The 144,179-nt window shown below is 43.4% G+C and overlaps 8 protein-coding genes across 8 annotated transcripts in view; 3 read left to right on the top strand and 5 right to left on the bottom strand.

Annotated features, from left to right (window-relative positions):
* The window catches only part of chm (CHM Rab escort protein), a 15,143-nt gene extending 9,764 nt beyond the window's left edge, over positions 1-5,379 (bottom strand). The window contains exons 1-8 of the mRNA XM_034140470.1: positions 5,317-5,379; positions 2,529-2,595; positions 2,239-2,311; positions 2,032-2,156; positions 1,901-1,953; positions 1,799-1,833; positions 1,365-1,718; positions 130-246 (exon numbers count right to left, since the gene is read on the bottom strand). Of these exons, the coding sequence (XP_033996361.1) occupies positions 130-246; positions 1,365-1,718; positions 1,799-1,833; positions 1,901-1,953; positions 2,032-2,156; positions 2,239-2,311; positions 2,529-2,595; positions 5,317-5,368 (876 nt within the window). The 5' untranslated portion in view covers positions 5,369-5,379. The remainder of the gene's footprint in view (positions 1-129; positions 247-1,364; positions 1,719-1,798; positions 1,834-1,900; positions 1,954-2,031; positions 2,157-2,238; positions 2,312-2,528; positions 2,596-5,316) is intronic.
* Positions 5,380-12,640: 7,261 nt separating this feature from the next.
* Positions 12,641-19,670, top strand: LOC117490703 (C-C motif chemokine 14-like). Its single transcript, XM_034140485.1, has 3 exons — positions 12,641-12,850; positions 17,666-17,783; positions 19,338-19,670. The coding sequence occupies exons 1-3, from the start codon at positions 12,796-12,798 to the stop codon at positions 19,429-19,431; spliced, it is 267 nt and encodes an 88-aa protein (XP_033996376.1). The 5' UTR covers positions 12,641-12,795; the 3' UTR covers positions 19,432-19,670.
* Positions 19,671-32,812: 13,142 nt separating this feature from the next.
* LOC117490704 (C-C motif chemokine 13-like) lies at positions 32,813-36,005 on the top strand. The gene is made up of 3 exons (XM_034140486.1): positions 32,813-32,926; positions 34,298-34,415; positions 35,640-36,005. The coding sequence occupies exons 1-3, from the start codon at positions 32,872-32,874 to the stop codon at positions 35,716-35,718; spliced, it is 252 nt and encodes an 83-aa protein (XP_033996377.1). The 5' UTR covers positions 32,813-32,871; the 3' UTR covers positions 35,719-36,005.
* A 3,104-nt stretch (positions 36,006-39,109) lies between these two features.
* On the bottom strand, positions 39,110-59,714 carry ik (IK cytokine). The gene is made up of 20 exons (XM_034140473.1): positions 59,572-59,714; positions 56,608-56,674; positions 56,334-56,426; positions 54,809-54,868; positions 54,550-54,717; positions 54,338-54,452; positions 54,048-54,118; positions 51,775-51,821; positions 51,469-51,632; positions 50,649-50,757; positions 49,448-49,487; positions 49,109-49,322; positions 48,924-48,942; positions 40,672-40,756; positions 40,512-40,580; positions 40,343-40,400; positions 40,115-40,203; positions 39,785-39,893; positions 39,564-39,598; positions 39,110-39,254 (listed from the first exon to the last, which is right to left on the bottom strand). Exons 1-20 carry the CDS (start codon positions 59,579-59,581, stop codon positions 39,227-39,229), a joined length of 1,650 nt encoding a protein of 549 aa, XP_033996364.1. The 5' UTR covers positions 59,582-59,714; the 3' UTR covers positions 39,110-39,226.
* Positions 59,715-61,018: 1,304 nt separating this feature from the next.
* On the bottom strand, positions 61,019-64,482 carry ndufa2 (NADH:ubiquinone oxidoreductase subunit A2). The gene is made up of 3 exons (XM_034140484.1): positions 64,333-64,482; positions 63,777-63,883; positions 61,019-61,169 (listed from the first exon to the last, which is right to left on the bottom strand). The coding sequence occupies exons 1-3, from the start codon at positions 64,434-64,436 to the stop codon at positions 61,078-61,080; spliced, it is 303 nt and encodes a 100-aa protein (XP_033996375.1). The 5' UTR covers positions 64,437-64,482; the 3' UTR covers positions 61,019-61,077.
* A 1,250-nt stretch (positions 64,483-65,732) lies between these two features.
* Positions 65,733-111,229, bottom strand: LOC117490555 (A disintegrin and metalloproteinase with thrombospondin motifs 2-like). The gene is made up of 25 exons (XM_034140322.1): positions 111,154-111,229; positions 105,690-106,150; positions 103,779-103,971; positions 99,669-99,772; positions 99,373-99,456; positions 97,218-97,301; positions 95,415-95,568; positions 95,215-95,320; positions 94,373-94,516; positions 91,325-91,457; positions 87,727-87,840; positions 87,335-87,480; positions 86,673-86,762; positions 86,079-86,161; positions 73,609-73,742; positions 72,788-72,911; positions 70,780-70,860; positions 70,522-70,685; positions 70,174-70,333; positions 69,815-69,947; positions 68,869-69,079; positions 68,038-68,167; positions 67,870-67,944; positions 67,324-67,783; positions 65,733-67,013 (listed from the first exon to the last, which is right to left on the bottom strand). Exons 1-25 carry the CDS (start codon positions 111,227-111,229, stop codon positions 66,038-66,040), a joined length of 4,620 nt encoding a protein of 1,539 aa, XP_033996213.1. The 3' UTR covers positions 65,733-66,037.
* On the bottom strand, positions 80,374-82,269 carry LOC117490699 (N-lysine methyltransferase KMT5A-A-like). Its single transcript, XM_034140480.1, has 4 exons — positions 81,654-82,269; positions 81,385-81,547; positions 81,000-81,192; positions 80,374-80,692 (listed from the first exon to the last, which is right to left on the bottom strand). The coding sequence occupies exons 1-4, from the start codon at positions 81,787-81,789 to the stop codon at positions 80,609-80,611; spliced, it is 576 nt and encodes a 191-aa protein (XP_033996371.1). The 5' UTR covers positions 81,790-82,269; the 3' UTR covers positions 80,374-80,608.
* A 30,317-nt stretch (positions 111,230-141,546) lies between the features above and the next one.
* Positions 141,547-144,179, top strand: part of LOC117490554 (GTPase IMAP family member 8-like) — a gene marked incomplete at its 3' end in the record, with an annotated part of 46,347 nt that continues 43,714 nt past the window's right edge. Inside the window, exon 1 of the mRNA XM_034140321.1 lies at positions 141,547-141,626. The remainder of the gene's footprint in view (positions 141,627-144,179) is intronic.

Here is a 144,179-nt window from a genome sequence, read left to right as displayed (position 1 = left end):
AGGTGAGAGAGAGAGACAGGTAAAGAGACAGACAGGTGAGAGAGAGACAGGTAAAGAGACAGACAGGTGAGAGAGAGACAGGTGAGAGACACGTGAGAGACAGACAGGTAAACAGACAGACAGGTGTACCTGCTCCACCCTCCCCTGCCGATAGGTCAGTATCCTGGTGACGTTCTTGAACTCTGCATAGCGACTGACGTTTGATTTGATGAGCAGATCGACCAATGAGCCGCGAGAAAACATCAGCTGCAGGGAGAGCATCACATGGTCAGGATGTGTATACACACACTGTTCTCTACTCCTGTTCTCTACTCCCGTTCTCTACTCCCGTTCTCTCCTCCCCGTTCTCTACTCCCGTTCTACTCCCGTTCTCTACTCCCGTACTACTCCCGTTCTCTACTCCCGTTCTCTACCCCCGTTCTCTACTCCCGTTCTCTACTCCCGTACAACTCCCGTTCTCTACTCCCGTTCTCTACTCCCGTTCTCTACTCCCCGTTCTCTCCGTTCTCTACTCCCGTTCTCTACTCCCGTTCTACTCCCGTTCTCTACTCCCGTTCTCTACTCCCCGTTCTCTCCGTTCTCTCCGTTCTCTACTCCCGTTCACTACTCCCGTTCTCTACTCCCGTTCTCTACTCCCATTCTATACTCCCGTTGACTACTCCCGTTCTCTACTCCCCGTTCTCTACTCCCGTTCTCTCCGTTCTCTACTCCCGTTCTCTACTCCGGTTCTCTACTCCCGTGCTCTACTCCTGTTCTCTACTCCCGTTCTCTACTCCCGTTCACTACTCCCGTTCTCTACTCCCGTTCTCTACTCCTGTTCACTACTCCCGTTCTCTACTCCCCGTTCTCTACTCCCGTTCTCTCCGTTCTCTACTCCCGTTCTCTACTCCCGTTCTTTCCGTTCTCTACTCCCGTTCTCTCCGTTCTCTACTCCCGTTCTCTCCGTTCTCTACTCCCGTTCTCTCCGTTCTCTACTCCCGTTCTCTACTCCCGTTCTCTACTCCCGTTCTCTACTCCCGTTCTCTACTCCCCGTTCTCTACTCCCGTTCTCTACTCCCGTTCTCTCCGTTCTCTCCGTTCACTACTCCCGTTCTCTACTCCCGTACTCTACTCCCGTTCTCTACTCCCGTTCTCTACTCCCGTTCTCTACTCCCGTTCACTACTCCCGTTCTCTACTCCCGTACTCTACTCCCGTTCTCTACTCCCGTTCTCTACTCCCGTTCACTACTCCCGTTCTCTCCGTTCTCTACTCCCGTTCTCTCCGTTCTCTACTCCCGTTCTCTACTCCCGTTCACTACTCCTGTTTGTATAGTACATTGTTTATGTTTATATATTGTTTATGTTTATATAATAGTGACTGTTACCTTGGAGACCAGGTCGATGTTGAAGCGCCGCCCCTCCCTCACCAGGTGAGCGTAGCTGATCTTCTTTTTGCTCTGAGCAGGAGGAGGGAGGGTCTGAGGAGGCTCTGACTGGTTCTGAGCAGGAGGAGGGAGGGTCTCAGGAGGCTCTGGCTCTGATTGAGCAGGAGGAGGAAGGGTCTGAGGAGGCTCTGGCTCTGATTGGCTCTGAGCAGGAGGAGGGAGGGTCTGAGGAGGCTCTGATTGGCTCTGAGAAGGAGGAGGGAGGGTCTGAGGAGGCTCTGGCTCTGATTGGTTCTGAGCAGGAGGAGGGAGGGGCTGAGGAGGCTCTGGCTCCTCCCCCTCTTTGTGGGAGGCCTGTGTGATTGGAGGAAACATCTGTCAGTCAGATATTAACCATAATGCAGAGCTGAGTGTGTGTTATAGTGCAGTCTCACCTCCTCTGCCTCCTCCTCTGTCTCTACCTGAGGATCTGAAACACACAGGTGTGTTAAACACTTCCTGTTACCTGTGAGGTTAAATCTGTTAAAGGTATCTACCTGCAGAGTCTTCTTCTTCTGTGGTGTCTGGAGCCTCCTCCTCGTCTTCCTCACTGAAACATCAACAACTCCATTAATATTTACGTGTGGCTCTTCTTGTGAAACCTGCCGACAGGAAGTGAGCCGTTCACCTGGTGAAGCAGAACACCTGCACGTTCCTGATGGAGGCGGAGTTTGACTGGGACAGGTAGATTAGCTCCTCCCCCTCCTCCAACAGGCTCGACCAATCCTGGACCTCCTGTGGCTGAGGCTCCTCCTACAGAACACACACATATACACACAGGTTAATAACTATACTCCTGATGCTGGCAGCCAATCACAGCGCAGCGTGAGCTCACCTGCTGCTGTTGGATCCAGGTGAGCAGGGCGTTGAAGGTGAAGCTGGCCCAGTTAGCTGCATAATAACTCCTCCTACACACACACACACACACACACACACACACACACACACACACACACACACACACACACACACACACACACACACACACACACACACACACACACACACACACACACACACACACACACACACACACACACACACACACACACACACACACACACACAGTTACAGTACAGTGTGTTGTGTCACACCTGTAGTATGTGTATATCTGAGGTGTCTCACCTGTCCAGGTGAAGGACCTTCTGTCCGACTCTGGAGAACGCTGCAGCCGCCACCGACTCAGCCAGACCTGAACACACCGCCAGTCACTGATCACTGATCTATAATCTATAATACCTGAACACACCGCCAGTCACTGATCACTGATCTATAATCTATAATACCTGAACACACCGCCAGTCACTGATCACTGATCTATAATCTATAATCAGTATATAGCCAGATCTGGGGAGGCGCTGCTGGTAGAAAAACATTTTTGACCGTTGGTGCTCATTCTAATTTTCGGCCTTGATGTAACAACATTCCTAATTAAGTAAAGGTAACACCAGAGGCGAACCGTCAGGGCCTTCAAGGCATTCAGAGAACACCCTGGAACACTCAGATAAAACAAACAAAAAATCGATTTAATTATATAAATAAAATGTAATAAAATGAATAAATGAGAATGGTATCTGTGTTGTTGATCTGTAATATTACAGTGTTACGTTGATTTGTTTCTCCTTCTCGGACCATGCACTACGCATTTCAGTGGTTTTCTGTTAGAAAAGAAAGCAACCAATCAGATCTTGTTCTGGGTCTCTGGGTAGAATATCCTTCAACCAGGTATTCTACATCCTTGATAGAATGCCCTGGCCGTTGCACTGAATGAGTGTGTACATTTGGACTGACAGTTTGATCAACCAATCATATATTGATTTGTAGCCAATGGGCGTATTCTTCCAGAGTTCCCCTCGGTTCCAGGTACTCTAGAAGGTCCGGTAGTTCACTGGCTCGAGACAGAGGATCTAGATCAGGGGTCGGCAACCTTTTTGATATGAGGTGCCGTTTAAAAAAAAAAGAAATTATCAGCGTGCCAACGATCGAGAATTATCAACGGGGGGGGGGGGGGGGGGGGGGGGGGGGGGGGAGCTTGACGCTCGTGATCTATCAACAGGAGGGCGGGGGGGCCTCGCTGCGGGGAAGCAGTGTGTGGACCTGTCAGCGCAACTTACATGATGCCGAATTTAACAACACATTTAAATAATTGGTTTAAACGGCATAATAATAAGGACGATCGTCCGTTCTGTGATTCTCCAGAACACACATGTTATGATATTAGGGTCATGCAGAGTGAGATGAGATCGCTGTCCCTTTAAGAGAGAGAGAGAGGGGTGTGGCGTGTGCGTGTGAGTATGTTTCTGGAAGTGAAACGAGGCAGCAGAAAAACAGAGGTCTGTGATGTATTTTGTGAAACAGAAGAACAGCTAAATAAATGCAACGGCCTCCCAAGAAGAGCTCGCCTCTCTCCAGTCATTTAAGCTAAAGTGGGTTATTGAACCTGAAGCTCGTTGCTTCTGCCCTCCTCGACTACGGTCTGGGAGCCGACAGGAAAGTTCAACACACAGATGGCCAGTCCGCCCCTTTGTAGCATATTATTTCAATGAGAGATGAGCAGATCGCCACTGGGCTTTCAACTAAAGACACACACAGCCACGCAAAAACTGCGACATTTGTAAAGCTCCTTATGGGTACTGCAATTTGTGAAGTGCTTTCTTCCGTGGTGAAACGATCAGCACTGCACCACGGAGGAAAGCGGCAGAAAGTCACCTGGAGTTAAAGAGAGCGGGGCTGCGTTGCGTGCATGGCTTCCTTCTGCAGGTAACGGGGAGACGCGCTCTGGCGGCGGTCTCGTTCAGGATCCGAAAATACAATTTAAATATTTTGCACACTTATTCGACTTATTCCTAGTGTGCCACTGGCTACGGTGCCGCGTGCCAATGCTGGCACGCGTGCCAGGGGTTGCCGACCCCTGATCTAGATGAATGCGACGAAGCAGGTCATGCCGTTTTATTGTTTTTAACGTTGAAATGGCAACAGGTGAAGATGAAGTTGTTGCGGAATTGTTGTGAGTACCCTTTTCAAGACGACAATTCAGTGAAAAGACGGACATTATAACGCCGGGGGGGGGGGGGGCGGCGGGGGTTTGTGTGTCTACAGAAGGTCCAGTTGTGATAGACACGGTTCGCCACTGTGTAACACCCTTTTCACCCCGGTTAAACTTTTCATATGCCCTGTACGATGGGCGCTGTAAGTGATGAAAATGGGGGATGTTGGCTTATCTGGCGCCAGCTAAAATCTTGCCTAGGGCTGCAAATTGTCTAGAGCCGGCCCTGCATGTCTCCATCAGTGAAGGAGCTGCTGTCTTCTCACAGGAGACACATGTTTATTACACATGTGTTAATATGTTAAGCCTTGAATCAATAATATCGTTATTCTTTGTTCATTTGATACATCCAAATACATAAAAGCAAACTTTATGTTTTTCACATTAAGTTTCCTTATTTATTTTAAGCTCTTAAATTAATGAAAATCGATTATGGTAAAAATAAATAAGAGTCATGTGATGTTGTTTACTGTCATTCAGAACACAGAGTGTAAACAGAGTGTAAACAGAGTGTAAACAGGTACATAAACAGGTAAATAGACAGAGTTAGCATCAACTACAGAATAACAGCAGCTGTTTGTTGTTTACAGCAACACGGGCGTTAGCTGCTAGCCGTTCTCATTCAAAGTGAAGGGACCGTTAGCCTGTAGCTAACACGTCAGCCTGGGCGTTAGCTGCTAGCCGCTCTCATTCAAAGTGAAGGGACCGTTAGCCTGTAGCTAACACCGAGGCTCTGAGGGTTTCAGACCGGGTTTAAAGCGGGATTCCGGGATGTTTTGAGCCGAACAGACAGGCAGAGGAGCGGTGATGCGTTCAGGGTCCTGTCCCGCGTCATAAAGAGAGATACAAACTCAGGTGTTTCTCTACCTGTGCCCAGAATGACGACGTCAAATTCAGACGGCAGCTCCTCGGTGGCCATGTTGTTAGCAGGAAAACACGAAGTCACGTGACAGGCACCACGTCACTGAGTCACTGAGCAGGGCTGAATAATTATTATAAGTATGCATTGATAACAATAACAATAATAACAATAACACAAGCCAAAGGAGGAATACAATAATAATTATTAAAATGATAACAAATATATAACATATTTTGAAATGGATTTGTTTAAAGGAAGAGATTCAGTGAACACATTTAGGTGATCCAACCACACACACACACACACACACACACACACACACACACACACACACACACACACACACACACACACACACACACACACACACACACACACACACACACACACACACACACACACACACACACACACACACACACCATCATCATCATTGGCGGTCACTCGTAGTCGAGTATGACTGTCCTCCTTCTTGGTCCTTGTGGGTCTTCAGGTGGGCATAGAGGCCGATTCTGGACCCCATTATTCTTGTGCAGTGTGGACAGGGGAATGTAGTGGTGGAGGGTTTGGGTTGGACCTGTTTGGTGGTTGCTCTCTCCTTCCTGAGTCTGCGCTTGTCTTGTGCAGCATGGCAGAGGTCATCATTATATAGTGCAGCACCCTCACGGACAAGGTTTCTCCAGGTCGCCCTGTCTGCTGCCATGTCTTCCCAAGCTTTTAGGTCTATGTGGCACTTCTTTAGGTTTGTTTTTATGTGATCTTTGTACCTCTTCTTTTGGCCTCCAGGGGCCCGTTTCCCTTTAACAAGCTGGGAATAAAGGACTTGTTTTGGGAGGCGAGAGTCAGGCATGCGGACAACATGGCCAGTCCATCTGAGCTGGTTTTGGGCAATGGTGGCAGTGATGGTGGGAATGTCAAAAAGAGCACTTAATCTCGGGAACTTTTACCCCCATTTTAGTGCCTGCTGAGAGATGGTACTTTCCTGGGGGAAAAGTGCCCCAGTTCTGATTGGCTGGGCGAATTGCAAACCACGCCCCGTACAACTCTGAAATGTTTTGTAGAGCCACCATTTTATTATCCTCGCATTAGCATTATTAGCATTAGCATTAGCCCAGCGCACAAACGCAGAGAGACTAATGGCACATTTCCACTACACGGTCGGCCTCGGCCACGCTCGGTACGGCTCGGTACGGCTTGGCCTTAACAGGGCCGACTCACTTCATGCTGCGCTTCCATTACAGTTTAGGAACTGGGGTAGTTACTATAGTAACGCAGTGTAGGCATCTTCAATGAGAACTCCAGAAACACAACACAGCCGTTAGCTGTTAGCACTCAGAGCTCACAGCTCCTTATATATGTTCAGAAACTCGACAAAATATAAACAAGTACACACCACAGACTGCCTGTGTCATGGTGAATACAGTCGCTGCTTTATTTATGTCTGTATAGGCCGTTGTTGTGAGTGTGGACGGTCGGAGCATATACTGCGTTAGCTTAGCCAATCTCCATCTAGAAAAATACGCATTTTAAAAGGTTTTTCGCCTGCCGTCTGTCTGCAGACTTGACAAAGCATTAATTCATGGTTTTTACTAACAGGTATCAGTATGTTGTTACTTCGGCATCATTTTGAAACGTGTATTACAATTAAATCACGGTCAAATATGTCCATCTTGTTGTAGTTGTAGCCCCCTTGCCAGCGCTCCTCTCTCTAGTTTAGCATACTCAGCCCGACTCAGCCCTGTTTGTTGGCCTCGATAGAACCACCATTTTCTCGGGCCAGAAAAGAGGTGAAAAAGTGGCCCCGGGCCGGGCCGGGCCGGAACTAGGCCTAGTGGAAGCGCAACCAAAAACGGGCACGGCACGACACGTTACGCTTAAAGCGAGCTCCGCGCTGTAGTGGAACTGCGCCATAACTTATGGCAACACAAAATAAAACATGGGAGCGGTGGAGATGAGGAGGTGTCGGCATTCTGGCGATTTACTCGGAAGGCTTCAGTAGAAGCTGCTGGGAGTCCCAGAAGCCTTCCCCAACTCCGGGGACTTCCGGCCGGGGACTCCGAGTGGCAGTATACGCCGTGAAGTGGTTTGCGGCCTGCCAGTAAACCCAAAGCAGAAGAAGACGAAGTGACGTCAGCGGCTCATTTGCGTAACCTTCCCTCAGGGAAAAGTACTCAAGGCGTGAACGCGATCTGTACTAAGTGCCCTGGGGTAATGAGTGCCGGGGCACTGAGTGCCGGCACTAAATACGGCAAAGTACTTGGTGTGAACGCGCCTATTAGATAATGAGATGCATAAACTCGGCCCATGACACAAATGGTCATTGTCAGGACTAACTGAATTTGTGAGGACAGTAGCTATACACACACAAAAATGTCACTCAAGTGTATTAAAGGGTCAAACATGAATACTTGGGACATACACAAAATTGAAGGGGTTGTGTTTTAAAAGAACATACCTGATAAGGAAAAATCGTTTTACACAATAGCATTGTGCATTGCAAAGAAACATAATCTGTGCAGTTAGATATTCATTGACTTTACACCCTAATTAATAAGAGCCACTTGACATACTATGGATCTATAGATAGATAATTAGTTTGTGTTTCATAATAAGTTGTGCTAATACCTGCCTTATGTTTGCAATCTATTAGTTGTTTTCATGTACATGTACAACCATATTTTAATACAATGTTGTCAGAGTTTTGTAATGTTCAGATTGTTGTGTTGACAATATTCAGGAGAGTATTTGTCATTGTTCAAATGATAATAAAACATATAAAGCATATTTGTCCACTCATATGTTGTATTAAAAACTTGAAAAATATCCCTCTAAGGTACTTTTAGAACAGAAACAAAATGTGCGATTCATTTGCGATTCATCGCGATTAACTATGGACATCATGCGATTCATCGCGATAACATATTTGAATCGACTGACAGCCCTAATAAAACCCATCTGCCTCTCTTAACTCTGCTCGTGTGATTTAGGCTCACTTTGAAGTGAACGGGTTCATGTTATTTGGTTTTGGTTGTATTGTATGTTTCATGTATTTTACCAGCAGATGAAACGCAGATCCAGAGGTGGGAGAAGTACTCAGATCTTGTACTTTAGTCAAAGTAGAAGTACTCAGGTCTAGAGTAAAATTAGAAGTACTTAGGTCTTGTACTTGTGTAAAAGTAGAAGTTGTCACGGTTGAGTGCAGCAGGCAGGACCCAAATGCAGATTTCCAAGAATTATTCCTTTAATCCGGTACAAAGTAGAACACAGAACACTACCATGTGACACACAGTCAAATACAAACAATGAACCAACAATGACAGACAGAAAAACCAGAACTAAATACACACAAGACCAATCACACAAACAAGACACAGGTGAGGAGGGAGGAGAAAACACAGGGGCACCAGGTGAACACAATCGGGCAATCAGGCAGGAGGGAACACAGAGACAGGAAGCAACAGGCAGGTGAACACTTTTCAAAACAAAACAGGAAACCAAAGACAGAAAAAGACAAGACAAAATACAACACAGACAGATCGTGACAGTACCCCCCAAAAAATCCAAAAAAATCCAAAAAATTCCAGCAGGGTGGGTGGAGGGGGTCTGGAGGACGGGCCCGGAAGGGGTCTCGGGCGGACGGCCCGGGGGCAAGGCAGAGTCCAAAAAGGGGCGAAGGCCACAGCGGGCGAACTCAGGGACCCGGGCATGAGAGCGAAGGCAGTGGTTGGAAGAGTCAGGAGGCCGGGCTCGAGGGCGAAGACCACGGCTGGGGAACTCAGGAGACCGGGCTCGAGGGCGAAGACCACGGCTGGGGAACTCAGGAGACCGGGCTTGAGGGCGAAGACCGCGGCACTCCGGGAGCCGGGCTCGAAGGTCAAGACGGGACAGCTCCAGTGGACGAGCAGAAAGGCGCCGACGGGACAGCTCCGGAGGCCGGGCAGGAAGGCGTCGATAGGACAGCTCCGGAGGCCGGGCAGGAAGGCGTCGACAGGACAGCTCCGGAGGCCGGGCAGGAAGGCGTCGACAGGACAGCTCCGGAGGCCGGGCAGGAAGGTGCCGACAGGACAGCTCCGGAGGCCGGGCAGGAAGGCGTCGACAGGACAGCTCCGGAGGACGGGCAGGACCCAGTATCGACCGGACAGGAACCGGAGCCGACCGGACAGGCGCAGACGGGACCCCGAACAAGACATGGGCTTGTGTCAATGGGACCCCGGATGTAGCAAGGGCTGGTGTCGACTGGACCCCCAACGGAACAGGACACAGAGTTGGTAGGACCCCCGGCGGGACCGGTGTCGGCGGGACCCCCAACAGAACCGGACACAGAGCTGGCAGAACCCCCGGCGAGACAGGTGTCGGTGGGACCCCCAACAGGACAGGATCTGGTGTTGGCAGGAAACCCGGCGGAGCAGTAGTCGGCGGGACCCCCAACGAGACAGGACATGGGGTTGGCAGGACCCACAGCGGAACAGGTGTCGGCAGGACCCCCAACGATACTGGACGTGGAGTTGGCAGGACCCTCAGCGGAACCCCCAACGGCACAGGACATAGGATTGGCAAGACCCCCGGCAGAAGAGTAGTCGGCAGGACCCCCAATGGGAAAGGACATGGAGTTTGCAAGACCCCCGGCAGGAGAGTTGTTGGCGGGACCCCCAACGGGACAGGTGTCGGTGGGACCCCCAACAGGACAGGATCTGGTGTTGGCAGGAAACCCGGCAGAAGAGTAGTCGGCGGGACCCCCAATGGGACAGGACACGGAGTTGGCAAGACCCCTGGCAGGAGAGTAGTCAGCGGGACCTCCAACAGCACTGGACATAGGGTTGGCAGGACCCCCGGCAGAAGAGTAGTCGGCGGGACCCCCAACGGGACAGGACATAGGATTGGCAAGACCCCCGGCAGAAGAGTAGTCGGCGGGACCTCCAACGGCACAGGACATAGGGTTGGCAAGACCCCCGGCAGGAAAGTAGTCGGCGGGACCTCCAACGGGACAGGACATAGGATTGGCAGGACCCCCGGCAGAAGAGTAGTCGGCGGGACCCCCAATGGGACAGGACATATGATTGGCAGGACCCCCGGCAGAAGAGCAGTCGGCAGGACCCCCAACGATACTGGACGTGGAGTTGGCAGGACCCTCAGCGGAACCCCCAACGGCACAGGACATATGATTGGCAGGACCCCCGGCAGAAGAGCAGTCGGCGGGACCCCCAATGGGACAGGACATAGAGTTGGCAAGACCCCCGGCAGACCCCTGGCAGCAAGGTTTGACATGTGTAGAGCCAAGGACTGATTGATTTCAGCTAAGGCTCGCATCATCTGCTCATGTTGGCCCAGAAGATTTCCCTGACGAAAAATGGCGTGCTGGACCGGAACAGAGGCCGGAACCATGGCTGCTGGGGCCAGAACTGGGGCTGGAACCATGGCTGCTGGGGCCAGAACTGGGGCTGGAACCATGGCTGCGTGGGCCGGTTCTGGAGCCGGAACCATGGCTGCTGGGGCCTGTACTGGAGCCCAAAGCAAGGCTTCTGGGGCTCGGGCTGCTAGCCTGGACTCGCGACTCCTTCTCTTAGGAGACTTTTGGAGGCTCCGTGGACCTCCAAAAGCCAGACGAGTACCCGAGAACGGCTCCTGGACAGGAGCAGGAAATGGGGAAGAAGCAGGGGTTGACTCCAGACGGAACACACCGAGATGTATGGTGTCAGGTTGGGAGTTGGGAGGCAGGGGGCTAGCATGCCTGGGGCTAGCAGGCCGGGAATCACACATCGAAAGGAAATCCAAAATCCAGTCAGGTAAGAACTTAACCAAAGATGGATCCACTGTTGCCACCTGGTGAGCCTCTGCCAGAGCAGCCTCTCTCTGCTGAACACTGGACGCTCCCCTCCACCTACCATAGCAGCAAGCCAAAGAAAAAGTAAAATGTTGTAAATCCACCTCAAATGGATCTGCTGGGCCCATTTCTGGTTGGTTCATTCTGTCACGGTTGAGTGCAGCAGGCAGGACCCAAATGCAGATTTCCAAGAATTATTCCTTTAATCCGGTACAAAGTAGAACACAGAACACTACCATGTGACACACAGTCAAATACAAACAATGAACCAACAATGACAGACAGAAAAACCAGAACTAAAATACACACAAGACCAATCACACAAACAAGACACAGGTGAGGAGGGAGGAGAAAACACAGGGGCACCAGGTGAACACAATCGGGCAATCAGGCAGGAGGGAACACAGAGACAGGAAGCAACAGGCAGGTGAACACTTTTCAAAACAAAACAGGAAACCAAAGACAGAAAAAGACAAGACAAAATACAACACAGACAGATCGTGACAGAAGTACTCAGATCTTGTACTTTAGTCAAAGTAGAAGTACTCAGATCTTGAGTCAAAGTAGAAGTACTCAGGTCTTGAGTAAAAGTAGAAGTACTCAGGTCTTGTACTTGAGTGAAAGTAGAAGTACTCAGGTCTTGTACTTGAGTAAAAGTAGAAGTACTCAGATCTAGTACTTGAGTAAAAGTAGAAGTACTCAGGTCTTGTACTTGAGTAAAAGTAGAAGTACTCAGATCTTGTACTTGAGTAAAAGTAGAAGTACCAGAGTGTAGGAATACTCTGTTACAGTAAAAGTCCTGCATTCAAAATGTTCCTCAAGTGAAAGTAGAAAAGTATTCTCATCAAAATATAGTGAAAGTAGCGACAGTAAAAGTAGTCATTGTGCAGATTGGTCCATTTCAGAATAATATATATGATATGTTTTATAATGATTGATCATGAAAGTGTTCTCAAAGCTGGTAAAGGTGCAGCTAGTTTGAATGACTTTGTATACTGCAGGGTAGCTTGTGAATTTACTCCAGGTGGAACTAAAGTCTGATTTAACACTTGATTATATTTCACATCATTCATCCACATCTGTAAAGTAACTAAAGGTATTAAATACATGTAGTGGAGGAAAAGTACACCATGTACCTCTGAACTGTAGAGGAGAAGAAGTCGAGTAGGGTCTAAGGACAGAGGGTGTCGTTTTTCTCATACTGATATTCTGAACAAACTGCTGTTGTATTTGCTGTAAAGTGTCTTTACTGTAGGGTATTTTTATTATATGTACAGCACTTTGGCTTGACCAAAAATCGTTTAAAAATGTGCTATATAAATACAATTTGATTTGATTTGAGAAGTACACCATTTACCTCTGAATTTGTATTGGGGTAAAAGTACAAAGTAGCATAAAAAGGAAATACTCAAATCAAGTACAAGCATCTCAAAATTGTACTTGAGTAAGTATAGTACTTGAGTAAATGTACTTGGTTACCACCCTCTGCGCAGATCCGCTGTGTGCTTGGTGCATGATTTTTGATCTCACTGTCAGAGTTGCGGGGTCAGCCTCAAACTTCCTGTCTCTCAAATGTGACACCGCTCTGGCATGTTCACATGAAGCATATAAGCAGCTCCAGGTGATCGGAGCAGAGCACTCCTGAAAGCAGAGCGTGAAGAACATGCAGACTCTGATCCTCACAGTGCTGCTGCTCGCTGTCTCCTGCACCGCCATGCGTAAGTCACTTCACTTTTGCTCCACAGAGAAATGCTATTTGGTGTGTGCTTTCTGGATAAGGCTCCCAGTGGTTTCAGTGTTTCATTTCATATTCTGCATACCAGATACTTCGTGTTGCTGATTATCTGATTGTGAAAAACAATCAGATAATTGTAACAATATATATATATATATCTATTCATTAAACTGTTCAATTGCATATTACAATTACAATTTATATTTAGAAAAAAAATGATTATTTGGTGGTTATAGTCAAAATCTATTCAAAGTTAGATAAACTGAATCTATACAAATATCAGCCTAAAATAAACGTGTTTCCTGTTGAATAATAATTGAAATCGTTTTTAATATCCCTAAATTCCAACAAAAATAAAAAGCATCTATCCTCCATCCGTACACAGACTACAATACGACACAAGGCTGAATAGATACTCACCATATCTAGAGATGGATTGAAATAGGTCAGAGAAGCAGGAGGAATGACATGGATCTGTTGCTTCATATGTCCTCTCTGTCAACGGGTCTCTCCACGCTCCTGCAAAAGAGATGTTTATCTCAGGGACATTCATTGATTCAAGTTTATACATTCACTTAATACACACGGTTCTTACGGTCATTAAAACCTGGAAAAGTCATGGAAATTCAAAATGCTAATTCCAGGCCCTGGAAAAGTTATGGAAAACAATATTCTTCCCAAAGTTTTGGAAAAGTCATGGAAATGTAACTAAAGTTGCATCAAATATAATTTATATTTTATCTAATCGCCGAAATACTAATACTATAACGACAATACATACTGTATCGTATAGTAATGAAACATAAAATGGCATTTAACTGTCGAGGTGTTTTGCTGGTGAGAGATTTGAGTGGCTTTAGCGTGTAGAAGCTAGTAAGCCTATTGGATTTGTTTCAGATAGGCACAACATGTTTCAGATGCAGACCTTATTTTCCTGTTCCATGTTCAAATAAACAATTTTCAGTGGTACCGCTGAGAAAGAGTCATTTTTTTGGTCATGGAAAATTAGGTAAAGGTCATGGAGAAGTCATGGAAAAGTCATTGAAAATCATTGGTGAAAAAGTGTATGAACCCTGAATACAAAAAGTACCACTCCTTTTGAAATAGTAGGTAAACTATGGCTTTGCACTGTGTACTCTCATGCAGGTATTACATATTGCACTGATTAACCTTGTTCTGCTTTATTCTTTAGGTTGACATTTTAATTCTTATAATTGAAATAGTAGGTAAACTAGAGAATGCAATTCCTGAAGAAATTGCCAGTGGGAATGCTTTATGCTGAAAAGCTGATGCTAAACTGCTATGCTGAAATGTAATGTGTAAGAAGAAAGTGAATAATTTAGATTGAAATGATACATGAACACTGGGGGCTTGAATGTGTGATGAGTGAAGAAAAGAAAGTAAAAAGGCTTGGAAAAGCAGCAGAATATTTGAACTGCAAACCTTTGAACTAACTTGATGGCGAATGATCTGTCGCCATGCCAACGGCATTTGATGACATCCCATAATACGCTTAGATGCGTTGATGGCTGCATCGTTACCAAACCTGTGAAGTTTTGGGCCATTTGGAGCATTTTCACTGAAGTTATGAGAAAACCGTGTTTCATGGTGAGCATTGTGTTGCCATGGCAACGGCATGTCCCGTAGATGTCTTCACGGCTGGACTGTTAGCACACATGTGAAGTTTGAGCACTTTTTGAACATTTTCATAGGAGTTATAGCGACATCGTCTTTTATGGCGAGGGATGCGTTTCCATGGAAACGGCATATGGTGAGATCTCAGATTTGGCGTAGAGCTGTTGAGGCATGGACCGGTGATATACAAGTGAAGATTGGGGGACGATCGGACCGTGTCCATTGGACTTACAGCGACATCGTGCTTCATGGCGAGTGGTCTGTCGCCATGGCAACGGCATTTGATGACACCCCATAATACGGTTAGATGCGTTGATGGCTGCATCGTTACCAAACCTGTCAATATGACATCATTGTGTTCCATGACACAGGTGTTTATATTTGAGCTAACGACGACAGCTGTGTGTCACCAATAATGTATAAAATAGGTGGAACATGTTCAAGGTTCAAGGTTCTTTATTGTCAATCTGACATAGCTACAGAGTAATTAAGTAGTTGAAAATCTTATGTCACAGGCTTCTCCAACAATGCAACATAATAACATAATAACAATAAGAGCAAGAGCAATACAAAAAGAAAAATAGTTATAAAATAAAGTGATGATGTGGAATAGTGCAGTACGAGTCTATATACAAGTTATTGGAATGATATATATATATTAGGTATTAGATACATATAATTGAGTAGCTGAAGAATGTTTTGAAGTTGTTTCAACAGTTCAATTTTTTAACAGTCTCACTGCCCACGGGAAGCAACTGTCTCCGAATCTTCTTGTCCTTGCCAGGATGCTGCGGTAACGTCTGCCAGACGGCAACAGAAAGAACAGTTTGTGGCTGGGGTGATGGGGGTCTTTGATAATCCGTAGTGATTTCTTCCTGAGCCGCTGGGAGTAAAGGTCCTCCATGGATGGCAGCTCCGTCCTGGTGATGTGCTGTGCAGTTTTCACCACCCTCTGTAAAGCCTTACGATCGAGGTCGGTGCAGCTGCCGTACCAGGCCGTCATGCTGCCAGTGAGGATACTCTCTATCGTGCACCTGTAGAAGTTGCAGAGTATCCTGGAATCCATTTTGAACCTCCTCAACCTGCGGAGGAAGAAGAGCCGCTGTCGAGCTTTCTTGGTGATGGTGGTGGTGTGAAGAGACCATGTCAGGTCCTCGGTGATGTGGACCCCAAGGAACCTGAAGCTGCTGACTCTCTCCAACGTAGTCCCATTGATGGCGATGGGGGCGTGTCCCTCTCCCTGCTGCTTCCTGTAATCCACAATCAGCTCTTTTGTTTTGCTGATGTTGAGATGGAGGTTGTTATCCTGGCACCAAGATGTCAGGTTTTCGACCTCCTCTCTGTACGCCGTCTCGTCATCGTCTGTGATCTGGCCGATGACGGTCGTGTCATCAGCAAACTTCACGATGGTGTTGGAGCTGTGTGTGGCCACGCAGTCGTGAGTGAACAGGGAGTAGAGGAGAGGGCTGAGCACGCAGCCTTGAGGGGCACCGGTGTTGAGAATCAGGGTGGAGGATGTGATGTTTCCCACCCGCACTGCCTGGGGTCTGCCCGTCAAGAAGTTCAGGATCCAGTCACAGAGGGCGCTGTTGAGCCCGAGGTCTCTGAGCTTGATGGCCAGCTTGGAGGGCACAATGGTATTGAATGCTGAACTGTAGTCAATGAACAGCATTCTCACATATGTGTTCCTGTTCTTCGGGTCCAGGTGTGAGAGGGCAGTGTGGAGGGTGAGGGCTATGGCGTCGTCTGTGGACCTGTTTGCTCTGTAGGCAAACTGCAGGGGGTCCAGAGATTCAGGGAGGAGGTGATGAATGATTTGACTAACCGCTCAAAGCACTTCATTATGATGGAGGTGAGTGCTACTGGGCGGTAGTCGTTGGGGCAGGTGATTATTGTCTTTTTCGGGACAGGAACGATCGTGGAGTGTTTGAAGCATGTGTGGACATGTTGAAGTCAGTATGAAGTCTCCATCAGACAGAAAAGAATAGGCTCAGACAGTCTGTTAAACTCCAGTGACCACGTCGTTAGCTCAAACACGAACACCTGTGTGTTATGACATCATCGTGTTCCATGACACAGGTGTTTATATTTGAGCTAACGAGGTGTGCAGAGATGAAAGGTTTGCATTGTTCTGAATAAGAGATAAACCTCTTACATGTGAACGTTTTGTGGAAGAACGATAACAGATATCTGTGAAATTTCAAAATGTGAAGCATGTCAAGGAAGTTGAGTATCTGAAGTGTAATTTGTGTGTACTTTCGGGTTAATAATGTGGCCTTTTTGGCAGTTTAACTAAAGGTGTGCGGCTGCTGCTGTGAGGAAATATCTGCCTCAAATTACAATGGGCTTTAATGGAGACATGTTGAACGTTTTTGTCACTTCATGCCCTCAAGAGGCATTTTGTTTAATTATTTTGCTTAATTATTTGTCATTTTTCAAGCTACGAGATGTTTTCCTACGTTTCTCATGAAAGATTATGTCTCAGGAATGTAGGGTTTGGGAATTATGGCAGTTTTAAAAAAAAATATGAAGGCAAATTTCAAGATTTCCTACCCTCTAGCTGTGACATCACGCACTCTAGTTCATGTCAAAATCTGAAGAAAACCTCTTTACCAAGGTCTGAACAATGTTTAATATCTCTAAAAGTAAGAATCAGATTTAAAAGTTGTGTTACACGAATAATGTCAGAAAGATGTGTAACATTTTAAAGTTGGAATGAGGTTTCTGAGTGAAAGTATGAATGAACAGTTAGCAGTTGAAGTCGCATGAAGATTTGTTGAAGTCTGAAGAATGTCTCCATTGACTTCAATGGTTAAAAATGTGATGAATTATGGGATGTATCTCTAGAATTATGAAAGTTATGAATGAGAAAAGTAATAGCCATTGATTCCCGACCGAGCTGAACGTTTTGATGTTTGAACGGAGTTTCTGCGATGTTGAATGTGGGAGGAGAAGACGGACAAAATAATTGGATGGAATAATAATAATAAGAATTTTGTCCGCAGCATAACATTTAGTGGGAATGCTGTATCAGCATTCCCACTAAACTATGGAGCTCAACACCAAAGTGAATCTACAAAGACAGTGCTCTCTGAGGTCACATTCTGACTTCCTTTGAGGCCGCTATCTTGCTAAATGGTCCGTGTTTTGTTTTGTCTTCCAGCGCGTGGACTGAATGCCCCTGGTCCGTGCTGCTTTAAATTCTTTACAGGCAGGATCCCCAAGCCGAAGATAATCTCCGTCATCAAGACCCACAGCCACTGCCACGTGCAGGGATTCATGTATGTCTCACATTCATCACTAGCTGTGATTCTAAGCTGTGTTTCTGTTTTCTGAGCACAGCTTCAAGGAAACATGACAAGTAACAAGTAACTAAGAACATCTACTCAAGTACTGTACTTAAAGTGGACCTATCATGCTATATTTGAATAATATAGTGTAGGACCATACCTATATAAGGCATATTTATACTTTTTTTTTTTTCAAAATACCAAACAGATCATGCATTTTAGCCATGCCTCATTTTGCTCAATTTGACATTTTTTAGCTCTGTTTTTGTAAGGGAAGATAAGGGCAGAACAGCACCATCTAGAGGCCTGGCATATGTACTACAGCGTCTCCAGCGCTTTCGAACGGCAATGGCCGTGGCTGTCTCCTCCTGATTGGTGGAGTTGGCCCAATAGCCGTAACGCCACCGTCCTGACGTCAGGACAGTGTTCAAATCTGGATCAGTTTTTATCAGATCCGTTGCAGCCCCTTTTTTAGAGATTTGGGTATGGAGGAAAATAGAGAGGGTTGTGTTTTCTGACACTTGGTGAGTTCCCTGGAACACCGGGGACACATATTCATGTATAAAAGACGTACAAAAGTGCATTTTGCATGATAGGTCCCCTTTAAGTACACTTTTGAGGTACTTTTATGTATTTTATGTTACTTTATCCTTCTACTCTACTACAATTCAGAGGTCAATATTTTACTTTTACTTCACTACATTAATGTAGTACCTTTAGTTACTTTGCAGATATAGATGAGTGATAAACAATATGATAAATAAGACTTAATTTACACCTGGATTATTAAATTAAATTAATTGAGCAGTACATTAAGTAAATATACTTGTTTCCACCTTTACCAGCTTTGATAAACACATCAATGCATCTGTAATTATAATCACAACATATGATATATATGATTGTGAAATGGGCCAATCTGCACAATGCCAATACTTTTGTACTTTTAATTGAGTAACATTTTGAATATAACACTTTTATTTGTAACAGAGCGTTCCAGCATTTAGCTACTTCTACTTTTGCTTAAAGGGGACCTATCATGCAAAATGCACTTTTGTACGTCTTTTATACATGAATATGTGTCCCCGGTGTTCCAGGGAACTCACCAAGTGTCAGAAAACACAACCCTCTTTATTTTCCTCCATACCCAAATCTCTAAAAAAGGGGCTGCGACGGATCTGATAAAAACTGATCCAGATTTGAACACTGTCCTGACGTCAGGACGGTGGCGCTACGGCTATTGGGCCAACTCCACCAATCAGGAGGAGACGCTGTAGTACATATGCCAGGCCAGTAGGTGGTGCTGTTCTCACAGAATCAACCCTTGCAAAAACAGAGCTAAAAAAGTGCAAAATGAGGCATGGCTAAAATGCATGATCTGTTTGGTATTTTGCAAAACAAAAAGTATAAATATGCCTTATATAGGTATGGTCCTACACTATATTATTCAAATATAGCATGATAGGTCCACTTTAAGTAAAAGATCTGAGTACTTCTCCCACCTCTGGAGAAAATGTTGAAAATGTGTTTTATAACTCTCTGCAGCATCAGTACTGCGCGAGGGAGGAAGATCTGCGTGAGCCAGAATGTGGTCTGGGCCCAGACAGCGTTCAAAGAGCAGCATGTCGTGAAGGGCTGATGCTGCTCCTCGTGATCACATGACCACATCACCAACATCTCCACCTGCTCCACCTGCGTGTTCACTCTGTCTGCTCCTCATGACCAACATCTCCACCTGCTCCACCTGCGTGTTCACTCTGTCTGCTCTTTCATGATAATTAATCCAAGAAGCTTTGAACTGTGAACATGTTACTTGTTAGACGCTTTTATCCAAAGAGACTTACATACTCAACACTGTGGACAATCCCCACAGGAGCAATTTGGGGTGAATTGTCTCAGGGACACAACGACATGCTGACTGCAGTGGGGTTTGAACCTGTGACCCCCTGATCCAAACACCAACGCACAACCCACTGCACCACACACCTCCCTAGGGTATTAACTATTGCACTGGGTAACTGTCTTGGCATCACGTATCCGTGTAGATGTTTCTATGTAGAAAAGGAGAGATGGGTACATGTTGATCCCAAACCAGCCTTGCAGTTGCAGTTAGCTGTGATGACTGCCCCATCCTTCTTCATCAGTACCCACGGACTTGTTGGCGGCAGCCCAATACTCTGAGAATGCAATACCTGAATATTATTGGATTGTTGACTATTTAGAACCACCAATATTTTGGTCCAACTTTACGTTCAAATACTGATTGTTTACACAACCAGTGGGTGGTCAGCTCTTGTCATATTCCTATGCTCAGCACATAACAGAAGCTGACAACCAAGAATAGGTTCACAACTTTTGTAATTTAAATGTATTGCAATATATAATAAAGCTTTATTTATAAAGCCCTTTTCCTAAAGCAGGTGTAGCTCAAAGTGCTTTATGAAATGGCACACATCACAAGTTAAAAATAAACCACAAGAAATTCCCCTCAGATCAGATGTTAAGACCTTTACAGGTACGTGCAGCATAGCAACAACATATAACATCTTAACAGGTTAAGAGACACGAGGAGGTAAAAGGTATGATAATACAAATAAATAATAAGACACAAGACTAAGTGAATTGATGCAAGAATATAAAACCCTATAAAATAAAGTAAACATTGGTACAACAAAAATAAAAGCTGGTGTTTAAAAATGTCCACTGAGTTGGCCTCTGGTATTTCTTGGTAGTTTGAGAGCGTAGTGGATAAAAGCAGCCTCACCCATTTTATTTTGGGGGACTTTAGTGATATTTAAAAAGCCAGCTGAAGAGGACCTCACGAAATATTGACTCACTTTTCCAGCTATTACAGCCACATGTCCTTGATATGCAACGCAAACGTTGCGGATCCACCCGGATGTGAACTGGTTATGTGCCTCGAGTCCTTTGTACGCCTTCATTTCTTCCATGGTGTACAATGGCATAGGCGAGAAAACCAGGTAGTTCACGATATCACAGTAGGTGAAGGCCATGAATTTATATCGGTGCTGTAATCCTTAACGGGAATCAAATAAGGGTCCACGAACCAGAGGTGTGGACTCGAGTCACATGACTTGGACTCGAGTCAGACTCGAGTCACCAATTTGATGACTTTGGACTCGACTTGACAAAATCACAAAACACTTGCGACTCGACTTGGACTTGAACACCAATGACTCGGGACTTGACTTGGACTTGAGCCTCCTGACTTGAGGTGACTTGATAATTTAAATCAGGGGTCTCCAACACGCCGATCGCGAGCTGCCGTTAGAAGAGCAGACTCCCGTCGGGGAGAGCAGATTCTTCAGCCGCTGCAACTCTTGCTGTGAATCCATGCAGGCAGGGGCGGGACTTTATTTAGCTGAGCCACCATGCGGCCAATCATAATCGAGGACACACTAGGATCATACCATTATGTGAAAGAAGGGTGGGGGGCAGACGCTCCAAAGACAGCAGGTGTAGTGGTACAGGCCAGCTACAGAGCCACTGGGAGACGGGGAGCCGGATTTAAATGCAAGCGCGTCGGAAGAAGTCAAGAAATTTGCGAAAACCGAAAAAAGAAGCAGCATCTGCCTACATTTCAATGATATTGGAGAAAGCAAAGCTGGGTGCAGGATTTGTAAAATGAAAATAACCTTCAGAGCAGGGTTTTTCTTTGGTAACTACTCAGGATTTATTGCCAGAGGTGGGAGAAGTTCAGATCTTGTACTTGAGTAAAAGTACCAGAGTGCAGGAATACTCGGTTATAATAAAAAGTCCTGCATTCAAAATGTTACTCAAGTAAAAGTAGAAAAGTATTATCATCAAAATATACTTAAAGTACCACCTGCAGAGGGATCTAGATTCAGGTTTTTTTCCGCATAAAGACCGCCTCGCTGCACATTATCCCTTGCATAAAGATAGATTGTGGGTCCCTTATAACATGCTGTACACAGTGGAAATAAACATTCTGGTTACCTCAACATCAGGGATCTTATACATTAAACTCCTTCTGAATCAAACCGTCACGGTAGCCTTACCTTACTTATCCCTCTTACAATAGAAGAAAACAGGTTATTTTACCAGCAGAGAGAAAATGGATTATTAAATGATTAATGTGACTAATAAAGAGCAGTTTGATTATTAAGTATTATTCTGTTGATGGGTGTCATTACATTTGTTGAAAAGCACATAATGACTTGTTTAAGACTCGTTTTGTCAAAGTTTAGGACTTGGACTTGACTTGAACTTGCCCATCCTGACTTGAGACTTGACTTGGACTTGAGCGCAAAGACTTGAGACTTGACTCGGACTTGAGCGCAAAGACTTGAGACTTGACTCGGACTTGCAAAACAATGACTTGGTCCCACCTCTGCCACGAACCAATCGACGCACATTTATCTCTGTAAACGGTCTTATCCTCTGGGTTTAGTGATTCGTAGCAGCCAATTTGCAATTCTACTTTCCACCTTTTGAAAAGTTTCTGCACATGTTTTTGTAGACTAAAAGATGAGTGTGCTTGAGCACGATGGCGTGTAGTTGGTTTTACAAAATGTATTGTACTATGAATTAAGTGTTTCTGTCGTTCTGGGTGCAGTGCTTCATTCTGCAGGATATATGAGGTGGGGATGGTTTTGTGAATTGTGTTTTGAGAAAATAAGCCTTGCTTTCAAAAAATGTGTTTTAGCATTGAAACTTTAATATGGACATAATGTTAATGTATCTCTGTGATGTGAGGTGATCTCTGCAGCTTACAGTTAAAGGAGCATGTACTTGTTTGTCACCCTTTTTCAATGGGTAACTTGGAAACCTGTAATAAATATAATACTTTTCCCTTTCAAACCAAAGCCATGGTACCAACATCTGCCAGAATGTTCCGATGATTAGGTACAGGCAATAGAGGAAGAGACAAAAGACCAGGCAGAATGTTCATCTTGGCACCAGCAGAGGGTTGGGAGGGTGACGGGTACATCGGCACACAGTGGGTGTTTCTCAATCGCGAGTAAAGCTGCTGCAGAGCCACTATTTCAAGCATACTACGTCATCGAGTGCCGCCGAAGTACTGTTCCAATCTCCAGCATACTTGGAAATCTACCGAGCCCGGCGTACTCCGTTTGGAGAAATATCGAGGCTGCACATGAGTAGACTCCGCGGTCTTAAAATCCCCACAATGCTTTGCGCACGGACCAATTTCCCCAAACCTGTGGCGGAAGATGTAAGGCGGGGCCTCTCATATGACGCACACCTGCACACTTGCTAGCCTGTTCCACTCTTTGTTTTCCAAATGCCAGGAAGTATTCTTGACTCGCTTCTGAAGCAAGATGCTCGGCAGACATGTGCTACCAAGCAAGCGTACTCGCGATTGAGAAACACCCTGAGTTCTCCACACATCTCTTGAGAAGCCATCAAAATCACTGCTGAGGGTTATTGTGCAGAAAGAGTCTCAGCTGAAAACACCAGGCATCATTTGGGGTAGGGAACACGAAAAGGATGCAATTGAGACATACAAGTATCCACTGGGCCTTACAACTGCATATACAGCACCGACTGTAATCAACATCTCCAGTGACATAAACCCCACACAAGCATCAGTATTCAACGGGCAGGCTTCCGAGTGTGCAGAGAGAAGCCCTACATTGGTGTAAGCTGTGATGCGTATGTACACTGCGATTGCTGTGGGAAGGGGGTGGTTGAGGTAAAGTGCCCCTTGAAGTGGAATAGTGATTTGTCAGCTGATCACTGGCCAGCAGACAAGAGAGGACATCTGGACACTTTGTTGTCGCTGAGGACCAACCACAGTTTTTTCCAGGTGCAGCTGCAGATGTTTGTGTGCAAAACAACCTATGCAGACTTCATCACCTGGACGCCAAAGCAAACCGTTATCTTCCGTGTCCAACAAGATGAAGATGTTCAGTGTCAGGCCGTGGACACCATTAGCCGTTTGTGGGCCAGGCACATCTACCCAGAAACAGCTGGAGCTTCAGGTATAAAACATTTTCCTTAGGGACTGCAAATACACTGTTTGGTATATCTTTATACTATGTAATACATGGCACACGAATATTATGAAACAATACAAATAATCACAAATGATGTATAACAATGTCAGGAGTCAACAGACAGTGCTGTGTCCGACAGAACAGGAGCTTCAGGTAAAACACAAAACAACTATTCATATTTATAGTTCATTAACATCTGCGAGCATTTGTTGTTTGGTGGCTGTTAGGTTAGTACTAGCTAAGACAATTCCTAACACATAGTTTATTTACATTTACAGAATAATTAGGTTAACTGTCATTCCTGGGTGGGGAGCAGAGCAGGAAGGTAGATTTAAAAAGCTGAAGGATAGTCATTGAAGAATACCACAAGTTGTTCTTTTGCTGCCACGGCCCAAACCAAGTGACTCAAAGACAAAAGACAGCAGGACGGATTTGACCTATACATCCCCCTGTCACTTTTATTGAACACAATGCTACCTGACATGTTGACCAAGGTGGCACAGGTCTGTACTATCTTGTCAATGGTGTCTACATCCCTGTCCTCCATCTCGTCCCGTCTTTACGAAGCAAACGGGGAGCGGCCCATCCAGGATGTGGAACCTTCCTTCAGCGCACCGATCACCCGTTCTGTTCACACATCAGTTGTTTTCAAATCTTTTCACTTTTAAGTGTGCACTTGATGTAAGATGAAACATGACCTGGTCCCCAGGATGGTGGTAGAGGGGTGAAATAAAGCCAGACTCCCTAACTATCTTGACATCTGATGCTCTTCCTCCCCAGCCTTTGGATAAGAAGGTGATGTGTCCTGCAGGACTGCACACTATGAAGCATGTGACTGCAGTCCACTTCTTATCATTAGAGTACGATGTTGCCCTGTTGAAAAGAAGAAACAGAAACACGTTTAGATGAACAGGACTCCTTTTCAAGTTTACGTTTTCAAACCTTGAATGGCCCTTTATTTGTTTTCAAGAATACATGTAACATTTGATATGAAGCATGCAGCGGCTGGGCACAATGAGCATCCCTCTATCTGAGCATACATTTAAAAAGACCTGTAAATGATCAAACTCATTCGTGTGACTTATTCAGACCTGTGTAGGAGCACTGTCAAAGCTACCTGGCTAAACCATCAATGTTTCAGTGATGAAATCAATGTTGGCCCCTTTACCTTTAAGGGCTTGGGATGTTCCATTCTGATCTGGAAGAAATCTATAACTGATGTGAGGCGCGGAGAGTTGGCCTTCATCGCTGCTGGTATGGTTTGGGCGGTGCACTCCCTGTCAGGCCAGTGAATGAGGGAAGTGATCACCGCATACAAAAGATTCAGCCAGCGTTGGAACATGTGGCGGATGGTGGGTTCTGGGTCGTGCAGTATTCGGCTCAGCAAAGCAATCGATGGATGTTGGCGTAGATTGAGCAAGCAAAGGAAGAGCTGGTCCTGCGTAGACAACCTGAAACCTTTTGGTGATGATTTGATGAACTGAATATCCGTGCAGACAGTCACTGACCAGCTGAGCCCAGTCACTGACCAGCTGAGCCCAGTCAGTGACCAGCTGAGCCCAGTCACTGACCAGCTGAGCCCAGTCACTGACCAGCTGAGCCCAGTCACTGACCAACTGAGCCCAGTCACTGACCAGCTGAGCCCAGTCACTGACCAGCTGAGCCCAGTCACTGACCAACTGAGCCCAGTCACTGACCAGCTGAGCCCAGTCACTAACCAGCTGAGCCCAGTCATGGCCCCGCATGCACTGTCTTTGCCTTTAATAGCATGAGCAGACAAACGCTCCTTAGACCAGTTCTGGATTCTCTCTCTCTTCATCTCTTTCTCTTCATCTCTTTCTCTCCTGAGGGGCTTCAGAGGAGAAGCCCCCGTAGGTGCCTTTTTGCTGGCAGGACCTCATGCTGAGAAGCAGCCTCTCTCCTTTGGTGTCGCTTCAGCCTCTTTGAGCCTTCTGACGATGGTCGTCGTGGGAATACGGATAGGACATCATCTGGATGTGGCGTTAAAGGTGAGATGTTATGTGTTTACAGTTCATTTATTGCTCCGCTACCGGAAGTAGCATGTCTAGTGTTTCACAAGAAGAGCATCGGCTGCCGCTTTCCACAGACCGGAAGTGGAACGTTATTCATTAGCGGTAGCTTAACTTCGAATATCTGTGTGTCCCTGGTAATGAGTGTTTGACATTATATGTTAATGTGTTTATGATTATAAGAGAAGGAATACATGTTGTATGGCTTGTCTAGATTATTATTTCTATAGGGTTTGGCATTATTATGTATATTATTTATGTATGCATAAGTTATCTTATTGATTGTATTTTGTTCATTTCCCTTATAGGTAACACACACACACACACACACACACACACACACACACACACACACACACACACACACACACACACACACACACACACACACACACACACACACACCGGGGTGAACCTAGTGATAGCCACAAAACTAGTGCCAACACTGAGTTATCTCTAACTCTCCACTACAAGTATCAACATTAGTTACTACACTTTCAGGTTTAAATATTTTGTCTAGGATTTGGGTAGGTATTTTAATAAGACTTCCAGCCTGTATTTCGCTGATTGAAACTCATCGACCGTTGTCACTAGGCCGTTTTGGTTCTTGTAGTTTAACTCTGTAAAAGTTTGACTTCTATCAAGAGTCCGTAAAGTTAGACTTTTAACAGAGCCCCACGATGGGCGCCATGGTGGAGTCGGGAGGCCTGTTAACTTATTCCGGCAATTACTCAGACCTACTAATTGACCTAACAGAAGTTATTGAGTCTATGTTAGTTTACGGCCCGGCTCGGATCCACCTGGATCAGCAAGATCTCACCTCTATTAACTCAACTTCAATTAACTGCTGTTTCAATTCAGACGACCCGCTAAATCTGTTTAAGCGATCCCGTAGGATTCTGGTATCAGTAATGAGGTGTGGCCCTGCCTAAGTGTGAGTGTGGCAGTGTGCAATCTTACCTTAAAGCAGGAGAGGAGAGTGCATATTTCTTTAAGTTATCCCAATCCAAAAGGGTGGGATGATTTTATTTGAAGAAAATGGACCACACTTATACAGGGTTTTTAGCTTCTCTCGTAACAATGTGACAATCATACAAAATATTTCATGCTGTGGTCCTTTTCTAATATAAAACCTCAATTCACAGTTTTACATTTATTATTTTATTTCGTCACTCTCTCTTCAACTGTCCCTCTTCAGTTGCATTAAAAACCTCTTCCGGTGGAATTCGGAGGAAAATCCTCTTGGATTACCAGGTGTGAAATCAAATACATTTAAATCTAACTTCAACTGGCCCACTTCAGTTGTGACATTTAAATTCTAACTTCAACTGGCCCACTTCAGTTGTGACATTTAAATTCTAACTTCAACTGGCCCACTTCAGTTGTGACATTTAATTCTAACCTCAACTGGCCCACTTCAGTTGTTGTGACATTTCATTCTAACCTCAACTGGCCCACTTCAGTTGTGACATTTAATTCTAACCTCAACTGGCCCACTTCAGTTGTGACATTTAAATTCTAACTTCAACTGGCCCACTTCAGTTGTGACATTTAAATCTAACTTCAACTGGCCCACTTCAGTTGTGACATTTAAATTCTAACTTCAACTGGCCCACTTCAGTTGGGACATTTAAATTCTAACTTCAACTGGCCCACTTCAGTTGGGACATTTAAATCTAACTTCAACTGGCCCACTTCAGTTGTGACATTTAAATTCTAACTTCAACTGGCCCACTTCAGTTGGGACATTTAAATTCTAACTTCAACTGGCCCACTTCAGTTGGGACATTTAAATCTAACTTCAACTGGCCCACTTCAGTTGTGACATTTAAATTCTAACCTCAACTGGCCCACTTTAGTTGTGACATTTTTAATTATAACCTCAACTGGCCCACTTCAGTTGTGACATTTTGAATTATAACTTCAACTGGCCCACTTCAGTTGTGACATTTTGAATTATAACCTCAACTGGCCCACTTCAGTTGTGACATTTAAATTCTAACTTCAACTGGCCCACTTCAGTTGTGACATTTAAATCTAACTTCAACTGGCCCACTTCAGTTGTGACATTTAAATTCTAACTTCAACTGGCCCACTTCAGTTGGGACATTTAAATTCTAACTTCAACTGGCCCACTTCAGTTGGGACATTTAAATCTAACTTCAACTGGCCCACTTCAGTTGTGACATTTAAATTCTAACCTCAACTGGCCCACTTTAGTTGTGACATTTTTAATTATAACCTCAACTGGCCCACTTCAGTTGTGACATTTTGAATTATAACTTCAACTGGCCCACTTCAGTTGTGACATTTTGAATTATAACCTCAACTGGCCCACTTCAGTTGTGACATTTAAATTCTAACGTCAACTGGCACTAGATCTTGTACTTGAGTAAAAGTAGATGTACTCAGATCTTGTACTTTAGTAAAAGTAGATGTACTCAGATCTTGTCCATCCATCCATCTTCTCCCGCTTATCCGTGGTCGGGTCGCGGAGGTATCAGTTCCAGCAGAGAGCCCCAAACGTTCCTTTCCCATCAACCAGCTCTGACTGGGGGATCCCAAGGCGCTCCCAGGCCAGCGGAGAGATATAATCCTTCCACCTGGTCCTAGGTCTACCCCTCGGTCTCCTCCCAGCTGGACGTGCCTGGAACACCTCCCTAGGGAGGCGCCCAGGTGGCATCCTTACTAGGTGCCCGAACCACCTCAACTGGCTCCTTTCGAGGCGAAGGAGGAGCGGTTCAACTCCGAGTCCCTCCCTGATGACTGAACTGCTCACCTTATCCCTAAGGGAGACGCCAGCCACCCTGCGGAGAAAACCCATCTCGGCCGCTTGTATCCGCGATCTCGTTCTTTGGGTCATGCCCCATCCTTCATGACCATAGGTGAGGGTAGGAACGAAGATGGCCCGGTAGACAGAGAGCTTTGCCTTCTGGCTCAGCTCTCTTTTCCTCACAACGGTGCGGTAAAGCGACTGCAGTACCGCTCCCGCTGCTCCGATTCTCCGGCCCATTTCACGCTCCATTGTTCCCTCACTCGAGAACAAGACCCCGAGATAGTTGAACTCCTTCACTTGGGGTAAGGACTCATTCCCTACTTGGAGTGGACAGTCCATCGGTTTCCTGCTGAGAACCATGGCCTCAGATTTGGAGGTGCTGATCCTCATCCCAGCCGCTTCACACTCGGTTGCGAACCGATCCAGTGAGAGCTGAAGGTCGCAGACCGATGAAGCCATTAGAACCACATCATCTGCAAAAAGCAGTGGTGCAATCCTTAGTCCACCGAACTGCAGACCCCCTCCCCCACGACTACGCCTCGAAATCCTATCCATGTATATTACAAACTAGAGATGGCAAATCCGGATCCTTTTACGGACTCAGGGTCTTCTGAGTCAGTCATTGAAGAGATCCGGATCATACGAGTCATTTGAGTCATATGAGTCAGCATCACCAAGACCGTAGAAATCCTATCGGTGAAACCGAAAAGTTGATGCATTTCACGAGCATATTATTATTCCATATATTTTGAGTATATATATATATATAATATCTGCATGTATATTTTCTATTTCGACATGTATATTTTATATTTTATATTTTATTTTTATTCTTGTATATTTTGTAGTTTTGTTTTATTGTAAAATGCCTTTTATGCTGCTGTAACAACAATTTCCCAATTTGGGATCAATAAAGTACTATCTATCTAACTATCTATTAAACTGACGTTATATTAACCTCCGCTACACAGTGTATTTTGCTTTAATAAAAAATGTTGATCACAAAAAAAAGGGTTATTTTGCGATTTGGCGAATCTGAGTCTGCTGTTGACTCGTGCATGAGGACGAGTCTGCTGGATCTCTGCATCTGCTGCTATATACGGCTCCGAGTCCGCACGAGTCTGATCCGCTGTGTGTTGCAGCGAGTCAGGATTTGCGAATCTGCGAATCTGCGAGTCTGCGAGCGAGTCTGCGAGTCTGCGAGCGAGTCTGCTCGTGCATAATATTGCGCGGGAGCCGGGTGCTGGAGGAGGGGCTATGCTCGTGCACATGACGAGTATGGAGGGCTGGATCTGCTATGCTATTACGGTTAGGAGCCGTCGGCTCCTCTGAGTCCCCACGAGTCTGCAGGAAGTTTCACTGATCCGCGTCCCCTCCCCTGAGCCAAACGATCACTTCTGGCAGGCAGCTATCCTGTATACTTGCTAAAGGGTAGGTAGATGGACTGGGGTACGTTGTAATGTGATTTTACATGTTATAAAGAGAGTAGCGAGTGACGCAATTTATAGTTTTAATTTGTACGTCACACCAAGTGTGGGACTCAAGGACTCGGGTTAATGGAGAGGGGAGACTCGTCACGACCAGCTCATTTCTAGGATCCGGGTTAATGATCCGGATGAATCAGGACTCGCCCATCTCTATTACAAACAGGATTGGTGACAAAGCACAGCCCTGGCGGAGGCCAACCCTCACCGGAAATGGGTCCGACTTACTGCCGAGGACCCGGACACAGCTTTCGCTTTGGGAGTACAGAGATTGGATGGCCCTGAGTAGAGACCCCCTCACCCCATACTCCTGCAGCACCTCCCACAGTAACTCCCTGGGAACTCGGTCATACGCCTTCTCCAAGTCTACAAAACACATGTAGACCAGATAAGCGTACTCCCAGGCCCCCTCCAGGATCCTTGCGAGAGTAAAAAGCTGATCCGTCGTTCCACGACCAGGACGGAATCCGCATTGTTCCTCCTCAATCTGAGGTTCGACAATCGGCCTGACCCTCCTTTCGAGTACCTTAGAGTAAACTTTCCCGGGGAGGCTGAGTAGTGTGATGCCTCTGTAATTGGCACACACCCACTGATCCCCCTTTTTGAAAAGGGGAACCACCACCCCGGTCTGCCACTCCTTCGGTACTATTTCCGACTTCCACGCAACGTTGATGAGACGTGTCAACCATGACAGTCCCTCAACACCCAGAGCCTTCAGCATTTCTGGGCGGATCTCATCCACCCCCGGGGCTTTGCCACTGTGGAGTTGTTTGACAACCTCAGTGACCTCCCCCCGGGAGATTGGTGTTGATCCCCCATCATACTCCAGCTCTGCCTCTACCATAGAGGGAGGAGTTATCGGTTCAGGAGTTCCTCAAAGTGTTCCTTCCAACGGCTGCTGCCCTTCCGGCCTGTCTGTACCTTGCAACTGCCTCGGGAGTCCTCCGGGATAACAAATCCCTGAAGGCCTCCTTCTTCAGTTGGACGGCTTCCCTGACCACCGGTGTCCACCAGGAGGTTCGAGGGTTACCGCCCCTTGAGGCACCTAAGACCTTGAGGCCACAGCTCCCCTCTACGGCTTCGGCAATAGAGGCTTTGAACACCGCCCACTCTGGTTCAATGTCCCCAACCTCCACAGGAATGCCGAAAAGCTCAGCCGGAGGTGTGAGTTGAAGGCCTCCTGAACTTGGGCCTCCTCCAGACGTTCCCAGTTCACCCGCACTACACGTTTGGGCTTACCAGGTCTGTCCAGAGGCTTCCCCCGCCACTCGACCCAACTCACCACCAGATGGTGATCAGTTGACAACTCCGCCCCTCTCTTTACCCGAGTGTCCAAAACATACGGCCTCAGGTCCGATGATACGATAACGAAATCGATCACGGACCTTGCCTAGGGTGCTCTGGTACCACGTACACTTATGAGCATCCTTATGTTCGAATATGGTGTTTGTTATGGCCAATCCATGACTAGCACAGAAGTCCAGTAACAAACCACCACTCCGGTTCAGATCAGGGGGGCCGTTGCCTTTTCGGGCTGTGCCCGGCCGGGCTCCGTGGCAAGCCCGGCCACCAGACGCTCGCCGACGAGTCCTCCTTCTGGGCCTGGCTCCAGAATGGGACTCTGGGCTTCCTCCGGGCCGGGTATCCTCACTTTGTGTGTCGTCTTTCATGAGGTCTTTTGAATCAATCTTAGTCTGGCTCCTTGCCTGAGACCAATTTGCCATGGGAGACCCTGCCAGGAACACAAGGTTCCAGACAACACAGCCCCCAGGTTCATCAGGGCACACAAACCTCTCTACCACAGTAAGGTGCTGGTTCTTCAGAGAGGTAGAAGAACCAGCACCTCAGATCTTGTACTTGAGTAAAAGTAGAAATACTCAGATCTTGTACTTGAGTAAAAGTAGAAGTACCAGAGTGTAGGAATACTCTGTTACAGTAAAAGTCATGCATTCAAAATGTTCCTCAAGTAAAAGTAGAAAAGTATTCTCATCAAAATATAGTTAAAGTAGCGACAGTAAAAGTAGTCATTGTGCAGATTGGTCCATTTCAGAATAATATATATGATATGTTTTATAATGATTGATCATGAAAGTGTTCTCAAAGCTGGTAAAGGTGCAGCTAGTTTGAATGACTTTGTATACTGCAGGGTAGCTTGTGGATTTACTCCAGGTGGAACTAAAGTCTGATTTAACACTTGATTAGATTTCACATCATTCATCCAGATCTGTGAAGTAACTAAAGGGATGAAATACATGTACATGTACCTCTGAACTGTAGAGGAGAAGAAGTCGAGTAGGGTCTAAGGACAGAGGGTGTCGTTTTTCTCATACTGATATTCTGAACAAACTGCTGTTGTATTTGCTGTAAAGTGTCTTTACTGTAGGGTATTTTTATTATATGTACAGCACTTTGGCTTGACCAAAAATCGTTTAAAAATGTGCTATATAAATAAAATTTGATTTGATTTGAGAAGTACACCATGTACCTCTGAATTTGTATTGGGGTAAAAGTACAAAGTAGCATAAAAAGGAAAGACTCAAATCAAGTACAAGCATCTCAAAATTGTACTTGAGTAAGTATAGTACTTGAGTAAATGTACTTGGTTACCACCTCTGCGCAGATCCGCTGTGTGCTTGGTGCATGATTTTTGATCTCACTGTCAGAGTTGCGGGGTCAGCCTCAAACTTCCTGTCTCTCAAATGTGACACCGCTCTGGCATGTTCACATGAAGCATATAAGCAGCTCCAGGTGATCGGAGCAGAGCACTCCTGAAAGCAGAGCGTGAAGAACATGCAGACTCTGATCCTCACAGTGCTGCTGCTCGCTGTCTCCTGCACCGCCATGCGTAAGTCACTTCACTTTTGCTCCACAGAGAAATGCTATTTGGTGTGTGCTTTCTGGATAAGGCTCCCAGTGGTTTCAGTGTTTCATTTAATATTCTGCATACCAGATACTTCGTGTTGCTGATTATCTGATTGTGAAAAACAATCAGATAATTGTAACAATATATATATATATATCTATTAATTAAACTGTTCAATTGCATATTACAATTACAATTTATATTTAGAAAAAAAAGGATTATTTGGTGGTTATAGTCAAAATCTATTCAAAGTTAGATAAACTGAATCTATACAAATATCAGCCTAAAATAAACGTGTTTCCTGTTGAATAATAATTGAAATCGTTTTTAATATCCCTAAATTCCAACAAAAATAAAAAACATCTATCCTCCATCCGTACACAGACTACAATACGACACAAGGCTGAATAGATACTCACCATATCTAGAGATGGATTGAAATAGGTCAGAGAAGCAGGAGGAATGACATGGATCTGTTGCTTCATATGTCCTCTCTGTCAACGGGTCTCTCCACGCTCCTGCAAAAGAGATGTTTATCTCAGGGACATTCATTAATTCAAGTTTATACATTCACTTAATACACAGGGTTCTTACGGTCATTAAAAACCTGGAAAAGTCATGGAAATTCAAAATGCTAATTCCAGGCCCTGGAAAAGTTATGGAAAACAATATTCTTCCCAAAGTTTTGGAAAAGTCATGGAAATGTAACTAAAGTTGCATCAAATATAATTTATATTTTATCTAATCGCCGAAATACTAATACTATAACGATAATACATACTGTATCGTATAGTAATGAAACATAAAATGGCATTTAACTGTCGAGGTGTTTTGCTGGTGAGAGATTTGAGTGGCTTTAGCGCGTAGAAGCTATTAAGCCTATTGGATTTGTTTCAGATAGGCACAACATGTTTCAGATGCAGACCTTATTTTCCTGTTCCATGTTCAAATAAACAATTTTCAGTGGTACCGCTGAGAAAGAGTCATTTTTTTGGTCATGGAAAATTAGGTAAAGGTCATGGAGAAGTCATGGAAAAGTCATTGAAAATCATTGGTGAAAAAGTGTATGAACCCTGAATACAAAAAGTACCACTCTTTTTGAAATAGTAGGTAAACTATGGCTTTGCACTCTGTACTCTCATGCAGGTATTACATATTGCACTGATTAACCTTGTTCTGCTTTATTCTTTAGGTTGACATTTTAATTCTTATAATTGAAATAGTAGGTAAACTATGGAGCTCAACACCAAAGTGAATCTACAAAGACAGTGCTCTCTGAGGTCACATTCTGACTTCCTTTGAGGCCGCTGAATGTATCTTGCTAAATGGTCTGTGTTTTGTTTTGTCTTCCAGCGCGTGCACTGAATGCCCCTGGTCCGTGCTGCTTTCAATTCTTTACAGGTACGGTCCCCAAGCCGAAGATAATCTCCGTCATCAAGACCCACAGCCACTGCCCCATGCAGGGATTCATGTATGTCTCTGCTTTATTCTCACATTCATCACTAGCTGTGATTCTAAGCTGTGTTTCTGTTTTCTGAGCAATGTAGTACCTTTAGTTACTTTGCAGATATAGATGAGTGATAAACAATATGATAAATATATAAATAAGACTTAATTTACACCTGGATTATTAAATTAAATTAATTTAGCAGTACATTAAGTAAATATACTTGTTTCACCTTTACCAGCTTTGATAAACACAGTCCGGCAGTGTCTCAGTCAGTAGGGGCTTGGACTGTGGTTCGCCGGTTCAAGTCCCCGACCAGACCTAAATATGGAGTGTGGACTGCTACTTGGAGAGGTCCCAGTTCACCTCCTGCCCTGCCGTGGTGCCCTTGAGCAAGGCACCGGACATCCCCCTTCCCCCCTCACTCCCATTGCTCCCCGGGCGCTGTACAATAGCTGCCCACTGCTCCTGGTGCTAGACTCCTGGTGCTAAACTCCTGGTGCCAGACTCCTGGTGCTAGACTCCTGGCTCTAGACTCCTGGTTCTAGGATGGGTTAAAAGCAGAGAACACATGTCACTGTGTGTGCCGTGTGCTCTGCATGTGAGACCATTAAAGAGGGGTTCATCCCTCCCATTCTTCTAATTCTTCTTCAATGCATCTGTAATTATAATCACAACATATGATATATATGATTTTGAAATGGGCCAATCTGCACAATGCCAATACTTTTGTACTTTTAAAGGTGGGGTAGGTAAGTTTGAGAAACCGGCTCGAGATACACTTGTTATATTCCATGGAATGCTCTTAACATCCCGATAGCAATGAATATCTGAAGTGCTTTGACAAAAAATCCATAAAAAAATGTCATCTGTGGAAGCCGTAGTACTGTAAAAAGCACGACCAATCATCTGAGCTGGCCCGGCTAAAATAACTGGATGGCCTACCTGCCTGTCAGGCTTCCATCTGTGCACAAACTTATCTCGTGCCCTCATTGGTCATGTGCGCGTTCGTGTGTGTTGGAGGAGGGGCTCTGTAAGGAAGTGGCAGATTTCTTCCGGCTGAGTATTTTCAAATTCTAGCGCACTCGAGCCGGTTTCTTAATTGAGTAACGCTTTGAATATAACACTTTTATTTGTAACAGAGCGTTCCAGCATTTAGCTACTTCTACTTTTGCTTAAGTAAAAGATCTGAGTACTTCTCCCACCTCTGGAGAAAATGTTGAAAATGTGTTTTATAACTCTCTGCAGCATCAGTACAGCTGCTGGGAAGGAGTTCTGCGTGAGCCAGAATGTGGTCTGGGCCCAGACAGCGTTCGATGAGCAGTAGGTCGTGAAGGGCTGATGCTGCTCCTCGTGATCACATGACCACATCACCAACATCTCCACCTGCGTCTTCACTCTGTCTGCTCATCGTGATCACATGACCAACATCTCCAGCTGCTCCACCTGCATCTTCACTCTGTCTGCTCCTCGTGATCACATCACATCACCTTTTTTCTTTATATTTACATTTTTATTTTAAAACATGTTTTGATTAAGCATTCTTGAAAGGAAAAAATTAAAATGAATATTAAACTGTTTATAATAAAAGTGAGAACTGTTGCATATTCGTCACATGGTGTATCCTATGATCATATGCAGAAAGACTTATTGATCCCAAAGGAAATTGAGTTTTGTGATAGTTACTACATTAAATAATGTAATAAAAATATTAGATAAGATTCAAATAGTGTATATACAGTACCAGTCAAAGGTTTGGACACACCTTCTCATTCCAAGGTTTTCTACATTGTAGATTAATACTGAAGACATCACAACTATAAAACACATGGAATTATCTAGTGAACTAAAAAGTGTTAAACAATCCAGAATATGATTTATATTTAGCTTCTGAACCCTTTAACACACAGAACCCTTTAACACACAGAACCCTTTAACACACAGAACCCTTTAAACACAGAACACAGAACCCTTTAACACACACACGCACAAAACCCTTTAGAACCCTTTAAACACAGATCCCTTTAACACACAGAACCCTTTAACACACAGAACCCTTTAACACATTACCAAAAACAAAAACAACGCACGTGCCTTGTTTGCTACCGTCGACAGATTAACTAACCCCCCAGTGTCAGTAGCCTCTGAATTTCTATCCACCAGGGCGTGCAATGATTTTGCCTCCTTCTTCACTGACAAAATTCAGAAAATTAGACAAGCAGTCAGTGCCTCTGCATCAGGTACAGCAAATGTGTTGTCCCTATGTCCACCTAATATCAATTCAAACACCATGACACAATTCCATCAGATTAATGGTAAAAACTTAGAGGACATTATTCAACTTCTGAAATCCTCCTCCTGCTGCCTTGATATTATTCCAACAGGATTTTTCAAAGATGTTTTTCCTTGCATGGCCTCAGATCTACTTCATATAGTAAACACATCTCTTCACTCAGGTATTTTTCCAGAGGCCCTGAAAACTGCAGTCATTAAACCGCTCTTAAAAAAGAATAATCTAGATGCTTCAGTAATGAACAATTACAGGCCCATATCAAACCTGCCATTTCTAGGTAAAATCATTGAAAAAGTTGTATTTCAACAGTTGAGTAACTTCTTGCATTTAAATAACTCTTTCGATGTGTTCCAGTCAGGATTTCGTCCAAACCACAGCACTGAGACTGCTCTTGTAAAGGTCTTCAATGACATCCACTTAAACACAGACAGTGGCAGAACTTCAGTTTTAGTATTATTAGATCTCAGTGCTGCGTTTGACACTGTTGACCACAACATATTACTAGACCGACTAGAAAACTGGGTGGGACTTTCGGCAACAGTTCTAAATTGGTTTGAGTCCTACTTAAAGGACAGAAAAAATGTTGTTTCTATAGGTCTACACATCTGAGTGTACAAATATGACATGTGGGGTACCTCAAGGCTCCATCTTGGGGCCTCTTCTCTTTAACATCTACATGCTACCACTGGCTCAGATAATGAAAAACAACAAAATAAGTTACCATAGCTATGCGGATGACACACAAATTTACGTAACAATTTCACCAGGAGATTATGCTCCAATTCAAACACTGAGTAAGTGCATTGAACAAATCAATGACTGGATGTGTCAGAACTTTCTCCAATTAAACAAAAATAAAACTGAGGTAATGGTTTTTGGAGCCAAGGCAGAACGTATAAAAGTTAGCGCTGAGCTTCAGTCTGCAATGTTCAAAACAACAGATAAAGCCAGAAATCTAGGTGTAGTCATGGACTCTGACCTGAGTTTCAACAGTCACATTAAAACAGTTACTAAATCAGCCTACTATCACCTAAAGAACATATCTAGGATTAAAAGACTAATGTCACAGCAGGATTTGGAAAAACTTGTCCATGCTTTAATCTTCAGTAGACTCGACTACTGTAATGGTGTCTTTACAGGCCTCACTAAAAAATCTATTAGAAAGCTGCAGCTAATTCAGAACGCCGCTGCTCGAGTCCTCACGAACACTAAGAAAGTGGATCACATCACTCCTGTTCTGAAGTCTTTACACTGGCTTCCTGTGTGTCAAAGAATAGATTTCAAAATACTGCTGCTGGTTTATAAAGCTTTGAATGGTTTAGGCCCAAAATACATGTCTGACCTACTGCTAAATTATGAACCATCCAGATCTCTCAGGTCTTCAGGGACTGGTCAGCTTTCTGTCCCCAGAGTCAGAACTAAACATGGAGAAGCAGCGTTCAGTTATTATGCTCCAAATATCTGGAACAAACTCCCAGAAACCTGCAGGTCCGCTGCAACTCTTACTACTTTTAAATCCAGGCTGAAGACTTTTCTTTTTGCCGCTGCTTTTAATTGAACTATTCACATCTTAAACTGCACTGTAACTTTTATCCATGTATTTTTTCTTTTTCTTTTAATGTTTATTTTATTATCTTTTCTTTTTAATGACTGATTTTAAATGCCATTTTCATAATGTCTTCCATTTTTGTAAAGCACTTTGAATTGCCTTGTGTTGAAAGGTGCTATATAAATAAACTTGCCTTGCCTAACACACAGAACCCTTTAACACATACACAGAACCCTTTAACACACACACACACAAAACCCTTTAGAACCCTTTAAACACAGATCCCTTTAACACACATAACCCTTTAACCACACACATAACCCTTTAACCACACACAGAACCCTTTAACCACACACAGAACCCTTTAAACACACACAGAACCCTTTAAACACACAGAACCCTTTAACACACAGAACCCTTTAACACATACACAGAACCCTTTAACACATACACAGAACCCTTTAACACACACACAGAACCCTTTAACACACACACACACAGAACCCTTTAACACACAGATCCCTTTAACACACACACACACAGAACCCTTTAACACACAGATCCCTTTAACACACACACACAGAACCCTTTAACACACAGAACCATTTAAACACAGATCCCTTTAACACACAGAACCCTTCAAACACAGATCCCTTTAACACACAGAACCCTTTAACACACAGAACCCTTTAACACACAGAACCCTTTAACACACAGAACCCTTTAAACACAGATCCCTTTAACACACAGAACCCTTCAAACACAGATCCCTTTAACACACAGAACCCTTTAAACACAGATCCCTTTAACACACAGAACCCTTTAACACACAGAACCCCTGCATCATCATGAAATAACAACGTCTCTGAGGATATGTTGATGTTTGTTGATGTTTATTGATCATCAGATTTACACATGAATAATACGAAGTGTTGAAACAACTTTAAAATATTTAATCTAAACTCGTGAAGAAGATCTGACGGACGAGATGCTTCAGTATTTCGGCCTCTTTATGTCCCCCCTGAAACACAGTGCGAATACAGCGTTAATATAACATTAATACAACGTTAATATAACATTAATACAACGTTAACATAACATTAACACAGCTTTAACATAACATTAACACAGCGTTAACATAACATTAACACAGCGTTAACATAACATTAACACAGCTTTAACATAACATTAACACAGCGTTAACATAACATTAACACAGCGTCAATATAACATTAACACAGCGTCAATATAACATTAACACAGCGTCAATATAACATTAACACAGCGCTACACCCTTTATTTAACGTTAACAGTTTATAAAGTGACTCACCCGTCAGCCTCCATCTTCTTCCTCTTCTCGATGATCTGAAACACAATCCGTCATTAACTCATGCTATTAGTTATAATTATATATATTATATATAGTTATGTATATATATATATTATATATTAAATATAGTTATGTATATACATAGTTATATTATATTATATATATTATATAGTTATATTATATTATATATAGTTATATATGATATATTATATATAACTCACAGCGCTGATCTTCTTCCACTGTCGGTCCAGCTCCGCCTTCTCGTTCGTTTCTTTGAAGCGACGCGTCTTCCTGCCTTCAGACATTTTGATGCCGTACTGGAAGGCAGCCCTGAAGGGACACAACTCATCAGAGAGAGAAGACACAGCCTGACAGACACAGCTGAGGGCAGAGAGAGAGCCTGAGAGACAGAGCTGAGGGCAGAGAGAGCCTGAGAGACAGAGCCGAGGGCAGGGAGAGCCTGACAGACACAGCTGAGGGCAGAGAGATGTTACAGCCTGACAGACACAGCTGAGGGCAGGGAGAGCCTGAGAGACAGTATTTGTACGTACTTGGGCAGCGCCTCCTTGTTGTTCATGTAATCAGAATATTCCTCCTGAGTGTCAAAGTCCCAGCGACCCAGAGGACCTTTCTTATTACCCTGAAACACAACAACATCATCACCATCACCACCACCACAATCATCATCATCCTCCTCACCACAATCATCATCTTCACCTTCTTCATATTACTATTATATAACAGATCAGGAAGAGGTGCATGCTGGGAGTTGTAGTTACCTGGTCCATCTTACTGTAGTCCACCTCCTCATCACTGTCCACTGCCAGGTCATCCATCCTGCACACACACACATTATATATCCTCACTGTAACCGTGAGTGTGTGTGTGTGAGTGTGAGTGTGAGTGTGAGTGTGTGAGAGTGTGTGAGAGTGTGTGTGTGTCTCTTACGTAGCAGGGTAACACTCAGCGTAGGAGTTCGATCCTCCAAAGAAGTCTCCCAGCTGCTCCTTCCCCTTCGTACTCACAGCTCAGGAAATACACTTTACACCATATTTACACAACAACAACAACAACAAAAACAACAACAACACCAACATGATAAGGATATGGAGTGTGTCCGGGCCACTCGCTTCCTGCTGCTCCTGCAAACTTCTCATTGATGATCTTTATCTGATCCCTCACCGAGCCGGGCCCTGAACGCACCACAGAGTAAACAGTATATTATAAAACTGTCCCTGAACGCATCACACAGTATGTTATACCACTGGCCCTGAACGCACCACACAGTATATTATACCACTGGCCCTGAACGCAAAACACAGTATGTTATACCACTGGCCCTGAACGCACCACACAGTAAACATTATATTATAAAACTGGCCCTGAACGCATCACACAGTATGTTAGACCACTGGCCTTGAACGCACCACAGAGTAAACAGTATATTATAAAACTGGCCCTGAACGCATCACACAGTATGTTATACCACTGGCCCTGATCGCACGACACAGTAAACATTATATTATACCACTGGCCCTGAACGCACCACACAGTAAACGGCATGTTATACCGCTGGCCCTGAACGCACCACACAGTAAACAGCATGTTCTATTTCATACTTACTGACCGCCAGAGGCGGTGCTTTAGCACTGGATATCTTCTGTCTCGCGCATGCGTAGGTCGAATATTTATATCAACAAAGTCACGTGTGACCCCGTATGACACCGGAAGGTATAAGTTCCGGTGCTGTCAACGGGCTCAGTCCTTTTTCATCTTCTCGCTGCGTAGGTTACTACTTATGAGTAGAAGCCAAGCTAAGCTTACTGAAAATTGGGATTCTAGCTCATCGCTACCTGTAGCCTTGCGATCGTTTGATCGGAGCTGCGGGCTAGGAAAAACGCTCGCCCTCCAAAGGCTGCGACGAGCTGTCCGTCCTCCCAAGGGAGAGGACCGCGGTGTTCACCGCCCGGACCCCAGGAGCTCCGGACCGGTAAAGAGCGGACGCTCCTGCACACAGCCGGTGAGATCGCTACCAATTATTGCTGATTGTGCTATATCTATATACTCTCAAACTAATGAGATAAGTGTACAAATTAACCGAGGGCTCTCGCTAATTTGTTACTGTTACCTGTACTATCATCCAGTTAGCTGAGTGCTCCGCTGAAAGCTAACTTTCTACTGCGCTAGTGAAGAGAGCGTCTCCGCCCTCCTCCTCACTACATACTTTTGGTTCTTTACCTGTACTATCATCCAGTTAGCTGAGTGCTCCCGGTGAAAGCTAACTTTCTACTGTACTAGTGAAGGGAGCGTCTCCGCCCTCCTCCTCACTACATACTTTTGGTTCTTTACCTGTACTATCATCCAGTTAGCTGAGTGCTCCCGCTGAAAGCTAACTTTCTACTGCGCTAGTGAAGAGAGCGTCTCCGCCCTCCTCCTCACTACATACTTTTGGTTCTTTACCTGTACTATCATCCAGTTAGCTGAGTGCTCCCGGTGAAAGCTAACTTTCTACTGTACTAGTGAAGGGAGCGTCTCCGCCCTCCTCCTCACTACATACTTTTGGTTCTTTACCTGTACTATCATCCAGTTTGCTGAGTGCTCCCGGTGAAAGCTAACTTTCTACTGCACTAGTGAAGGGAGCGTCTCCGCCCTCCTCCTCACTACATACTTTTGGTTCTTTACCTGTACTATCATCCAGTTAGCTGAGTGCTCCCGCTGAAAGCTAACTTTCTACTGCACTAGTGAAGGGAGCGTCTCCGCCCTCCTTCTCACTACATACTTTTGGTTCTTTACCTGTACTATCATCCAGTTAGCTGAGTGCTCCCGCTGAAAGCTAACTTTCTACTGCACTAGTGAAGGGAGCGTCTCCGCCCCCCCTTTCACTGCATACATTGGTTCCTTGCCCGTTCTATCGTCCAGTTAGCTGAGTGTTTTCGTTCAAGCTAACTGTTACGGCGTTAGTGAAGGGAGCGTCTCCGCCCCCCCCTCTCACTACATACAATTGTTTCTTTACCTGTTCTATCGTCCAGTTAAGCTGAGTGTTTTCGTTCAAGTTAACTGTTACGGCGTGAGTGAAGGGAGCGTCTCCGCCCCCCTCTCACCGCATACATTGTTTCTTTACCTGTTCTATCGTCCAGTTAAGCTGAGTGGTTTCATTCAAGCTAACTGTTACGGTGCTAGTGAAGGGAGCGTCTCCGCCCCCCTCTCACAGCTCACAATTAGTTCCTGTTCTATCCTCCAGTTAGCTGAGTACTCTCGCTCAAAGCTAACTTGCTACAGTGCTAGTGAGGGAGTGTCTTCGCTCCCCTCTCACGGCGCACAATTGGTTATTTTATTTAATCGTTTATTTGACAGGGACAATGCACTGTAATGAACACTTAAAACATTTAAAGGTGTCAAGCGTAACAGTGCCAGATTTAGCTTTGAGCTATTTTCCATTCCCTCACATAAAACATTAAGGGAATTACTTTTTACAAACAGGGTAAAAAAAAAATATATATATATATATATATATATATATATATATATATATATACACACACACACACATGATATGCAAAGAGTGGCAACGACACATAAAGTGTTCCATCCTCCAGTTAACTGAGTGCTCTCGCTCAAAGTTAACTTGCTACAGCGCTAGTGAAGAGAGTGTCTTCACTCCCCTCTCACAGCTCACAATTAATTCCTGTTCTATCCTCTAGTTAGCGGAGTGCTCTCGCTCAAAGCTAACTTGCTACAGCGCTAGTGAAGAGAGTGTCTTCACTCCCCTCTCACAGCTCACAATTAATTCCTGTTCTATCCTCTAGTTAGCGGAGTGCTCTCGCTCAAAGCTAACTTGCTATAGTGCTAGTGAAGAGAGTGTCTTCGCTACCCTTTTCACTGCACACAGTTGGTTCCTGTTCCATCCTCCAGTTAACTGAGTGCTCTCGCTCAAAGCTAACTTGCTACAGCGCTAGTGAAGAGAGTGAATCCGCTCCCCTCTCCCTGCACACAGTTGGATGCCCGTTCCAGCCTTCAGTTAGCAGAGTGCTCTCGCTTAGGCTAACTCGCTACGGCGCTAGTGGAGAGAGTATTCCGCTCTCCTCTCACGGCATAAACCCATTAACTGACTTCATTTTTTCTCACTCCAGTTAGCAGAGTGCTCACGCTCAAGCTAACTACTATTGTGCTCACTCCCCTCCACGGCATATTTGTTTCCTGGCCAGTTATTTACAGGCAGCTGAGTGCTCTAGCTATCGCTAGGTCTAACGGCTCTAACACCTGTATGGCTCCTCTTTAACCAGAGGATGGCCATGACCTTTGCCCCTCTTGTCTTGGCCTCGAGCATCTGAGGGAGGGCCTTTCGGAGGACCCGTGCATGAATTGCACCATCATGCCTCGAGGTTGAACTACTGACTGAGGGTGGCCTTCCCCCCCGCACAGTCGACTCCAGCCCAACCTACCCATCCTAGGCGTTGGGCCGCAGAGGCTGCGGGTGCACCGCCCAAGAAGAGGACTAAGCCTGATAGGCTGTCCTCCAGGGTGGACCTACTCACTACTGAGCTAGCCCAGATGAGGTCACTCCTCTTGGCTCTCCATTCCCGAAACAGCGCCTGCCAGTGCGTTCTTTAGGCGCACTCCGGCACCCGCCACCCGCACTGTTCCTCCCTCTTGTGAGTATCCGAGGGAGTTACATGCATGCTGGAGGGACACTAAGGCTCTTTACAGTCTTACGTCCGATGGCCGAGCCTTGGTAGCCATGCAGGATGCGGCAAGAGTTGGCCTTGACCACACGCCGGCTGTTGAGCCTACCATAGCTTCCCTACAGCAGGATGCTCTTAGCGCTTCCTTAAAGCTCCCATGTCATGCTTTTCCGGTTATTACCCGTCCCCTTGTGTGTTATGAAGGTTTTTATGCATGTAAACGGTGTGCAGAGTCAAAACCCTCAAAGTACACCCTGTAGCGAGTAAAACTCTAACACAGAAAATACCTCCCCAAAACGCCTCGTTGGAGATACGTCACTGCCCATTTGATTCTTCCGGGTACCGCCTGATGTCATGCGGTACCCGGAACGAAATGGACCAATCCCGAAGAGCTATGGCCACACCAGCAGCGGCGTGTTCCTCCTCCAGAGGTTCGAAGAACCGGCATTTCACAGACGAAAGCTTCCAAAACATTGCCCAGTTTGAGGCCGGATATGCACAGCTTGTTTGGACCGTTTGGAGCAGGGGAAGATCTGGGTATACAACCTGTAAGTTTGCATTGTTATTTGTGTATTTATCAAACAAGACTGTTTAAATGTGTAAACTGTGTTGGACTGCTAAGCCATTGACACAGTGCTAACTGTGCTAACTAAGTTGCTAGCGTTTAAATATATCAACTACAATGTCAGCAGATGGCCTTACATGTATCTCATAGCAGGAGAATGTCTGCAGTCACACACACGGAATACTCATACAGTATACTGTACTGTGATTTACCGTACATTGTGACCGTACATATACTGCATGTAGCTAACGAGGCTAGCTGTATGCTAGCGCAAAACAATGTATTCATGCAAGGTTACATTGTATGGTAGCAGAATACCCGTATACGATTGCAATTATAAACACGTTATTGCTAGCCTAATATGAACCACTAGCTTTTGTTCATAGTAGTTTTATTACACTGCATTATAGTTGCCTTTCCTCCAAGCTAACGTTCATATCGTGTTAGCTACCAAGGTAAACAAAGCTAGGTTAGCATATTAGCAGGCAAGCTGTTCATTACACAACTACTACTAACGAATGTAAAACAACTAAGTTTCTCTAATATTTTGTGATTTGCATTTGATTTCGTCCAGCCAGATCCTGGCGGACAATCCATGACGTGCTAAAAGGCACTTCTTCTACTACTACTGAGGCGTCGTGCTAAAAGGCACCGCACCGACTGTGCGCAGGCAAGATGCAAGGAGGAGGAATGGATGATATACCGTGTATATATGTATATTTATGTTCATTTTGTACATTTCTAAAAATAAAGTTTAATGGAAATACTTAGTAGGCCTATCCTTTCTTCCCTGAATTCATATATAGCAAACCATGATTTGATTTCTCATCAAACAGTAGTAGTTTATAACGGGTAAAAATAACTTACTCTTTGTTATGAGCGGCTCGTAGGCCACAAAGACAAGGAGACATACACGAGTTTACAAAACCACGGCACATTTATTGTGGTAAATGCAGATAGGTGGTTGAGAGGATCGCAGAGTTAGTCTTCCTGCAGCCGCTTTGGAGAGAGACTGGGGCCGTAGTGTCCGGAGGTGTCCGTGATCGTGCTGATTAGCCTCTTCAGCTCCACCCCATCGTAAGACAAAGGCCCTGGGGTCGTCACACTCTTCTATAACAACAGTTAAAAATATATATGTATATAAAATATACCGCTGTACCGACGCCATGATAAGACTGATGTTACGCTGAGAGCAGCCGGGAAAAGCACTGACATGGGCGCAGCCTCTCTGGTGGTTGACTAATCAGAACGAGTGGCCGAGCTGACCAATCGGAGCACACTAGGCTCACAGGGAGGGGGGGGCAAGAGCTCCAACGAGTCGTTTAGTGGAGAAAGTGAATACTGCTGAATACACATGCTTGACAGAGATGCTGTATGCGAAACCAATGTGAGTTTGGAAAATTGCACAGTATAAATCTATTTTAGTATACCTCAACAATGTAATTATGATCAGTGGAAATGGCCATGACATGGGCCCTTTAAATCAAGGGTACAAGCTTCAGTTCCGACGCTGGCCCCAGTCTTCAGCCGGGTCAAAATGACCACCATAAGCGACCCGGCAAAATAAATCGCCCTAAACCAGGAGCTGTCAGTCCTCCTTGCCAAGGGTGCAATCGAGCCTGTGGACCCCATCTCACAGCCCAGGCTTCTACGCGACCTACTTCCTGGTAAGGAAGAAAGGCGGTGGACTTCGCCCAATCCTCGATCTGAGGAGACTCAACAAGTTCCTAAGGATGTTACCTTTCCATGTGCTGAGCACAGCGGACGTTCTTCGTACCGTGGCCAGGGGGGAATGGTTCACGTCTGTCGACTTGAAGGACGCTTATTGTCATGTGCCTATTGTGCCTCATCACAGGCAGTTTCTTCGCTTTGCCTTCAGAGGTCGTCATTTCCAGTTCAGGGTGCTCCCATTTGGACTCTCCCTCTCTTGGACGACTGGTTAATCTGTGCACCATCCCGGTTACAGACGATCCAGGACATGGCTCTCCTTCTCTCTCATGTCGCCCGGCTAGGCCTCAAGGTGAACATGGAGAGGAGTTGTCGGAACCCCTCTCAGAGCCTAACCTTCATTGGGGTGGCTCTGGACACAGTCACTCAACCAGCGAAAACAGTGTTCTCGCCCCCACTCCTGGTAGACATGATGCTTTATTCTAGCAGCAGCCGACTGGATAAACCGTCCTGCTAAAACTTCTTGTTTTTTCCAGCTAGGTGAAGGCAGTGCTCTCGCTCCCGCTCCCTCTGCTGGTAACATGGGTGTAGTTACATCCCTTTTGTGTTCGGCGAGTAGGAGCGTTGCTCTACTCTTTCCGTTCAGCAGGTAGCTGGTGAAGGCTGTGTTGTCGCACCCCGCTCCCGCCTACGCTGCATCTGGCATTCGTTATTAACTCAACCAGTGAGGGCGGTGTTCTCGCCCCCGCTCCTGATAGACGCGCTGCTTCATTCTAGCAGCAGCTGCCTGGCTAGGCTGTCCTGTTAAACTTCCTTGTTTAACCCAGCTAGGTGCGGGCCTGTCCATCTGCTGCACAGACTCTGCTGTGGGACGCCCAACAGGAAGGACCTCTTGTCTCAGTTGGAGGGTCGAATGTGGCACCCCGACCCCTGCCACCTCCAGCTGTGGGTCTGACCACTGGGCCCGACCCACTGCTGAGCGACTGCATAGAGTCTATCAGGAAGACTATTCTCAAATGCTAGGGCACAACCTACTCGTAGGCAGTACGAAAACAGGTGGAAACTGTTTTTTGACTGGTGCCAAGGGCGAAATGAGGACCCAGCATACTGCTCGGTACCTACGACCCTTGAGTTCCTTCAGTCCCTCCTGGACGACGGCCGGTGTCCCGCTACCGTCAGGGTGTATGTGGCTGCTATATCAGCTCAACACGCAAGGGCTGATAACAGCACAGTGGGGAGCCATAGGCTGGTATCCCTCTTTTTAAAGGGGAGCTCTGAGGCTTCGCCCCCCGAATATCCCAAGGGCCCCTACATGGGACCTGCCCTTGGTGCTGGATGCCCTATGCTTGCCTCCTGTTGAACCTTTGTTACAGGCAGAACTGAAGTGGCTCTCAGCTAAGACTGCTTTCCCTCTTGCCATCACCTCAGCAAAACGTGTAAGCGAGCTTCAGGCCTTGTCTGTGAACAGCTCGTGTCTGAGGTGGAACTCAGATGGCTCAGGTGTCACCTTATGGCCGAACACAGCGTTCCTCCCTAAGCTGCTGACACGCTCTCATTTTAATCGGCCTATCCAGCTGGCACGGTTTGACCCCCCATCAGGAGAGGGGGAAGAGAGGTCGAGACTCCTATGCCCGGTGCGGGCCCTTAGAGCTTATGTCCAGACTACCGCTGACATGCGTCAGTCTGAGCAGCTCTTTGTGTGTTACGGTGGTCCTAGAAGGGGCTGTGCGCTCTCAAAACAGCGCTTGTCCCACTGGATCGTGGACGTCATTGCCCAGGCATACAAGGCGAATGACCGTCCCTTGCCACCTAGAGTAAAGTGCCACTCTACCAGGAGTGTCTCCACATCATGGGCGACCTGGAGAGGTGTGCCTCTGGAGGACATATGTGCTGCGGCCACATGGGCATCTCAGAGCACATTCGCCAGATATTACAGGGTGAATGTTGCCGCCCCTCACCCGCTGGGTGTGGTCCTCCTGCAGAGTCCGTCTAGGCCATCCTTATAGGTGAGTATTCAGACTTCCTCGTGACTCTGTTGATATAGGTCATCCAGTGCTAAAGCACCGCCTCTGGCGGTCAGTAAGTATGAAATAGAACGATAGTTACGTATGTAACTACGGTTCTATGAATACTGGATGACCGCCAGAGTTCTTGGTCACTCGGAATTTCGTGTTTCTGCGAGAAGATTCCATAGGACTGAGCCCGTTGACAGCACCGGAACTTATACCTTCCGGTGTCATACGGGGTCACACGTGACTTTGTTGATATAAATATTCGACCTACGCATGCGCGAGACAGAAGATATCCAGTGCTAAAGCACCGCCTCTGGCGGTCATCCAGTATTCATAGAACCGTAGTTACATACGTAACTATCGTTATACCGCTGGCCCTGAACGCACCACACAGATTTGGATGTTGTTTTAAAGTATAAATAAAATAGTGTACCTTCGTCCAGCTCCACGACCTGCAGACAGACAGACAGACAGACAGACACAGACAGACAGACAGACAGACAGAGAGACAGACAGACAGACGGACAGACAGAGAAACAGACAGACAGACAGAATTAGTATAATCAAAGTGATGAAACAGTAATAATAGTAATAGTGAGTAAAAACAAGATGGCTGACCGTGGTCTCCTCGGCCTCTGGCTTCTCGAAGTAGCTGTGCCTCGCTCTGATCTTGCTCTCCTCCTCTCTCTCTTTCTCTCTCTCTCTCTCCCTGTCCCTCTCCCTCTCTCTCTCCCTCTCTCTCTCCCTGTCTCTCTCTCGGTGTCTCTCTTTGTCTTTGGGAGGTTTGGAGGAGCCGGCCGACGGGATGTAGTCCCCGATGTCCTCGAAGATACTGAGACACAAGCAGAGGGTCAGGAGGAGGAGAGGGGGGGGGAGGAGAGGGGGAGGGGGGGAGGAGAGGGGGAGGGGGGGAGGAGATAGGAGGAGGAGGGGAGGAGGTGTGTGTAGTGAACTGACCTGATATCAGCTTCTGGAGCTCTCTTATCGTCCAGTTTTCCTGAAACACACACAGAGGAAACATGTTCCCACTGTTAGTCTGGAACCTCTGCGTCTGTTAGTCTGGAACCTCTGCGTCTGTTAGTCTGGAACCTCTGCGTCTGTTAGTCTGGAACCTGTTAGTCTGGAACCTCTGCGTCTGTTAGTCCGGAACCCCTGCGTCTGTTAGTCCGGAACCCCTGCGTCTGTTAGTCCGGAACCTCTGCGTCTGTTAGTCCGGAACCTCTGCGTCTGTTAGTCCGGAACCTCTGCGTCTGTTAGTCCGGAACCTCTGCGTCTGTTAGGTCCGGAACCCCTGCGTCTGTTTAGTCCGGAACCCCTGCGTCTGTTAGTCCGGAACCCCTGCGTCTGTTAGTCCGGAACCCCTGCGTCTGTTAGTCCGGAACCCCTGCGTCTGTTAGTCCGGAACCTCTACGTCTGTTAGTCTGGAACCTGTTAGTCTGGAACCCCTGCGTCTGTTAGTCTGGAACCTCTGCGTCTGTTAGTCCGGAACCTCTGCGTCTGTTAGTCCGGAACCTCTGCGTCTGTTAGTCTGGAACCTCTACATCTGTTAGTCCGGAACCTCTGCGTCTGTTAGTCCGGAACCTGTTAGTCTGGAACCTCTACGTCTGTTAGTCCGGAACCTCTGCGTCTGTTAGTCCGGAACCTGTTAGTCTGGAACCTCTACGTCTGTTAGTCTGGAACCTCTACGTCTGTTAGTCTGGAACCTCTACGTCTGTTAGTCTGGAACCTCTACGTCTGTTAGTCTGGAACCTCTACGTCTGTTAGTCTGGAACCTCTACGTCTGTTAGTCTGGAACCTCTACGTCTGTTAGTCTGGAACCTCTGCGTCTGTTAGTCCGGAACCTGTTAGTCTGGAACCTCTACGTCTGTTAGTCTGGAACCTCTACGTCTGTTAGTCCGGAACCTCTGCGTCTGTTAGTCCGGAACCCCTGCGTCTGTTAGTCCGGAACCCCTGCGTCTGTTAGTCCGGAACCCCTGCGTCTGTTAGTCCGGAACCCCTGCGTCTGTTAGTCCGGAACCCCTGCGTCTGTTAGTCCGGAACCTCTACATCTGTTAGTCCGGAACCCCTGCGTCTGTTAGTCTGGAACCCCTGCGTCTGTTAGTCTGGAACCCCTGCGCCTCTCAGAGACTCCTCAGCTGAGACTCCTGTGAGTGTTTACCTTTGTCCTTCTTCTTGATCTTCTTGTGCCGTGTTCCCTGCCGGAGGTACGAGAGGATCTGCGTCAGCTTGGAGATCACGATGTCGTTGGTGGTGAGCGTCGTCTGAGCCTGGAGGACACGGAGAGAACGTCTCATATTAGCTTCAACAAGCTACCATGCTACGGGAGGCGCGTGGCGCAGTAGACTAGTGCGTTGGTGTGGGGATCAGGGGAGCACAGGTTCAAACCCCACTGCAGTCAGCATGTCGTTGTGTCCCTGAGACACTTCACCCCAAAGTGCTCCTGTGGGGATTGCCCACAGTATTGAGTATGTAAGTCGCTTTGGATAAAAGCGTCTAACAAGTGACATGTAATGTACGGTGCGTTCAGGTACCTCCATGCTGTTATAATGTGTGGTGCGTTCAGGTACCTCCATGCTGTTATAATGTGTGGTGCGTTCAGGTACCTCCATGCTGTTATAATGTGGTGCGTTCAGGTACCTCCATGCTGTTATAATGTGTGGTGCGTTCAGGTACCTCCATGCTGTTATAATGTGTGGTGCGTTCAGGTACCTCCATGCTGTTGTATTGTAATGTATGTGTGGTGCGTTCTGGTACCTCCATGCTGTTGTAATGTATTGTGTGGTGCGTTCAGGTACCTCCATGCTGTTGTATTGTAATGTATGTGTGGTGCGTTCAGGTACCTCCATGCTGTTGTATTGTAAAGTATTGTGTGGTGCATTCAGGTACCTCCATGCTGTTGTATAGTAATGTATTGTGTGGTGCGTTCAGGTACCTCCATGCTGTTGTATAGTAATGTATTGTGTGGTGCGTTCAGGTACCTCCATGCTGGGGCAGTCGGCCTTGCTGCGGATCAGCGTGGTGGGGATGTCGGTGTCAGTGAACTCATCGTCCAGATCCACAACGTAGGCCATCCTGCCGGGGAGGAACAGCTCGTTCCTCTCCAGCCCGCCGGTCCTGAACACAACGCGGTAGATGTTCCTGCCTGAGGGGTTATAAAGAGACATGAGAACCAGAGAGGAACCAGAGAGGAACAAGAGAGGAACCAGAGAGGAACCAGAGAGGAACCCTCCAGGAGGTAGACATCATGCAGGATTTTCAGAATAAGAGCCTCAGGTCCCACTCACCCATACGAGTCTTAAACTCGATCTTCTCCTCCGGCTCCACGTCTTTCCTGGAGGAGAAACGATGACATCATCACATATTATAGACAGTTCAGAGCCTCAGGAGGAGTCTCAGGAGGAGACATCACGATTACAGCTGAGACCTGGGGCCTCACAGCCTCAGGAGGAGACATCACGATTACAGCGGAGACCTGGGGCCTCACAAAGCCTCAGGAGGAGACACGGCTCTAAAGTATTCACTGTCTGACTGTCACACAAGCAGCTGATACATATCCCCAGTTCCCCTTAAGTGAATGTGTGTCAGTCTGAATTGACGCTGTTTGGCATCACAACGCTGTTATGAAAGTTTCTCTGGTATAACATGGGTGATGTTAGCATAGCAACCGAAGCTAAACTGACTACTTGCTAAGCCGTTTTATACAGGCACTTTTTACCGACGTATTTTTCATTATGATTCTACTTGTGATAGTCGGACATGACAACCTGTGCAGCCCATGTATTGATTCCATCCGATAGCTGCTATAATAACAAACAAAACGTCTGCCTGCTCTCCACAATGACCAATAACAGCGAACGGATGGTCAAAGTAAGGTACAAATAAACAGAATCACACGAAGCCTGGTTAGTGTTGCCTGACTTTATAAAGTGTGTGGTTGCGTTCTAGTCACTTTGCTCAGCGCTACTGCTTGTTACAACTTTTTGCTGTACTCGCCTTTAACTGTTAGCTCAGGTTAATCTCGCCCCCCTCAGACGTAAGCGTGACGTATGCAGTTCTTGCTTCTAGGCCGACAATTTTTTGGTGCTTGAAACGAACCGGATTCTGGAGCTTAGAGGCGGCTCCGCTGCGGCGTGAACAGGACAAACCGGTGCTTTTCAAGCTCCAGCTCCGACCGGCCCTGGAAGCGCGTTGGTGTCAAAGCCCCATTATTGATCACCCCTCGATGATGTTCTCTTGTTAAGAAATGTATTCTCATAAATGATGCGGTAAGCAGAAGGACAGAATTACTTTAAGCTGACGCCGTTTAGCTTTTCTATAGGTTGTATTAGGGCTGTGCGATTATGGCAAAAATCCTAATCACGATTATTTTGGTCAATAATTTATATCACGATTATTAAAAACGATTATCCATTTACTTTGAAAACATCCATTTATTGAAACAAAAATGTGAACAGTATGTTTTTAACAGTTGATTACCCTGAACGTTAAGTATAATTCAACTGAAAAACATTTACATTTTTTTTTTTTTTTTTAATAAAAATAATAATCGTTTTATTTCGATTACGTTGTTTTCGTAATCGTTGCAAGCCAAAATCGTAATCGAGATTAAAATACGATTAATTGCACAGCCCTAGGTTGTATAGATACGAGCATGGTTTTAAATACTATCACATTTAATCGTGTTTTATGCCGTTTGCCAAGACTTGATAAGTCGCTCGTAAAACACAGGAGGTATGGAAACTAAGAACACCATATGTGGTAAATTGTACAGCTAATATAACACAACACATTGTATTTCCTTTAACTGGTGGATTATGGATATATAGTTGCTGATCGACAGCTGGAACACAAACCACCAAATACAACAAAAATAATTCAGATCCAGTCGTCATGACTCCACTCCGGAGGGATTCCCCCATCATTTCTTACAGTTTCTCATCATGGGGGGGTCTCCTGTCCCCGGGACAAACACACTGCCTGAGGAAGGTTATGTGTATTTTTTTTGTCATTAACTTTTTTCGGACCACTTATTTATTTATTTTGGTGACGATCCGACCTCCATGCTGCTACTCTGGTTCAAACTGCATCCACCAAACAATATGATTTATCTCGACCTCCCCAAAATAACCAAAATCTGACACGGTGTGAGATGTCTTTTTTAGCTGTGCTGTCGTCATTTCCTGCGATCTTCTTCATGCAGTCAGTCAAAATGAATATTAATACGGGGCGTTTCTTTGACTATTTATAGGCAAATATGGGCGTTACGTGAAGCCCGCAAAAAAGCTGCGCCGCATTTCGAGTTGATTGTGATTTATAAAAGGGAAACCGGCGTAGGATGTGCCGTACGCAGCCTTTTATGAATCGAAAAATGTCTGTGCGTATTTATTTGCTTTGTCCTAAGTAAGCAACCTTCCCACGTGAATCCTACGCAAGGCTTTATAAATGAGGCCCCTGAACACTGGCCCCTGAACACTACCCCCTGCAGGACAATAAGAGTCACTACATCATGTATTATTAAATCTGTCTGTATTCGGTTGATTTAAATCTGATCTCTTACTTGGTCTCCTTCTGGACTTTCTCCATCATGTCTTCTTCTTCTTTCTCTTTACTGGTGATCTCAGCTCTCACCTGTAACACACACACACAGAGAGAGAGAGAGAGAGAGAGAGAGAGAGAGAGAGAGAGAGAGAGACAGAGAGACAGAGAGACAGAGAGAGACAGAGAGAGAGAGAGAGACATAGAGAGAGAGAGAGAGACAGAGACAGAGAGAGACAGAGAGACAGTGAGGCTACGTGTTACTCGATGTGATAATAGTAATATGAATGCTATGCTATGTTAGCGCTGTACCTTCTGCAGCAGGGCGAAGTCCAGCCCCTTCACCAAGTGAGTGTGCTCCATGTCTCCTCCCAGAAACTTAGACTCCTGGATCAGCTGCCTTCGCTTCTCTGCTGCCGACTTGTCCCTGAAGTACACACAGATGTTAGCTTAGCTTAGCATTACTCACGCCTCAGCGGTGCGTCCCACAGCTCTGTAGTTAGCATTAGCTTAGCATTACTCACGCCTCAGCGGTGGGTCCCACAGCTCTGTAGTTAGCGGTGGTGCTAATGAGCTCCGTTTCCTCGTAGTCCTTGTTGACTCCGTCTCTCCTCTCTCTCGCCCGGTCACGGTACTTCTCGGCCAGCTCTGCCTCTCTCTCAAGCTCCTGCTGACGTAGCTTAGCATAGTAGCTGAAACACGGCGGAAAATCAATCGTTAAACATTAAAAACAGGAAGTGACATCACGAGACGTTACTTTAAATAAAGTCAGCGACTCGTCACCTTTTCTTCTTCCTCCTCCGAGCTGCAGGGTCCTCGTCCTCGTTGTAGTCCTTCGGCATTCTGGGAGAAAAACAAAACAGTTACTACCTTCATCATCACCTTCATCATCATCATCATCATCACCTTCATCTTTTTTTTGTATTATACATGTTGCATCGTTGGAGGAGCCCAGATCAGAAGAGTCTCCTCTGTAGCTCACAGAGCAGAGAGGACGTGTCTCTGTAGCTCACAGAGCAGAGAGGACGTGTCTCTGTAGCTCACAGAGCAGAGAGGACGTGTCTCTGTAGCTCACAGAGCAGAGAGGACGTGTCTTTGTAGCTCACAGAGCAGAGAGGACGTGTCTTTGTAGCTCACAGAGCAGAGAGGCCGTGTCTCTGACATCGGCGCTGCCTGCTACAGGACAACACGGAACGTGCGCGATTTGGACGCGATGACCGGTGCTAGTTGAGCACGCGCGTGAGCTGCACGCGCGTGAGCTGCGAGCGCCGGAGCCTTGCAGCGGCGAAACTGAGGCTCCATGGTAAACTGTGGTAACACGAAGAGCCGGTTGGGAGCCGAAAGAGCCGGCGCTTTAAGAGAGCCGAGCCAAATGATCCGGCTCACTAATGGCGCATTTCCACTACAGCGCGGAGCTCGCTTTAAGCGCGCCGAGCCGTGCGGGGCCCGTTTTTGGTTGCGTTTCCACTTGGCGTAGTACCGGCTAGCGGGTCCTAATTCACAGTTTTTCTGGCCCCATAAAATCGTGGTTCTAGGGCCAGGAACAACCAGGCTGAGTCGGGCTGAGTATGCTAAACTAGAGAGAGAATCGCTGGCAAGGGGGCTACAACTACAACAAGATGGACATATTTGACCGTGATTTAATTGTAATACACATTTCAAAATGATGCTGAAGTAACAACATACTGATACCGGTTAGTAAAAACCATGAATTAATGCTTTGACAAGTCTGCAGACAGACGGCAGGCGAAAAACCTTTTAAAATGCGCGTTGTCTAAATGGAGATCGGCTAAGCTAACGCAGTATATGCTCCGACCGTCCACACTCACAACAACGGCCTATACAGACATAAATAAACCAGCGACTGTATTCACCATGACACAGGCAGTCTGTGGTTTGTACTTGTTTAACTTTTGTCTAGTTTCTGAACATATATGAGGAGCTGTGAGCTCTGAGTGCTAACAGCTAACAGCTGATGTTGTTTTTCTGGGGTTCTCACTGAAGATGACGTCACGGCTCCGCCTACACTGCGTTACTATAGACACTACCCCAGTTCCTAAACTGTAATGGAAGCGCAGCATTAAAGTGAGCCAGTCCTAACAAGGCCTAGCCATACCGAGCGAGGCCGTGTAGGGAAAATGAGTCATAACGTAATAAAGACAGTATCTATAAGGGACGGCTCAAGTCAAAATTGCCCCCCCCCCCCCGCTCTCGGGGTGGACGCCCTCCCAGCCCTCGTCTGGCGGAAACACTGCATATGACAATAAAACCTTTAAATTGAATCATCATCTTCTGTGGTTTCACTCACTCAAGGTGTCTGGATTTAGAGGGCGGGGCCGAGGAGGGCGTCGCCCGCGGCGTCATCAGGAGCTTCCTGAAGTCGTCATTGGTCAGTTTGGACCTGGAGAGAGAGAGGTAGAGAGAGACAGAGACAGAGAGAGCATTAGATATATAGCATATAATACAGAATGAATAGCATCATGTGATGGATGATATATAAAGTATAGCATGATGGATGGATGGTATATAAAGTATAGCGTGATGGATGGTATATAAAGTATAGCATGATGGATGGTACTCACTGCGCGGCGGAGCGCTGGTCGTCCGGCTCGTGGCCCTCGGGGGCCAGAGGGTTGGAGTAACTCTCAGCTGAAACAGGTCAGAATGTGAAGGATTAAGATCAGAGGGAGCGTTATTCATCCTCTTGGGGAGATGCAGGCGTTAGTAGCAGCAACAGGTCAGAGATAACAGGACTCACACGGGGTTAAAATAATGATAACATAGAATAAAGATTACAATTATATTACAGCAAAGATTAAGTGATAGGGTTCAGGTTGTTTATTTGTACCCGTAGGTAGATTATGTTTGCAGAGAAAAAGACAAGGGATCCATCCTGACTCTAAACACAAACACATCTCTCATAAAAGTACAAGTACACCCGGCTCCGTCAAATCTCAACATATTTAAAAACATTTAAGAAGGAAAACACTAGTTCAAACATGGACATTCAAAATTAATGAATAAATAAATACATAGGCCTCTGTGTGGCGCTCCTATGATGTGTTCATTTGTGCAATAGCTGCTGGGATCAAAGTGCCATCACTGCCTGAGGTACAGGGGCTCCAGATTTATCACTGCCTGAGGTACAGGGGCTCCAGGTTTATCACTGCCTGAGGTACAGGGGCTCCAGGTTTATCACTGCCTGAGGTACAGGGGCTCCAGGTTTATCACTGCCTGAGGTACAGGGGCTCCAGGTTTATCACTGCCTGAGGTACAGGGGCTCCAGGTTCATCACTGCCTGAGGTACATGGGCTCCAGGTTTATCACTGCCTGAGGTACAGGGGCTCCAGGTTTATCACTGCCTGAGGTACAGGGGCTCCAGGTTTATCACTGAGTAAATATTCATCACTGTGTTACTGTGATGTCCTGAGACAACGTAACACTCTGTAACTCAGTGATCAATGTAGAGTAAATATTGATCACTGTCGATAGAGGTTCGGGCTGAGCTGAAGAGACTCCATCTTGTTAGTATTGATGATACGCCTGGACCCTCAGATCACGTCTGATCACAGAGATGCACTTATTTCATTTATACTACATCTTATTTTGTGATATCACTGAACGTAGTTTCTTGGTTTCTATATCTCATGTAAATATTTATGTATATATTTTTTTTTTATAAAATATTTTTATTATTTTATTTAATGTTACAAAACAAAAATGACCATGTTCACGTCTTGAAGTCATCCTGAGGCCTTAGTTTTGGTTTAAAATTACACAACATCATGTATGTGTTGCTTCTTTTGGGCTTGTTTTCATAGACCTGGTTGCTTATTTCTCTCAAATCTGGCAACAGAGTGGGCGCAGTGTCTAATAGTAGCAGTAAGCTAACGAGAGGCTACGTTCAGCTGGTGCCTCGGGAGTCGGGACAGAGAAAATGTCAGGAGTTTGGAAGTATTATAAAATTGAAAGCGAAGGCAGTGTAACAGCCAGATGCAATGTTTGCAAGGCGGAGGTTCCGCGCGGTGGAAAGAACAGAGCTACGTTCAACACGACCAATCTAATACAAACACCAACAACAACACGACGAGTACACAGCGGCCACTCAGGTAACGGCACTGAAACAACCGACACTTTCAGAGACTTTTAAAAGGAAAGAGAAACTGCCCCAGAACAGTGCCAACAAAATAACAGCCAAGATAGCTGGATGACCAGCCGTTATCTGTTACCTTTTTTTTCTCTTAATGCATTGCATAAAGATTGGATCGGGAAAAATCGGTATCGGCAGATTGTCAAAATCAAATGATCGGAATCGGATCGGGAGCAAAAAAAGGTGATCGGGACATCCCTAGCTATAATATAGATTTTTTTAAATATTTGTTTATAATAGTTTTAGTTTTGTATCCTTCTCTTAAAATGTAAGATCAGATGGAGCTTCATTGATCCCTGAGGGTCCATTGATCCCTGAGGGAGATCAGGAGTTAAACAGAGAGACACAGGACAGATATAAATAAAGTATTCAAAGCTCCTCTTGTGCATTATATATCATTCACACACAGACCTACTTCTACTAACTGTTGTTGTTTTCCATTTTGTTTCTGAATGTTTGGTTAGCATCTATGCAGTCTATGGTTAGCATCTACACAGTCTATGGTTAGCATCTACACAGTCTATGGTTAGCATCTACACAGTCTATGGTTAGCATCTACACAGTCTATGGTTAGCATCTATTCAGTCTATGGTTAGCATCTATTCAGTCTATGGTTAGCATCTACACAGTCTATGGTTAGCATCTACACAGTCTATGGTTAGCATCTATTCAGTCTATGGTTAGCATCTATTCAGTCTATGGTTAGCATCTACACAGTCTATGGTTAGCATCTACACAGTCTATGGTTAGCATCTACACAGTCTATGGTTAGCTCTTTTCTTTTTAATGACTGATTTTAAATGCCATTTTCTTAATGTCTTCAATTTTTGTAAAGCACTTTGAATTGCCTTGTGTTGAAAGGTGCTATATAAATAAACTTGCCTTGCCTTAGCATCTACACAGTCTATGGTTAGCATCTATTCAGTCTATGGTTAGCATCTACACAGTCTATGGTTAGCATCTATGGTTCGCATCTTAAAAAGGAGTAGCTCTTCTCTTTAATAACGACAAAGGTTTCTATTCTGAACCTGATTCTGATCCTCTATCATTTATATATGTACTTATAGTTCTACTACTGAATGAGCTCCTGCACTGCATCTGTTTACTAAGTGTGAGTGCTGCGGGTCTCTGTTGTTGTCTTTGTTGTTTCTTAATGTTTCGTTAAAAAGGAGTATCTCTTCTCTTTCCATAGTTCATGTATAATAACGATAAAGGTTTATATTCTCAACCTGATTCTGATTCTGAGTTTGTTGTGATTCTGGTATCAGAAGCTAAGCTAAGCTAACAACGTTTAAAAGAGCTAACAGTTCTGCTAGCGTCGTGCTAACAGAGCTAACGCTAATACAGTTGAATGTGTTATATATGAAGCTAACAGAGTTCCGCAGCTCAGACTCACTCTCAGGCATCTCTGCGGTGTCGGGGCCCCGCTTCTGGAGAGGGTTCCTCCGGTATCTGAGCTTATATTAACGCTCTCTGTTTCCTGGAGAAGGTGTTCGTCCTGCGATGCTAACAGCTAGCTTCTTCACCGCTCTCTGTTGTGATGGCACGTCATATCCGGTACGATTCGTTTTATTTAATTTACAATTTAAATAAATATTTTTTTCATTAAAGGAAATACAGAGTTTCATTACAAAATGATAAACTACATTCATACATATTTAGTTCAATTACTGAACTCTAAATCTTATTTTATCTGACTATCAGCTAGTACTGGGACATCGCTCTGTAACGTCATATCCGGTTGAGTTGCAGCCGCTGCAGTGAATTACACTTTTTATTTATTTAAAGAAAAACAGAATTTCTTTACAAAAATACAGAAAGTAAATAAATTAATATTATTAATAAATAAATACTATTTTCAGTAAATCAAAGTGGTGTTTAAAGAATTGGAGAATTAAGACTAAAATGGTGTCATAAAATACAAATAATAAAATAAATTAAAGGAATAATAAAAAATAATTCTAAAATAAGAATAAAGAGTAAAATATTATAACATATTAATCACAAATACAATTAATAAAGGAATAAATAATAATATAAAGTAAGTATAGATGTGGAGTCTGCTGCCCCCCTGCAGGTCGCTGGAGGTACTGCTGCCCCCTGCATGTCGCTGGAGGTACTGCTGCCCCCTGCAGGTCGCTGGAGGTACTGCTGCCCCCTGCGGGCCGCTGGAGGTACTGCTGCCCCCTGCGGGCCGCTGGAGGTACTGCAGCTCCTGCAGGCTCTCAGGGGGCAGCCGGAGAAACTCTGCTGCTGCTGTTCCTTTATCATTTATACAAATTCATCCAGTTAAATCCTGAAACTCATTGAACTCCCAGAAACAGGAACACGCTCACTGTGAGAGGTCTTTGAAACATACATTATGAAAGTAAAGTCTTTATTCTACTGCACAGTTTACAGGCTGTTTAATCTGATGAGGATATATCCTATCAGCCCTGAGTCTTATTAACACCTTCAGGTCTGTTTCACTGCTTTAGGTCTTCAGGTATTATATCAGAAGAGCTGCAGGTTTCCTTTAGCTGAGCGGCAGAACACCATCAAGACTTTGTAAATCTCAGACGGACTGGTGATGAAATAAAATGAGATGAGAGGAGATGAGAGGAGAGGAGATGAGAGGAGAGGAGAGGAGAGGAGATGAGATGGACCTTCATTAATCCCCGTGGGGAAATTCAGTAGTTTAACAGCAACAGGTGAGGATGAAAAGCAGCACAGATTCACACAGATTAAAGATTAATACAATTAAAGATACAATTACAATGATATACAGTTAAGTCACTTTAAAATATGTGTGTGCGCCGGCTGGTATGAAGTTATTGTGAAATGCAGAGAACATGAAGCAGAGGGATGTTTATAGTATTTATTTTATTGGTATCAACACATGTACACACAGAGAAGCTTCAGGTCAGGGTTTGGACTGAGCCAGGCTCTGCAGGGCCGAGGCCACCTGCTCCGCTGACATGTTGTCCACCGACACGCTGCTCTCCTGACCCAGCTCTAAACAACAACAACAACAACAACAACAGATATTTAGAGATCATAACAAACATCAGTGAAATTATCTGATCAATCAAAACATTTTTTATTTCATTTGACTCTCAGACACTTTTCACGCTGCTGAGGACGCTCTGCACTGAGACGCTGCTGAGGACGCTCTGCACTGAGACGCTGCTGAGGACGCTCTGCACTGAGACGCTGCTGAGGACGCTCTGCACTGAGACGCTGCTGTGGACGCTCTGCACTGAGACGCTGCTGAGGACGCTCTGCACTGAGACGCTGCTGAGGACGCTCTGCACTGAGACGCTGCTGAGGACGCTCTGCACTGAGACGCTGCTGAGGACGCTCTGAGACGCTGCTGTGGACGCTCTGAGACGCTGCTGTGGACGCTCTGCTCTGAGACGCTGCTGAGGACGCTCTGCTCTGAGACGCTGCTGAGGACGCTCTGCTCTGAGACGCTGCTGAGGACGCTCTGCACTGAGACGCTGATGAGGACGCTCTGCTCTGAGACGCTGCTGAGGACGCTCTGCTCTGAGACGCTGCTGTGGACGCTCTGAGACGCTGCTGTGGACGCTCTGCACTGAGACGCTGCTGTGGACGCTCTGAGACGCTGCTGTGGACGCTCTGCACTGAGACGCTGCTGTGGACGCTCTGCTCTGAGACGCTGCTGTGGACGCTCTGCACTGAGACGCTGCTGAGGACGCTCTGCACTGAGACGCTGCTGTGGACGCTCTGAGACGCTGCTGTGGACGCTCTGCACTGAGACGCTGCTGTGGACGCTCTGCTCTGAGACGCTGCTGTGGACGCTCTGAGACGCTGCTGTGGACGCTCTGCACTGAGACGCTGCTGAGGACGCTCTGCTCTGAGACGCTGCTGTGGACGCTCTGAGACGCTGCTGTGGACGCTCTGCACTGAGACGCTGCTGTGGACGCTCTGCTCTGAGACGCTGCTGTGGACGCTCTGTTCTGAGACGCTGATGTGGACGCTCTGCTCTGAGACGCTGCTGTGGACGCTCTGAGACGCTGCTGTGGACGCTCTGCTCTGAGACGCTGCTGAGGACGCTCTGCTCTGAGACGCTGCTGTGGACGCTCTGAGACGCTGCTGAGGACGCTCTGCACTGAGACGCTGCTGAGGACGCTCTGAGACGCTGCTGTGGACGCTCTGAGACGCTGCTGTGGACGCTCTGCACTGAGACGCTGCTGAGGACGCTCTGCTCTGAGACGCTGCTGTGGACGCTCTGCTCTGAGACGCTGCTGAGGACGCTCTGAGACGCTGCTGTGGACGCTCTGAGACGCTCTGCACTGAGACGCTGCTGTGGACGCTCTGCTCTGAGACGCTGATGTGGACGCTCTGCTCTCAGACGCTGATGTGGACGCTCTGCACTGAGACGCTGCTGAGGACGCTCTGCACTGAGACGCTGCTGAGGACGCTCTGCACTGAGACGCTGCTGAGGACGCTCTGCACTGAGACGCTGATGAGGACGCTCTGCACCGAGACGCTGCTGAGGACGCTCTGCACTGAGACGCTGCTGAGGACGCTCTGCACTGAGACGCTGCTGAGGACGCTCTGCACTGAGACGCTGCTGAGGACGCTCTGCACTGAGACTTTGAAGTGAGTGGTATTGGTATTTATTGATTGTTGTGCTTTTATCTTAATCTGGATTGTGGGAAACAGTACTTCAATCTCTCTGTGCACTCAAACTGAAAGACTGACAATAAAGTTGACTTTAGTTTCAAATGTTTGTTTACAATTATTTACTGTAGTTTGTCCACAGTGTGATTGATGCTGATGTATCTGTGTATTTATACATGTTATTATCTCCACAGTGTGATTAATGCTGATGTATCTGTGTATTTATACATGTTATTATCTCCACAGTGTGATTAATGCTGATGTATCTGTGTATTTATACATGTTATTATCTCCACAGTGTGATTGATGCTGATGTATCTGTGTATTTATACATGTTATTATCTCCACAGTGTGATTAATGCTGATGTATCTGTGTATTTATACATGTTATTATCTCCACAGTGTGATTAATGCTGATGTATCTGTGTATTTATACATGTTATTATCTCCACAGCGTGATTAATGCTGATGTAGCTGTGTATTTATACATGTTATTATCTCCACAGTGTGATTAATGCTGATGTATCTGTGTATTTATACATGTTATTATCTCCACAGTGTGATTGATGCTGATGTATCTGTGTATTTATACATGTTATTATCTCCACAGTGTGATTGATGCTGATGTAGCTGTGTATTTATACATGTTATTATCTCCAGTGTGATTGATGCTGATGTATCTGTGTATTTATACATGTTATTATCTCCACAGTGTGATTGAAGATGATGTATCTGTGTATTTATACATGTTATTATCTCCACAGTGTGATTGATGCTGATGTATCTGTGTATTTATACATGTTATTATCTCCACAGTGTGATTGATGATGATGTATCTGTGTATTTATACATGTTATTATCTCCACAGTGTGATTGATGCTGATGTATCTGTGTATTTATACATGTTATTATCTCCACAGTGTTGAAGCAGGGCTGTAGAGGTAGAGCTAATATAATGTAATATAGCTGTGGTACCGTAGCGGGCCCAGAGCCGGGCCTGGACTCCAGAACACTCTCTGATCCGGATCGGGAAGTCTGGGTTGGACGTCTTCAGAGAAACATAATGCTGCTCCACAAAGTCCCTGTGAATACACATTAACACACATTACTACACATTACTACACTGTTAGAACATATTATAACATTGATGTTAGCTGTTTGCTCTGTTTACTGTTAGCTGTTACCTCTGTTAGCTGTTACCTCTGTAACCTATGTTACCTCTGTTAGCTGTTACCTCTGTTGGGTGTTACCTCTGTTAACTGTTAGCTCTGGTTACTGTTACCTCTGTAACCTATGCTAGCTCCGTTAGCTGTTACCTCTGTTTACTGTTAGCTTTTAGCTCTGATAGCTGTGTTAGCTGTTACCTCTGTTAACTGTTAGCTCTGATAGCTCTGTTACCTCTGATAGCTGTTAGCTCTGTTATTGGGTCATTCTCTAGGGGAATGCTAATGCTAAGCTAACAGGCAGAGGGTGTATCCCTGGTTCTATGTTAGCGGCAGATCGCGGCTCTGAGGCCCGGCTCGCAGCTCACCTCGCCCCCTGACTGGCTCCAGAGGTCTGGCAGAGATGGAGGCGGATCTCCCGCAGATTCCTGCCCAAAGAGGAGCCGATACTTCTGACCGCTGCAGCCGCCATGTTAGCTTCTGGAGTCAAGGACGGGAGGAGGGTTCATTAAGACCTGAGTTCAGACTGACAGGCAACCAATTAGAGGGTTTGCAGCCCGGAGTTCAGCCTTACAGGCATCAACACTGTCTACTTGCATCTACACAGTGTCTACCCGCAAAGATCCAAAGGCTTAATCATCAGATGCACAGCAGCTATAGTGTAGATATACAATGAACATCTGCAACATAAATATATATAAGACACAAAACAATAAAGCATTTACACATACTATAAAAATAGTGCAAGAACATCTTAGAGCAGGGAACAGATTATAAATGAAACAGAACAGATTAAGTTGCAGACCAATGTGAAAGTAATGCAGGAGAAGTGAGATATAAACCTGTCAGATAAACACAATAAGCTAATGTAATGAATGTTGTCAGAGAGGTCGTGCTGGAGTCTGTGTACATGTAAACAGACAAAGATAAACAAGATCAGAATGTAAAGTTAAACACTGCTTGTAGTAATACATCAATAACTTTTCAAGATGAAGGTAAGCAGCATCAAAATATACTTAGAGCAGTCATTGAGCAGAATGATAAACAGTATTTACATTATTGGATGCATTTAATTCAAATGGGGGAATCCTTTCTTTGTGTAATTCTTGAAAATGTAACATTTCTAAAAGTCTCTTCATTACTGCTTGGTTTTAAAACATGATGAAATATGCAACCTGTGTTTTTACACACACACTATCTATACAATAATAAAAGATATCATATCAAATGAGACAGTAAAGTTCTGCTTGTGTTTCAACCTTTAATATAGTTTAATGTTTAATATGGACCAGTATCATTCTTACCTTCATGAAGTGATGTATTTATAAGACTGCTTCAAATATCAACCAACCAGCTGTTAAACTCTGTTTCCAACATTAACATCAAACCTGATGTATGTCTTTATGTATGAATATTATTCATACATCATGTTGAATAATCTCTGATGCCCAGAGGATATTCAAAATACAACTCTGAGAATTTATTCCATGGATACTTTTACTGAAAACCTAACTTTGCTTTCCTGACTGCTTTTCAATCTAAACGTACCGTACCTTTAACGGCCCGTGTCGGGTCTCTGCCGGCTGTAAAGGATCAACGTGAACACAGCAGGACGGAGGCGTTTGTTTGCGTTAGCGGATGTGATAGCTTAGCTTGAGCCCAGCTAGCTAGCCTTAGCTTTATATTAAATACACAGAAACGACAGTGGTCTGAACATCATTCTGAGAAGGAGATGTGAATTTCTAACTGTACCTTTGACACAAGTTGCTGGAAGAGGCTTTGCTTTATTTAGTGACAGGATGATTTGGTACAAACATCTGGACACCAGAAGCAGAATGAAGGGTTTATACAGGTAAGACTTTCAAGATGTTTGATTCTATATTCAAAGGCAGCTGAGTTATAAACATGACTGTGAACTAATGAAGGATGAAGGTGATCCTCCAGAGATCAACAGCCGGTAGCTTCGCGGGTTCTGCAGTCTGTTTCTCGTTGAGAGTTCGTTAGCGTTAGCAGAAAGTGAGCAAGCTGCACATGCGTCATCACGAGTGAAGATTAAAACATATTTAGTGTTTTTTACAATCCGACGGGTTTCCTGTCAGTCCGGCCCTCCCTGTTCCGCCGCAGGAGTTCTTTCCGTCGTTTCTCGTTCAGAAGCTGCTGGATTCGTTTGTTTTGTGTTCGCTCGCGGACCGGCGGCATCCGCAGCACAAAGTAATTCTGCTGCGCCCGGTCTCCGTCCAATCCCACGATCCGATACGGGACCTCGTCCACCGAGTTGTTCTCCTTCTTAGAAGACAGCGGGAAGAAGGAAGACGGCGATGACGTTGGTTCGGTTTCAGTTTGACGGATCCTCCCTCCAGATGTCCTGTTCGGAGACGATGTGGCGACGATGACAGCTGGTGTTATTATTGTGGCGGACGTCCTGAACAAAGCCGGGGTCGGACTTTGACCTCTAGCTGTCTCTGTTGTAGCAGGACACCTTGTAGTGGTAGTTTTCCTCCTGAATACATGTGGTGGAGCAGTTCTTCTTGGACGCCTTGTAGTGGTAGTTTTCCTCCTGAATACATGTGGTGGAGCAGTTCTTCTTGGACGCCTTGTAGTGGTAGTTTTCCTCCTGAATACATGTGGTGGAGCAGTTCTTCTTGGACGCCTTGTAGTGGTTCTAGTAGTGGTTGTAGTAGTAGTAGTAGTAGTAGTAGTAGTAGGAATGGTCGTAGTAGGAATGGTCGTAGTCGGAATGGTAGTAGTAGGAATAGTAGTAGTAGGAATAGTCATAGTCGGAATGGTAGTAGTAGTAGTAGTAGTAGTAGTTGTAGGAATGGTCGTAGTAGGAATAACATCAGGAGCTTCAGAGGAAATCGAAGGTTCCTCGTAGGACGAATATTCGTCGTAATCGCTGTAGTCAACGTACACAAAGTCGGTGCTGCTTCCACTGGTCGGGGGTGGAGTTTCAGTAGAGCGGGGGGGTGGCATACTGTTGAAGAAGCTGCTGTCCGTCCAGGAAGAGGTGGGCGCTGAAGTCATGGTCTCCGTGGTTAAACCAAACAAACTAAGAAGACAAAAAGAAGAGCGTCAGTGAGATCAGGACGGCTTAAAAACAGTTATTGATCTATAGCTGTGTTTCCACCTAGAGTTCCCTTACTTTTAAGAGCCAGGAAATACTTTTGAGGATCTGAAAGGTTTCTTGAAAAATAAATCCCTGGAAAGAAAATGACCAGGAACTTCTGGGTGGAAACATAGCTTAGTGCACTGAATTTCAAAGTATCACCTCCTACCAACATATTCAACAAGTCATCATAATCAAACAAAGAGCAAAGGTCATCAAATCAACAACATAAAGTATTCCTGGTTACCCTGACCTGCTGTCGGTGGTCGACGGGAACGTGCTGCTGAAGTGGCTTGAGTCTTTAAAGTTGATGTTGGTAAAGATGTCAGAGTTGGTGGAGTTTGTGGAGTTGTCGGAGTTGGTGGAGTTGTCAGAGTTGGTGGAGTTGTTGGAGTTGTAGGAGTTGTAGGAGTTGGTGGAGTTGTTGGAGTTGTAGGAGTTGGTGGAGTTGGTGGAGTTGTAGGAGTTGTAGGAGTTGGTGGAGTTGTTGGAGTTGTAGGAGTTGTAGGAGTTGGTGGAGTTGTCAGAGTGCGTGGATTTGGTGGAGTTGTCAGAGTTGGTGGATTTGGTGGAGTTGTCAGAGTTGGTGGAGTTGCTGAGGTTCCCCTCGCTGCAGGACTTGCAGCACATCTGACGGTATCCCGCGATGGAGCAGTACCGGCTCAACGTCTCCATCCGACAAAACACTGAGCGGTCACCACGGCATCGCTGTCCTGAAGACAGAGAAGATCAACATGGACAATCAACCCCAAAGAATTGCAGAAAGTATAAATGCAGAGAGGAAGAGGAGTGTGTTTACTAGAGGAGATCTTTGGAGCTGGGAAGGCTGGGTTGGACCTGGACAGCCACTGAATGATGGCGTTCTTCTGGTCTCCTGCAGGGCAAACAAGCGGTGAGCAACAACAACACACAGACTGCAACTCTTTGTCAGTGCACTTATATTTGCTTCTGATTGGTCAAGGCCTACCGCTACAAGGAGGGGGCTGGCAGGTGCGGGTTGTGATTGGTCGAGGGTCGCTGCAGTTTTGGGCTGAACCTCCAGGACTGGAACACACAACCTGACGCTCCCGAGTCCCGTTTCCACAGGATACTGAACACTGCAACCACAAACATGCTGATCAGATTCAAATGTTCAGAATCTAGAATGATCAGGATTTGGGGTCAACAAACCTCCAAAGGGTTAAAGTCACTCATAGTAACTGTACGAGTAAGAAGGTAGTCAAGAAATGAGAAAGTGAGATTTACCAGAAAGAAGGTCAAGTTAGTCCAGAAAGGTGGAGGTAGTCCAGACAGACGAAAGGAATTTAGACAGGTCAGAGAAGGGATCAAGAGGAACTGAGAGGTAGATCAGAAAGAAGTGAGAGGTAGTCCAGAAAGAAGAGAGAGGCAGTCCAGAAAGAAGTGAGAGGCAGTCCAGAAAGAAGTGAGAGGCAGTCCAGAAAGAAGTGAGAGCTAGTCAAGAAAGAAGAGAGAGGTAGTCCAGAAAGAAGTGACAGATAGTCCAGAAAGAAGTGAGAGGTAGTCCAGAAAGAAGAGAGAGGTAGTCCAGAGAGAAGAGAGAGGGAGTCCAGAAAGAAGAGAGAGGGAGTCCAGAAAGAAGAGAGAGGGAGTCCAGAAAGAAGAGAGAGGTAGTCCAGAACGAAGTGAGAGGTAGTCCAGAGAGAAGAGAGAGGGAGTCCAGAAAGAAGAGAGAGGTAGTCCAGAAAGAAGTGACAGATAGTTCAGAAATAACTTAGTCTATACATTCCCTTGTGGTAAATCATCCTTGTGAAAATTCCCCTAGCTTCCCTTAGCGTACCGGGGTCCAGGGTCCAGCCCTCCAGGCAGCGGGGCAGGGGGTGCGGTTGCAGGTTCTCTTCCCCTCCGGTCGGTCCTCTCCACACAGTGTGCTGTGCACTGAGCGCGGCTGCTTCCCAGCGCTGGCCTCCTGCTGGCAGCCGACCCAGCGGCGCTGCCACCCCGTCTGACCACAGGAGGCGCTGCAGTCCTCCCACTCCCCGGTCACCCAGCTGAGGGGCAGGAACAGCACAATTTTAGAAGCCATTTTTTTTTTACTTTGTTTATTGGGTTTTTTCAACAGCATACAGTTATTCTATCAGCATGTATCAAAAGTAGGTAAACAAATCTTCACTTTATAGAAAATAGGTAGAGTAACAATGTAAATACTGCTTAAGACCAGGGCAAACTAAATCCATCCGTGGGGTCTCTTAAACCTTGTGTCATCATATCATATCATTGTATTTCCACATGGATATTTTGTAACTTTTTTATGCTATTTTATTTCTATTTCAGAAATATTTTGGATTGTTTATTTCTAGTCTTTTAATTTCTCTTATGTACATTGCCTTGTGTTTTTATGCTGCTGCAACGCAAACATTTCCCAAATTGGGATCAATAAAGTACTTCTTATCTTATCTTATCCTCCAATTGATTGAATCCGCCATTTAATCAGCAATGCACCAGGAGGATCTGGCTTTTGACGGGAATTACTTTGTTTGTTTTGATTCAAGTTACGCCCAAAACGCACCTATAAATAATTCAGAAAATGGATGGAAAAATTATGAAACTGCTTTGCAACCACCCCTTGTATATTACTTTTACAGTGACGAGTTGCAGGTGTTACCGTGACGAGCTGCAGGTGTTACCGTGACGAGCTGCAGGTGTTACCGTGACGTTACCGTGACGTTACCGAAACGTTACCGCGACGTTACCGTGACGAGCTGCAGGTGTTACCGTGACGTTACCGTAACGAGCTGCAGGTCTCCGTGTTGCAGGTGCGGCTGATGGCTCTCGGTTTGTTGATGTTGGAGCAGAACGTCCTTTGAACCATTTTCCCGTCAGCTTTCCTCCTGCAGCCGAACCTCGTGTACTGCTTCCCTGGCGACAAGACAATACCGTTAAACTTCGCCTAAATGCACCGCGGTCAGGTAGTTGTTAACTCTTCCTGTCAGGTACATGTTAGCGCTTCCTGCACCGCGGTCAGGTACATGTTAGCGCTTCCTGCACCGCGGTCAGGTACATGTTAGCGCTTCCTGCACCGCGGTCAGGTACATGTTAACCGGTACGCTTCCTGTACTTGTTAACCGGCAGCAGTGTTATTTACCTCCCCCACAGGGCTTGGAGCACTGAGACCACTTCTTCAGTGCCCACTCGTAGAAGATGGCGTCCTCCTGCAGCAGGTTGGACTCCAGCGAGGACTGGAGGCCATCCGGGATGATGTATTTGTAGGAAACCGTGACCTTGGACTCACCGTGGGAACGAACCTGAGGGACAGAAACACGGGAGGCGCATTTTTACTGATTAACGAACAAATACAATCAGATGTTTCTGCCATCCCATTAAGAAATCAAAGGACCTCTCTCCAGAACACATTTCAGAACAGGGTTTTAAGTGCCTCAGTGAGGCGTTTTCAGGTGTTGTTGGACTTGTTTTCAGGTGTTGGTGGACTGACCATGACCAGGACTCCGTACTTCAGGGGTCCGGTGGTCTGGATGGACTCCTGCTCATCAGTGTTGCTGTACTCCCACATCGCCCCCTTCTCAATCACCACCCGGGACTCAGGGAGCTCCGCCTCAGCGTTCAGGAAGAGGTGACCGGTCTCCGTGTTGGTCATCGCTTGAAACAATAAAGACACTCGGTTTAACTGGATCAGGAAGACAAGCTACAGACGATCCTTTCATCCTCCCCTCCTTCATCCTCCTCTCCTCACCCAGGATGTGAGGAGTCCCTCTGAACTCCTGGATCAGGAGGTGTCTGGCTCCTTTCGGGATCTCCAGGATCTTCAGGTATCCTGTAGAAAAAAAATGTGAGTCCAAAAGGGGTCGTATTAACACCACTTTATGATTTCTGAAGTAGAAAGCTAAAGGAACTACAGCACGGTCACATGACTTCACGTCACTACCGCTAAGCTAAAGGCGGCTAATGTTGGGCTATAAAGGAACTACAGCACGGTCACATGACTTCACGTCACCACCGCTAAGCTAAAGGAGGCTAATGTTGGGCTATAAAGGAACTACAGCACGGTCACATGACTTCACGTCACCACCGCTAAGCTAAAGGAGGCTAATGTTGGGCTATAAAGGAACTACAGCACGGTCACATGACTACACATCACCACCGCTAAGCTAAAGGAGGCTAATGTTGGGCTATAAAGGAACTACAGCACGGTCACATGACTTCACGTCACCACCGCTAAGCTAAAGGTGGCTAATGTTAGGCTATAAAGGAACTACAGCACGGTCACATGACTTCAAGTCACCACCGCTAAGCTAAAGGTGGCTAATGTTGGGCTATAAAGGAACTACAGCACGGTCACATGACTTCACGTCACCACCGCTAAGCTAAAGGTGGCTAATGTTGGGCTATAAAGGAACTACAGCATGGTCACATGACTTCACGTCACCACCGCTAAGCTAAAGGAGGCTAATGTTGGGCTATAGAGTGGCGAAGTCACGCCCATCTACTTCCGCCCCATGGGACCTTATTTCGGAAAAATAATGTATTGAAGTCAATGGAGAGAGAAAACTTATCTTTCGATCCCGTTTGAATTGTGCCATGAATTACACATATGATGTTTGTCAATCTTAAAAAATAATTTCCATGTCAAAAAAGTCACAGTTTGTCGTAAAACTGTTGAAATATAAGACTATGAAAAATACGCAACTAGAAAGACTACAAATCCCAGAGTCGCGTAAGACAATTGAGACACTAAGATCAGCACAATTGAGATAGCTAAGATCAGCGCCATATAGATAGAATCTATCTATATGGCGCTGGCTAAGATAAGATAACTTTAACAAGATGCCTGTGTGCTTAGTACCAGGTTGTTATTATACCAGCAATGGGTCTTGCTCGTTCTTTCGCTTCCCGTCTGATGAAAGGACCAGGAGTGTCTGGATCAAGCTAGCTAGTAGCTAGCACGTTAGTTAGCATTACAGCCTTGTCATTTGTATTAGCCTTAACATGAAGTAACATTAAGTAACTCAAAATGTTAAACAGTAAGAGTAGTAGTCATATTTCGTGAACCCTTTGAAGAGTACTGTCACCGGTGTGATCATTCTATAATACACCATTTAAGCCCGGGGGAGAAATGCTAACGCTAACGCTAGCGATCTTCTCTACTTCATGCTATCTGCACAAATGGTTGACATTAAACATTAAAACGACCAGGCAGTTCAGAGAGAATCAAAGGAAGGCAGGCAGGCAGCTTTGCATGACATTCTTCAGGACGTGTTTCATTGTGGTGATAGTGAGGGTAGTCAATCGTTTTGTTGACAAGACAGTAGTGACGGCCATCTTGGTGACGTGTGTTGTTGACCAGAGATGTAGTTCATTGAGCGTTTCACACAAACAAATGTGTTACTTCACAGTTTTACGACACATTTTTTTTTTTTTGACTTGCAAAATTACGTTTTAAATTGACAAACATCATATGTGTAATTCGTGGCACAATTCAAACGGGATCGAAAGATAATCTTTCTCTCTCCATTGACTTCAATACATAATTTTTCCGAAATAAGGTCCCATGGAGGTCCACCGGAAGGGGAGGGACTTCGCCATTCTATAAAGGAACTACAGCACGGTCACATGACTTCACGTCACCACCGCTAAGCTAAAGGTGGCTAATGTTGGGCTATAAAGGAACTACAGCATGGTCACATGACTTCACGTCACCACCGCTAAGCTAAAGGCGGCTAAGGTTAGCGTGGTGATATCACCTGGCTTCCTGGTGCTGCGGGTGAAGTTGCCCTTGATGATCTTGCAGCTGGAGTTGTCTCCTCCACAGACTCCACAGCGGTCCTCCTCCAGGTCGGAGGCGATCTGACCGTCACAGCCCACATGCTGGGGGGGGGGGGGGTGGACACTAGCATTAGCACAGAGGAAGAACTGCACTGACATGTACTTCCTGTTCCTGAAAACATGTCAGTTTGGGACTAGTAAAGTACGAAGAGCATCAGGGTCACGTGATGTGGGGGGATGTGACCACAGGTAAGGGATGTGACCACAGGTAAGGGATGTGACCACAGGTAAGGGATGTGACCACAGGTAAATACAAGTTTAGAGTTCTGACTTTAATCTCAAAAGCCTGATCTTTTGTCACATCCCAAAACATATTTTTTATTTGACCCTAATCATGAGGCTCATAAGGCTCATGAGGCTCATAAGGCTCATAAGGCTCACATGAGGTTCATTAGGCTCATAAGGCTCACATGAGGCTCACATGAGGCTCATAAGGCTCATGAGGCTCATAAGGCTCACATGAGGCTCACATGAGGCTCATAAGGCTCATGAGGCTCATGAGGCTCACATGAGGCTCACATGAGGCTCACGTGAGGCTCATGAGGCTCACATGAGGCTCACATGAGGCTCATGAGGCTCACATGAGGCTCACATGAGGCTCACATGAGGCTCACATGAGGCTCACATGAGGCTCACATGAGGCTCACATGAGGCTCACATGAGGCTCATGAGGCTCATGAGGGTCTAAGGTTTGGGATCCAGGACAAAGACAGAGTGACTGAAGCAGAATAATAAAGACCTCACACTCTCCTTGGACGCAGACGCTGTGTGGGTCGCTGTAGGAGCACGGCGTCCCATCATGCACCTGGCGGCCCATCAGAACCACCGCCGCCGTCTCCTGGGAGACGCAGGACAGACGGCAGCGCTCATCCACTGCAGGGAGACGAGACATGGGACATGTGACATGTGACATGGGACACGTGATATGTGACATGTGACATGTGACATGTCTATTATAAGGAGATTCACTAGAGTACATACATGTAATATAAACATTAAATAATATTCATTTATAAATATAATGTTAAAGACAACGCAGAGTGTATATGTTCAGAGTTTAAAGAGTTAAAGAGAGGAGGGAGAATAACAGATTCCACACACACACCCACATACACACACACATGCGGGTTTTTGTGAACTAAAAGGACACTTTGACCCAAACACGTTTTTTCCATCATTAGGTGGACACCCCTTTTCACTAGCTTTACAAAGATGTTTTGAATATCAAAAAATCTATTTTGAGCCATACAACACAAATCCCACTTCAAATGTCCCATACACATAGCACAACTCAAAATACAACAACCTGACACCATGCTTCATTATGAGGACAGCAGATAATGAGCTGCATAAGCCCCGCCCATGACACAATGGTTATTTGTGAGGACAGTAGCTATACAACACACAAACATGTCACTGAAGTGTATTAAAGGGACAAACATGATTAAATGGAACATAACTTTACACAAACGTGTTGGATTGTGCATTACAAGAACAAACCTTTTATAAACGGACAAAATGTTTTGCACAACAGCATAGGAATACCTGATTTGTGATGTAATATTTTAATAGACAATATAGTGCACCATAGATATATAGCTTAAAAGTATGTTAATGTGTTTTGGTTATTGCTTGCCTCCTGTTTGCAATCTGTTGTTTTCATGCAAATGTAGAACCACATTCTAATACTCTCCAGAGGGGTATACTACAAGCAGGTCTTCCGAGACGAATTAAATCCATTTGCAAGTAAATGCTTATATTTGCAGCACTGCTAATTGCAATTACATCATCGATATGAAAAGAACCGATAACCATTTTATAGCAAAGTGACCGAACTGGTTTATCACTAATACAAAATGCTATTTGCCCTACAAGACTGCTCATCTACTTGGAGCATTACCGTTTAAAAGCTGATACAAAAGGACATATTGCACCTTGCACAGTGAACAATGAGCCAAGTTTAATGGTTATTTTCACATAACATTTTCTCACATGAAAATTGAGCTAAGACTAAATCTTTATTATTTTAAACATATAACTCTCCTTCCAGCATTACCTTGGTACGACAGAGGATTAGGGCCACACAAAAAAGAAAAGATAGGAGAATAAAGTCTTAATTACGAGATTAAAGTAGCTATGTTAGGAGAATAAAGATGAAATTATCCCGGGGGCTGAGGGGTCATTGCAGCAGATCTTCAAGGAAGTTATATTGACAGATTGGAACTGGAACGGATCAATAACTCATAAACAAAACTTTGCTAAAACACAAACTAACTACCGTAATAAGGTAAACAACTATCCACAATCCAATTTTCATCAAAACAACCTCACACCGGCCGCCCTCCAAGCTGGACACATAACACAGGTGTCTGTCTGCAGCCGGAGGAGAGAGGAGGGGTCATGGACCGTCTACAAAGTGCAACGCTGAAGAAAATACTGCAAATAAACTACTAAAACCACCTATTTTCGCAAACTTGCATGTGTAGTTTAAGCAACAGTATATTATTGTGTGATTTAAAATGTGATGTTTGTAGCTTTATAACAGAGCAGTTATTGAGTATAGTATCTTTATTCAGCGTTGCACTTTGTAGACGGTCCCTGACCCCTCCTCTCTCCTCCGGCTGCAGACAGACACCTGTGTGATGTGTCCAGCTCAGAGGGCGGCGGGTGTGAAGTTGTTTTGATGAAATTGGATTGTGGATAGTTGTTTACCTTATTACGGTAGTTAGTTTCTGTTTTAGCAACGTTTTGTTTATGAGTGTTTGATCCGTGAAGTTCCAATCCTTCAATATAACTATAACTATCTGCTGCAACGACCCCTCAGCCCCCGGAATGATTTCATCTTTATTCTCCTAACATAACAGCTTTAATCTCGTAATTATCCTTATAATAAAACATTGCTCCTACATGTAACATAATAATGAAAAGTTTAACTGTGAACTGTCCTCACTGCATGTTCGATTAAATCTCATCATCTTTTTTGTAGCAGTGCTTTTTTCTTCTGAGCCGTGCCTTGGTTCCTGACGAAGTCTCTAATATTTTGCAAAGAGCGACCAGCCAGAATAGGATGCTCTGCTGCTTTGCACTGTCTGCATTCTATCATCGTGGCCAATCTCCCCTTGGCAATGTGTGCATTAAAGTGTCTCAAAACTGCTGCCACCTCTTTTGGAGACCACTTCTGTTTTTGCATCCTCCTGGGATTCCTCTCCACAGCATTTTCAAGAGACTCTACAAACAGAAAAAGAGATCAGTCAATGGTAACCACGTTAACACGTATTTTATTTAAGATGTATTATGTTACTTACTAAAACTATAACTACAAATGGGTTTGGGATGAAGGAATCGAACTGTCTTTCCGGCTTTCATTCTTCCAATTTCTGATATTGTGCTGGTTCTGAACAATAGCATGTAGGGATCAAATGCTAATGCTTGCTCTTTGCCATATTTAAACATCTGTAAGTCTAACTGTGCAGAGCTTGCAGGAATGATTCTTCTGTATGTAGGGTTACGTTTTCTTTTTTTACTTAAGCAGCTTAAAGTTAGTATTTGACATAATAATAGTACTAACAGGATCAAGTTTTCTGAGACTTGTATTTCGTCCTCACAATGTTTTTAAATGACTTCTTAACAGGAAAAAGACGCATGTAACAATATAGTTTCAGGAAACCATATTCTGATCATTTTTGGTCATGATAAACTCAAATCTTCCAGTTTAACAGAAAAATTCAGTTCATGGCTTTAACGTTTAACGCTTCACGATAACCTGAACCAGGGTTTAACCTCCATGCTTGAGAAAGTGACTCATTGGTAGTAGCAGAGTATTTTGTGTACATTTACCAGGTGGCTCATGCATGTCCCCTCTCCTGCCAGGCTCCTTGTCATTCTCATCTGCATTTGTGTTCAATGATAGAAAAGAAGAAGAAAACATCCATCTTAACCAAGAGATTTGTGTAAATATTCAATCTTCATTTCAGCTATTATGTTATTACATGATTACAAAAGCAGGGAGTCTACACCCGCACCTTGACAAAAAAGAAAGGTGATACTTAAAGTTGTGCACCTACTGAGCAGCTCTTACTGTGGATTAGCTTATTTTAAGTAAATGTTCCAGCTCAGCTCTTGTTCTTACAATGTTGTGTCGTTTATTGTAAGGCGCTTTGGACCAAAATTAACAAAATGTATGTAGCCTTTGCTGAGAGTGATTTTAAGATATCAAAAACATTTGAAGGAGCACCGACATTTAGATGATAGCAGCTTGATAGAAGAACAGCGGCTCTTCATCCTCCGCAGAATGTGGAGGTTCAACATGGACTCCAGGATACTCTGCAATTTTTACAGGTGCACCATAGAGAGTATCCTGACTGGCTCTTGTTGTGAGTTATTACAATCAGGTAGAAAGACACTGATTATAGTATTTCATATCTAAAGAGTATGATCATTCAGTTTAACAGAAGAAAAACAGCATTGACACACAGTCCTCTTAGTGTCTAAAGCTGTCCAGTAGAGTGATACACAGGACCTGTGTATCTAACCTCAGCATTCACATCCAGTCTTCATGGTTTGTAACTGGAAAGAAACATGTAACTAATACCAACATTGAGCTGTGGTTAACTCACCTGTTGAATGTCATCATAGTGGGACTCAGATGTCATGGCAGCATCTTCATACAGAGGCCGTTTCTCAATCGTGAGGATGCTAGCTTGGTAGCACAGCCGAGCCGAGCATCTTGCTTCAGAAGCGAGGCAAGAATACTTCCTGGCATTCGGAAAACAAAGAGTGGAACAGGCTAGCAAGTGTGCAGGTGTGCATCATATGAGAGGCCGCACCTTACATCTTCCGCCACAGATTTGGGGAAATTGGTCCATGCGCAAAGCATTGTGGGGATTTTAAGGACGCGAAGTCTACCCATGTGCAGCCTCGAAATTTCCCCCAAACCAAGGACGCGGCCTCGGTAGAATTCCAAGTATGGAACAGTCCTTCGGCAGCACTCGATGACGTAGCATCCTTGAAATATTGGCTTGGAAGCCAATATCCTCGCGATTGAGAAACGGCCAGAGTCTCTGCCTCAGTGGAAATCTTGTGGATGAAGAAGGACTAAGTTTAATCACGAAACATCCAGAGTAGTACACAAATGCTTCACTTGCTCTTGTTGTGAGTTATTACAATCAGGTAGAAAGACACTGATTATAGTATTTCATATCTAAAGAGTATGATCATTCAGTTTAACAGAAGAAAAACAGCATTGACACACAGTCCTCTTAGTGTCTAAAGCTGTCCAGTAGAGTGATACACAGGACCTGTGTATCTAACCTCAGCATTCACATCCAGTCTTCATGGTTTATAACTGGAAAGAAACATGTAACTAATACCAACATTGAGTTGTGGTTAACTCACCTGTTGAATGTCATCATAGTGGGACTCAGATGCCATGGCAGCATGTTCATACAGAGGGTGTTTCTCAATCGCGAGTACACTTGCTTGGTAGCACATGTCTGCCGAGCATCTTGCTTCAGAAGCGAGTCAAGAATACTTCCTGGCATTCGGAAAACGAAGTGTGGAACACGCTAGCAAGTGTGCAGGTGTGCGTCATATGAGAGGCCCCGCCTTACATCTTCCGCCACAGATTTGGGGAAATTGGTCCGTGCGCAAAGCATTGTGGGGATTTTAAGACCATGGAGTCTACTCATGTGCAGACTCGATATTTCTCCAAACGGAGTACGCCGGGCTCGGTAGATTTCCAAGTATGCTGGAGATTGGAACAGTACTTCGGCGGCACTCGATGACGTAGAATGCTTGAAATAGTGGCTCTGAAGCAGCTTTACTCGCGATTGAGAAACACCCAGAGTCTCTGCCTCAGTGGAAATCTTGTGGATGAAGAAGGACTACGTTTAATCACTAAACATCCAGAGTAGTACACAAATGCTTCACTTGCTCTTGTTGTGAGTTATTACAATCAGGTAGAAAGACACTGATTATAGTATTTCATATCTAAAGAGTATGATCATTCAGTTTAACAGAAGAAAAACAGCATTGACACACAGTCCTCTTAGTGTCTAAAGCTGTCCAGTAGAGTGATACACAGGACCTGTGTATCTAACCTCAGCATTCACATCCAGTCTTCATGGTTTATAACTGGAAAGAAACATGTAACTAATACCAACATTGAGTTGTGGTTAACTCACCTGTTGAATGTCATCATAGTGGTACTCAGACGCCATGGCAGCATGTTCATACAGAGGGTGTTTCTCAATCGCGAGTACACTTGCTTGGTAGCACATGTCTGCCGAGCATCTTGCTTCAGAAGCGAGTCAAGAATACTTCCTGGCATTCGGAAAACGAAGTGTGGAACACGCTAGCAAGTGTGCAGGTGTGCGTCATATGAGAGGCCCCGCCTTACATCTTCCGCCACAGATTTGGGGAAATTGGTCCGTGCGCAAAGCATTGTGGGGATTTTAAGACCACGGAGTCTACTCATGTGCAGCCTCGATATTTCTCCAAATGGAGTACGCCGGGCTCGGTAGAATTCCAAGTATGCTGGAGATTGGAACAGTACTGCGGCGGCACTCGATGACGTAGTATGCTTGAAATAGTGGCTCTGAAGCAGCTTTACTCGCGATTGAGAAACACCCAGAGTCTCTGCCTCAGTGGAAATCTTGTGGATGAAGAAGGACTACGTTTAATCACTAAACATCCAGAGTAGTACACAAATGCTTCACTGGCTCTTGTTGTGAGTTATTACAATCAGGTAGAAAGACACTGATTATAGTATTTCATATCTAAAGAGTATGATCATTCAGTTTAACAGAAGAAAAACAGCATTGACACACAGTCCTCTTAGTGTCTAAAGCTGTCCAGTAGAGTGATACACAGGACCTGTGTATCTAACCTCAGCATTCACATCCAGTCTTCATGGTTTGTAACTGGAAAGAAACATGTAACTAATACCAACATTGAGCTGTGGTTAACTCACCTGTTGAATGTCATCATAGTGGGACTCAGATGTCATGGCAGCATCTTCATACAGAGGCCGTTTCTCAATCGCGAGGATGCTTGCTTGGTAGCACAGCCGAGCCGAGCATCTTGCTTCAGAAGCGAGTCAAGAATACTTCCTGGCATTCGGAAAACAAAGTGTGGAACAGGCTAGCAAGTGTGCAGGTGTGCGTCATATGAGAGGCCCCACCTTACATCTTCCGCCACAGATTTGGGGAAATTGGTCCATGCGCAAAGCATTGTGGGGATTTTAAGGACGCGAAGTCTACCCATGTGCAGCCTCGAAATTTCCCCCAAACCAAGGACGCGGCCTCGGTAGAATTTCAAGTATGCAACAGTCCTTCGGCAGCACTCGATGATGTAGCATCCTTGAAATATTGGCTTGGAAGCCAATATCCTCGCGATTGAGAAACGGCCAGAGTCTCTGCCTCAGTGGAAATCTTGTGGATGAAGAAGGACTACGTTTAATCACTAAACATCCAGAGTAGTACACAAATGCTTCACTTGCTCTTGTTGTGAGTTATTACAATCAGGTAGAAAGACACTGAATATAGTATTTCATATCTAAAGAGTATGATCATTCAGTTTAACAGAAGAAAAACAGCATTGACACACAGTCCTCTTAGTGTCTAAAGCTGTCCAGTAGAGTGATACACAGGACCTGTGTATCTAACCTCAGCATTCACATCCAGTCTTCATGGTTTATAACTGGAAAGAAACATGTAACTAATACCAACATTGAGTTGTGGTTAACTCACCTGTTGAATGTCATCATAGTGGGACTCAGATGCCATGGCAGCTTCTTCATGCAGAGTCTCTGCCTCAGTGGAAATCTTGTGGATGAAGAAGGACCAAGTTTAATCACTAAACATCCAGAGTAGTACACAAATGCTTTACTTGCCTGTTGTTGTGAGTTAACACACAATATCCACCTCATAGTTCAATAACAGGTCATCAAGTCAATGGCCATCATTTAAAATCATCTTTTGTATTAATAGCATTTTGTATAGAACTGTTGAAATTTCAATTTTCCATGTGACTAACATATTGGACATGGCAGAGCTAAGTTTGTTGTGAACATAGTGTTAAATGATAGATTTACATAGCAGAGTGTTGATACAAGACACCATTCGTAAATACCTTGCATCTCCATGGCCAATCAGAATCACTGTAGTCATAAGCTATCTCTTCTCCAGGACTGATGTCTTTGAGTGCAAAAAGACAAAGATGGGGCTTTCCATCCACTTTGTTCAATTTCATTTTGCAGTTCGGGTTCACATGGTCATCGTTGACAAGTCTCCCTAGGGAGTTGTCCTCTTTGGCAGCATCAACACTGATTGGGCAAGGACACAATTCTGATTACAAACTAACAGTATTACAACCACAGCAAACTAGCATTAGATAAAATACATATAGACAAAAAAAGGCTCAATGTACACTGTATGCCCAACTTAACATCAAGATAGCAGCGTTTGCATGTCTGGGTAACTACACATTTAGAAATAACATTACAATATTTACTTACCATAACTCTTGTCCATTTATACGAAAGTCAAACATGAAAACCTTAAGTGCACAATGGTATACTTGTTGCCGGTGTTCACGTTCAGATTTAGTTATGACTTCCCCTCTATATTCAATTAGGAAGTCTCCGTTTTGAAAGGGTCGGCAGCTGAACACTCCTCGACCTAACAAAGATCAGAGGATGGGTCAGGAGAAGTGATGAGGTTAAACAACAATACACATTTGTCATGCTAATGACAAGAATAGTAAGCAAATACTTTTGTCACTCACCTTTGAAGGAATTTATGAACTTCACATCAAATCCATCCTTGTCTTTGCACAAGGATGTAAAATGTGCAGCCTCTTCTCTAGGTTTAATCTTTGCTCTCCGGGGTCTTGCTGATGCCATATCCAGCAAAGGGTTCATTTTCACTGTTGGTGAGAAAACAGACCCTTTGATTATCTACGCAAGCCATGCCACTGAAACAGCTCAATATGTGTAACAATGGCTGCTAAGTCAGTGCATTTGGCATCTATAAACAAAATAAACTGTTCAGCTTCATGTTTTCACTGGATGCTTCCCTCACAATCTCAACCACAGTGTTAACGCTGTTATGTATAGGTTATTGTATGGGTTTAAATGTACTTTACACTCAGATGCAGAAACAGATGACTAACTAACAGGCTGCTTCCAGCAGCTAACAGCTTGAAAAGTGCAGACAAATGTAAGACATGGAAAGCTGTGATTATAAGACGGCAATAACATAGGTAACAGTCAGCAATCACGCTAAATATCTGAGATATTTCATCAACTTAATCAGAGCATAGTTCACTGTTTACGCAGCAACGGGCTAACAGCTATGTCTGTGAAGCATGCTACTTTTACAATGTTTTACTCACATGGAATTGGAACTTACCAGGATGAATTACTCTCATCAATATTATCTACAAATGCTTGCTCAATAAATGTATGGAAAAAACTGCCTTAACCTGTTCCACTCTGAGCCTGTTTTTCAGGTCTCAGGCTCGAAAATGACATTCCCAGAACAAATGACCATATCTTCCCTTCTAAAAGGGTTAAATTAATAATCTTTTCTCAAAGTAATGATAAACCTGTGAGTTGGATGTAGAAGTGTCAGAATCAATATAAATGTTTTTTATTTTAAAGAAAATTCAGATTTTACATAGTAAAAAACTGTAAATTATAGTGTCCGTCCAAAAATTATTTTTTACAGATAGTGAAAACTACCCTTGGATGATGGGTTAGTAGACTAAAAGCTTTAGGAATCCAAAGTACAACATATAATAAGTACCCTGTATCAAGATTGATGCAAAACAAGTGAAATTTGACCTTTTTAGAGAGATTTAGCCAAAAACTGGGCCATCTGGGGTCATTTGGGTGGATTTGACCTATCTCTGGCCCCCCTTGCTCGATCTGGTTGGTTGACATACCCTTGTGACCGTTAGAGCCAATAGAATCGAAGGAGGATACCTACATAGACACACATTGTAAAGAAAAAATGTTGCCGCTTCGCGTGTGGAAAGCGAAACTAAACTGGAGGAATGTCTCCTTCTGGAGTTTGGAAACTAAAACGCAGTTGTATTGCTTATGGATTATCAGAAATAATTTCAAAGAAGGCACAGACACATAGGATGAACCTATGGATTAACTGCAGCATCGTTTTTTTATCGTTTTAATGCCATTGAAAACCACTTTTGACCAAGGTAAGCCATATTTATATGTTTAGCTTCTTGGCTCCACATGTGATGATGTACGCTTTCGTTGATAGCGTCGCAAATGTTTATCACTGAGTGTTGAGGTGGGCACCGTTAGATTCAGTGTCTCCAGGACACCAAAAAATAGTGTTTGGTTGTGCATCTAGGATAAGTAATAAGGGAGTTCTGAGTGAGTTTATGTGTCTTTGTCGGTCCCGTTTTTTCGATCGAGGCTAATTCAGAGGCTGAGTGCTAGCATTGTGGGTTTTTTTTGAAATTTTTTTTTAAAAAGATCAGTTAGCTGAGTTTCTTCCCGTTACATGGATATAACACATTCATAGTTTTATTCAATATTAAGATTCCTTAGACGTTGTTTCCTGCAAATGACGCGTTTATCCGCCCGGTACCGGGGGGAAGGCGTGAAACAGGTTAAATAACATTATTTTGAATAAAAAACTCAAATGTAGGCCTACTGACTAGATGAATGCTGACACGTGTCCCCAATTAAGCTAGCATTAGCCGTAGCTGCTAACGTTTTAGCCTAAAACGTGTCTCTAATTCCAGTGTTTCCCCTACCATTGTCTTGGAGGGGCGCTGCGCCCCGCCTGAAATTCAAGGTGTTTAAAAAAAAAATTGCAACTAATCTATAGCCTATCTACTGTCACTTTTCACATTGAACATGTGCTCTTTTATTAAATAAACTACATGCTTTCATTTTAAGTTGTGAGTTTAGTGTTTTTGACCCTAAGAAACAATGATGCATTAATCAATAACAATAATCCACAGCTCCTCTCTCTGCTCCAGAGGATTTAAAAAAAAAATATCCTAATGCCACCCCCCCCCCCCCCCAAAGCAGTAAACCTAGGGGAAACACTGAATTCCATACAGTTTCAACAAGCTTCCAATATAAAAACATTGAGAAGCCTCGAAACAAGAATGAAAACATAACATATTAGCTGTGTCATTTAAGTTTTTACACCAGTCCTACCTTGAACTTCTCCTCACGTCTGGCGAATGAAATGCGAATATGCCCTGACTGTCACCGCAGTCCGGGGAGTCCCTCCCCCTTGTGAATTTCCACGGACTGCTGATTCCCAAACGTCAAGATATTATTAAGGGCAAATGTATACATTCACGATTGGATGCATGTAAACAAAGATAAAGTTACCTTATTAAAAGTAAATTATAATTTATTGTAACATTTAGCTGAGCTCCATGTAATCCGGATACTCTGCCTATTTTTCGGACATATGATGATGCCTGCTCGGCCCGGGCCCGGACACAGAAATAATTTGCGTGGTTACCCGCTGGGGTATTGCGAACTAAAAAGTTGCCTGGCTGGTGCATGGGCTGGAGCTGCGAACCAAAACGTGAGAGGGTTACGTTGCAGGCTGTGGAAAGATTAACCTGAACTATATAGCGAGTACGGAGAAAACAATACAGTTGCTACATAAGCAGTAGAGCTGAGAACGCAGTGATTAAAACACAACCCCACATATTAATGTACATAACCTATGTAGTAATGTTACGTAACATTAACCAGTACCCGTACATTTTCCACCACATTTTAGCTGACTATCCGTTACTATCATTGACCGTCATAACAGCGGCACAAGCCATTCTTCTGTTGTTGTTTTATACAATAATGACATAATATAGTATTAAACAAAAGCCTGATAATTAAATGTCTAAACTGCAATGAAATGTAGGTAGTATTAGACATAATAATAATAATAATAATAATAATAATAATAATAATAATAATAATAATAATAATAATAATTACATAATAACATAATAATAATAATAATTATTATGTTATTATTATTATTATTATTATTATTATTATTATTATTATTATTATCATTATTATTATTATTACACACACAGCATTTTTCACAGAAACATGAATTGTCAGGACCATCCGGCAGTCAGCCAATCAGAGCTCCTTCTGTGTGAATATTCATGAGCGGGTGCAATACCCAAAACCAGCTGTATGAGCGCTGTTCTGACACACAGAAAATACACAATTTCTGGGTTTTGTGTATAAAAAGGTATTTTTTTTTTTTTTGGGTATTTAAGCTTTCTACACCTATAGAAACACTTCTACGCTTTTAGAATTTGTATTTATTAGCAGGACACCGACCCTGTCCTGTTCATACAAAATGTCTGGCTAATGTCGGTGTGTATTCATACCAAAAGTCCTCTTAATTAACAAAGGTGCACACACACACACACACACACACACACACACACACACACACACACACACACACACACACACACACACACACACACACACACACACACACACACACACACACACACACACACACACACACACACACACACACACACACACACACACACACACACACACACACACACACACACACACACACACACACACACACACACACACACACACACACACACACACACACACACACACACACACACACACACACACACACACACACACACACACACACACACACAGGAAACTTTAATCTAATCTTGAAGTTCCAGGAAGAATGGAATGCATGTGTACCGTGTGTATTATGAGTGTGTATTTGTGTGTATTATGAGTGTGTACAGTGTGTATTATGAGTGTGTATTTGTGTGTACGGTGTGTATTATGAGTGTGTATTTGTGTGTATTATGAGTGTGTACAGTGTGTATTATGAGTGTGTATTTGTGTGTATTATGAGTGTGTACAGTGTGTATTATGAGTGTGTATTTGTGTGTATTATGAGTGTGTACAGTGTGTATTATGAGTGTGTATTTGTGTGTATTATGAGTGTGTACAGTGTGTATTATGAGTGTGTACAGTGTGTATTATGAGTGTGTATTTGTGTGTATTATGAGTGTGTACAGTGTGTATTATGAGTGTGTACAGTGTGTATTATGAGTGTGTATTTGTGTGTATTATGAGTGTGTACAGTGTGTATTATGAGTGTGTACAGTGTGTATTATGAGTGTGTATTTGTGTGTATTTACGGTCGGGATGTTGATGAGGAAGCCAGTGATGTTTGATTCCTTCGTGTTCGAAGAACGGGTTCCAGGCTTTACACTGATCCTCCCTGAGACACACACACACACACACACACACACACACACACACACACACACACACACACACACACACACACACACACACACACACACACACACACACACACACACACACACACACACACACACACACACACACACACACACACACACACACACACACACACACACACACACACACACACACACACACACACACACACACACACACACACACATTATTTACATACATAACAACACCTGGGATATATATTGTACATTCTGTGTAAAATAATGATTCTGCTGGCTGCTTATTGTTTTTGACCAACACCTGTAGTATAACACTGTGCAATATATATATATACATATATACTTATATACTAGTTATTATAGTATATATATATAATAGTAGTATAGTTTTTATTTTCAATGATGTTCTTGACTCTTTATTTCACTCTTATCTAAATGTTTGTCTGTATCTGTAGGAAAGGTTCTGTTTAAATAAAGTGTATTTATTAAATCCTACAGGTGTGTCCCCACCTGTAGTCTGTGAGGGGGGGGCAGTCCTCTCGCTGGCACACCTGGAACTCAAAGCTGTTCCCGGGGCAGTGTCGACCCCCGTTGTTGGGCCTGAGGAAACAACAAGGTTCAAGGCTTGTATTGGTCATCTGTACACAGCAGCTACAGTGGAGATATCTCAATGAAGATCTGAGGCTCCTCCAACAGAGAAACACAGCAGCTACAGTGGAGATATCTCAATGAAGATCTGAGGCTCCTCCAACAGAGAAACACAGCAGCTACAGTGGAGATATCTCAATGAAGAGCTGAGGCTCCTCCAACAGAGAAACACAGCAGCTACAGTGGAGATATCTCAATGAAGATCTGAGGCCACTCCAACAGAGAAACACAACAGATAACAGTGCAAGTACATACAAATAGAATAGACTGTTAAACACCTGTTTGCATCTTACACATTATTTATCACTTGTAGACTCTTCTGGCACTACTTCTATTACATTTTATTGTATTTACTTGCACTGTTATCTGTTGTATTGTGTTGCGCTGTGGGAGGAGCCTGTGACCTCAGATTTCATTGGCATATCTAAACTGTAGCTGCTCTGTACAAATGAGGATAAAAGCCTTGAATCTTGAATCTCAGTGTCTCCTGATTGGTTGGTGAGATGATTTGACAGCTGACTCACGCGGGGGTGTCGCAGTAGTGCGCCCTGTAGCGCACGCCCCCCCCGCAGCTCCGCGAGCACGGGCCGAACGGGGTCCAGGGGCCCCAGCCGCCATCTTGTTTCAGGAGGTCAGGGGTCAGACGCATGCAGAGGCCCCGGAAACAGTGCTGTTACCATGGAGACAGGGAGCAGACACACGTTACTCTGTATGCTAAGCTACGGTAGCTGTTTCCTCTTGCTGTCACTCTTTACGCTAAGATATAAAGGAACTACAGCACGAGTTTGAAATGAGACGACTCAACTTCGTCACGCCCCGCATTCTTAACATTCTGAGAAAAGTCAACATTCGGAAAAAGTCAAAATTCTGAGAAAAAGTAAAGTCATAAATAAAGTGTTCTGGATTATAACCTCACCTTCCCCGGTCCACACTTGGTGCCGTGCAGCGCCGGGCCCTTCTTGGTCTTACAGTAGAACGGGTTGCTGTACTCGCTGCACCACAGCTGCTTGCAGGGGTCCAGGGTGGTGTACTGCACACACACAATCACATCAACAAACACACACAATCACATCAACAAACACACCAACAAACACACACAATCACATCAACAAACACACACAATCACATCAACAAACACACACAATCACATCAACAAACACACACACAATCACATCAACAAACACACACAATCACATCAACAAACACACACACACAATCACATCAACAAACACACACACAATCACATCAACAAACACACACAATCACATCAACAAACACACACACAATCACATCAACAAACACACACACAATCACATCAACAAACACACACACAGGCCCGTTCTCATTTAATCAAATGTCCCTCCTCGACTCCTCGACTCCTCGGTCCTCCGGTAGTGACCCGGAAATGAATTTTAGCGCGCCATGTTGAAGGACATCTCAATTCTCGAAATGCACATCGAGGACCGAGCATCGAGCGTCGAGGAGGCTCTCTGGAGGAGCTATAACCGAGGATACACTGATGGGTCCTCCAAGGTCCTCCACGGCTCCTTCGTGGATGCATTTCCGGCAACAGTGATGTTTCAAAGAGTCGAGACGCACGGCCGGACTGATCTCAGCCAATCACAGCTCTGCATGCATCCCCTGGATATTATTTTATTAACTGCTTTCATCGCGACGCGATGTTTACAGAGAGAACAGCTGTGAGGTCCGTGCAGAAAGCAGAGCAGTGTGTATAATATATATCACTCAGTATAACAGGCCTACTCTCTTTATTTGCTTTAGTTTAGTAGATATCTACAAACAAAGTCGATATTTTTCTAAAACCATTTAGTGCTTCACATAATAAAATACACAACGGCTGTAGCCTGATTATATGCTTTAGGAGCTGTAGGTGCGTGTGTGTGGTGTAGGTGTGTGTGGTACAGTGTGTGCGTAGATGCAGCGGACAGACAGGTCTCAGTTGGTTTGGTGTCCTCTGCTTACTTGTAATACTTGTAAATAAAACTTTTGGCCCGTCATTTATTTCCCTCATTGTAGCGACCAGAGAGGGGAGAGGGGGGGGGGGATATATCCAGTCTCTGATAGTGTTACGTTATTATGAGAGTGCTCTGTTTGATTCTGAAATTGTATGTATTTATATAAATATATACATATATGTGTGTGTGTGTGTGTGTGTGTGTGTGTGTGTGTGTGTGTGTGTGTGTGTGTGTGTGTGTGTCCGCATCTGTAGCCTGTTATTGTCTCATTATACCGCACTGTGAATGAATTAAAAGTAAATATATAAGTCGTCATGAACACATCTGTCCATCAGACAGAGGGCTGCTGTGCCTCCTGTCATCATTAATGGACGTCTCTTTAAAATGACCGCTCAGAGGAGAGGAGTTCTCATTTCTCTAACCGCCTGCTGCTTCCCCTCCTCTCTCCTCGGCTCCCCTCCTCGGCTCCTCCGCTCGCATCTCCTGTGGGCGGGACTAAGTCTCGAGGATAGGAGTCGAGGAGGGGAGTCGAGGAGGGACATTTGATGAAATGAGAACGGGCCACAATCCCATCAACAAACACACACACAATCACATCAACAAACACACACAATCACACACACAATCACATCAACAAACACACACACAATCACATCAACAAACACACACAATCACATCAATAAACACACACAATCACATCAACAAACACACACACAATCACATCAACAAACACACGCAATCACATCAACAAACACACACACAATCACATCAACAAACACACACAATCACATCAACAAACACACACACAATCACATCAACAACACACACACAATCACATCAACAAACACACACAATCACATCAACAAACACACACAATCACATCAACAAACACACACAATCACATCACAAACAACACACAATCACATCAACAAACACACAACAATTCACACCAACAAACACACAATCACAATCACATCAACAAACACACACAATCACATCAACAAACACACACACAATCACATCAACAAACACACACAATCACATCAACAAACACACACACAATCACATCAACAAACACACAATCACATCAACAAACACACACAAAATCACATCAACAAACACACAACACATCACATCACAACACACACAATCACATCACAAACACAACACAATCACATCAACAACACACACAATCACATCACAAACACACACAATCACATCAATAAAACACACCAATCACATCAACAAACACACACATCACATCACATCAAACACACAATCACACACAAACACACCAGATCACATCAACAACACAACACAATCAAATCAACAAACCACACACAATCACAACACACACAATCACATACAACACAATCACATCAACACACACAATCACATCAACAAACACACACAATCACATCAACAAACACACACACAATCACATCAACAAACACACACAATCACATCAACAAACACACGCAATCACATCAACAAACACACACAATCACATCAACAAACACACACACAATCACATCAACAACACACACACAATCACATCAACAAACACACACAATCACATCAACAAACACACACAATCACATCAATAAACACACACAATCACATCAACAAACACACACACAATCACATCAACAAACACACACAATCACATCAACAAACACACGCAATCACATCAACAAACACACACAATCACATCAACAAACACACACACAATCACATCAACAAACACACACAATCACATCAACAAACACACACACAATCACATCAACAAACACACACACAATCACATCAACAAACACACACAATCACATCAACAAACACACACAATCACATCAACAAACACACACACAATCACATCAACAAACACACACAATCACATCAACAAACACACACACAATCACATCAACAAACACACACAATCACATCAACAAACACACACACAACAATCACAATCAACAAACACACACAATCACATCACAATCAACAACACATCACACAATCACATCAGCAAACAACAATACACAATCACATCAACACACCACACATACAATCACATGCAAGCAAAAACCAAACACAACAATCACATCAACAAACACACAATCAACATCAACAAACACACACAATCACATCACAAACACACAACAATCACATCAACAAACACACACAATCACACATCAATAAACACACAACAACAATCACCATCAACAAACACACACAACAGATCACATCAACAAGCACACACAATCAGCATCAATAAACACACACACTCACATCAACAAACACACACACAATCACATCAACAAACACACACACAATCACATCAATAAACACACACAATCACATCAACAAACACACACAATCACATCAACAAACACACACAATCACATCAACAAACACACACACAATCACATCAACAAACACACACAATCACATCAACAAAAGACAAACTTTGTCCATGAATCATTGATCAGTCTCTCTTAAGAATGTCCGCCTGCAGAGTCCCTCTCACACTGCTCGTACCGCGGTGCAGAGGCTGTACCCCGGTCCGAAGTCGAAGCGGCACTGCTGGTCCAGGCTGTACTGAAACCCCGGCAACTGAGGCTGCACCGGCCAATCGTGGAGGAACGGGTCGTCACGGAGACAGTCATAGGTGCTGAGGAGAGACATGGAAAATGTGTTTACAACAAGGTTCCTCAATGTGGTCAGTTCCCATCCTGATGCAGGGTACCTCAACTACTCTACCTGCACTGAAATAAACAGTACTTAAGGAACGTTTTAAGATGTTTGTTAAAAATGTCCCAGAAATGGTTCAAAAGGTCAAATCTTTATCATCACACAGCAGCTACAGTGTACATATGGTCATGGAAAGTCCCAAGCTCCTCCAACAAACAATGTAGATATATATATAAGACACAAAACAATACAATAGAGCAGGATAAGTGAACTTCAGTATATCAACGTAACACAGAATAAGAGCTTAATGTTGTCAGTGACCAGAGGCCTGTACTACGAAGCCGAATTTTCCTAACCTGGATATGTTTGAGTTAGCCGGTTGGCCCAATCCAAAACATACGCGCTCTCGCTAAGCTGTACTACGACGCTGGTTATCAAGTGGATCGCTCAAGCCAGCCGTGTCCTATCTAGTTAGGTGCGCGTTCACATGAAAGGGGTGGTATTTGGAGCATTCGACCAATCTCAAACACGGACAAGCGTACTGACAGCGCAGCGTCATACTTCCTGAATGAAAAGTGAACTTTAATATTAGATAAATATGAAGAAGTTAAACTTTAAACATCCATGACTTAAACACTTTATCCAGGATCAAAGCCACATAGCTGCACCTGCAAGGTGAATACAGCTGGTAAAAGAAAAAGTGTTTGAATGCGTACATTAACAGGTTTATGATATCACTGCCCCGTCCAAGACACGAGTGGATCTGACTTTTATTACATTTGACTCGAGTGTTTTGTCAACTTAATGTGTTGCTTAAAATAATACTTCTGCATACAGTATGTGACACTGTGAGTGTTGCACGGCCAGATACGGCTCAGCTGACTCAGATAAGGAAATATATGATACATTATGATGTGATATGATATGAATGATAATGGGACACATCGACGTCTGCACTCACAGTGCCGCGGACTGTACTTAATGTTACTCTGATCCGGTTACTTATGTTGTGGCAGATATTTAAGTAAGCTTTCTTAACGCTAATGTTATAATAGTCAGATTGCTCTGAAGATGAGAAGGGATATTCTATTAATTTTCACGTTCACACAGTCAGTTGATTTTTGCCGGCCGTCTTTCCTGCAACGGCAGTTTTTCTGTATTTCCTTTCTCCTGTAATATGACTTGATAGCTTTAAACTCCACACACCCAGCTCTGATTGGTCAGCAGGCGGTGCTTTCACTGAGTTGATCTCTTAGCCTGCAACCTAACCTCCTCCCGAGGAGGTTAGCCGCTCAGCATAAGTTACCATGGAGATCTAGCCCGCTAAAAAGAGAACCAGCGTCGTAGGACCGGAAAGCCTGAGTTTTCCCTGAAGTCAGCCGGCTAAGCGAAAATCCGGCTTCGTAGTACAGGCCTCAGGTGACTGTCCTTAGCAAAGGAAAGGGTTCCCTTAACATCCTTCAGGTGTTCAGTTCCCGGGGTCATTCACCTGCACTGAATTAAACACTGTCTTGATTAAGGAACGTTTTAAGATGTTTGTTAAAACCGTCCTTAAACTGGTTCAGGGTTCAAACGTTTAAAGGCTTTATGTACAGCAGCTACAGTGTAGATATGGTAATGAGAAGGCTCCTCCAACAAGCACTGTAAAACAATGTATAAGACAATAAAACAAGTGCAAGAAAAAAATAGAGGACCCTGCATGACGAGCGTCTCAGTCGGCTTTTTGTGTACTTTCGGGTCAATAATGTGACGCTTTTTGCAAATGAACTAAAGGTGTGCAGCTGCTGCTCTGAGGAAAGATCAGGCTGAATTTACAATGGACCTTAATGGAGACATGTTGAACGTTTTTGTCACTTCATGCCCTCAAGAGGCATTTTGTTTAATTTCTTTTTTATTTTCAAGCTACAAGATGTTTTCTTTTTATGTCCCAGGAGTGGAGGGTTTGGGAGTTATGGCAGGTTTAAAATGCTGTATCAGCATTCCCACTAAATAAGAGCTAAATGTTCCAGGTGACTGTCCTTAGCGATCCTGTTAAGCCCTGAGCCTGTTTTTCAGGTCTCAGGCTCCAAAATGACATTCCCAGAACAAATGACCATATCTTCCTTTCTAAAAGGGTTGAATTAATAATCTTTTTTCTCAAAGTAATGATAAACTTGTGAGTTGGATGTAGAAAAGTCAGAATCAATATTTTTTTTAATGTTTTAAAGTAAATTCAGATTTTACATAGTAAAAAAAATTAAATTATAGTGTCCGTCCAAATATAACCCATTACTTATAGTGAAAACCACCCTTGGATGATGGGATAGTAGACTAAAAGCTTTAGGAATCCAAACTATAACATATAATAAGTACCCTGTATCAAGATTGATGGAAAACAAGTGAAGTTTGACCTTTTTAGAGAGATTTAGCAAAAGAAAACCCACCTCTGAGGTGATTTGGGTGCATGTTCCATATCTCTGGAACCCATTGGTCGATTTAGGTGATTGACACCTCTTTTTAACCGCTAGAGCCAATAGAATCGAGGGGAAGTTCCACATACACACACACGTTACCAAAGAACACAATAAAAAGAACACAATGGTGCTCTAGGAGGAGATTCAGGTGATAAGGTGGGGGGGGGGGGGGGGTTACCTTGGTTGCTGATTGGCTAATGGTTACACAAGACAAAACATCGTTATGACATCATAAAGTGGCCAAAATCTGATCAGCTCATTTTCAGTGTGTGTCTACAGAAGGTCCAGTTGTGATAGACACGGTTCGCCACTGGAGGGGACACATGTTGATGTAGAAGAGACATGAACAAGTGGATTTTGCATGATAGGTGACCTTTAACATCGTTCAGAAACACATGTCTCCGTGTGAGTGTCCCTGTGGTTCTGTGTCCTCAGGACTCACTTCAGGTAGGTGTGCAGCTCCTTCCAGCTGCAGCGGGACCAGTGGTACCGGTGGAAGGTGGCCTGGACCCTCGGGGACATGATGCTGCCCAGCGGGACGTCGTCCTCGCAGGCGTTCGCCTCTCCGTCATGCTCCATCCCCAGCCTGAGAGACAGGGACAGACAAGAGACACCTGGAGGTCAGTTTCCTTCACACTGGACACCAGTTAGCGTCTCTACGAGGACACCTGCGAGTCGTTATGGTCTCTACGAGTCATTATGGTCTCTACGAGGACACCTGCGAGTCGTTATGGTCTCTACGAGTCATTATGGTCTCTACGAGGACACCTGCAAGTCGTTATGGTCTCTACGAGTCAATATGGTCTCTACGAGGACACCTGCGAGTCGTTATGGTCTCTACGAGTCATTATGGTCTGTGTGTGTGTGTGTGTGTCTGTGTGTGTGTGTGTGTGCGTGTGTGTGTGTGTGTGCGTGCGTGCGTGTGTGTGTGTCTGTGTGTGTGTGTCTGTGTGTGTGTGCGTGTGTGTGTGTGTGTGCGTGTGTGTGTCTGTGTGTGTGTGTGTGTGTGCGTGCGTGTGTGCGTGCGTGCGTGCGTGCGTGTGTGTGTGTGTGTGTGTGTGTGTGTGCGTGTGTGCGTGTGTGTGTGTCTGTGTGTGTGTGTAGGTGTGTGTGTGTGTGTGTGTGTGTGCGTGCGTGCGTGTGTGTGTGTGTGTGTGTCTGTGTCTGTGTGTGTGTGTGTGTGTGTGTGTGTGTGTGTGTGTGTGTGTGTGTGTGTGTGTGTGTGTGTGTGTGTGTGTGTGTGTGTTGTGTGTGTGTGTGTGTGTGTGTGTGTGTGTGTCTCACACGTGTCCCGTTTCATGAGCAGCGACGAAGGCTGAGGAGAATCCGTCTTCGAGGACGAGGACACAGCTCCGGTGCAGCTGACACATTCCTTTAACTGGAGCATAACCTGCAGAGGTCAGGGGTCAGAGGTCAGGGGTCAGAGGTCGGGGAAATGGTGTTAGTATTAGTACTTGTAGTATAAGTACTTGTAATTAGTATACCCTGCATGCCCGAGGGCCCGAACTCCTGCCTGGTCAGGTACACGGTGTGGTCGTGCTGCTCGGCGTGGCTCTGCTCTCTCTGCTGGAGGTAGGACCAGCCGCACACGTTCTCCAGGCTCTTCTGAGGGTTCCCCACGGAGATCAGCTGCTGAGACTGAAGAGGAACACCACATGTCACCTGGTGTTATCTAAAGAGACTTACACACTCAGTACTGGGGACAAACCCCACAGGAGCAACTTGGGCTGAAGTACAACATCTTGTAGATTGTTGCTTTTTTTGCTTTTAAATTGTCTGTTGTTTTTACTTGTACTTGTTTTATGGTGTGTGAGCTTTGTTTGTTTATTTGACTGTACAGCACTTTGGTCTGGAGGTTTTAAAGTGCTTTATAAATAAAGCTGTATTGTATTGTAAGTGTCTCCAGGGACACAACGACATGCTGACTGCAGCGGAATAGAACCAATGCTCCCCTGATCCCAAGATCAACACACTATTCCACTGAGCCACAGCCTCCCAGCACCTTTATGGCGCGTTTCCACTACACGGCCTCGCTCGGCCTCGCGATCGGTATGGCTAGGCCTCGTTAGGACTGGCTCACTTTATGGCGCATTTCCATTACAGTTTAGGAACTGGGGTAGTATCTATAGTAACGCAGTGTAGGCGGAGCCGTGACGTCATCTTCAATGAGAACCCCAGAAAAACAACACAGCCGTTAGCTGTTAGCACTCAGAGCTCACAGCTCCTCATATATGTTCAGAAACTAGACAAAAGTTAAACAAGTACAAACCACAGACTGTCTGTGTCATGGCGAATACAGTCGCTGGTTTATTTATGTCTGTATAGGCCGTTGTTGTGAGTGTGGACGGTCGGAGCATATACTGCGTTAGCTTAGCCAATCTCCATTTAGAAAACACGCATTTTAAAAGGTTTTTCGCCTGCCGTCTGTCTGCAGACTTGACAAAGCATTAATTCATGGTTTTTACTAACCGGTATCAGTATGTTGTTACTTCGGCATCATTTTGAAACGTGTATTACAATTAAATCACGGTCAAATATGTCCATCTTGTTGTAGTTGTAGCCCCCTTGCCAGCGATGCTCTCTCTAGTTTAGCATACTCAGCCCGACTCAGCCTCGTTGTCTCTGGCCCTAGACCCATGATTTTATGAGGCCAGAAAAACTGTGAATTAGGACCCACCGGCCGGTACTAGGCCAAGTGGAAACGCAACCAAAGACGGGCCGCTGACGTCACAGCCCTCTTAAACCGTGCTCCGCGCTGTAGTGGAAACGCGGCATTAGTTCACTAGCTGACATGCTACACTTTTGGACGTAAGTCCTCTTCATCGCTCTGTGCTGGGAACATCTGGAAGCTCCATCCCTGAGGATCTGGGTAAAGGAACCTCTGGGTAGTGTTGGTTCCTCTCTGTACCACAGGGACCTTCTGAGTCACACAGGGACCTCCTGAGTCACACAGGGACCTCCTGAGTCACACAGGGACCTCCTGAGTCACACAGGGACCACCTGAGTCACACAGGGACCACCTGAGTCACACAGGGACCTCCTGAGTCACACAGGGACCTTCTGAGTCACACAGGGACCACCTGAGTCACACAGGGACCACCTGAGTCACACAGGGACCTCCTGAGTCACACAGGGACCTCCTGAGTCACACAGGGACCTCCTGAGTCACACAGGGACCTTCTGAGTCACACAGGGACCACCTGAGTCACACAGGGACCTCCTGAGTCACACAGGGACCTGCTGATTCACACAGGGACTTGCTGAGTCTCTTACAGCAGAGTTTGTACCTTGGATGGAGACAGCATGACGATCCGGACCAGCACTACGTTGATGTTGGCGCCCAGAGAGTGATCCTGATAGATCTCATTAACCTGGATCACAGAGGGGGGGGGGCACACATTACTCCATCTGAACATCTACTCTGAAAACATAAATGTTCCTGTACTCATGAAGAAACATCTTCAGTAACAACACATGCAGCATTTAGAGAACATTCAGCAACTTGAGGAGACATGGCAGCGTTTACTAAAAGCTGCAGAAACCAAACGCTGAAGAAGCTCAGAACACAACGGAGACCAGGGGACACTAAAGAGTGGCGCACACAGCTGGAGACCAGGGGACACTAAAGAGTGGCACACACAGCTGGAGACCAGGGGACACTAAAGAGTGGCGCACACAGCTGGAGACCAGGGGACACTAAAGAGTGGCGCACACAGCTGGAGACCAGGGGACACTAAAGAGTGGCGCACACCTTATTGTGGGGTTTCCTAAGTCTATTGAACTTTTTAAATCTCAGCTAAAAACTCACCTCTTTGCACTGGCCTTTAATACTAGTTGAACATTACATTTTTACATTTGTATGTGTTTTTTAAAATATTTTTCTAGTTATTGTGCTTTTTATCATGTTTTTAATTATTGTTTTATTATTGTACTCCCATTGTGTTATTTAATATGTATTGCCTGTACAGCACTGGTCAACTGAAGGTTGTTTTAAATGTGCTATATAAATAAATAAAGATTGAGATTGAGATTTCCTGTTGTTCCGGGTCATGGTGAAGTCTTCGGCTCAGAGACCAGACAGAATCAGGTTTCTGGTTCTAACTTGGCATTGACCCCCTGCTGGGTGACCTTTGACCCTCAGCAGCCTGGACCCCCCCCCCCATCATAGAGAGGTAATAAATCCACTTTGTGTCCAGCTGAGACGCGACTCACGGAGGAAGTTCAGCCGGACTTTGGTTCAGATTACAGTTTTTATGGGTTGGTTAGACGTGCAGTACGTTTACCCTCCACCAACATGCTGCATATCTAAACATCTGACTGTTTCTCTACCCCCCCCCCCCCCCCCCCCCCCCCAGGTGTCCTTTACCAGGTAAACATTATTCATAAAGCTGCTGGATTTCTCAAATGATGTTTTTGAGGCTCGTCTGTATTTCTGGGTGTTGCTGATCCTTTGTCTCGGAGGTTCTGAGGCTCTCTGTGCAGCTGGACTTTGGATTTCATGACGCATTAGTTAAACGTCCAGATGTTTTCTCTGATGTCCTCCTGTATCCTGCAGAGCTTTAGAAACACAGCGATCTGACCTGGGAGCATCTGGATTCTGTCTGAGAGCTTTATACCCCCCCCCCCCTCTCTGAGGACGAGGCCCACACGCTGTCCTCAGCACAGACTGCAGACCAACATGGGGCTCACTCTCTCTAAAGACTTTGCAGAGAAGTTTTTCTGGATGTCTGAGGAGAGGAATCTGTCTTCAGATCCACAATGTTTAGTTTAGTTAGATCTGGACCAACTTGTTAATGAAAGACCTGTGATTAAACACTCAGTAAATGCTTTCTTTATACTCCAGTTCAAGCTCCTTCTCTGTTCTTGAATCAGAAATCAGGCCGAGGAGAAGTCTGTACGGCGGACCTGAATCTCTATGAACGTTGATTTGTGTTATTGTGGGTATACAGGTTTGATTTACGGTGCTGTTAGTTTAAAATAATAAAGATATGTTAGTTAGTCTCCTGTCAAATCCACCAGCTGTTTCCTCTCACGTACTGAGAGTTATACCATCTGGTTCCAGGGCCGGTCCGGAGCCACATTGCAAACCAGTTTTTCGTGGCTCTCAGCCCAAAAACTGGTTTAACTGAAGCCCAACGATCTGCTCGGCCTGCACCGAGAACTGGAGAGTCGTTGCACTGACATCAAAAACATACTAATCCATATTATCTGTGACTCTCCTCTCTGCTACAGGGCTCTGAGCGGCGGAGCAGAAACTGGTTCTTAAGAGGCTCACAAGTTGAACGAACTGTGAATCAGACGAGCCCACAGAACTGATTTCAGAGAAGAGGAACATCTGTGAGTTCTGTGGACGTGGCAATGGAGGTTACTCCCTCCTGACTAATGAGGCGACGTTATCCACTTTCACCACAGAATTAAGAATCTGAGCATGTTTCCACTCACTATGTTCATGAGAGTCAGGAGATATTTCTGAATGTGGTCTCGACCGTGGAAGAGAAGAACGGAATAATCCACTGCTAACAAAACCTGCAGGAGGAAACAGAAGAAGTCAATCAGTTCATTCAACAGTTCATCAACCACTTCTAAAACTGTTCATCAACCACTTCTAAAACTGTTCATCAACCGCTTCTAAAACCACTTCTAAAACTGTTCATCAACCACTTCTAAAACTGTTCATCAACCGCTTCCTAAAACTGTTCATCAAGCACTTCATCAACAGTTCATAACTCTTTATTTACCTCGATGTTGAACTCTTCGGCCTCTTCGATGTAGCGCCGGTGTCGAGTGGATCTGGATCCGGTCCAAACGTCCTGTGTGAGGTTCAGAGAGCCTAACAGAGGACCTGCAGGGACACAAAGACCAACTTCACTCTGCCTGTCCTCAAAGACCTTTATGAGGACAGTATCTCAACAGGGGGTGTAAAAACAGATCAAGCAGTGAAGAAACAGGAAGTCATGGAGACGACCAAAAACCAAGATGGTGAGGTTGCGTCCACAAACCGGAGGGGGACGTCCCTTTTGTTAAACAGTTTGTGGATAGTCAGGCTTAACGATGATCATTGTCTGAACGATCCTGACTCTAACCGTCCTCACTGATTAAAACCTTCCCGTTGTTTCCTGTTGATCAGTCTCTAACCGGCTGAGTCACGGTGGACCGGAGCACAGAAACAGATGTTTCACTTCTGCAGATGTGTGGTTCATATATATATAAACATTTATGACTGAACGTTCTGTAGGTTAATGACCCGGCCAGTGAATACTGAAGCTGTAATGAGGTCTCTTAAACACTCATTGTCAGAAACTATTAGCTATTCTGCTTCGAGCTGCCTAGCTTTCAGTTAGGGGTTTTAACGTCAACGCTTTGTTTCTGTTTAATGTTCAGGTCTTCAAGGTGGAAGGAACTAAATCATCTGTGTTCCTGAGTTATATAAAGAAGTGTGTCGTGTTGTTATGAACATGTGTTTCTGTGTTAGAAACATAAGCCTGTGTGTGTGTGTGTGTGTGTGTGTGTGTGTGTGTGTGTGTGTGTGTGTGTGTGTGTGTGTGTGTGTGTGTCTGCAGGATGAGTTGATCTGAGGTGACGTAAACTGTGGGGAAGAGAAACAGATCCAGACGAGAAGCTGAACTATCCGTCAACTCACACAAACTGCAAAACCACCAAACTCTGAAACTCTGCTGCCACGTTGCAGTGTGTGTGTGTGAGTGTGTGTGTGTGTGTGTGTGTGTGTGTGTGTGTGTGTGTGTGTGTGTGTGTTGTAAAGCTTCCGTCTTCCCTGCCAAGTTTCCTGGAGCAGTTTCTGTGTTTTTAGTTTGATCATCTCTTTCTGCAGCTACACTGAGAAAAAATACACCTCTGATATTCACAACCTCTACTGTGACACTGCACTGCCTCCATGTTGCTAAATATACATCACAACAACACAACAACACAACAACACAACATCACAACAACACAACCTACAGTTAAAGAAGGATCTGAGGAAAGTGTTGATTGTGGGAGAGGCTTCAAGCTCACATTTGAACCCAGATAGCTAGAAAAACTTTGAGAATAAAACATAAATTGATGCTGTTTCATCCGCTGCTGGGTGAATGTTCCTCGGAGATCATAAATAATGACACGACTAAACTTCATCACATCCAACATTAGCCTCCTTTAGCTTAGCAGTGGTGACGTGAAGTCATGTGACCGTGCTGTAGTTCATTTATAGCCCAACATTAGCCACATTTAGCTTAGCGGTGGTGACGTGAAGTCATGTGACCGTGCTGTAGTTCCTTTATAGCCCAACATTAGCCTCTTTTAGCTTAGCGGTGGTGACGTGAAGTCATGTGACCGTGCTGTAGTTCCTTTATAGCCCAACATTAGCCTCCTTTAGCTTAGCAGTGGTGACGTGAAGTCATGTGACCGTGCTGTAGTTCATTTATAGCCCAACATTAGCCACATTTAGCTTAGCGGTGGTGACGTGAAGTCATGTGACCGTACTGTAGTTCCTTTATAGCCCAACATTAGTTCTTTACTTCAGAAATCATAAAGTGGTGTTAAAGGTCCCATGTCTTGGCCATGTCTACTGATCATAGTTCCATTGTTGAGGTCTACTAGAATAGATTTATATTGTGCAATTTTCCAAACTCACATTGGTTTCTCATACAGCATCTCTGTAAAGTATGTGTATTCCAACCCAGTTTCACGGCATTTCGTGTTATTAGTCACGAAATTAATTGAATCTATTGATTCGTGTTCACCAACACGATTTTCACCTTTTTTTCGTGTCACACAGAACGATTTTAAATGCAATGTATTTCTATTGGTAGTATGTTTCGTGCCTGCAACACGTCTTTTTGTCCGGTCGGGTCTTGGAAGACCAGAAGCTGTGTGGTTCATAAAAACATGTTCTTACTCAATATCTTACCCTAAGCCTAACCCTATCCCTTTTATTTTAAATTGTATAATGTCTGAGTTTTTTTGCCATCAGTGAGGAAAAGAAATGGCTCAGAGCCTCAGAATACTGAAATCTGTATTTTATGTCATCTTTTTTTCCTTCTAATTTGTTATTATTTGGTGCAGGCACGAAACATACTACCAATATAAATACATTGCTTCTAAAATCGTTCTGTGACAGAATACTTAAATCTGTATTTTTTTAAATGTCTTTTTCCTTCTAATTTGTTATTATTTACATTGCTTTTAAAATCGTTCTGTGTGACACGAAAAAAATGGCGAAATCGTGTTGGTGAACACGAATCAATAGATTAATTTCGTGACTATAACACGAAATGCCGTGAGACTGTGTTGTGTATTCACTCTCTGTCCCAAACGGCTTGTTGGAGCTCTTGCCCCCCCTCCCTGTGAGCCCAGTGTGCTCTTATTGGTAGCGACGTTGAGAGGCTCGTTGCTGCTCCTGCAGCTGCTGCAGGAGCAGACAGGCTTCCGGGTTGGCGATACAGCGAGAACAAGCGAAACTCATCCTGAGCACACACAAACACTCACAGCCGAAGTAAAAACAATAAGTGTGGCTTGATATTGAGTAAGACAAAGGTTTATAACGCTGTGAGCATGGGTCTGCGGAGAGCATTTCTCCACGATCCCAACGTAGTAGCCCGAAAAACGTTTACCCATTTAAACAGTCGTGGTAGATACCTTGTTTGTTTTAAACATCATAAATACACAAACAACAATGAGCTGATTGTGGATTACAGGAAGCAGCAGAGAGAGGGACACGCCCCCATCGCCATCAATGGGACTACGGTGGAGAGAGTCAGCAGCTTCAGGTTCCTTGGGGTCCACATCACTTTGTTTCGTGAAAGGCTGGCAGAGGGTGTTCACACGTCACAGTACCCAGGAAGAAAATGAGAAATCTCCAACGAGGCGTTTTGGGGAGGTGTTAGAGTTTTACTCGCTACAGGGTGTACTTTGAGGGTTTGTGACTCTGCAGACCGTTTACATGCATAAAAACCTTCATAACACAAGGGGACGGGTAATAACCGGAAAAGCATGACATGGGACCTTTAATATGTGGAGATTATCCTGCTGAATTAAACGTTTGTTTGACTCGGAGATCATTTTTTACATGATCCAAAATCACATGGAGGAATCCCATTGGACCAGGAGATGCTGCCTTCAGGGTCACTCTGTAGGAAGTTAGTTTGAAAAGAAGAGAGTACTGTGAGATTATATTTGTAACTTGCTCTATCGAAATCAGTCGCATTGACCGAAGACACATTTTGAGTTGTATACACTGTTGGAAAGAGGAGATTCCTGGCTTTCTAATGATATCAAGATTGTTTTTGTACTCCAAAGATTAAGCAAAATATGTCACATTATATAATGACTGTCATCATGTTGAGAAAAAGGCCTTCAAAGTTTCCTCTTCTCTGGAATCCATCGATCTGATTGATTATTAGCTAATAAATGATCAAAGTAGTACGGAGGGAAAATATTTTCACTTGGATTACTGGTCTGGAGGAAGCTCGCGAGTGTGTGTGTGTGTATGTGTGTGTTTGTGTGTCTACGTGTGTGTGTGTGTGTATTTTTGCGTTTGTGCGTATTGTGTTTGTTTCCCGGGGAAACACTCAGGAGAAACACCGGCTGTTGTTATGCCTGCTGTGACGTCAAGTTACTCCGTTCTCCGCCTGTAATTATGTCGTTACAAGCTTCAAAGTTGTATTTATCATCTGGATTTGCCGAAACGAGTTTAATATTCTGAAAGCCAAGACTTTGTTTATTTGAAATCAAACAAAACACCCGAACCCCGAAAAGCTATTTTTTTACGCAAATCCACGTTTATTTTGAAACGAGCCATTGAGACTTCCGACTGATTTCCATAGAGCGGGTCACATGTGAGATGAACTCACCTCGGAGGAAGTCTTCAGCTGTTTGATTGACAGCTGGTTGTTTCTTAATGATGGCCGACGAGCGATAAACGATGTGTCGTCTTCCTTCTTCTTCCTCTTCCTCTTCCTCTTCCTCTTCTTCTGCTCTTCCTGTCCTCCATCGATCCAGCGGCTCGATGAAGAACTCCTCCTCACCCGTCCGGATCATCCCGGCCTGCACATTAAGAGAGTCAGCGTTAATGAAGAAGATCATTTGTGAAAAAAACAACATCATATCTGACTCATTATTGAAGCGATTAAATGTTGTTCATAAAGTGCTGTAGGACACAGCAACACAGCAGCATGTAGGACACAGCAGCATCTAGGACACAGCAACACAGCAGCATGTAGGACACAGCAGCATGTAGGACACAGCAGCATGTAGGACACAGCAGCATGTAGGACACAGCAGCAAACCCTTGATGAGTTTCTGCTGTGTCCTACATGTAGTCAGAGTATGTGTTTAATATGTTAGTGTGCTTTAAGTCACACGAGGCCACAGCAGAACCCTCTTCTCTTCAGTCTTTGAACGCCTCTCATCCTTCCTCCACATCTGGATTCACTCAGTCCGCTGTAAGAAGTGACGGTGATCTGTTTCAGCTCTGCCATGTTTTACACTGTTTGCTGTCCTTTCTCTGATCGCCTTTCACATCTGTGTTCCTTATTTCATAAACACTATATATACACTACATGGACTGAAGTGTTTCTTCACCTACACATGAAACTACAGGAGCTTTTATCCCATTCCTAATTCTTACATTAATATGAAGTCGGTCCTCTTGGCAGCTCTAACAGCTTCCACTCTACTGGGAAGGCTTTCTATCAGATTTTGGAGTCTGTCTGTGGGACGCACATTCATATTTTTTCTCGAACACTTTACTTTTTCCTCAAAATTGACTTTTTTCTCAAAATTGATCCTTTTTTGTTAGAAATACATTTTTCCCAGAATTTTGACTTTTTCTCAAAGTTGACTTTTTTCTTAGTTTCACTGGAACTAAGGGGCCTAGGTCAACCCCAGTTGAACCACCCCATAGCATTATCACACAGTGAAACATCTGTACAGGGAAACATCTGTACAATGAAACAGTGAAACATCTGTACAGTGACACATCTGTTCGGTGACACAGTGAAACATCTGTACAGTGAAACATCTGTACAGTGACATATCTGTACAGTGACACAGTGACACATCTGTACAGTGACACAGTGAAACATCTGCACAGTGACACATCTGTACAGTGAAACATCTGTACAGAGACATATCTGTACAGTGACACATCTGTACAGAGACACATCTGTACAGTGACACATCTGTACAGAGACACATCTGTACAGAGACACAGTGAAACATCTGTACAGTGACACAGTGAAACATCTGTACAGTGAAACATCTGTACAGTGACACATCTGTACAGTGAAACATCTGTACAGTGACATATCTGTACAGTGACACATCTGTACAGTGACACAGTGAAACATCTGTACAGTGACACATCTGTACAGTGACACATCTGTACAGTGAAACATCTGTACAGTGACACAGTGAAACATCTGTACAGTGACACATCTGTACAGTGAAACATCTGTACAGTGACATATCTGTACAGTGACACAGTGAAACATCTGTACAGTGACATATCTGTACAGTGACACATCTGTACAGTGACACATCTGTACAGTGAAACAGTGAAACATCTGCACAGTGACACATCTGTACAGTGAAACATCTGTACAGTGACACATCTGTACAGTGAAACATCTGTACAGTGACATATCTGTACAGTGACACAGTGACACATCTGTACAGTGACACAGTGACACATCTGTACAGTGACACAGTGAAACATCTGCACAGTGACACATCTGTACAGTGACACATCAGCTGCCACCTACCAGCCCGTCACAGTTGCTGATGGCGACGGACGCGTCCTCCATGTTGGTCACGTCTCCCGTGTAGAAGCAGTTGGCGTCTTCTATCGGCTGAGAGTGTTGTCGCCCTGACTCCTCCCACTCCATGGTGGCGGCGGGGGCCAGCAGGCGGGTGTTCGGACGCAGCCTCAGGTGCAGATTCCTGCCGAACACCGTCACGTTGTAGAAGAGCTCTGCCTCCTGCTCCCCGGGACCCCGCCCCCTCCATCCACGGCCTCTCTGATTGGATGGTGAGGCATATGTGAGCGGGGCATGGTGTGAAGTGGGCGTGTCTGTTTGTCTGTGGTTGTTAACGTCAAAGGGCGTGTCGTCTGTGGAGGGGGCGTGTCTTCTGGCGGAGACTGATGCAGACAGGAAGTGGCCCTCAGCGTTCGTCCTGATTGGACGAACGACAGCGAAGTCTGAGAGCACCTGATGGAGAGAGGCTGAGAGAGAGACACTGTGTTTACCACCATACTTTAATATATATATATATATGTTAATGCGAGTCACAGGTATACACAGAGGAGGGAGAAGTACTCAGATCTTGTACTTTAGTTAAAGTAGAAGTAGTCATTGTGCAGATTGGTCCATTTCAGAATAATATATATGATATGTTTTATAATGATTGATCATTAAAGTGTTCTCAAAGCTGGTAAAGGTGCAGCTAGTTTGAATAAATTGAAAAAATAAACACATTACAAGTACCTCAATACAATATTTAAGTAAACGTACTTACTTTAAACCACTAGATGTAAACACTAAAATAAAATACTACATGATAATAATAATAATTGATCAGTTGTTATAAATGTGGAAACAGTCATAAATACCTCTATAGCCAGGGGTGCACATAACTGGTACGCAGGTACGCATGCGCGGCAACAATCTGAAATGCGTACCGTCACATGTGTCACAAAGCGCATTCGCGTACCGACGTAAATGTGAAGTCGGTCTCCGTGTGCACAGACAGGGCTGCTGAGGCGCTGTCCTCCGCTGACGCCACCCCCCCCCCCCCCGTTGACAATCGTCAGAAATTGGAGTACCAAACACTGACTCCAGGTACTCATCTGAGTACCTCACTGAGAAAGTTGTGTGCACCCCTGTCTATAGCAACCCAGTCTCACGGCATTTCGTGTTATAGTCACGACATTTAATCTATTGATTCGTGTTCACCAACACGATTTTCCCCTTTTTTTTCGTGTCACACATGTCACGATCTGTCTGTGTTGTGTTTTGTCTTGTCTAGATCTGTCTTTGGTTTCCTGTTTTATTTTGAAAAGTGTTCACCCCCCGTCTTGCCTGTTGCTTCCTGTCTGTGTGTTCCCTCCTACCTGATTACCTGATTGTGTTCACCTTGTGCCCCTGTGTTTTCTCCTCCCTCCTCACCTGTTTCTTGTTTGTTTCATTAGTCCTGTGTGCATTTAGGTTCAGCTTTTTCTGTTAGTCTTTGTGAGATCCTTGTTTGTTGTTGACTGTGTTCACAGGGGAGAGCTCTGTATGTTACTTGTAGCCTTGAAATAAAGGTATTTTCTGTTAAATCTGCATTTGGGTCCTGCCTGCTTCGTTCAACCCCGACAACACAGAACGATTTTAAAAGCAATGTATTTCTATTGGTAGTATGTTTCGTGCCTGCAGCACGTCTTTTTGTCCGGTCGGGTCTTGGAAGGTTCATAAAAACATCTTCTTACTCAATATCAAGCCACGATTATTGTTTTTTATTTTAAACCATATAATGTCGGACTTTTTTTGCCGTCAGTGAGGAAAATAAATGGCTCAGAGCCTCAGGATACTGAAATCTGTATTTTCTTAAATCTTTTTGTCCTTCTAATTTGTTATTCTTTTCTAAATAACACACTGTTATTTACTCAACAATAACACACAATTATCCATGTTTTTATTTATTTGTTTAATTCTATAATCTCTGGCTTTGTTGGCGTCCGTCAGGAACTGAATTTCAAAATAAAGTAACCGGAAACAGATACACAACCACTGAACTGATTACCCAAGATCCTCAGCTATGGTTTAAGCTCGGTGATTGGATTGTTTAGCCGCAATGCACGTTGGGATATGGTGTTTATGCGATATGAAATCCGAAAAACATTTAAAAAAAAAAGAAAATAATACTTTAAATAAAAACAAGGATAATTGTGTGTTATTGTTGAGTAAATAACAGTGTGTTATTTAGAAAAGAATAACAAATTAGAAGGAAAAAAAGATTTAAAAAATACAGATGTCAGTATTCTGAGGCTCTGAGCCATTTCTTTTCCTCACAGACGCAAAAAAGGTCCGACATTATACGATTTAAAATAAAAACAATAATCGTGGCTTGATATTGAGTAAGAACATGTTTTTATGAACCCCACAGCTTCCGGTCTTCCAAGACCCGACCGGACAAAAAGAAAAAATGTGTTGCAGGCACGAAACATACTACCAATAGAAATACATTGCTTTTAAAATCGTTCTGTATGACACGAAAAAAAGGGGAAAACCGTGTTGGTGAACACGAATCAATAGATTAAATTTCGTGACTATAACACGAAATGCCGTGAGACTGGGTTGTCTATAGACACACCACATGTTTGATTCTGAAGTTATTCAAAGAGACCTAAATATTAAAACATCTGGAACAGAGAGCCAATCAGAGCAGAGCAGTGACATGTGTGTGTATATGTTGGTGTTTGTGTATGTATGTGTGTGTGACCCCTGACCTCCGCAACCTCAGACAGAAATACATCAGCCTCTTTCCTCATTAAATCACTGCACACACACACACACACACACACACACACACACACACACACACACACACACACACACACACACACACACACACACACACACACACCACACACACACACACACACACACACACACACACACACACACACACACACACACACACACACACACACACACACACACACACACACACACCCTGGATGATGAAATATGATCTGAATCCCTCACATTCCTCAGACGGCACAGCGTATAAACAGAGAGATTTATGGGAAAAACGTGGAGAGGAAAGTTTTCTGAGTCAGAAGCGCTTCCATGTGAAGAGAGTCTGGGTTATGGAAACATTTCATGAACAAGAAGAAGCTGAAGAGTCATTTCACAATATGCTTTTAATATCTGTAAAATATCATCTCAATCACACGAGGAAACATCCTCACAGCTCAGTCTGCAGTATGTAGCGTCTCTACTTTAAAGAGTCCTCTCCTGCTGATGTTCAGGTGTATATCAGTATGTAGTGTCTCTACTTTAAAGAGTCCTCTCCTGCTGATGTTCAGGTGTATATCAGTATGTAGTGTCTCTACTTTAAAGAGTCCTCTCCTGCTGATGTTCAGGTGTATATCAGTATGTAGTGTCTCTACTTTAAAGAGTCCTCTCCTGCTGATGTTCAGGTGTATATCAGTATGTAGTGTCTCTACTTTAAAGAGTCCTCTCCTGCTGATGTTCAGGTGTATATCAGTATGTAGTGTCTCTACTTTAAAGAGTCCTCTCCTGCTGATGTTCAGGTGTATATCAGTATGTAGCGTCTCTACTTTAAAGAGTCCTCTCCTGCTGATGTTCAGGTGTATATCAGTATGTAGTGTCTCTACTTTAAAGAGTCCTCTCCTGCTGATGTTCAGGTGTATATCAGTATGTAGCGTCTCTACTTTAAAGAGTCCTCTCCTGCTGATGTTCAGGTGTATATCAGTATGTAGTGTCTCTACTTTAAAGAGTCCTCTCCTGCTGATGTTCAGGTGTATATCAGTATGTAGTGTCTCTACTTTAAAGAGTCCTCTCCTGCTGATGTTCAGGTGTATATCAGTATGTAGCATCTCTACTTTAAAGAGTCCTCTCCTGCTGATGTTCAGGTGTATATCAGTATGTAGTGTCTCTATTTAAAGAGTCCTCTCCTGCTGATGTTCAGGTGTATATCAGTATGTAGCGTCTCTACTTTAAAGAGTCCTCTCCTGCTGATGTTCAGGTGTATATCAGTATGTAGTGTCTCTACTTTAAAGAGTCCTCTCCTTCTGATGTTCCGGTGTATATCAGTATGTAGCATCTCTACTTTAAAGAGTCCTCTCCTGCTGATGTTCAGGTGTATATCAGTATGTAGTGTCTCTACTTTAAAGAGTCCTCTCCTGCTGATGTTCAGGTGTATATCAGTATGTAGCGTCTCTACTTTAAAGAGTCCTCTCCTGCTGATGTTCAGGTGTATATCAGTATGCAGTGTCTCTACTTTAAAGAGTCCTCTCCTGCTGATGTTCAGGTGTATATCAGTGTGTAGTGTCTCTACTTTAAAGAGTCCTCTCCTGCTGATGTTCAGGTGTATATCAGTATGCAGTGTCTCTACTTTAAAGAGTCCTCTCCTGCTGATGTTCAGGTGTATATCAGTATGTAGTGTCTCTACTTTAAAGAGTCCTCTCCTGCTGATGTTCAGGTGTATATCAGTATGTAGCATCTCTACTTTAAAGAGTCCTCTCCTGCTGATGTTCAGGTGTATATCAGTATGTAGTGTCTCTACTTTAAAGAGTCCTCTCCTGCTGATGTTCAGGTGTATATCAGTATGTAGCATCTCTACTTTAAAGAGTCCTCTCCTGCTGATGTTCAGGTGTATATCAGTATGCAGTGTCTCTACTTTAAAGAGTCCTCTCCTGCTGATGTTCAGGTGTATATCAGTGTGTAGTGTCTCTACTTTAAAGAGTCCTCTCCTGGTGATGTATATGTATATATGTATATCAGTAGTGTCTCATCACACTGACTGAAATACCATCACACTGACTCTACTGACTGTACTACCATCACACTGACTGTACTACCATCACACTGACTGAACTACCATCACACTGACTGAACTACCATCACACTGACTGAACTACCATCACACTGACTGAACTACCATCACACTGACTGAACTACCATCACACTGACTGAACTACCTTCACACTGACTGAACTACCATCACACTGACTGAACTACCATCACACTGACTCTACTGACTGTACTACCATCACACTGACTCTACTGACTGTACTACCATCACACTGACTCTACTGACTGTACTACCATCACACTGACTCTACTGACTGTACTACCATCACACTGACTCTACTGACTGTACTACCATCACACTGACTCTACTGACTGTACTACCATCACACTGACTGAACTACCATCACAATGACTGTACTACCTTCACACTGACTGTACTACCATCACACTGACTGTACTACCATCACACTGACTGTACTGACTGTACTACCATCACACTGACTGAACTACCATCACACTGACTGAACTACCATCACACTGACTGAACTACCATCAAACTGACTGAACTACCATCACACTGACATCACACTGACTGAACTACCTTCACACGTTGTTAAGCAGACTTTGACTCCTGTTTCTAATTGAATATGTTATATATGTTGACTGTAAAACACAGCCGGCTCACCTGTTTCCTCAGAGAGGGAAGCGACGCTCTGCAGCAGAAACACTGTTATTAGAAATCCAGAAGAAAACTGATCCATCCTGAGAGAGACGCTGAGACGAGTGAGAGGGAGAGAGAGGAGCTGCTGCTCACTATCTCCTCCCACACACACACACACACACACACACACACACACACACACACACACACACACACACACACACACACACACACACACACACACACACACACACACACACACACACACACACACACACGCACACACACACACACACAAACAGTACCTGTTTGTGTCCACTAGATGGAGGCAGTGTTATTAAATGTGTTTCTGATCCACACTAGTACTACAGTTCTTCTATCAGTGGCATTTTTAAGAGTACTAGTACTACAGTACCTCAAGTACTAACCAAGACGGTAAAAGTTGACAGTCATCTTCTAAAATCGCAAATTCAAAACCAACAAAAACATTCATTAATTTAAAATAATTGTTATCATCTGTTTATTTGTATGAAATCAGATAAATTACAAACATTGAACAGATTATCAATAAAATCCTCCAAAAGATCACAGAGTTGAACAGGTTCAGGTGTTATGAATTAGAAATCTCATTTTATCACTTTATTAATCCAATAATTAACATCTGGCATCATTTATATCATCACACATTAAAACTGACACCAGCTACATGAGAACAAATTAACATGTATGTACAAAGTGATTTTTAAAGTCAACAAATCAAAGTGTTTATGAACATTAATATCAACATGTTCAAAACCTAATCAGGAATCAATAACTTCTTCAAAGTTCAACAAATGATCAAAAACAACAAGAGCATAAGAATATGAACCCATGGATATTGAGTTATAAATGACAGGATGTTAGTTATGAATACTTTTCCCATAGTGCCTCTAGAACAGGGGTGGGCAATTATTTTTTACAAGGGGCCACTTCAGAAACTCGAGCTGTGTTGGGGGGCCGAATCAAAAATAAGTTGAACTTAATTCTGCTCAATATACCAATACTGAAAAGGTGTTTTACAGTATGTTAAAGATAAGAAATGAATCAGCTTTATACAAAAAGAAATGAGTGCTTTTGATTTTTGTTTTTTCAGTTAATTTGACTTGTTCAGTGAGAAAAATCCAGTCTGTCTTGGGCTTGAACAAGTGCACGGAAATCTGGTTCAATGTCTGAGGTGGATATGCGAAGGACAGCTGAGAGGTGATCATCAGTGATAGAGGATCTGTATCTGGATTTGTTGAACTTCATCACTGAGAATGTCTGTTCACATATGTAGGTAGATCCAAAGAGGACCCTCATCTTCTGAGCACGTCTCCTGATGTGTGGAAAGTTCTCCTCTTTCAGGGAAGAGTAAAACTCAGGCAGTGAGACTGACCTAAAGTGCTCTGACAGAAGTGTGTCAGACTGCAGGTCAATGAGTTCAAGCTGAACATCACTGGGTGCATCATCCACATGGCATGTAAATGGGGAAAAGATCATGTTCATTTCATTCTCAACTGTTTTGAAGTCTTTAAATCGCCTTGAAAACTCACCATGCAGTGCTTCTAACATGGATGAGTACCTCTGGAGGTGATCAGCTGATGGTGTGGCTTCCTTCAGTGTTGGCAAGTGCGTGAGAATGTTGTCCTCCATTTGGCTTGAGAGAAGCTGCAGCTTTCTCATGAAAGCCTTCACTGCACTGTACATGTCATGCACAAAAAGGCCCTTGCCTTGCATTTTGACATTTAGTTCACTCATTAGTGCAGTCACATCTACAGCAAAACCAAGGTCTGCCATCCAGACTGCATCTGAAAGCTGTGGGATGTCGTTTCCTTTCTTCACACAGAAGTCTTGAATCTCTTCTCTCAGGTCCCATACTCTTTTCAGCACTTTGCCCAGGCTGAGCCACCTGACAGCTGCATGGTAGGGTATGTCACGATGTTCAGTCTCACTTTCCTCCAAAAGTGCAACAAACTGTCTGTGATTCAATGCTCTTGCCCTGATGAAGTTAACTATTTTAGTTACAACATCAACAACATGGTTAATTTTTAACACTGACTTACACAACACTTCCTGATGTATAATACAATGCAAAAATACCTATTTCTGCTCAGGGTTAATTTCTGTCACTTTATCCTGCATTCTCTTCAATAGTCCAACATTTTTCCCTGTCAGATTTGGACAACCATCCGTTGTCACGCCTGCCAGCTTGTCCCATTTCAGTCCCAACTTTTCCACACATGCATTTACCTCCGTGAACAAATCACTCCCTGTTGTTGTACCTTTCATTGACTGCATGGCTGCCAGCTCCTCCGTGATTTTGAAGTCTGTAGTTATCCCACGTAGGAAGATGAGTAGCTGGGCAGTGTCACGTACATCGCAGCTCTCATCCAAAGCCAAGGAAAAAAAGTCAAAGTTGACCGCTCTGTTCTGCAGCTGAAGCTCCAGATTTCCCGCGATGTCCTCAATTCTCCTCGTAACAGTGCGTCGGGAGAGCGGCACTTTCTCAAATGCCTCCTTTTTCTCCGGGCATATTAGTGTCCAACAAACACTCCTTAATGAACTCTTCGTCCGAAAACGGTTCACTTTTAAGACATAACTCGTCTTGACAGCTGCATCTCTGGATGTGGAATGTTTTGTGAAAATGTGTTGTTGGCTTTGCAGCTTAGCTAGCAAAGCATCCGACCCCTTTGCCCACTCTTCCTCAGACAGGTTCTTGTATTTATCTGCGTGTTTGGTAGCATAGTGGCGACTCAAATTGTACTCCTTGAACACAGCGACCTGCGCACCACAAACTAAACACACAGCTTTACCTTTCACTTCTGTAAATAAATACTTAGCGGTCCATGTCTTGTTGAAAACGCGGCATTCAGTATCGATCTTTCTTTTTGTGCCCTTAGCGGACATTTCGAGGACTAGCCGGCCAGCATCACTCGTAGCTGTTACGGCATGCGCGTTTACGTAAATAAATAAAAAAAACAGCAGCTTCCTTTTCAAAATAAAAGCAACACAGTTAGAAAAGTATTTACGCCATGCAAGCAATACAGCTGTGTTGCTTTTATTTTGAAAAGGTTGCTGTTTTTTTTCATTATGTTATAATTTATGATCAACCTCACACGGGCCGGCCAAGGCCGGCCAACGGGCCGGATGTGGCCCGCGGGCACCCGCAGAGTCACCAGTTCAAGTCCCCGATAGACCGAGGTGCCCCTGAGCAAGGCACCCCCGGCGCCCTCCTAACACTGATCAGATGAGAGGCATTTCCCCTCTGTGGGGCCATTGAGGGTCCTTCTGTTCTTTCAGTCTCAATAATACTTCACCAACTGGAAGTACACTGAACAAATTGATACTTTGGATCAACTTAAAAAAATTGCGCAAAAAATATTGCTTCCGTCTAAGATATATATTTACATTCACAAAAAGTAATAAGATGATTCATTCTGAAGACCGCACAACATTTATTACTTTGTTATAACTTAATTTTTCCTTTTGGACTAACCTCATATTTATATTAGATCTAAGTAGAGTTCTTAAGTTTGTGAAAACAAATTCAAAAAAATACTTCATTTTGTTGCAGGCAATATTTTTTATTATAGCTTAAAATATTTTCTTTTATTACAAAGCACAAACTTTAATGTACATCAATACAATACTGTGTTTTGTTTACTGTAAACAAATTACATTTTGACTTAAACTTATAACACTTTGTTTAGCTCAGTTCACATAAAGACAGGAATATTCTCTTCAAAAGACCTTAACATTTATTGGGATGTCTTTAAAATATGCATCACCTATTCTGTATTATAAAATACAATATTATTTTAATTAAAAATAAATACACCAATAAATTAATACAATTAATTGAGTAAATTATGCAACCAATTTGCACTTATATAAAAAATAAACTCTCCTGTAGCCTTAACCATATACATCAAAAATATGCATATGAACATGTTAAACTAGCTTGCATATCTCTCCTCTAAAATGTAAATATGTAATGCGTTTAAACCTGGCTGCCTTTTAATAAAAGACTAGAATGTATGCATGACATCTTGTTTTTTTTTACATTTTTAAACACTTCAACAATATTTTCTGCAGCTCTTAATTACAACTTCAGATAAACATGTATTAGCCATTAAGAAGGGTTTAAGTAGCATTACCAGAATCTGTGAAGTCACATTCTTTTTTAACTTCAAATGAAACATACAGAGGCCAAAACAATTAAGCAACGAAAAATGCAGTTCAATCACTAGCATTGCAATCTTTGAACAAGGTTGGCCTTTTGTGTCAGTTCAATAATTTCAATCAGATACGAGTTCTTGTAGAGCCTGAGCTGGAGGGTGTGGACAAGATGTCAGTATCGTCTGATTGAGCAGACACTGCTTCTTCACAGACGGTAAAGATGTATTCTTGGACACCATCATCAGGTATTGGGATGACCTTGATAGTTGTCAAATCTTCAAGGTCAGCAGTGGATGTCAGGTTGACTAGTGCATCTCCAATGTCTCTGAGTAGTATTACCAATCCTGTTTCTATCACATTAGCATGCATAAAAAAGTGACAGGTCACACCTTCTAAGTCCCGCCCCTAATGATGCTAATGAGCCCCCTTTGATATGCTAATGAGCCCCTTTGTTCGAGGTGTTATCGCGTACAGGTGTTACATCCTCCCAGGTAGCCCCCACCCCTCTCAGCCCACCCCCCTCCCCCTCACATACAGGTGTCACATCCGCCCTGTCGCCCCCACCCCTCTCAGCCCCCACCCTTCTCAACCCACCCCCCTCCTCCTCCCCCCTCCTGTCCGGTCAACATGTCCGTTACAGTTTAAATCTTCCGGACAAAATTAGAAAAGTGCCGGTCAAAAGGTCTTCTATGTTATTTATTGAGCTTTGAAACAAATTGATATGATTCGATATTAAACCAACTAATTATAGAAGACAATTAACTATTCAAACGTGTACAGTAATTTACAATAACACGGGAATAATAAACGGAGCGCTCTCCCCCTCTCCTGACAACACGCCAGTATCATGCAGCTCGCGGATCCAATAATGAGTGACCCGACAGTAAAACTAAACATACCTATAAATAGTTTAGGTAGTTTGAGAGGTAATTAAAATAGCTACGTGTGATATTATAACCTGAAGAGTGTGTTTTGTTCCGCTCACCGCATGCAGAGATGCATGTCGAATAGTCCGCAGCACCGGGTCTCTCCCGTCAGATTAGACTTTACTAGCGTTTATGTCCATATCGATCAGATCTAGCTAGTTCTAGCTAATGATATGACTACCTGCTTATTAAAAGACACCTAAACAATAAGCGTCACTATGCAACGGGGTGAGGCCACAAAGTATAGCACAGCATTGTGCATTTTGTTTACATGCCCACCGGAACCCCGAGGCATTTACCAACAGATCAACGCGCAATCAACCCATACAGGACATCTCTTGCTACACATTATGTGTAGACATTATAATTGACTATTCTTGTCAGTCACATACTCTTTTGTCTGTCACATACTATTCTTGTCTGTCACATAAGTGGCGCAACTGATGCGGTATTGCGCTAAAGGGGATATCATTTTGACCGGACATTCTGACCGGAGAGATTTAGATTTGCCGGTCTTCAGCATATTTTACCGGCCACAGTCCGGTAATTACCGGCTAACGGGAACTCTGGGGTGGAGACAATGAGGCTTGATTTGGATCTGATCTGGAAAAACTCTGGTAAGTGCTTTTATCATTATAATATCATGTCATTATTTAATGTTGTTTTGTGTGTGTGTGTGTACAACGAAGTCTCTTTGAGAGGAAAATTATAATTTAAAGATCTTAATACCCCCTTATTGTTTAATTACTTCACACAACTATTAAAGAATCCCTATATGAAGTTACATGAGGCTACATTTACTGGTGTGCTTCCCTAGATGATGTAAATATCATGTGTGAAATCGGGGGTGACCCCCGTCCCAGATAGAATCATCCCTCTGTCACGCCCCCCTTCAGCAGTTCAGGGGCGACCCCCAACACCGCTGCAGTCTGAGAGCCAGGCATATGCTGTGATGTCAGAAGATAGAGGCGGGGGGTGGAGTGAGCTAGGTAAAAAAAAGAAATCCAGTGCAAACTAGATAAAAAGCCACTCACCAAGTCACCTAAACTTTCAAAAACGAAAATGGCAAAGAGACGCATCGATATGGGTTTAATCAGCGAGACGCCTGTGACAACTTACCGCCATCCGTCGGGAGCGCCAGTCAAGAAACGGGTGCAGTATCTGTGCCGGGTTCAGACCCTCCGTCTGAGGCTCTTCATGAAAAATGGAGTCTGGATGTGTGAGACTGTCTCCCCTCACACCCCCCTTGAGTTTTCTTCAAGAATCAAACTCTAAATGGAGAGTTTGTGATTTTAACACTGTTTCGATGAAACAATGCAGTTTTGATAACTTGACTTGACTAACATTACTTTTTTTAAATATATGTTTTTAGATGCTTTACTTTTGATTTCTTTCATGTTATTTTAACACAACATTACTTTTTTCATATTTGTCAACATACTGTGATATTTTTTTTCTTTTTCTCTCCATTATATTTTTGAATATACAGTGATTTTTATCAAAATACAACATGCAACTATTACATTATACAATATTACGACTTTTTGCGATATTTTCAGCACAATATACTTTTTTTGTAGGGCTTCAGGATATTTGGCATGTCATGCATAAAACCGGTGTCATCTTTCCTGAAACTGACGTGCTGTCCGTTTTACAAACAAGTTATCTTTCTGCTTCTTCACCCCTGAATTTTCCTCCCCCGTCCCTCTACCTTCAGCCATCACAACAACAATTAAGTCAGATCTGTGAAATTAAACACCTCTTCCCAAAGCGTGACTTCCCTATTGAGGGAGTGGGGCAGTAGGGCCTAACCCGATTGGCCAAATATACTAACATGCAGAACATATGGTATGTTTGAAAAAAGACTAACCATCTATCCAGTTCAAGCTGTCTTTAAGATGTGACAATGCAGTTTCTGATCATTTTAAGTTTCAAGTTTCAAGGCTTTATGGCATATGCCCATTAGCTACAGTGTAGATATGTCAATGAAAAACATAGGTCACAGGCTCCTCCAACAGTGCACATAAAACAGATAAAATACTGCAATTTGTGCGTAATTCTCTCACAAAGGAACTGTAAGATACACGTTTATGTATGGAAAACTTTATAACTTGGTCAAATATTCATTCATTTGTAATGAATTGAGTTTTCTTCAAGAATCAAACTCTAAATGGAGAGTTTGTGATTTTAACACTGTTTCGATGAAACAATGCAGTTTTGATAACTTGACTTGACTAACATTACTTTTTTTAAATATGTGTTTTTAGATGCTTTACTTTTGATTTCTTTCATGTTATTTTAACACAACATTACTTTTTTCATATTTTTCAACATACTGTGATATTTGTTTTTTCTCTCCTTTTTTCCATTATATTTTTGAAAAACTACACAGTGATTTTTATCAAAATACAACATGCAACTAATAAATTATACAATATTACGACTTTTTGCGATATTTTCAACACAATATACTTGTACCTTTTTCTGTAGGGCTTCAGGATATTTGGCATGTCATGCATAAAACCGGTGTCATCTTTCCTGAAACTGACGTGCTGTCCGTTTTACAAACAAGTTATCTTTCTGCTTCTTCACCCTCTGAATTTTCCTCCCCCGTCCCTATTCCTTCAGCCATCACAACAACAATCAAGTCAGATCTGTGAAATTAAACACCTCTCCCAAAAGCGTGACTTCCCTATTGAGGGAGTGGGGCAGTAGGGCCTAACCCGATTGGCCTAATATACTAACATGCAGAACGTATGGTATGTTTGAAAAAAGACTAACCATCTATCCAGTTCAAGCTGTCTTTAAGATGCGACATCACGCTCTGACTTTTTCCGTAAAATCGTGACAAACTATTACTTATTCTTACATTTGACCTCTTGCTGCTTGATTGAAAATGATAGATGAAAAAGCTACAACGCTTAAAGAACTTTCTAAAAACTCTCAATTCTACAGATGAATCCCCCCACTCAACGCAATAAGTCTGCCCCCCACTCAGCAAATCATCTAAAACGAAGGACCCTACTAAGACGACCGTTGAAAACTAGCCAGGGATCTGAGAAAAACCAAGTCTCCCCCGCGAGTTGCAGCCAGGAACAAACTCCTGTCTCCTATCATCACCACCATTGTGGACACCCACATATTGCAGTACTACTGCTGCTGATGTTACTCCTGGGGCCAAGACGTCTCTGTTTATGAACATAGTGAAATCGGAGTTGGTTGATATTCTGGAGAGGGTGCTGCATCGGTACAGAGAAAAAATCTGCAATGGATGCCGAGTCAGTCACCCCGGCCAGAGGCAACACGATTGTCTGAATGACATTCCAGAATATTTCTTCAGAAACAATTACAACGCGTTAATGAAAAGTCTTTGGCTCGCCGACTTCATTACAGTGAATGACCAGAGTCTTAATGATAAAAAAACAAAAACATTTACACGGCTGAATGGAGGATCCAAGGCGCTTCGGAGGCTTTTCTGTACAATCTCAAAAACTGCAGACGCCTCAAGGAGAGACTTGAAAAGATCCATGCCGAGCTGGATGGATAGGAAGAAGACTAATAACCAGCGGTTGATTGAAGCCGGGGATTTTTTTTTTTTTTTTCGATACTTTGACTTTTCTTTAAAGTAAAATAAAAATGGGTAACTACTATGGAAAACAATCTGTATATATCTATCAGAATGCAGTCAATACCTGTTTAATAAGTGTGTTGTTGATGACGATTGAAAACAGAATGAATAGTGATCCCCGTGTAAACAGAACGACTGAAGTTTGTAAACTAGAAGACATCTTGGATATCGTTCATTCTGGCAGTACTATTCCGGGTCACTGGGAAACGATTGTAAACGAAACTTTTAAAGTGGTACTGGAATCTTCATTTTCCGAAACATTCTGTAACATTACCGAAGAAATGAAACAAACACCAAAAGTGTATCATGTGCTCGCATTGTATGCTCTGTTTGTAGATGTAATGCATCTTTGTTTCAAAAACAGCATACACATGAATACTTTGGCCGAAGTGCAAAAACTCCATTATAATATTTCCCTTCATCTGGGGGATTCTGTGCTGGAGAAGATCATGGGGATGCTGCAATCAGTATAAATGTATTACTGCTTCCTATGGGGTGAAAACAATAAATTGTAAATATGAAATTCTTCAAATAATAAAAAGTGTTTTTACATTATTTAACAAGATTTTTGAAGCCTTGCTGAAGAAACAAATAATTATTTTCCAGCATCCGTTTGTAACTTTTTAGGAATCTGACTATCTTTTAGAATTGCATCAAATGCTATAGCCACTTCTAAGATACGTTTTTTTTTTTTAAATGTTTTTTCTCTCATCCTGCTATATTCCTTCCAGGGGAGGATCCCTGGGGATTGATCAGAGCAAAGAAAGGCTGTAAACACTGACACACAAAACACTGAAACACTGAAACACTGACACACAAAACACTGAAACACTGAAACACAAAACACTGAAATACTGAAACACTGACACACAAAAACACAGAAACACAGAAACACAAAAACACTGAAACACTGAAACACTGAAACACAAAACACTGAAATACTGAAAAACTGAAAACACTGAAACACTGAAACACTGCCACACTGAAACACTGAAACACTGAAAACACTGACACACAAAAACACAGAAGCACAGAGCACTGACACACTGACACATTGACACACAAACACTGAAACACTGAAACACTGAAATACTGAAACACTGAAAACACTGACACACAAAAACACAGAAGCACAAAACACTGAAACACTGAAACACTGAAACACTGACACATTGAAACACTGACACACAAAACACTGACACACTGAAACACTGACACACAAAACACTGAAACACTGAAACACTGAAAACTGAAACACTGAAAACTGAAACACTGAAACACTGGCACACTGACACATTGACACACAAAACACTGAAACACTGAAACACTGAAATACTGAAACACTGAAAACACTGACACACAAAAACACAGAAGCACAAAACACTGAAACACTGAAACACTGAAACACTGAAAACACTGACACACAAAAACATAGAAGCACAAAACACTGAAACACAAAAACACTGACACACTGACACACTGACACACTAAAACACTGAAACACTGAAACACTGAAACACTGAAACACTGCACCACTGACACACTGACACATTGACACACAAAACACTGAAACACTGAAACACTGACACACAAAACCCTGAAACACTGAAACACTGAAACACTGAAAACACTAAAACACTGAAACGCCGAAAACTATTAAACAGCCCTGCTATATACTATGACCATTCTTTACTTATTTATAATATGGTTCAAATTGAGTAATTTGAGTTGTCTGATGCACTTGATACAATTTTACTTTTTAAAAATACTGATGTGTTTATTCAAAACCATTTCAACACACAATGTCATGACTTTTTCAAGATCTTTTTGTCAAACTATGCTATGACTTTCTCTCATTTTTTTTCATTTTTATTTTTTTTTATTTTTATTTATTTATTTTTTTTAGAGATCCTATACTGACATTGCAGACAAATTATATAATATAATTCTTAATTACATACTATACTTGGACTTTTTTCACGATACTTTTAACATACTATACTAGTACTTTTAAAAATAAATGTTCAGACATTCTATACTGTGACTCTTTAAAAAAAATGATATGTAGGAAATACCATACTATGATTTGAAGACAACAGTTTTTTAAAATGTAAAAACACTTTTTATTATTTGAAGAATTTCATATTTACAATTTATTGTTTTCACCCCATAGGAAGCAGTAATACATTTATACTGATTGCAGCATCCCCATGATCTTCTCCAGCACAGAATCCCCCAGATGAAGGGAAATATTATAATGGAGTTTTTGCACTTCGGCCAAAGTATTCATGTGTACAGATGGAGCCTCTTATTTTGGACCCCAGCATACAGCTTCCTGCCGACTGCCAGCCAGTTGCCAGCCAGTTGCCTGCCAAAGACCAGTATTCAGGAATGTTAGGCCCTCCCACTATTCTCCAATTTCAGGGTTTAACCAGGAGATGGCGCTATATATTAAATAACTAAGACTTAGTTTTTCACAATAGAAAATGCAGATATTATATAAAAAACTAAAGTTAAAATCTTGTTTTTAATGCCCCAAGAGCAATAACATCTTGTCACAAGCTTTTTGGAAGAAAAAGACTGACTCAAGAGACCTGTAGTTGACTAATTACAGGCCTCAATAAAGTTCTGCCATTGGTTGTGAAAAACAACGGTGGACATAGTGGAAAGTGAAATTGACATTGTCGAATTTAATAAAAATACAAAATAATGTATCTGTGTACGTGTTTTACTATGTGATCTGCACTTATCAAACATCTAATTAAGGCGAGACACCCCAGGTGAATAGGGTATTTTTAACTTAAAGATATCAGCTAAACATTTCTCCAGTTAATTACTTACAATAAGGCAATTGTTTTTTGTATTACAAGTTTTCTGAAATAGCATGTTTAAATATCCAAATGAACCATTATCTCATGAAATATGCGCATATTTTAACACATTTCAGGAACCGAAATCTGAACTTTGGATAAAGCCAGGATCAAAATTATTGTTTCATTTTGTAGTCATATTAGTATCTAAGGCTTTTACAGAAGGGATTTTGGATATCTCTTTTTATCACTCCATAAATCAGAAAATACTGTCAACAGCCCTAAAATATCAATTTTCACCATGTTTTTAGGTATAAAATGTTATATAATTCAGGCTATGAATTATATATGACCAAACCCTTCTGTAAAAGCCTTCATAATATTGATAGGAATATAACTGGAAGGTTTGGTGTATGTAACTGCTGAGTGATTCTACAATTTAGGGTACATTCCATGTCCATTGATGTCCATTGATGATAATTATAATTATTCTAACTATTTTCTTCAAAAATATCATATTTTGCCTATTATTGGAAAGCATGTTATAATATCACACAAACTTTATGTGCATCCTATGCTTTATTTAGCTTGAAATGTGTCATGATGTTCTTAAATTGTCAGTTTTTGCTATGTCCGTTTTTCAGTTGAGGGTGTCTTCGATTCAAAATAATGAATAAAAACCATTAAAGTAAATTTAAAAAATGATTCATTTATTTCAAAAGTCTAAATACTAAAGAATAATAACATATTTTTAATTGATTTCCCCCTTTAAATAATTTAAATATCTTAATATATGAATGTCCGCAAAAGTTCTGTCAACTCAAGGTTCAAGGTTCAAGGTTCTTTATTGTCAATCTGACATAGCTACAGAGTAATTATGCAGTTGAAAATCTTATGTCACAGGCTTCTCCAACAATGCAACATAATAACATAACATAATAACAATAAGAGCAAGAGCAATACAAAAATAATAATAGTTATAAAAATGAAATAAAGTTATGATGTGGAATAGTGCAGTATGAGTCTATATACAAGTTATTGGAATGATATATATATATTAGGTATTAGATACATACTACTGAGTAGCAGTTGAATGTTTGATGTTGTTTCAACAGTTCAATTGTTTAACAGTCTCACTGCCCGCGGGAAGAAACTGTCTCCGAATCTTCTTGTCCTTGCCCGGATGCTGCGGTAACGTCTGCCAGACGGCAACAGAAAGAACAGTTTGTGGCTGGGGTGATGGGGGTCTTTGATAATCCGTAGTGATTTCTTCCTGAGCCGCTGGGAGTAAAGGTCCTCCATGGATGGCAGCTCCGTCCTGGTGATGTGCTGTGCAGTTTTCACCACCCTCTGTAAAGCCTTACGATCGAGGTCGGTGCAGCTGCCGTACCAGGCCGTCATGCTGCCAGTGAGGATACTCTCTATCGTGCACCTGTAGAAGTTGCAGAGTATCCTGGAATCCATTTTGAACCTCCTCAGCCTGCGGAGGAAGAAGAGCCGCTGTCGAGCTTTCTTGGTGATGGTGGTGGTGTGAAGAGACCATGTCAGGTCCTCAGTGATGTGGACCCCAAGGAACCTGAAGCTGCTGACTCTCTCCACCGTAGTCCCATTGATGGCGATGGGGGCGTGTCCCTCTCCCTGCTGCTTCCTGTAATCCACAATCAGCTCCTTTGTTTTGCTGATGTTGAGATGGAGGTTGTTCTCCTGGCACCAAGATGTCAGGTTTTCGACCTCCTCTCTGTATGCCGTCTCGTCATCGTCTATGATCTGGCCGATGACGGTCGTGTCATCAGCAAACTTCACGATGGTGTTGGAGCTGTGTGTGGCCACGCAGTCGTGGGTGAACAGGGAGTAGAGGAGAGGGCTGAGCACGCAGCCTTGAGGGGCACCGGTGTTAAGAATCAGGGTGGAGGATGTGATGTTTCCCACCCGCACTGCCTGGGGTCTGCCCGTCAGGAAGTTCAGGATCCAGTCGCAGAGGGCGCTGTTGAGCCCGAGGTCTCTGAGCTTGATGGCCAGCTTGGAGGGCACAATGGTGTTGAATGCTGAACTGTAGTCAATGAACAGCATTCTCACATATGTGTTCCTGTTCTTCGGGTCCAGGTGTGAGAGGGCAGTGTGGAGGGTGAGGGCTATGGCGTCGTCTGTGGACCTGTTTGCTCTGTAGGCAAACTGCAGGGGGTCCAGAGATTCAGGGAGGGAGGAGGTGATGAATAATTTGACTAACCGCTCAAAGCACTTCATTATGATGGAGGTGAGTGCTACTGGGCGGTAGTCGTTGGGGCAGGTGATGATTGTCTTTTTGGGGACAGGAATGATGGTGGAGTGTTTAAGACATGTGGGGACTACAGACTGCAGCAGGGACCTGTTGAAGATGTCTGTGAACACCTCTGCCAGCTGAACTGCACACACCCTGAGAACACGGCCAGGGATGCCATCAGGTCCAGGAGCCTTGTGTGGGTTAACCCTTTTAAAGGATTTACACACATCTGCCCTATTTAAAACAAAAGGGCAGTGTAGCTCCTGGTCCCTCTGTACCTCCACAGCCTGGCTGCTCTCAAAGCGTGCAAAAAAACTATTTAGCTCATCTGGGAGAGATGCGCACGCAGACACTCCCGCAGCACCCCCCGCTGCTCCTTTGTAGTCAGTCATTGTCCTTAGTCCCGCCCACATATTCCTAGTGTTACAGCCTTTGAAGTCAGATTCCACCTTCTCTTTGTACTGTCTCTTTGCATTTTTTATTGCTCTCCGGAGATCATACCTAGACTTCCTGTACTCCTCCAAATCTCCCGCTGTGTGCGCGAGAGTGCGCGCTTTCAGTTTGCCGCGCACCTCACCGTTTACCCAGGGCTTTTGATTTGGGAATGTCCGTACAGAAACCTTCGGTACCACGTCATCGATGCATTTCCCAATGTAGCAGATGACAGTGTCCGTGTGTGTGTTGATGTTATTGTCCTCAAACACACTCCAATCCGTAGATGCAAAGCAATCCTGCAGTGCTGAATCTGACTCCTCGCTCCATCGTTGTACTGTCCTTGTTATCGGTCTGTCCCTTTTAAGTTTCTGCTTGTAAGCAGGCAACAACAGTAGTGAGATATGGTCTGATTTGCCGAAGGGAGGGCGAGGGAGAGCCTTATATCCATTCCGGAAAGGGGAATAAACATGGTCCAGTATGTTTCCCCCGCGCGTCGGGAAGTTGATGTGTTGGTAATATTTTGGCAAAACCTTCTTCATGTTGGCGGTGTTGAAATCTCCGGCCACAACGAACGCCGCATCTGGCCGTGAAGTCTCGGTTTTATCAATAAACCCAAACAGCTGATCGAGTGCCGTGTTGTTGTCGGCGAGTGGCTGCGGCGGGATATACACTGCTGTTATCACAACAGATGTGAATTCCCTCGGCAGATGGAAGGCCCGACATGAGATCATGAGGTGCTCTAGCTGTGCGGAACAGTCCGATGAAATAATCTTCACATCTGAGCACCAGTTGTTGTTAGTCATTACACACACACCGCCTCCCTTACTTTTCCCCGAGTTTGCAGTCCGGTCCTGACGAAAAATAGAGAATCCGTCAGGGACAATAGCGGAGTCCGGGATAGCGGGGTTGAGCCAAGTCTCAGTGAGAATTAACACGTTACAGTTCTTAATGTCCCGTTGAAAAGCAATCCGGCTTCTGAGTTCATCTAGCTTATTTTCAATGGATTGAACATTAGCCAGAAGAATACTCGGAAGAGGGGGCCGATTCTCACGTTTTCTTAGTCTGACCAGCAACCCGGCCCGGCATCCTCGCTTTGTCTTCTTCTTGCGTCTCTCAGGTAGAACAGCAACAGGTAGCCATGGTGAATCTCCATTGTCTGTCGGAGGGTTAATATTGTCCACGAAGTTTCGCAATTGGAGAAGTTCCTCTCTGCTATATTGTATGGCAGAGTAGGTGCGGTCGGCTAGCATGTTGCGAACCATGTTAAAAGTAAAACGGCAAAAGTAAAAGAAATATGTACAAAATACGAAAATGGGCAAAGTTGGAGAGGAGCACGAAGACGATGCGGCCATCTTCACCGGCGCATCACTGCATAGTAACTATGTTACTAACAGAACTTCCCCCTTTAACTCAAAAATTGTTTGTCCCAATACCATGTCACCAGCATCACATGATGCCATGTTCCTCTTTGGCAGACATTTTGAACACACTGTGGTGATTGTCCTCTACATTTTTACAATATTTTATGTATAATAGCACATGGTCAATTAATATACTCATTGACAATCAACAATGTTACGTACATTGTTATGGTTTACAATTGTTTAATGATTTTAATTCAATTATATGTGCAAATGTGATGTTAACCTGTTCAAGAAAATGACATGTGGTCATCCAGGCAAGGCCTACCATTGAAATGATGGGTCAAAATAGGGAAATTGTCAACTAGGTTACCTGTCAACTGAGTTACCCAGTACTGTAATAACTGTAGTAACTTAGTTGACAGGTAACCTAGTTGACAATTTGTACGACATGTAGACGTCATTACACATCATTATCAATGGAATTTTGCACTTCTGCCTTGAAATTAACATAGTGCTGATGGTTAATAATGTGTCCAGTCAACTATGTTATTTGCGTCAAATGTTTGACTTTCATTGTCAACTATGTTGCACCTCATTTTTTCAAATTTAAAATATCTAAAATAGTGCTTCTGATATCCTTTATAGTATAATGTATATCTACACAGGTTGGAGTTTTACATGACATCTCTTAAAACTATCAAAATGACCTGTATGGTAGTTTTATAATACAAAATATCCCTAAACTTAATGACAGTGCTGAACATATCACATGAAAAAACAAAACTTTAATACAATTATTTTTTAAACTTTAAAAAATCTTTGGATATATGGTAGAATAGACTCAAGAGCCTTTCAAATTTGATTTTACTTGAAGTGCAGGACTTAATCAAATGATTGTAATGACATCAAGTTTGTCCGTAACATAGTTGACAAACTGAGTAGTGAAAACATCCTTTCCCTTAAAATAAAAAAATATATAAAAATGTTTAAGCTTTGCAACTAGTGGATATGTTACACTGAGGAATATACTAACTTGAACCACTGATTGTTCTATCTATACATTTTATTTGGCATTAGTAAATAATTATGCACATTTACAGATATTTTACATGATATGAGTGATAACACGTGTTATAAGGGCTATTTCGCACAATAGGTGTGCCTTGAGATTTTTACTTGTCCTTTGGTGTGCCTTGGGCACAAAAAGTTTGGGAACCACTGCTGTAGAGAAATGTAAACGTTCACCATCCCCCACCCGCCTACTGTATGTTGCTTTTTGACATGTAAATGGGTAACTACCCCCCTCTGAGTGAATACCTGTTGTACCTGTCCGGGGCTAAGCCCATAGGACGATGCTCTGATGTCATCACCCTCGCACATTGGTCATATGTTTACAAAAAACGATGTTAACACTTTCTCGTTCTTAATATATGCTATATTTAGGGTCGATATGTGTTGAATTTACTTTAAAATAGCAGATCACTGTGATTCACTTCTCCGCGGCTCCTCCGTGCAGAGAGGCCCCCCCCCCGTTGACAATTCACGAGCGTCTAACTCTCTCCCCCCTGTGAAGAGATATCACAGGGGGGGGTTGGGACACACACATTCCGATGGCCAATTCGTTTTAAAACAAAGAGTGGGGTGGGGGCTGGTGAACGGTATGGTCAATGTTTGTAAACACTGTGACATTTTGACTTTATTTGATCATTTCAGTTAAAAACTAACGTTCATATTTCATATTACTGTTTTGCCTGGCTGGACCTGTAATTTACAGGAAAGGAGTGCACGCTACTAAAGAGACACGCTACCATGGAAACCAAACAATGGTGTTGCTGTATTGAAGTCCGAGTGGAAACAGTCATATTTGGAGCGTTATGTTAGAATGAAACAGCGAGGTCGTGACTCACAAAAAAAAAGTGTTACTTCACTAACTGTAAGCTTGTCACTCAGAGTAACCTACAGTTAACTTAACTGTTGGAAAAGAAAGATCAGAGTTAGGAGTGTGAACACACAGCTGAGAGCTGCCGTTTCATTCTGACTGTTTAAAAAACGGTAACAACGGACTATTTTTCTTAGCGGATGCATGTAAATTTAAATCAATACATAGAACTATGTTTTAAATCAATAAAAATATTTTCTAAATCCATAAAAGCATTTTAATTAATATTGGGAGTCATGTCGTTACTTTGTTGAGAATGTGGCCATGTAATAAGCGGGGTAATTTGCAGCGACTTGGTCATTATGGGGAAAAATAACACCCAGGGATCAAGATCCCTCCGCGACGCGGAGGGATCAGTAATTTTTAGTGAATTACTGAGTTTAGGCACGTTAATAACATTTTAATGAAGTTGAATACAGTATATTCATATTTGTCAGTGATTTCATGTCAATTCGGCGAACATAAACGATTAAATTAGGATTAAAAATCGAGAGCCGGCTGCTGTTCGTTACGGTAACCCAACTAGGACACTTGACACAGTGGCTTTTGGCAAAGCACACAAAGAAAACAAAAAAAACCGAGAGAGATGAGTTATTGTTATTACAACGTGACTTCACTATTATTTAACAACTATTTTTATTGGGTTCTTTTATTTGGGGTTAAGTACATTGTCAGAATAAGTGAGAAATGGATTTAACTTCTGTTAGACAGCTATCATACTGAATAAATATTTATGCAAAAATGTATGGCATTAATAATGTATATCTAATTACATTAACTGTGAATGTCTTTCATTTTATTTAAAATGAAATAAAATTACATAAAACATTTTCCATAAAAAAGTTGATTCAAGAACAAATCAGTACTTTTCTTATATGACTATTATTGCTAAATTTGAAAGGTCTTTACCAGCTTTGGAATTATATATATATATATATATAGCACCTTCTGCCATCCCATCTCTACTGACATATGGATCTTAACAAAGATCCGCTATACATTAGTACCAGATATACTGTACACGGACATTTTAGTGAACCAGACCAGCTGTTTCCGCCGGGTCTTCGCTTCCCGGGCATCACGTTGTTTACAAGTGTGTTCAGATGCTAAATGACAAGTGCAAGTGACAATTGTTGTCGTCTTCTCTGTGAACGTTTTTTTCTCCGTTATTTTGCCATTTTCAGATTTAAATTTCGAGCGGAAAGCTAACCAGGAAGTAATAATTACTTAAGCGGAGAACGGAGAAAGTAAACGTTACAGCAGGCATAACAACAGCCGGTGTTTATTTTATTATAATATATATCATTTGTTTTAAAGCTCAATATATAGTTCTATCCGTGACATATGGATCTTAACAAAGATCCGCTATACATTAGTACCAGATATACTGTACACGGACATTTTAGTGAACCAGACCAGCTGTTTCCGCCGGGTCTTCGCTTCCCGGGCATCACGTTGTTTACAAGTGTGTTCAGATGCTAAATGACAAGTGCAAGTGACAATTGTTGTCGTCTTCTCTGTGAACGTTTTTTTCTCCGTTATTTTGCCATTTTCAGATTTAAATTTCGAGCGGAAAGCTAACCAGGAAGTAATAATTACTTAAGCGGAGAACGGAGAAAGTAAACGTTACAGCAGGCATAACAACAGCCGGTGTTTATTTTATTATAATATATATCATTTGTTTTAAAGCTCAATATATAGTTCTATCCGTGACATATGGATCGTAACAAAGATCCGCTATACATTAGTACCAGATATACTGTACACGGACATTTTAGTGAACCAGACCAGCTGTTTCCGCCGGGTCTTCGCTTCCCGGGCATCACGTTGTTTACAAGTGTGTTCAGATGCTAAATAAAAGTTTAGCTTGTACTTTTGATACCCCGCCTCTCGGCACCACAACATCCAGTTTACTGTATTTCACATGAGCGATGTCGAACATTGAAAAGTCCTTATAAAATCTCTGTTATTAGATCAGTACTTTTCTTATATGACTATTATTGACTTGAACACTGAGAATGTATTTATTAACTTCAGACATTTGAAATATTTGAAATCAGATGAAAACAAACTGTAACGGACCCTGCCGTGTTATCTATGATTACTATGCCTTACTGTACATTCATAATTTCAGCCGGAGGTAGGTGGTAGGCGTTGCGGAGGAGCAGATTGCGAGTGAGGTGCCTGTTCTAAACGAACTATTCCAGCTGTTATAAAGCATTAAATAAAAAGTAAGCAAGGAATACAGAATGTTTCGTTACGTAACTTTGTTGAGAATGTGGCCATGTACATGTAATACATGGGATCATTTGCAGCGACTTGGTCATTGTGGGGAAAAATAACACCCATCCTGATCGTTTCAATGAAGTTGAATACAGAATATTCATATTTGTCAGTGATTTCATGTCAATTCGGCGAACATAAACATCAATGATGATGATTAAATTAGGATTAAAAATCGGGAGAGCCGGCTCATTCGTTTTTTCCGACTAAACAACATCTATTATTTAGAAGTTGATTTCACATGACTCCAGTGTGGAACCCCACTGCACCCCCTGGTGGATCAATGATCCATTGCAGCTGGCTTCACAATAATTAAATGTATTTATCATGGGGGCGGTATCAAGTCTGACTGGGGGCCGGCCGGCCATCACGGAACGTGCATGAACCGATCACGACCCTCGCACTTTAAACTGTCCAAAATAAGACGCTTCATCTGTATGTTGTTTTTGAAACAAAGATGCATTACATCTACAAACAGAGCATACAATGCGAGCACATGATACACTTTTGGTGTTTGTTTCATTTCTTCGGTAATGTTACAGAATGTTTCGGAAAATGAAGATTCCAGTACCACTTTAAAAGTTTCGTTTACAATCGTTTCCCAGTGACCCGGAATAGTACTGCCAGAATGAACGATATCCAAGATGTCTTCTAGTTTACAAACTTCAGTCGTTCTGTTTACACGGGGATCACTATTCATTCTGTTTTCAATCGTCATCAACAACACACTTATTAAACAGGTATTGACTGCATTCTGATAGATATATACAGATTGTTTTCCATAGTAGTTACCCATTTTTATTTTACTTTAAAGAAAAGTCAAAGTATCGAAAAAAAAAAAAAAAAATCCCCGGCTTCAATCAACCGCTGATTATTAGTCTTCTTCCTATCCATCCAGCTCGGCATGGATCTTTTCAAGTCTCTCCTTGAGGCGTCTGCAGTTTTTGAGATTGTACAGAAAAGCCTCCGAAGCGCCTTGGATCCTCCATTCAGCCGTGTAAATGTTTTTGTTTTTTTATCATTAAGACTCTGGTCATTCACTGTAATGAAGTCGGGGAGCCAAAGACTTTTCATTAACGCGTTGTAATTGTTTCTGAAGAAATATTCTGGAATGTCATTCAGACAATCGTGTTGCCTCTGGCCGGGGTGACTGACTCGGCATCCATTGCAGATTTTTTCTCTGTACCGATGCAGCACCCTCTCCAGAATATCAACCAACTCCGATTTCACTATGTTCATAAACAGAGACGTCTTGGCCCCAGGAGTAACATCAGCAGCAGTAGTACTGCAATATGTGGGTGTCCACAATGGTGGTGATGATAGGAGACAGGAGTTTGTTCCTGGCTGCAACTCGCGGGGGAGACTTGGTTTTTCTCAGATCCCTGGCTAGTTTTCAACGGTCGTCTTAGTGGGGTCCTTCGTTTTAGATGATTTGCTGAGTGGGGGGCAGACTTATTGCGTTGAGTGGGGGGATTCATCTGTAGAATTGAGAGTTTTTAGAAAGTTCTTTAAGCGTTGTAGCTTTTTCATCTATCATTTTCAATCAAGCAGCAAGAGGTCAAATGTAAGAATAAGTAATAGTTTGTCACGATTTTACGGAAAAAGTCAGAGCGCGATGTCGCATCTTAAAGACAGCTTGAACTGGATAGATGGTTAGTCTTTTTTCAAACATACCATACGTTCTGCATGTTAGTATATTAGACCAATCGGGTTAGGCCCTACTGCCCCACTCCCTCAATAGGGAAGTCACGCTTTGGGGAGAGGTGTTTAATTTCACAGATCTGACTTGATTGTTGTTGTGATGGCTGAAGGTAGAGGGACGGGGGAGGAAAATTCAGGGGTGAAGAAGCAGAAAGATAACTTGTTTGTAAAACGGACAGCACGTCAGTTTCAGGAAAGATGACACCGGTTGTATGCATGACATGCCAAATATCCTGAAGCCCTACAAAAAAAGTATATTGTGCTGAAAATATCGCAAAAAGTCGTAATATTGTATAATGTAATAGTTGCATGTTGTATTTTGATAAAAAATCACTGTATATTCAAAAATATAATGGAGAGAAAAAAAAACAAATATCACAGTATGTTGACAAATATGAAAAAAGTAATGTTGTGTTAAAATAACATGAAAGAAATCAAAAGTAAAGCATCTAAAAACATATATTTAAAAAAAGTAATGTTAGTCAAGTCAAGTTATCAAAACTGCATTGTTTCATCGAAACAGTGTTAAAATCACAAACTCTCCATTTAGAGTTTGATTCTTGAAGAAAACTCAAGGGGGGTGTGAGGGGAGACAGTCTCACACATCCAGACTCCATTTTTCATGAAGAGCCTCAGACGGAGGGTCTGAACCCGGCACAGATACTGCACCCGTTTCTTGACTGGCGCTCCCGACGGATGGCGGTAAGTTGTCACAGGCGTCTCGCTGATTAAACCCATATCGATGCGTCTCTTTGCCATTTTCGTTTTTGAAAGTTTAGGTGACTTGGTGAGTGGCTTTTTATCTAGTTTGCACTGGATTTCTTTTTTTTACCTAGCTCACTCCACCCCCCACCTCTATCTTCTGACATCACAGCATATGCCTGGCTCTCAGACTGCAGCGGTGTTGGGGGTCGCCCCTGAACTGCTGAAGGGGGGCGTGACAGAGGGATGATTCTATCTGGGACGGGGGTCACCCCCGATTTCACACATGATATTTACATCATCTAGGGAAGCACACCAGTAAATGTAGCCTCATATAACTTCATATAGGGATTCTTTAATAGTTGTGTGAAGTAATTAAACAATAAGGTGGTATTAAGATCTTTAAATTATAATTTTCCTCTCAAAGAGACTTCGTTGTACACACACACACACAAAACAACATTAAATAATGACATGATATTATAATGATAAAAGCACTTACCAGAGTTTTTCCAGATCAGATCCAAATCAAGCCTCATTGTCTCCACCCCAGAGTTCCCGTTAGCCGGTAATTACCGGACTGTGGCCGGTAAAATATGCTGAAGACCGGCAAATCTAAATCTCTCCGGTCAGAATGTCCGGTCAAAATGATATCCCCTTTAGCGCAATACCGCATCAGTTGCGCCACTTATGTGACAGACAAGAATAGTATGTGACAGACAAAAGAGTATGTGACTGACAAGAATAGTCAATTATAATGTCTACACATAATGTGTAGCAAGAGATATCCTGTATGGGTTGATTGCGCGTTGATCTGTTGGTAAATGCCTCGGGGTTCCGGTGGGCATGTAAACAAAATGCACAATGCTGTGCTATACTTTGTGGCCTCACCCCGTTGCATAGTGACGCTTATTGTTTAGGTGTCTTTTAATAAGCAGGTAGTCATATCATTAGCTAGAACTAGCTAGATCTGATCGATATGGACATAAACGCTAGTAAAGTCTAATCTGACGGGAGAGACCCGGTGCTGCGGACTATTCGACATGCATCTCTGCATGCGGTGAGCGGAACAAAACACACTCTTCAGGTTATAATATTACACGTAGCTATTTTAATTACCTCTCAAACTACCTAAACTATTTATAGGTATGTTTAGTTTTACTGTCGGGTCACTCATTATTGGATCCGCGAGCTGCATGATACTGGCGTGTTGTCAGGAGAGGGGGAGAGCGCTCCGTTTATTATTCCCGTGTTATTGTAAATTACTGTACACGTTTGAATAGTTAATTGTCTTCTATAATTAGTTGGTTTAATATCGAATCATATCAATTTGTTTCAAAGCTCAATAAATAACATAGAAGACCTTTTGACCGGCACTTTTCTAATTTTGTCCGGAAGATTTAAACTGTAACGGACATGTTGACCGGACAGGAGGGGGGAGGAGGAGGGGGGTGGGTTGAGAAGGGTGGGGGCTGAGAGGGGTGGGGGCGACAGGGCGGATGTGACACCTGTATGTGAGGGGGAGGGGGGTGGGCTGAGAGGGGTGGGGGCTACCTGGGAGGATGTAACACCTGTACGCGATAACACCTCGAACAAAGGGGCTCATTAGCATATCAAAGGGGGCTCATTAGCATAATTAGGGGGCGGGACTTAGAAGGTGTGACCTGTCACTTTTTTATGCATACTAATGTGATTGAAACAGGATTGGTAATACTACTTCTCTGTCTTGATATTGCATTCTAAAACGTCCACCTATAGAGTGCCACAGTGACACGTCCTAGAACCCGGAAGTAAGTTAGCATTTTACCACTTCCGGTTCCTTCGACAAAAAAGCAATCTCTCCATAGGATTTTGGAAAATAGCTGGAAATAAGGTCTGTGGTTGAGACACATTTAAGAGACGGATCACGTTTTGTTCAGCCGGATAATATCCACATGTTTTCCCCTACTTTTATAATTTTCTAATCATAAATCTATTGATCATAAATCTATCAATTAGATTTATGATCCAACTGAACAAAACGTGATCCGTCTCTTAACCCTTAGATGCATAAGTGGGTCTTTTTGGACCCGGTGAGGTGGTTTTCTTGAAGTATCTTTGTAATTAAAAAAATGTATCATTTCATATTCCAGCTATTCCTCAAAAAACATGTTTTGGATATCAAGCCATTCACATTTTTAATTTACATTTTAAGAAATTGTAGTTTTTGTATTAGTACCCCAAGCTTCCATAGGTTTTTCTATGGGATCCTACGGGAAAACGTTTTTTTTCAAAATGTAAAAGACATTTCTAAAATTATAAATAGTGAAAAATTGGCAATAACGAGTGGCAATAACTGTCCTTACCAGCAGGCAGCGGTAGTGTGAACAGCCAATCAGAGTGATTGCTTGGGCCGACTTTCTCTGACCTCCCGCGGCCGATTCAACATGTTGAAGGGTTAGAAAAGGTGCCGTAAAGAGACGACGGTGCGGGACACACCAACCTGAGTAGCCGCGAATGCCCGACTGCCTCTGACTCCCAAAATCGGGTTGGTGTGTAGCCAGCTTTAGGGTTAAATGTGTGTCAACCACAGACCTTATTTCAAGCTATTTTCCAAAATCCTATGGAGAAATTGCTTTTTTGTCGAGGGAACCGGAAGGAGTTTACTTCCGGGTTTTAGGACGCGTCACTGTGGCTCTCTATTTCACACACTTTCCTGACTTCATCAGTAAGCTGCGCCATTGTCTCTGGAATTCCATTAGGCAGAACTAGCTTCCTGGTGTCATCGGGATTCAGAAGAATTTGTAACTTGGCTGGCGTTTTCACGGTCATGTCAGGCAACCCAAAAGGAACTAGAAAAAACAAGAACATAAACAATGATATTAGTAATAGTGCAATGATACACTGACGACTGAATGTCAGTGTATGTCTCACAATAGTGACATGCCTGGAATGACAGAGCAAATTATTGCCACCATTAGCTCTTGTTCAATAAACATACAGATGTGAGGATTGACTTTACATGCAACAATATTAATGAAGTGCAGTCTTGTATTTTATTTAGAAAGTTGGAGTTATAAACTGAGCTATATGGGGTCTTTAAAAAACACACACCAGCAGCCCTCTACTTGCTACAAACTTAAATATGAAAAGGTTCAACTACGCACACACATCATCTCGGCTCGCGCAGCACGCTCACAGGCATAGATAGCGCAACCTTGGAAGTGCAGCGCAGGCATATTGTCATTCAAGAGATGCGTAGTTCTTTTGGAAAACATGTTTTTCTATTAGCCTATTTACCTCGTTGACGTAAATAATACTCATTACATTGACACATGCATTATTTTTGATTCAAATAATGGTTGTTGGTAATGTATTAGCGACCCACACAGATGTATGATTTCACTGCGTCCGTGGGAGCTCAGACCCCCTGGCTTCAACGCACGCTGCCGTGTGGACGGGCCGTAAGTCTCCATTTTGGGTTTTTCAATCCTTTTTAAACGTACATGAAAACTACTTGCAGTTCATTTTGGAACTTACCAAATCAGCATAAATTGTGACCTTCAGTGGAAACAGCAAACCTGTAAACACAAAGGAAATAAATAAATAAACAAGGTGTATTTAAACCTTTTTTGATGTTTGTTTAAACCATCAAGTTTATTAAATACATCAATAAACTTGAATACATCAAGTTTATTGATGTATTTAATAAACTATGAATGTTTTATATCCATGTAACGGAAAGAAACTCATCTAACTGATCATTTTTTTTTTTTTTTCAAAATAAAACCCACAATGCTAACGCTGAACCTCTGAATTAGCAACGAGCGAAAAATGCTAACAGATTACTGCACCGAAAATCACTCATCATCATTATTATTTATCTTTTCTGCACATCCAACACATCGATTCACATCGTGAGATGACACAGAATAGATGGGTACATACATTATCACTCCATGATACGAACTCGCGACTTTATAAACAAAAACAGACATCAAAACATGTGGCGCTAGGTAGCTAAAAACGCTAACATGGCTTACCTGTCTCGTAGTCTGGTCAAAAGTTGTCTTCAATGGCATTAAAACGATAAAAACGCTGCTGAAGTTAATCTATAGGTTAATCCAATTTGTCTGTGTCCCTTTGAAATGATTTCTGATAATCCATAAGCATTAAAACTGCTTTTCCGTTTCCAGATGTCAGAGCGAGAGATAGGTTCGCTCTGATGCAAAACTGCATGCGCGAAGCCCCCACCTTTTTTTTTACCATGTGTGTGTGTGGGGAAATCTCCCTTCGCTTCTATTGGCTCTAACGGTCAGAAAGAGGTGTCAATCACCAAAATCGAGCAAGGGGGGCCAGAGATATGGAAAATCCACCCAAATGACCCCAGAAGTGGTTTCTTTTTGCTAAATCTCTCTAAAAAGGTCAAATGTCACTTGTTTTGCATCAATCTTGATACAGGGTACTTATTATATGTTGTACTTTGGATTCCTAAAGCTTTTAGTCTACTAACCCATCATCCAAGGGTGGTTTTCTCCATAAGTACAAAATAATTTTTGGACGGACACTATAATTTACAGTTTTTTACTATGTAAAATCTGAATTTTCTTTAAAATAAAAAACATCTATATTGATTCTGACTTTTCTCCATCCAACTCACAGGTTTATCATTACTTTGAGAAAAAAGATTATTAATGTAACCCTTTTAGAAGGGAAGATATGGTCATTTGTTCTGGGAATGTCATTTTCGAGCCTGAGACCTGAAAAACAGGCTCAGGGCTTAACAGGTTAAAAGTGTTTTTGGGTCAGACACTCTCAGACAGTGGGTAGCGGTGTAATGGCGGCTGCAGCAAATCTTGAAGTCACCTTGCTTTGTACGTCACGTGGTCATGTGACATGCTTTGAATTGAAAATAACGATTTAGGTTAAATATTGTTTTTAAGTTATTTCAGGGGGGGGTGTGTTTTGCTTCTGGGCAAACGGAAAAAATCATGTCAAAAACGGAAACCATGATTCTTAATTAGACCAATTAAAAAATGTACTTTGATTAAATTACACAGTCATTGCACTTTTTTCAGTGTATGTGCATGTGGTGTATACTGAGTTTCTGGAAGATGTTTAAAATAATGGATAAGAAGTTATAATTAAAAAAATGTTTTGACTTTCTTAAATATCAGATATTTTCTCAAATTTCTGAACTTTTCTGCAATTTTTAACTTTTTATTTATTTCTGTTTTTTGAAGTGTTTTTGTATTTCAGATGTTTCCAAAAACTCTGTTTCGTTAGAAACATCAAGTTCTTCTGAACTGACATTTAAAGTTTTGCACGGTGTCACATTAAATGTAATCTGTGCAGTTTATTTTAGCTTTATTCCCTGCACCTTTGGAACTTTCACTAACCGTCTATTCTTCATAACGAACATTTAACCCTTTGAATTTGCTTTAATAAGAGTTTAAAACATGTTGATGTTATATCTTTAACATTATTAACACTATGTTTAACCATTTATAAAATGTGCTGCTAAATTAATGTAAACTCTAATTAGAATCAAAGACATCAAACACCCCTGATGATGCAGAATAACTGCCTGATGTTTTATTCACTGTAATATAATATACTGTATTTCTGTGCAGCAGATGAAGCAGTGCTGGGAGGTGAAAGAGAAAGCTGCTTCAGGCGCCATGTTAGAGTCTGCTCACCAGACAGAACAACAAGATGGAGTCTGAGTTCATCCTGTCTTTAGAGACAACAGAGAAACCTTTCAAAATAAAAGTCACACACATTCCTGACTTTTTCTCAAATTTCAGTTTTTCTGCAATTCTTTTTTTTTTTTAATCCTGACGTTTCTTCAAAATGTGTTTTTTTCAAACATTACAGATTTTATCCCAAAATGTCAGAATTGTTCTCATATTTCATTATTTTTTAAATTTCTGACTTTTTCTCAAATTTCGTACTTTTTTCTCATATTTATGATAGATTTCAATTTCTGACATTTTTTTCAATTCCGATTTTTTTGGTAAAATTACAGACTTTTTCTCGTAGAATATCAGTCTCTGAACCTGCATCGCCTGATACGGTTCACATCCGTCTGAACACAGATGACCAACTAGTTATAAAACCTGTGTTACTAGTGGCGTACACAACAAACGTTCTTCATTTATATAAACTTGATCCTTTCCTGATCTGTTGTCTCTCCAAGAATCTGTTCATCATGGATCACAGAGAGAGGAGAGTTTGTGAGCGTCAAACAGTTCTTACATTTATCGTCTTTTCCATGTCAGTCAACTGTAACAGGCGGCTGCTGATCTGATGATAACTGTGAGCCTTCATCAGCGTTAGCTCAGAGCACATGTGAACTCGTCCCTCAGCTGTTATCTGTGATCAGAATCAGACGTCTTTCAGACTTTAGAGGACAAAACGATCGGACAAAACGCTCAAGGAAAGACAGGACTAGATACACAGAAGGGTAATCACAAGAGAAGACACAGCTGGGGAGGGGAGGTGAAACACAGGGGGAGGGGGGGGGGGCAACAGGTGAACGCAATCAGACAATCAGACACAGGAGGGAAACTAAAGACAGGAAGTCAAACACAGGAAGTAGGACCAGACAAGACACAAGGAGGAAAACATTTAAGAGAGAAGTGTAAAATAAACCCATAACCATGACTACAGCCCAATTCCAAACCGCCCCCACCCTACCCCTACACCCTACCCCTCCGTTTGCGTGTTCTCGCGGAGGGTCCGCCACATTAAGGTCTGTTCCAATCACCTGACTTCACCTGCTGCTCCACCTGACCAACTAACATGTGTGTGTCCGTCAGGAAACACTCTGGCCCAATTCCAAACCTCACCCACTCCCCCTCCGTGATGGAGTGAACTCTGTCTGTAGTCTCACTCTCAGCTCAACGAGGCTCCTCCTGTCAGATGGAGAGTGTAAACAGCAAGCTTTGGGACGAACTCCCCTCTCTCCGGCAGAAACAGGAAATGCCATAATACGTAACAACGGTTTCAAATCAGCATCTCTTGGATTCAAAATAACAGAAATATAACTCTAAAAATCTTTTATGGCATATATTTTTGTTATGCATATTTTTGTTGTAAAATCTGATAAGCTGCTTAGTTTTTGCAAAAGTATGTGTAAATATACACAACTTTTACAGATGTCTAGACTAGACATGAGTAAATGATCCTACATTTAAACAAATACGAGGTAACCCTCAAGTTTTTAACATCTGTACGAAGATATTAAATAGCTCTTGTTGTGCATTTGATCAGTGGATGTTTCCAGGGAGCTGTTAGTAAACAGAGTGTTTCCTGACGGACACACACACGTTGGTCAGTCAGGTGGAGCAGCAGGTGAAGTCAGGTGATGCAGACTCTGTTTGAGGGCTTGATAGCCCACTACTCCTCAACACTTGTTGGATTGGAACAGCACTTAATGTGGAGGACCCTCCGCACGAACGCGCAAACGGAGGGGTGGGGTGTAGGGTATAGGGTGTACGGGGTGGTTTGGAATTGGGCCTCTGTGTGTCAAGGGGAAACACTCCGTGTGCAAATAGTTCCTGCAAACATTAACTGATAAACTGCACAACAAGATAGACATTACATATCGTTATACAGATGTTAACACCTTCATGTTACCTCGTATTGTTTTTAACTCAGGATCATACCTGTGTTTAGTCTAGAAAACATTCATTGTGTGCATTTTATTATAAAGTTGTGTATATTTGCAGGGACTGTTGCAAAAACTAAGCAGCTTATTAACATCAGATTTTAAACACCATTAAAGATTTTTTGAGTTTTATTTGATTTATTTTTAATCCAAGAGATGCTGATTTGAAACCGTTGTTACGTATTACGGCATTTCCTGTTTCTGCTGGAGAGAGGGGAGTTTGTTCTAAATCTTGTTTTTCTACCCTCCATCTGAGAGAAGGAGCCTCTTTAATCTGAGAGACGACAGACGGAGTTCACTCTGTCAGGGAGGGGGAGGGGGTAGGGTGGGGCTTGGAATTGGGCCAGTGACTTTTATTAAAAGGGATCACTTAAATGAAAAGGGTTAAAAAAATCTGTAATAAAATGATGAATTTGTTTATTTAAATTGGCCTACATTATAATGTTATCTAATTCAGTCATAAACAAGTTTTATTTTTATTTGAGTATTATGGTACTTTCTGTGTGGTGCTTTTATTTTGAAGGTGAGGATATAAAAGCACTCCCTCAGAGAGAGCGCAGTTCAGACGAGACATCGAGGGGGATCCTGATTATTGTCACAGGTGAGTGTCCTTTGTATAGATAATATTAAACTTGCTCAACTTAAATACGTGATCAATGGAAATACTGGTCTTTAGTTTAAATACATTGTTCTGCTAATTTAACTCCAGGTTATTAGGTCATAGTCAGTGTATTGTTTACTTTCGGTTTTGAGAAATGACCACAAACTGCGATTTGATGTTGAAATGGAGGAAACAGCTGAACGTGTGACGTTAATAAAGTGTAATCTTCTGAAGGTAAATCATGAACAGAATAAAGTTTAACGCCGTCGACACACACGGACGTTCAGTCAGAAATATAGAGATGGGTTGGGTCTTTTAAAAAAATAATAACTGATTCAGTAGGAGTTCAAAATAAATCAAAGTTCAGATTTAATAATAAGACTTTAATTACTGAGTGTGTGGAGAAATATGATAAAATAATTAAAGTCAGAAATGATGTTCAAACTATAACTACCTTTAAACTGAGGGATGACAGGGAATAACTGAATGCAGATGTCATCATGGCCGTGGGAAGTAGGGGTGCTGAGGGTGCTGCAGCACCCCCTGATGGAAGACAGGGAATCTGCACGTCCACAAGATTAAATGGAAATATAATACAAATATAGGCCTGTCGCGATAATCGATAAATTGACTTATCGTACGATAAAAGAATACTTGTGAGGAAATTATGAAAATGACTTATTTAAATGTTTCAGAATTATGTGTGTGTGTGTGTGTGTGTGTGTGTGTGTGTGTGTGTGTGTGTGTGTGTGTGTGTGTGTGTGTGTGTGTGTGTGTGTGTGTGTGTGTGTGTGTGTGTGTGTGTGTGTGTGTGTGTGTGTGTGTGTGTGTGTGTGTGTGTGTGTGTGTGTGTGTGTGTGTGTGTGTGTGTGTGTGTGTGTGTGTGTGGGGGGGAATATGAAAGAGAAAGCGTTTTGTTACCGAAGACAAACTTCACTTTCTGTATTTTTTTGTGAATAACAGAGTAAAGAGCGTTTTGCTTGTTCGAAGCTTGATTTGAACTTTTACTGTTTTTAAATCTGATTGGATAATATCCAACCAATGAGACGTTTGTTTGACTTCCTCTTATCATTATGTAAGATCAGTAAAATGGCAGAGCAGTGATAAGATGAAATCAGATCACCTTACAGAAACAACATGGGTGTGCTGCCAACAGCCACACCTATGCAGACCTTATTTACAGTCCACACACACACACACACACACACACACACACACACACACACACACACACACACATGTAACAGATGTAAATATGCAGTGGGGTTTATTTAATTTAATTTTGTATAATCACACAAATTCTGTGTTTTATATTATTTTATTCTGTGTTCTTCATTTTATTGAATGTTAAATACCTGGCAAGGTCGGAGATCAGTGGGCGGAGCCTCTGAAGTGTGGTCGCTGTGCTCAGGAGTTCATTGTTGTGAGGACTTTGCCCCCTATATATTGTGTCCCTCGCGTTTCCTCTGCCCTTTTTGTAAACGTTCCACGTGAGAGGAGTCACTGAGGGAAACTGATGTAAAACTGATCGTTTTTATCTGTCAGTCATTAAACAGATCGTCTCAACTTTACGCTGGCTCGGGTCTCGTCCATTATCAACACAACGCAGAGACCGCTTAACCACACCGGTTACACTTGGTGCCGTTTGACCCGTTGCATCCCCGATCGGCGCTCGTCTGATCTGCCGGGAGAGAGCTGCAGACTCCCGTCTTCTCCCTCCCTCCTCCCCACTCTGTGGACTCCTTGAACAGCGCTCGTGCCCGAGCGCGGGAGGTGTGTCTATTGTGACGAGGGATTAGAGTGTGTTTTTATTTAATTTTGTTCTCTCTATCCCTCAGTCCATTTTGTTTTCTTATGCTTGCAAGGCTATGGTGGCCTGAGAGTGCATTTAGGGGTTACTTTTGGCATGGAAAAAAGGGTACATTTTTGAAAACGTGTATGTAGAGCAGTGGTTCCCAAACTTTTTGGGCCCAAGGCACACCAAAGGACAAAAAAAAATCTCAAGGCACACCTATTTTGCAAAATAGCCCGTATAACACGTGTTATCACTCATATCATGTAAAATATCTGTAAATGTGCATAATTATTTACTAATGCCAAATAAAATGTGACAAAGACAACTATATTACTCATGAAATATTTATTAACGAAATATTTCAATTAATTTGAAACTTTATCAAATTAGGCTTCATCAAAGCAGCAACACACTCATTTAAACCAGACAGGTCACACAATAAAAAATGAGGCAAAGGAAACTCAGCAGAAATTCAGCACAGACAACTGTCAATGCAAGGAAGCTGCACTGTCCATGGTCCTGAACTACAAATTATAAATATAACATTTCAGCAATCATGTGCTATTGTAAATATTTTTGCCGACTTACAAATTAGTGAGATACATGTGCCTGTCGGGGCGCGCAGATTTTTTAAATCCTTGGTGGCACTGAGGAGAGGGCCACTCGCAAGTCCTGTTCAACAGAGAGCCGTGACCTCCTGTTGTTCTTCATGTAAACCAGAGTAGAGAACGCCAACTCACACAGGTAGGTCGTGGGAA

This window comes from Trematomus bernacchii, unplaced genomic scaffold, assembly GCF_902827165.1.
Source record: "Trematomus bernacchii unplaced genomic scaffold, fTreBer1.1, whole genome shotgun sequence".
In the NCBI taxonomy this organism is placed as follows: Eukaryota; Metazoa; Chordata; class Actinopteri; order Perciformes; family Nototheniidae; genus Trematomus; species Trematomus bernacchii.
The sequence above is the reverse complement of the archived record's forward strand: the minus strand, read 5'-3'. Positions and strand labels throughout refer to the sequence as shown.

Coding starts and splice junctions, on each gene's coding strand:
- ndufa2 (XM_034140484.1), bottom strand. CDS start 64,436: ATGGCGGCTGCAGCGGTCAGAAGTATCGGCTCCTCTTTGGGCAGGAAT. Junction 63,884..64,332: donor GGAGCCAGTCAGGGGGCGAG/GTGAGCTGCGAG, acceptor GTGTATTCACAG/GGACTTTGTGGAGCAGCATT. Junction 61,170..63,776: donor CCGGCTCTGGGCCCGCTACG/GTACCACAGCTA, acceptor GTTGTTGTTTAG/AGCTGGGTCAGGAGAGCAGC.
- LOC117490699 (XM_034140480.1), bottom strand. CDS start 81,789: ATGAACCCTTTGCTGGATATGGCATCAGCAAGACCCCGGAGAGCAAAG. Junction 81,548..81,653: donor GTTCATAAATTCCTTCAAAG/GTGAGTGACAAA, acceptor GATCTTTGTTAG/GTCGAGGAGTGTTCAGCTGC. Junction 80,693..80,999: donor ATTGGCCATGGAGATGCAAG/GTATTTACGAAT, acceptor TTCATCCACAAG/ATTTCCACTGAGGCAGAGAC.
- ik (XM_034140473.1), bottom strand. Junction 54,453..54,549: donor GTGGGACCCACCGCTGAGGC/GTGAGTAATGCT, acceptor TGTGTACTTCAG/GGACAAGTCGGCAGCAGAGA. Junction 49,488..50,648: donor GATCAAGAAGAAGGACAAAG/GTAAACACTCAC, acceptor TGTGTGTTTCAG/GAAAACTGGACGATAAGAGA.
- LOC117490555 (XM_034140322.1), bottom strand. CDS start 111,229: ATGGATCAGTTTTCTTCTGGATTTCTAATAACAGTGTTTCTGCTGCAG. Junction 70,861..72,787: donor CCGCAGCACCAGGAAGCCAG/GTGATATCACCA, acceptor TTTTTTCTACAG/GATACCTGAAGATCCTGGAG. Junction 67,945..68,037: donor CCAGCCCCCTCCTTGTAGCG/GTAGGCCTTGAC, acceptor TTTGCCCTGCAG/GAGACCAGAAGAACGCCATC.
- LOC117490704 (XM_034140486.1), top strand. CDS start 32,872: ATGCAGACTCTGATCCTCACAGTGCTGCTGCTCGCTGTCTCCTGCACC. Junction 32,927..34,297: donor TGTCTCCTGCACCGCCATGC/GTAAGTCACTTC, acceptor TTTGTCTTCCAG/CGCGTGCACTGAATGCCCCT. Junction 34,416..35,639: donor TGCCCCATGCAGGGATTCAT/GTATGTCTCTGC, acceptor AACTCTCTGCAG/CATCAGTACAGCTGCTGGGA.
- LOC117490703 (XM_034140485.1), top strand. CDS start 12,796: ATGCAGACTCTGATCCTCACAGTGCTGCTGCTCGCTGTCTCCTGCACC. Junction 12,851..17,665: donor TGTCTCCTGCACCGCCATGC/GTAAGTCACTTC, acceptor TTTGTCTTCCAG/CGCGTGGACTGAATGCCCCT. Junction 17,784..19,337: donor TGCCACGTGCAGGGATTCAT/GTATGTCTCACA, acceptor AACTCTCTGCAG/CATCAGTACTGCGCGAGGGA.